The sequence below is a fragment of the Lingula anatina genome, chromosome 8 (assembly GCF_051362555.1).
Source record: "Lingula anatina isolate TDL-2025a chromosome 8, LinAna3.0, whole genome shotgun sequence".
Taxonomy (NCBI): domain Eukaryota; kingdom Metazoa; phylum Brachiopoda; class Lingulata; order Lingulida; family Lingulidae; genus Lingula; species Lingula anatina.
In genome coordinates, this window is record NC_141774.1 from 20,101,950 (window position 1) to 20,223,845 (window position 121,896).

At 37.4% G+C, this 121,896-nt stretch overlaps 8 protein-coding genes and 1 non-coding gene across 13 annotated transcripts; 5 read left to right on the plus strand and 4 right to left on the minus strand.

Moving 5' to 3' along the window:
• Positions 1 to 22,730: 22,730 nt before the first annotated feature.
• On the minus strand, positions 22,731 to 31,458 carry LOC106162567 (uncharacterized). The gene is made up of 6 exons (XM_086994091.1): positions 31,269 to 31,458; positions 25,959 to 26,236; positions 25,553 to 25,652; positions 24,752 to 24,968; positions 24,233 to 24,362; positions 22,731 to 23,653 (listed from the first exon to the last, which is right to left on the minus strand). The coding sequence occupies exons 2-6, from the start codon at positions 26,204 to 26,206 to the stop codon at positions 23,389 to 23,391; spliced, it is 960 nt and encodes a 319-aa protein (XP_086850217.1). The 5' UTR covers positions 26,207 to 26,236; positions 31,269 to 31,458; the 3' UTR covers positions 22,731 to 23,388.
• Positions 31,459 to 33,570: 2,112 nt separating this feature from the next.
• LOC106175986 (exostosin-1a) lies at positions 33,571 to 77,227 on the plus strand. The gene is made up of 9 exons (XM_087018965.1): positions 33,571 to 34,846; positions 62,545 to 62,619; positions 63,333 to 63,459; positions 68,375 to 68,494; positions 69,247 to 69,540; positions 69,869 to 69,961; positions 70,459 to 70,548; positions 71,676 to 71,836; positions 73,681 to 77,227. The coding sequence occupies exons 1-9, from the start codon at positions 33,936 to 33,938 to the stop codon at positions 74,042 to 74,044; spliced, it is 2,235 nt and encodes a 744-aa protein (XP_086875091.1). The 5' UTR covers positions 33,571 to 33,935; the 3' UTR covers positions 74,045 to 77,227.
• LOC106175988 (solute carrier family 22 member 15-like) lies at positions 72,123 to 89,764 on the minus strand. Of its 3 annotated transcripts, none has more exons than XR_015335664.1 (12): positions 89,278 to 89,764; positions 84,211 to 84,551; positions 83,028 to 83,259; positions 82,419 to 82,611; positions 81,455 to 81,584; positions 80,366 to 80,469; positions 79,887 to 80,021; positions 79,180 to 79,262; positions 78,823 to 78,943; positions 78,042 to 78,114; positions 77,362 to 77,662; positions 72,123 to 72,489 (listed from the first exon to the last, which is right to left on the minus strand). XR_015335664.1 is itself a non-coding variant. In XM_087018967.1 (12 exons), exons 1-11 carry the CDS (start codon positions 89,414 to 89,416, stop codon positions 77,417 to 77,419), a joined length of 1,797 nt encoding a protein of 598 aa, XP_086875093.1. In that variant the 5' UTR covers positions 89,417 to 89,763; the 3' UTR covers positions 72,123 to 72,489; position 77,416. The 3 variants fall into 3 exon arrangements, 2 of the variants coding, with proteins under 2 accessions (XP_086875093.1, XP_086875092.1); XM_087018967.1 differs by having other exon boundaries at positions 77,416 to 77,662; positions 89,278 to 89,763; XM_087018966.1 differs by lacking the exon at positions 72,123 to 72,489 and having other exon boundaries at positions 77,113 to 77,662.
• Trnal-uag (transfer RNA leucine (anticodon UAG)) lies at positions 80,763 to 80,843 on the minus strand. The gene has a single exon. It is a non-coding gene; the product is annotated as a tRNA-Leu (tRNA).
• Positions 89,765 to 91,414: 1,650 nt separating the features above from the next.
• Positions 91,415 to 107,013, minus strand: LOC106175992 (tubulin epsilon chain). Its single transcript, XM_087019227.1, has 12 exons — positions 106,838 to 107,013; positions 106,349 to 106,422; positions 105,832 to 105,951; positions 105,218 to 105,333; positions 104,595 to 104,716; positions 100,585 to 100,651; positions 95,988 to 96,108; positions 95,317 to 95,516; positions 94,726 to 94,866; positions 93,805 to 93,945; positions 93,168 to 93,342; positions 91,415 to 92,884 (listed from the first exon to the last, which is right to left on the minus strand). The coding sequence occupies exons 1-12, from the start codon at positions 106,860 to 106,862 to the stop codon at positions 92,729 to 92,731; spliced, it is 1,458 nt and encodes a 485-aa protein (XP_086875353.1). The 5' UTR covers positions 106,863 to 107,013; the 3' UTR covers positions 91,415 to 92,728.
• On the plus strand, positions 96,933 to 99,957 carry LOC106175991 (uncharacterized). Its single transcript, XM_013558195.2, has 2 exons — positions 96,933 to 97,359; positions 97,839 to 99,957. The coding sequence occupies exons 1-2, from the start codon at positions 97,294 to 97,296 to the stop codon at positions 99,249 to 99,251; spliced, it is 1,479 nt and encodes a 492-aa protein (XP_013413649.2). The 5' UTR covers positions 96,933 to 97,293; the 3' UTR covers positions 99,252 to 99,957.
• On the plus strand, positions 101,074 to 104,526 carry LOC106175990 (uncharacterized). Of its 3 annotated transcripts, none has more exons than XM_087019224.1 (3): positions 101,074 to 101,305; positions 101,670 to 101,752; positions 102,202 to 104,526. In XM_087019224.1, exon 3 carries the CDS (start codon positions 102,221 to 102,223, stop codon positions 103,727 to 103,729), a length of 1,509 nt encoding a protein of 502 aa, XP_086875350.1. In that variant the 5' UTR covers positions 101,074 to 101,305; positions 101,670 to 101,752; positions 102,202 to 102,220; the 3' UTR covers positions 103,730 to 104,526. The 3 variants fall into 3 exon arrangements, with proteins under 3 accessions (XP_086875350.1, XP_086875351.1, XP_086875352.1); XM_087019225.1 differs by lacking the exon at positions 101,074 to 101,305 and adding an exon at positions 101,372 to 101,404; XM_087019226.1 differs by lacking the exon at positions 101,074 to 101,305 and adding an exon at positions 101,532 to 101,551.
• Positions 107,014 to 107,222: 209 nt separating the features above from the next.
• On the plus strand, positions 107,223 to 113,909 carry LOC106175993 (dnaJ homolog subfamily C member 27-like). The gene is made up of 7 exons (XM_013558198.2): positions 107,223 to 107,625; positions 108,110 to 108,192; positions 111,191 to 111,260; positions 111,469 to 111,633; positions 112,248 to 112,364; positions 112,661 to 112,821; positions 113,251 to 113,909. The coding sequence occupies exons 1-7, from the start codon at positions 107,545 to 107,547 to the stop codon at positions 113,375 to 113,377; spliced, it is 804 nt and encodes a 267-aa protein (XP_013413652.1). The 5' UTR covers positions 107,223 to 107,544; the 3' UTR covers positions 113,378 to 113,909.
• Positions 113,910 to 115,423: 1,514 nt separating this feature from the next.
• Positions 115,424 to 121,527, plus strand: LOC147760545 (uncharacterized). Its single transcript, XM_087018713.1, has 2 exons — positions 115,424 to 115,893; positions 118,444 to 121,527. Exon 2 carries the CDS (start codon positions 118,710 to 118,712, stop codon positions 119,769 to 119,771), a length of 1,062 nt encoding a protein of 353 aa, XP_086874839.1. The 5' UTR covers positions 115,424 to 115,893; positions 118,444 to 118,709; the 3' UTR covers positions 119,772 to 121,527.
• Positions 121,528 to 121,896: the final 369 nt, after the last annotated feature.

A 121,896-nucleotide genomic window follows, 5' to 3' on the forward strand; every position in this document is an offset into this window, starting at 1 on the left:
TGTGCACTGGAATGAATCAGACAGCCAGATAAGGCAGAGGGTTGATTTTCTATACTTTAACAGTAACAGCACATGCCAAACAAGATATAATGGAAGTTCTGGTCATGAATTTTTTGAAAATGTGAGAGTGCCGATTAGATCAGATTGTCAACTTAATGGAATGCTGTTAATTTATTTGGGGGACCTAGAACTGCGGTACACGTTTTTCCTACATAACACTCATATGACGATATATTTTGAACAAAGATGGCAGGATTCTGTTCGAATACATTGTTTCCTCTTTTACAGAGAACACAGCAAAGGATTTGGAGGTAAAGTGTTCGACCTATTAACATTAAGACATAACGATTTTGGTGACAGTATACGGACTTATACTTATTGTTCATCTGTGTCTTTTACCAATGATCTGTGGCCAAATTATACTTCGGAGAATTCGGAAGAAATTCCTCAAGCCAGTGAAGTAAGAGCGCGCAACGAAACGGTTACTAAGTCGACAGGCACATTATTCGCGTTTTGTGGTCGACAATATGCCGGAATTACATATACAATAACATTAAAAAAGGACAGGTATTGCAAATGGTGTTTTTATTCGCTGAAATTCAAAATAAGAGAGTGTATCGACGTTGGGACTGAAGTCAAATTTAAAATAGAAGAATATTCCACATCTGCCTCAGGTGAAGGGCATAACAAAGCTCCTACAGGTCGCATACTCGCTAGCACACCGACATTTATATTGAGACTTACTAAATACGCCGGTACCTGGGTTGAATACACTTGGAACACTCTAAGTGCGTGGACAGTCTATTTTGTCTTAGAACCTCTCCCCGCTGACTCCAACCCCCGGCATGCAGCAGACCTTGACCTTACTTACAATCTAGAAAACTATATTGACATGTCTGACAGCTTAATTGAAGATTTTCATCACAGTATCGAAGCCTCATGCACCTTTGGAAAATGCTATAAATTACTTACCGAATTACAATCCGAAGCCGTGAGACCGCCCCTTACCTGGTTAAGATCACGTGAGCTGTGTCTGGCCAGTGGAGGCGACCTACCGACCGCCTTGGACGATTTCACTTTAAAGGCCGTTTTGAATCAAACTGTAATTAATACACAGTGGTTTTCGGAGATATACGTCAAACATCGGTTCCTCCTGTTCTTGGGTCTTAGGCGAGAAAAGCAGGTTAGTAATTAAGTAATATCACCAGCCATAGAGTACTCCCTACCTTATCTAGACACACATCCATCTACATGTAGCAATGAACAGCCATTCCAAGAAAAGAGTTCCAATTCCGAAGAATACTTGTCATGGCCTACTTTCAGCAATAAAACTCTATGAAATAATATAATTTCTAGTACTTTAAAGTGGGAAAACGTTTGTTCTGCATATGAAACAACAATGCACATTTATTGTAGAACTTTCCTTGACGGGACCCCGAGAGTCTGTACTGCATGCTGCGAAACGCATAATTTCTACGTTTTAGTAATTTAGCGGATTTGCCAACTAATAATAATAATAATAATAATAATAATAATAATAACGTACACGTTTCCATCTTTAAGCATTGTTTGTCGTCAATATTAATTTGAAGCCGTTTCGTTTTTCATGTGTTATATTTTTATCTAATATTTCCGTTTGTTACGTCGTACTGAACCATTGTCGCCCAGTAAACCCTAACCTCCGTAACGTTTTTAAGTAGATTATAGAAAAGGTTATAATGATAATGAATGAACTTACTGTGCTTTTCTGTAACTCACGATACAGTTACGTTAAGAAAATAGTGCCATTTGCCCATAAAATATATTTCGTACACACCATACAAAATTTTATACATAAAAGTTGAGATGTCACATTTCAGAGCCAAGCCTCAGTAACGGACCAAAGTTCTTGAAAAATTACTTTAGAAAGTTTAAATCTTCATTTCTTATGGGAAAGGATAAACTTTTAAAAAAACTTGTTTAACTGTCGACCCTGCGGAAAATAACTAATGAAGATTGCACGTCACCTTACCTCTGGTATTTTTACCTCCGAGACAAAATTTATGAATTGTAATAAAATATACCCTAGGTCTCTCAATAGGTTATTTCTGTGGTCTGCTTGAGCCATATCTGATAAAAAACAATTTATAACGCCCACTGTTTATTTCATATCTTATCCCCGTGTTAAACAAATACATTATATTTCTTATTGGTTATTCTATATATCAAGACAAGCTGTTCATTTACATTCGTTTACTTAAGTGTGCTTTACAGTCGAAGACAAAATATAAATGTTTTATCGAATTGTCTTTGTAGTTTATTTGACTATGGTTTCCATCATATCTCTCTGATTTCATCCAAAATAAGGACTTTTCAAGACTGACTGGGCAACAAAGATGGTATTATCTGATATCTGTATTAGCTCCGATAAAAAGTATTAGTGTCCTACAAAAGAAACGGTTAATAACAGACTAAAAATTATCGACCTAACTCCCTGGGGAGTCTCACTAAATTGCTGTCAACTTTCTATAGGATCCTATAGGAAATCTTATGGGATCCTATAGGAAATCTTATAGGAATTCCTATAGGAAATCTTATAGGGTCTTATAGGAAATCATATAGAAAGCCTTATATGATCCTATAGGAAATCTTATAGGGTCCTATAAGAAATCATATAGAAAACCTCATAGGATCCTATAGGAAATCTTATAGGGGTCCTACAGAACCCTATAAGATTTCCTATAGGAATTCCAATAAGCTTTCCTACAGGAAATTGACCCATTTTCCTATAAGATTCTATCGGATTCCCTATAGGAAATCTAATAGGAACCTTGCTTAGAATATTTTACAGCTTTTTATATATTGTTGGCAAAATTAGTACTAGGCACTGGTCCCTCAAAACAAAAGAGTATCATGTTTACATTCTTTATTCAATATGTATAAATGTATGTACATCTTCCACAGTATGGTATACAACCAGCTTACTAGAGAATTGTTTCATAGATTTTTGAAGATATATAAGTTATATAAGTTATCACAAGGATGCAATATGTCTGGTTAAGATGTGACTTCACTGTCTTTTCCTTGTGTGCGTTCGAACTCCTGCCAGTAAGAGAATGAGTGGCTAAAACCTCCCTTGGCCAGACCGTGTCCATTGTCAGTATACCGCTGTAGTTACTAGTTTCAGACAAAAATCTTTTGCACATTGTTCAACTTAGCTGTGATAGCCTTCTTAACCTCCATCTGACTTGTGTTGAACTGTTTGCAGACGTAATCTGAAAGAAAGACATTGTGAACTTCAGTTAGTTATCTACAAAAATGCAAAATAATGAAGGAAAATTTTCTAATCTCACCAGTCTTTGCTTGACCTAAGTCATCTTCAAACCAGAGAAAAAAAAACCTCCAAGTTAAAATTTCTAGCTTTTCTTTAAGCAAAACGGTCAAATTTTCACAATGCACATTTCATTTCCATTGCTAGTATGTATAGGTTAGCAAAATATTTTTAAACAAACTATTGTGTTTACCTCACATTTAAAGTTGAAGAGAAATAAAAGGGAATGAAAACTTAGCAAATAAACGATCATGAAGAACATGTAAAAAATAAAATTTGTCCTGACAGCCCCTTTAACATGTTAAATTGTATGTTATTTATTAGCATGGGTTTTGCTCAGCTATATATCATGGATAACGTTAAATAGATAATTTTTAATAAATCACAAACCAAAAGTTGAATGAAATGTAAATTGTTTTTTTTTTTTTTTTTTTTTTTTTTTTTTAGATTCAACTGCATTTAAAGAAATATTTTGATGAGCAGTTGATCACAGTTTTATAAGAAATGAAGAGACTAAACAGTGATTGCATTCTTTATCTTTGTTTCTTTGCTGGGTAAAAGGGATCGATGGATCGAAGTATACATTATACATTATAAATTATAAATTATTTAACGTAATATAGATATGATGTTTACAAGGTACACTACAAATTAGATCAATTTTCTCATTTTCAATTTGATTAGATGCCCAAATGATCCAATGCATTATTGTAATACATACCTTCCTCAATCCAATATTTCTACATTCTGTACTCTTCCACTCATCATCATCATCATCATCATCATTTAGAGCCTATAGTGTTCCACTGTTGGACAAAGGCCTCAGCATGCTTTTTCCATTGTTTCCTATCCTGAACCTATGATTTCCAGTTTGGCCAAGGTTTCTTCTTCCAAGACTTCCAGAAGTCATCTAATTCATCCCTCCATCGTTTGACCGGCCTTCCTCTTTTCCTTTGTCCATACCTTGGGGTCCATTCTGTAAGCCTGATTGTCCACCTATTGTCCTTCATTCTTTATAGAGGCCTATGCATAACAAGCTGTTTAGGGAAACTGTTCAATTCTATACTGACAAATAGAATCACTCAATTCATAGAAACAAATCAAAAGCTAAGTGAAGAACAAGCTGGGTTCAGACCTGGGTATCGCACAACAGATCATATATTTACCCTAAAATCTGTCATAAACAAATATCTAAACAAAAATAAACGTCTCTATACCTGCTTTGTCGATCTTCGTAAAGCCTTTGATACAGTCTGGCATAAAGGTCTGTTTATAAAACTCCTGAGACAAGGTATCAGAGGCAAAATATACAAACTCATAAAGTACATGTACAATAATACAAGACTAGGCGTATCGGTTCACACTGGTTTCACTGAACCCTTTTTGTCCAAAATTGGCATACGGCAAGGTGATAACCTTAGTCCAGTACTTTTCAACATTTTCATAGATGACATAAAAAGTGAACTTCACATAAATGATACCTCAACAAGAGTTGATGGTCTAAGTCACATACTATACGCTGACGACCTAGTCTTACTCTCACAAACAAAAGAAGGACTACAGACCCTACTTAACAAACTTGAAAACTACTGTCTGAAGTGGAAATTGAAGGTAAATGAAAATAAATCTAAAGTTATGGTATTCAATAAGCTTGGGAAAATTGACCCACATACGTTTACCATAAATAACAGACCTATAGAAACAGTTAAGCAATTCTCATACTTAGGAATAATTTTTACAAACACAGGATCCTTAAAACAGACAATGGAAAACCTCAAACAAAAGGCCCTCAAAGCTATGTTTTCATTAAAAGGGATGCTAAATTCTCAAGAAATTTCCTCACCCCTACTAACCATGAAACTTTTTGACCAAATGATTAAACCAATCCTGCTATATGGCTGTGAGGTTTGGGCACAAGAGATATTTATAGACAAAAAAATGACACTACACAAATTGAATAAGATGCCATTTGAACAGATACATTTAAAAATGTGTAAATGGACACTAGGTTTAAGAAAAACTTCCAGCAGTAATGCTTGCAGGGCAGAACTTGGACGCCTTCCACTGTATTTGGACATTGTAAGTTTGGTGTCCAAATACAGTGCAAGACTGGACAACCTTCCAACTCACAGACTAGTCAAACAAGCTTACAACATGGAGCAAACAGAAAAGGGAAAAAACTGGTTTTGGGCTACTACAAATCTTTCGGCATGCTGGGAAGTTTACCACCCAAATAACAACACACATACTAAAATCCACAACCACCAATACCTAAAGGAAGAAATAATAAAAAAAATAAAGTCAAATTTTTGGGAAGAATTGCAAAAAGGAGAAAACAATAAACTCAGAACATATGGAAAAATTAAACACACTTATGAGGCTGAACCTTATGTAAAACTCAATGTTCCTTTAGCTCAAAAAAGGGTATTAGCAAAAATGAGAATCAGTGATCATGAATTAGAAATTGAAAGAGGGCGATATACAAAACCAAAGAAGCCAATTGACAAAAGGAAATGCCCCCACTGCGACTCAGTAGAAGATGAAGCACACTTTTTTCTAGAATGCAGTGAACACAGAGTCGAACGGGAAATGCTGTTCGCTTCCATACCAGAGGTGAATTTGCAGGGTCCAACAGACAATAAACTATCTATTTTACTCAATCCACTCTCTGCGCAGAGTGTGATTGCCATATGTAAATTTGTTAACAGTGCAATTAAAAAGCGTGTATCCCTGCGTGGATGAGCATAGTTTATTACTTAAATTATTCTTTTTAATATTTGTATTAGTTAGAGAGCCTGTAAATGTAAACCATTTCTTTGTGCTCAATAAATTATTATTATTATTATTATTATTATTTGACATGTCCTGCCCACCTCCATTTCATTTCTTTAACTGTGAGCAGTACGTCCTTAACTTTGGTCTGTTCACGTAACCATACATTCGTTTTCCGCTCTCTTGGACTGATGTTCAACATAATTCTTTCCATCTTTCTCTGATCTACTTGTAGCTTGTGTTCCATGGAGGCATTCAGTGCCCAGGTCTCTGAACCATAGGTGATTGCCGGCAGCACACAAGCATTGAACACTTTCTTTTTCAGGCAGGTAGGAAGGTTGCTCTTGAAGATGTCATTGTGCTTCCCATATGCTGCCCATCCTGCTTTTATCCTTCGTTGGATTTCTTGTTCCAGTGTTCGATCACTAAGGCTGAACCGTTGCCCAAGGTATATATACTCTTCTACTGCTTCTATCTCTTTGGTGTTGACCTTCACTGTGCAAGGGGTGGTTAGTGGTCCAAACATCACCTTTGTCTTGCTGGTGTTCATCTTTAGCCCACTTTTTGCGCTTTCATCTGCTAATGCCTGTAGCATTTCTTCGAGGTCTTTTGCATCTTCTGCTACTATTATGATGCCGTCTGCAAACCTAAGGTGATTGAGCCTGGTACCGTCTATGTTTATGCCCTTGTCCTGCCAGTCTAGATCCCTGAATATACGTTCCAATGCTGCTGTGAACAGTTTAGGAGAGATTGTATCTCCTTGGCGTACACCTTTCTTGATCCTGATCTTATTGGTGGTCTTGTGTAGTTTGACTGTTACAGAGCTATCGGTGTATATGTCTCTGAGGACGTCTACGTATCCATCTTCGATCCCTAGATCTTGCAGGGATGCCAGTATATGCTGGGTTTCTACTGAGTCGAAGGCTTTTTCATAATCAACGAATGCTACACATAGTGGAATGTTATACTCGAGACATTTCTCTTTGAGCTGGTTGACAGTGTGCATATGATCAGTAGTGGTGTACTGGCCTCTGAAACCTGCTTGTTCCTTTGGCTGCGCTTCATCTAGTTGTCTTGTTAGCCTTTCGGTCAATATTTTGGTGTAAATCTTGTACAAATTAGAAAGTAGGCAGATGGGTCTGTAATTCTTGATGTCTTTCCTATTGCCCTTTTTTAACATTATGATCATGTTGGCGTTCTTCCATGCTACAGGAATTTCCTTCAGATGTAAGCACTTTGTGAAGAGCCTGGCTAATTCCTGAGATAGGATATCTCCTCCTGCTTTTACCATTTCTGCTTTGATGTTGTCATTTCCTGCCGCCTTCCCGTTCTTCATTTTCTGGACTGCTGACTCTACTTCCCAAGCTGTTATGTCTGGTAGATCGCATGCCTTTGTTGAGATTTCTATTCCCTTGTTGCTGTCATACAACTCTCCATAGAATTCTTCAACTCGTTCTAATATCTGGTCTTGTGTGGTGAGCTCATTTTCATCTTTGTCTAGAAGAGTCAGCATTCTATCCTGCCCTAGTTGAAAGGATTTCTTTGCTCTTTTCATGTTCTTTTCATTTTCGATGGTCTCTGCTATCTTCTTCATGTTCTGCTTCCTGATGTCTTCCCTTGCCTTCTTCTTGATGGTCTTATCCAGTTCTGCATATTCGATGTTGTTTCTGATGTCCCTGTTGTTGTTTACCTCCATTTTCTTCATCATCCGTCTTTTCTTCATGAGAATCCTCGTTTCTGTTGAGAGCTTTGACTCCTTCATTTTACTGGCCGGTGCGACTTCTGATGCACATTCTAGGATGGTGGTCGTTATTCTATCGTTCATTTCATCTACTCCATCTTCACCTTCTAGCTCTAGTGCACTGAATCTGTTCGTTAGGAGGATTTGGAACTCATCTTTCTTTATGACCAGTTGCTCGATACTAGGTCTCTTTGATGGATTTGACAGACATTTCTGTCTGTCCTTCCTGACATTGATCCTAATCACTCCCATAACTGCTCTGTGGTCACTGCCCGCATCCAGTCTGTTTAGCACTTTCACATCCGTGAAGATGTTCGGTCTGTTTGTCATGATGTAATCAATTTCGTTTCTTGTACATCCATTTGGGCTTTGCCATGTCCATCTTCTTGATATCTTCTTCTTGTAGACGGTGTTCATGATCTTCAAGTTATTTGCTGTCACCCATTCAATCAGTAAGTCTCCTCTTTCATTCCTCTGTCCGCTGCCAAATTTCCTTGTGGCACGCTCTTGTTCGTCTGACTTTATCCCGATCTTGGCGTTGAAATCACCCATGACTAAAGTGGTAGTGGCAGTCTGTTGTCAACTGACGTTGAACTTCTTCATACAGTTGTTCTACTTTTTCATCTGGTCTGCTTGATGTTGGTGCATATACCTGAATGAGTTTCATTGAGAATCTCTGATTCACTTTGAGCTTGACTGTAGCCACCCTTGCGCGAATTTGCTTTACCTCGATTATGTTCTTGCTTAGCGCCTTGTGTATCAGAAATCCAACTCCTTGTTGGCCATTTGAAGCATTTGTTTGGTACAATATATGTCCGCTATTCAAGGTAATTAAGCGTTCTTCTGCTCGCCTAACTTCTGACAAGCCTATCACATGCCATTTAACTCCGGTGTCCTGGAGTTCAGTTTCCAATTCTGCAAGTCGTTCATTGTTCTTCAGAGTTCTAATGTTGTAAGTAATGATGTTGAAATTTTCCACTATGCTCCTGAATTTAAACTGTCTTGATAGCTGTATACTCATTTGCTGCTTGTCTCATATAAACAAAGACTTAGACAGGATAACACACATCTCATAACACCAAATAGGTGGTTACTGCTACTGGTGTAACAATAGCTACAGGAATAGTGACCTAATAATAGGTGCCAGGCTAATAAAAGAAATTCACAGTTGTTGAATCTGTGGTTATGGCCAATGGAGTAGGGCAGTCTCTAACATTTGATTGTTAAACCTTAGGGTTAACGTGTGATTGAGCATGATTTATAATTAAATGTATCTTTAAACATATTTATTTGTCCTCGTTTCCCACCCTATATGAGGGACAGTACTATACCCTTAATGTTCACTTACTTTTACATTACATTATATACATAAACATTAGGCAGGATTGAAATTTCACTTTTTAAAACAGCCAAGGTCAAGTAAAATCTCACTATGAGCAAGATAAAAATCTGACTAGATAAGGCTGACTTTTAATATAATAGAAGAAATATGAAGTAAGTGAATATCATCATAAAAATAGTAAAAATACATTATATACTGATATTAAGACCAGATTCATTATTTTTCATTCAATCCTTATAAAAATTCCCTATATGAATTAGCATAGGATTTCCTATAGGTTCCTATAGGAATTCCTATAAGATTTCCTATAGGATCCTATAGGAATTTTTGTAATGGTCTGAACATAAATTTAAAAAAATCAGCTTCAATGATTTGGTACAAAAACATTCCTAATGATAAAATATTTATATTTATTAGCCATGCTTTAAAAATGATCAATTTCTTCAAGATTTTTAAAAAATAGAAATTAAAGAATTTCTATAGAATCCTATAGAAGACTATATAAACAATATAAAAAGCATTTTTGCTTTAATAGTGATATATAATTGACAATTCAACTGACAAAATTGACTTATATCAAATATCTATTGTTTAGAATGATATTTGTTTATAAGATATACATTTTTCTCAAGATTTTCACTTACAACAATTTCTTATATAGTCTAATAGGATCCTATAGGAAAGGTTTCCTATAAAATACTATAAGATTTCATATAGGATCCTATAGGAAATTTTCGTAAGGGATTGAACATAATATTTTTGGGTTAGAGTATCTACATCTGTAGCGGTGTTTTACAGGGTCATGAAGTTAACAGGTTTGAGACGCACCATCATGACAGCGAGTGAGGAGACCCCCCCCCTCCCACACACACACACACACACACACACACACACACACACACACACACATACACACACACAATCACCCACGAATTGTACTATCTTGAACACATAATGCAGAGCACGTCAAATAAATATTGTAGTAGTAATAAGCATCCTAAAGGTAGTCACGCAGCAACATTTTGTTCTTTAAAAATTATGAGAAAACATTATAGCAAATACAATACGAGTTTTAATAATCGTAATGCATTTCTTTCTAACATTCAGTTTACATACGTTTTTTGGTAGCCTCTAAAAGTTTTAAACCTCAAATATTGGAGACCATAACAGAGTCAGCCAAGGACACGTTTGGGGAACATGTTTGAACACGTTATGATGGACATTTACAGGTGTAAGACCAGAACAGATTCCTCTTGTAAACAGTTTAGAATCAAGGGACCGAATTTGATTTGAGGACCAGAAAAGAGGCTTAACATACGTGCATGTGAGAAAATTATTTATTAAAATTTAAATTTAGTTTTCTAGCGTCAGCTAAATCTAGTAAAATGCGAAACGAAAAAATCATAGATACTGACCCACTGTACAATGATTCTTAATAATACATCAATGACGCAGTTTGTCGGCAGATGTGTTTTCATTCTTGGCTAACTGAGGAAAGGTTTGAGAGGCCTGCGTGCCAATAGTTAGTAGGAAGTGTGCTGCAATCAAGACTAACAATACCGATCATAAGTGGACAGTCACTAATCCCATATGAAGCGAGGTCACGTGATGCCGTGTTGACTCCTTGCCGGGAAGGGGTAGCGGCCTCCTACTGCTGTGAGTAATCACACATTGTTTTCTAACTTGCAGCTACGCGTCGGTTGCATTGTATTCATAAAGTAACATTCATTCATAGGAAGGAAGAGGGGTGGATGGTAATCATACGAGAATTAAATCAGTTATCGATCTTGCGCGTACCCGTAGTCCGGTTTCTTAATGGCTACGCGGCATGTGCAAAGGCGAAATCTGCATTAGCTTTGAAATCATTCTGAAGAAACAAAAAGAAAAGACCAGCTTTTGTTGGAGGAACATACGTTTGTTAAGATACTTCATGGTATATTACCACTTCATGGGATAAATGCTCTGATTTTACTGTCAAATCGACTTCATAGGATAAATTGCGACTTCATCTCCACATAAGATATTGCCTGCGACTTCATGGGATAATGGTGAAAAAGTACCTGTTGTTGGCCCAACGCTATGAGAGAGAACGTTTTTGAAATATAATGTTTTTGTACTGTAAATATTATTCAAAATAGGTAAACTGTGCGTTTTAATTCACTTGTATGACTGAATAGGGTTTCTTTAGTGGTATTGGATGCATGTTTTGAGTAATTTTAAAATACACAGGCGTATGTAGGTGAGGATCCAGTATTTCTAAAAATCAGTACATTATGGGAGATTATGGCCAGCGTTGAAGAAAAGGGGGTCCAGACCCCCTGGGCCCTCCCTTCCCAGATCCGCTTGATGCATAAAACTAATGGATCAGGTAAACCAGGCTATGAAAACATAATTTACGCGTAGGTTACTGGATTATAAGATGGATAAATAAACAAATAGGAATCAGTTATTAAAGATAAATAAATAGATAATAAAAAGAAGCAGAGAAGGTCGTGTATATAATTGTGCTCTACAATTATCTTGATCAAGTAGCGTCCCACTCTGAAAAGACTAATTTTTCCATGAGGAAAGACACGCGCAAGTGTAATGATTTACGTCTGTCCCTTGGTTTCCGAGATGCTCTGTTCTGGTCCTACACCTGTGAATGTCCATCATGATGTGATCAATGGTGTCCCCGAAATGTGCCCTTGGCTGGTTCTCATTTGACCCGAAAGTATTATCTGCGGCATAGTCTGCATTTGGAAACCTGTTAAAAAGCCGTTCGGAGGGGGGGGGGGGGGGGGTAGGCCTACTTGTTGTTTAGCAGCCTAATTAACGTAGTTGATCTGCGAGATCAACAGGCTTGTAGATTGATATTTATTCAGAATTGTGGTTGATTGTAATTGTGGTTGATTGTAATTTTTACATCGTAATTTCTGCTATCTACCCGTAGACCTTTAGTAGTGGCACTTTGCAGTCCTTTGGGGGGGGGTATATATATTTTTTATGTCGTTGTTACTGGTATCCTCTATCCATTTAGGTGAGGAGCATGAGACGTTGAGGATATTTAAACTTGCCATTAGGGATGTGCACGTGTCCTTCGGATTTTTGGTGACTTTGGTGACCTAGGGGTGGTTGATTATTATCTTTAAATTGTATTTTCTGCTATATACCCATAGGTCTTTAGGCTGAGGAAACTAAAATGTCGGTGTGCATAGGCAGGTTTTTTTGTGACCTGGGGTGTGGCTGTCCCTGGGGATGGTATACATATATATTACCGTAATTTATTTCATCTCCCCCTAGACCATTCGAATAAGAAACATGAGTCTTTGGTGCATGGGTGGGCTACATTAGTGTGACTTGGGGTGTGGCCGTCCCTAGGGGGTGGAGTGATTAGTGGTTTGTCAGGCAATGAAGCTGATTCCATAGATTGCACTTAAGATTCCTTGCAGAGTTGGACCGACCCAGCTAGCACTACATCCTATGTGTGAATCTGATGGATGTCTTCGAGTTAGGAAGGAAGGGGAAATGTAGAGAAAACAGCAGACAGTACTAAATAACAGACCTTCAGTCGTATTCTTGAATATAGGTCAAGTTAATTAAAACCCATTCAAGACCCCATACTCTCAGGAATCCTACATGTAGGGTCCAAGTCCCATTGTTCTTTAACATAAAACACACATGTTAATTACTGCTCTTGGGAAATAAATATTTTTGTTTTGTGTTAAGACACAACAGCAGTTAAACGCTAGGATTCCTGATCGAGTGTGTGGGGCCTTGAATTAGTTTTTAATTGGATTCCCTGACCTATATTTATGCATATGGCTGGAAGTCCATTTAGTTCTGTATGTGCTTCTGCTGTTCTCTACATTTCTCAAGGACCCATGCACATTCATTAAAATGACTGGTTCATCAATCTCCGTTTCATGTTCCTTAAAATTTAAGGGTATAGATGTCAGAAATAAAGTTGTGAAAAATAGAAACAACCACCCCCCGGGATAGCCACACCTGAAATATCATACTAAAATTCCCGGAAACCTATGCATATCCTCAATGGTAAGCTTATCAGCCCGGAAGGTTTCATGTTCCCAACTGTAATGGCGTAAGGGTAGAAGTACGAATAACGATGTAAAATTTAACATCAACCTCCCCAGGGGCGGCCACACCCAATGTCACAAAAACCCAGAAAGACCCATACACATCCCCAAAGACAGATTTTTCAATCCCCATAGCCTTACGTTCCCAGCTTTATTGGTCTAAGGATAGATATAGCAGGAATAACAATGTCAATTAGACTCAACCGCCCCCAGCCCCCACCCCCCCCCCAAAAAAAAAAAAAAAAAAAAAAATCCGAAGTGCCCTTCCACATTCAAAATAGTATGTAGCCACGTTTCATGTTCCTAGCATAAAATACGATGTAAAAATTAGAATAGACCACCCCCAGGGTCGACCACACCCCAAGTCACAATTGAATTCCGAAGAGCCTTTGCAAATCCCTATAATGATAGGTTTATTAATCCCCGACGTATCCAGTTCCTAACTATGATGGTTTAGGAAGTAACGATGTTAAATAGATTATGCATGTATATAATAAATTGTCCACCACAGGGAAAGCTTGACCAATGTAAGCGTACCTAGCCGAGACAACCCCGTCCCCATTCCAATTCTACCTCTATAGAAATTCACACTAGCTATTTATTGACTAAAAAAAGAAAAAAATCTGGTTGCAAAATTCGTTTTCACGATTTTCTTTGGTTGCAAAATGCGTTGCAGTTGCAAAATGCCGCTCTACATCGGTTTTATGATTCCCCAGCATTTTATTCTCCCCAACATCTATCTGGACAGTTGACCGTTTCAAATGATTCAGATTTCAGACTTTCCGACCTAAGCGTTTTCATTAAGTATATAGGCCAGGAGGTCAATCTTTTTAAACGACCGAGATATTTTCGAAACATTTATTGTTGCATATCATAGAAAAGCCTATTTTTACAGCTTGTTATTGCAAGTCATAACATTTATGTCATAGTTACAAAAGAGATACTTCTATAACACGAATAATGGAATAGACGGTTTGTTAAAGATATTAATGTACACTAAGTGTGGAGCAAAATAAAAACCTCTCTGCCTAGTAGAGTTCTCTACCTACAGTGGAAAGACATATATTCTAGCAACTGTGTACTAGCCACATCTATAAACCTGCGCCGTCAATCAAACCACACATGGTCAGTTTTATGCCCTAGTTTAAAGGAAGGCAATGTGTTTATTTATACACTTCGTTTGTCTTATAAATCTGGTGCCTTAGACCCATCATGATTCAACGTCCAAATATTGTCAGTTTTTAATCGTCCTGAAATCTGAAAAATCTCAAAACTAAATGGGTAAAACAAAAAACTAGCTTTATGCTTTCCGTCACTGGACCGGAGCTCTTGAAATAAAGTACATTATTTAAATAGAAGTTAATCTCACGGGTATCTACGAGAACATCTGAAAATAACAGCTTCATTAAACTCCAACGAGATAAAATACGCACTATCATGTGAGTGAGTAATGTTATTCCCCCCCCCCCCCCCCCCACACACACACACCCCATTTCAAATACACGCGTCACTCTGGAAATCATGGTCTAGAATGAAACATCATATCGACCTTTACGCCTAATTTCCACATCCAACCAGAACTGAAACATGTTTGGATACAATGTGCCATGAAGTGGTAATATACTACGATCTCCTAAGGGTCCTTATTTTTTAACCAATGAAGTCGCCTTCTATCATGAAGTAGTAATTCTTATCCTATGAAGTGGTAATATACCATGAAGTATCTTAACATACGTTATTTGAAAAATATGTTCCTTCTGACATTTTGAACGCTCTAAATAATAACGTATGTAACAGACGGACTCTCTTTGTGGTTTAAAACGTTTTTATTCACATGACTAAAAATTTCACCCCGTAATAAACGGTGATACATAATAAGATAAAATGACATTTAATAAATAATAAATATATAGTTCCTGTAACTGTTAATTACTTATAGTTCTATAGTTCTGTGATAACTTGATATATACCTCCTTGATAAAGAAACAATTTACATAATGCAGAATATTACAGCTTACTGGGGCTTACCCTGATTTAATTCAAGGGCGTTTTATAAAGAGTGCTGGCAATACCAGTATTTGGCTTTGTCTGAAAACTAGAAAGTACAAAATACTGTAGTATAGCATAATGCAGTAGAGTTGGACACGTAAAAGACAAGATAGAACAACAGATGCTAAATTGAACTAGAATTTACTTAAGTACCACATACAGACAGACGAACAGCAACTCCAGCCCTGTTTGAAAATCCGGCGCCAACGCCTTTTATAACGAGACGTCACATGACACAGACGCGGGAAGACAGTACAAAGGAACATAGACAAAGAAACATAGACAAAAGAACATAGACAAAACACCAATTAGAGGGCGTCAGAGTCCCAGCAAGTCACAAGACAAGGCAACTCGTATTTAGAATTCATTTTACCTAGCCTCTGTATTAACTATCTGAATTATCTCAAACAACGTACTGTATACTCCGGTAAAATCTGTAATGTGACTTATAAAAACGCACCCATCAATACATGTATATATTTTGTGAGGAAATTGTGTCCAGTAAAGGTATATATATATATATATATATATATACTACACTGTGTCACGATAAACGTTATTCCTTTTTTAGTGTCTGAAAATCAAGCAAAACAACTTTCGTGACCATTTGCCACTTATTGGCTTATTTCATTACTTTTTACTATCTTATAATGTAACATTTGTATTTTTACAAATCAGGCATGTTGCTCCCAAAGTTTGCTTTTATTTTTTAAAAAACATCCAAACAGGAATGGTCATACTTTGCCCTTAACTCTGTTACGAAATTGCAATTTTTCACTTGCATATGTGATACATTGTATGTGTCTACTGCTTGATTAAGGACTATATCATACTTAATTTCCAGCAATACATTCAAAAACATCTCTCAAAGCATAAAGCATGTCTGATCCCTGTGGTTTCTAAAATTAGAATATTACATACTTTGTTTGCCTACAGTTAGTGTGACTTACTTACAAATTGTTTTACGTGGTTCTTATATGATTGACAGAAACCCTAAAGTGCCAATAATATTTTCTAATACTTAAAAAATCTCAGTAACTAAATACAAAATTGAACTTAAGACCTATTTAGAAGTTACCTAACCACCGTAATGAAAAAATATTATTTTCTTATCTTAAAGAGAGGCAGTGGTGTCGGTAAAAATATTATTCTGTTCCTCTCTGAGTAGTCTTTAGAAAAATATAAATAGTTTTTCAGTTTTTCAAAGTTAATATTTTTCATATTTGGTACCTTTCATGGGATGACCGTAAACAGCAATGCTTAAATAAGTGATATTGGTTTCATGGATTTTATAAAGGTACTTTTGTAGAGAGTTGTTTTGTAAGGCAAAAGTGGGATATATATATATATCTGATTATGACAGTATCACTCTTGTCATATATATGTTGCCTTTGAAATACCCAAGGTTACACAGATAAGGATGTGGAAAGCAGCTAGAAACAAACTCCCTCAAGAATCTATGTAATTGAAACCCACAAAACTTCTATGGAAAATGCTCTGCATATTGAATTTGTATTTCCCATGTTAGGATTTCTTTGGATATTATGTATGTTATTTTGGGAACTTCAAAGAAATCCAATGCGGCATTGCAATTTGTTTCAAATCAAACTATATTAAGGTCAATAATGTTTAAGGTTTAGTATCTCGATTGGCATCTGAAACATACCGGCCCAAGTCGTAATATTAGCATGTACTAGTGTATATACGTATTATCTTATTCTGTTACCTGTTTTTAGAACCTGCTCCGCTGGATAGACAACACACCACTTGTATTTTCGGACTGGTACCATCCAGACTATGACAAACTCTTTGTAGAGGAACGCTTCCGAACCGCGGCTAAATATTCAAAAAATGTTCTCAGTGACTTTGCATTCATATCGAGATCAAATCTATTGAACACTAAGCATCCTGTTTATGACCGTGGAATATTATGTGCAGCTATGATTGTAACTAATCCGCACTACTCGTCCAACTGGATCATGATTCCTTGCCCGCAAGAATTCCATGCAGCCACTGTGATATGTGAATACCCAAGACACGCCAATGAAAGCAGTGGGCGGCAAGTGTCGTCGAAAACGACTAAAACTGGTACCTGTTCTGATTTTCAGTTTGAATGCGGAGACGGCACGTGTGTTTCTATAGATTCTAGGTGTGACGGACAAAAAGATTGCCTAGACGGAAGTGATGAAAATGTCACCTGTCAACTACTTCATTTCTGGCGTTGTAAAAACGGACATTATCTTCATGTGTCCCGATTCTGTGACAAAGTGGCTGATTGTTCGGACAACTCAGACGAAATAGGTTGTATCTATCCGCCTTGTAAAGCAAATCAGTTTTATTGTGGCAGTGGAGAATGCATTCAAATAAGCGAAAGATGCGACTTAATACCCCACTGTAAAGATGGTTCAGATGAAGCACAGTGCACAAAAACCTACAAGAAGAAATTCTATTCTTGTTTTTCTGATACATTCATCCCGTATTCACAAAAACACGATGGCGTGGTAGACTGTCTAGGACCCTTCGAAGAAGACGAAGTAGACGAGCGGTCGTTACAACAACCATCGATTGAACACTGTGGGGATCAATACAACAGGACGTGTAACAAATACACCTGCGACAAATATTCTCATCTCGAAAAATTATTTTTTCTTCGTGAGACTACATCCGGCAAAAATTATAGAAATGCTCAGGTGTTCTATGGGAACGCGTCTTGCTTTTACGAAAGCAATAAATACGACATCCTATCAACCTGCAGGACTGGGAAGCACCTTAAACAAAACGTGTCTCGCCTCAATTTAAAATACGTTAGACTGGCTACTAAAGCTATTTTTCTTGACTCGTCGCCATTATGCCACGGGTTCACATGTCCCACAGATTTATATCACCAATGCCCGTCGTCGTACTGCATACCTGCTAGATCAGTTTGCGACGGGGTCAAAGACTGTCATGATGGCAGTGATGAAATAGCCTGTAACAGCTACTCCTGCCCAGGTATGTACAGGTGTCGGGGGCAGAACAATTGCTTGCCACAGACACAGGTGCGGGACGGATTCCCTCAATGTAAACTGCGAGATGATGAAGTATTCTATGGTTTTCAGTGTCCACCGGAGTGCTTTTGTGAAGGGTTTTCGGTAATTTGCCCTGGATTAGTATTCAAGAGGTCACCAAATTCTAATCAGAGTAGATTAACTGAGGCGCCTGTTATAATAGGAAGAGATATGGTAAGGAGTCTCATTTTAAAAGATAATCATATATCAGAGGTCATATTGGATAACTGCACGCGACTGCTATATCTTGACTTATCAAACAACTCACTGGTCGAAGTTCATAAAACTATATTTCAAGACACTGTCAATCTACGAAGAATTGATCTCTCAAAAAACAGCATCAGCATCATCCGAAGTGGTTCATTTTCCAATATGATATCTCTTCAAGTGCTGAACATAAGCAACAACCCAATAACTTCCGTTCCTCAGCATTGTTTCCACAATCTTCCCGCTTTGCAGCATCTTGATCTGTCAGCTGGTCTACTGTTTGTCCTGGAAAACTGTTCATTTTATAACGTCTCCGTTAACGTTTTAAACATATCGAGAAACTTTGTCCAGACATTTAATGGCTGGTTGTTTTGTGGTTGGCACAAAGTGAGGGCGATTGATCTGTCTGGAAACCCGTTGGAAGTCAAACAGGACGAGGCACCAAGTGATGTCGACGTTATAATTGCAGATTCGTTCAGCATCTGCTGCATGTTTCATCAGACAAATTTATGTCAGTCTCATGTTGATTTTTTTGCATCGTGTTCAGATATGTTTATGGATAAAGTAATTAAGTACTCTTGTTTTTGTTTGGGTCTTCTTTCTGTGGTGTCGACGTTAGGATTGCTTAAATCGTATTTTAGGCTTGAAGGACTGTTTCGGATGAAAGAAGTTGCTGTTGCATTGAATGTCATTGAAGTGCAAACGATTATACCAGTTGCGATAATATATCTTAACAGTATGTGGATGGCAGATCCTTATTCCAGCCTGTCTAATTCCTGGCGGAGGAGCCCATCGTGTCACGTTGCATCTTTTTTCTACATTTTTCCTCAGGTTGGTGTTCCTATAATAGTATTTTTTGCTGCTATACAGGCAATTATATTACGAGCCGCTGGAATCGAGAAAGCACATGTGTTAAAGCGCATAGTGTGCGTTGGCATAGTTGTTGTCCTCATCATGTCAGTAACCTTTAGTGTTCTTTTGTCCATGGAGCTACAAATCCATACTGGTACCTGTTATCCTTTCATGTTAAGCAGTCTTATGACTGAAATACAGTATAATTATTTAACGATTGAAATCACATATCTATCAATGTCTGTAATTTCTTTAACTACTTTCGCAGGAGTTTTTATGTATCTGTTGTATTCTCTGAGATCTCCGTCATCCCAAACCGATTTTCGCAGTATGTGCTGCTTTTTGGAAATTGCCTTATCCGATGCCATACGCTGGTTCCCGTTCACAGTCTCGTGTATCTTGCACTTAAAGAACAACCCGGTGTCTGATTACGCTGCGCAGTGGGTGCAGTTAGTTGTGCTTAACATGCGGCCCATCGTATGTGCCTTTATTCATATTTGTTTAGGGCCTTTGTGGAAGAAAGTTGAGCGTTTTTTTGTACAGACAGGGGTTGGGTCCACTAGTCAACCGGCATTGGGGAGGCAAAGGATGGAGGCAAGAGAAGAACAGGAAGATACGCGATTATAGAATATATATGAACAATCAATGTACATCAAAAAGATAAGTGTATTTTCTAAAATGTCATGTTTTAATTGTAGAATATTCATTTTATTTCCGATTTGTCGATTGTTAACTTTAATGCTTCATTCAGCTTTTAGTTTTGTAAATGCAGGGCTAGATACTTAAAGGGATAATAACTCTTCGTTTCGGCCAAAAAATGAATTTTCCTGAAGTAAACAACAATTTTCCCATACTTACCAATGGTTATTGAATCCATTTTTACATTCAAAGTTAGTCCCTGGTTTTTTTCTAAAAAGTTTGGTTTTTTGTTAAAATCTCTTAAGAGATTTTAACAGAGTACAGCCATCAATGGCAGTCACATGGTCTAAAGACGAGCTCAGATATCAGAATAATAGCTATGACTGCCGTTTTTGTGGTAAAACAGAATATATTATATTTCTATGAGTTATTCACAATGTTTTTATTGTGAAATATAGATCTCATACGAAGAGTTATTATCCCTTTAAACTATTTATGATTGTGTAAGTTGGTCTGAAGGTTAGGCTGTATTGTTGCAATTGGTAAACTTTTCAAATTTTGTGACTTATCTGAATGCTTTGGTTGAGGCATCTTTTAATGAAATGTGAAATAAACCTGCGAAGCTGTTGGGTTTGTCGAGATGAATACCTTATAGCAATTGCAAATTTATTTCAAAAGAAGTAGTCATGATTTGAATATATATAATACTCTATCCGTGAAATTGATTTCTGTAAAAATGAGTGTTAATTAATACGTAGTTGGTATTTTCTGTCGTTTGAAAGAACAATTTAATTGATGTATATTATATAAATTTTTAATATAACAATTTAATTTATGATCATTTTATATTTTATGTAATTGTCTCTTATAACTTTTCACATTGCATATCTGTAACACAAATTTTCCTGGTAATTTCCATTATTGATATTTCATGATAACCGATCTAATTTCTTTTGATTTATCTGATTCTATTGTATTGTATTATCTGAATGTAATTATATAATCAGATTTTCAAATTTATGCATTTTGTAAGATACTATTTTAATGAAAGATTTAAAGATATTCACGATGTTTCAAACATTACCGCTCAGATATTCATTCATCAATAATCCGTCAGTGTGCATTAATTATGTGTATAAAAAGTATCTTCACCAAGTTATGGTTTTACTTACTTTTTTATTTTTGCTTCCACTTATGCTGTGACACGCGTTTGTTAGAGACATGCAATCACCACTAAAGGTGTATTTTTCAATCGATGCAATTGTGAAACAAGCATGCATATTGTCACATGACATATTACAAGCTATAAGCTGCTTACACCTTATGTTCAACCTGCAGTCCACGCCCTCTTAACGACTTGCATGACGTGGTCTGATGGGATCCAGAAACTCCTTTTTACACTTGATCTTGGGGTTGCGTGGCTTAGTCAATCACAAAAAAAAAAAAATCACAATTTTCAAAATGAGTCAAACTGGCCACTCTGCCAAGCTACACAATTAGCAAATATAAGTCCAACAGTGAAATGGCTCTCTTCATTATGCTTAACCAAAATGTGAAAGGGCAGGTCACAAATGTTGACCTAATTACAAATTATGACAGTTTGTCAGTCATTGTTCAACTATGTCCAATTGGTAAAGAAATCCAAATAAAAAAAAGACGGCAAAAACTAAAAGGTGTGACAGAATCCGTTGTCAACGTACCCTAGGGGCATTGAAAGATGAATGACACTAATACTTCAGATCACGGCTAGTGTAAAAAACAGACCAACAGACCTGCTTTAATAAGACTTCAGTACCATCAGCTGATACAAGGTCAACAGAAAGTAAATTATACAAAATCTTTAACAGTGTCAAAATAGATAATTTCGCCGAGCTCCCTCTCCAATTCTATAATAGAGTCATTTAAGAAAAGAAATGGCATAATTGCTCTTATCGGTAACTTCTGGCATATTCCTTGAACTGCAAAATACGACTGCTCTAAATATCGTACATGTGCAATGTTTTAATATACATTAAACTAAATCCATTGTACGCACTTCACGTTCACACATCATCTCGACAGCCGGTTGACGCACATGTACAGGGTAGCTAAGACCAGTAGGTTATGAGACGACCGTCACGAGTGAAATATTTAAAAAACGGATATATCTTTAAAGTACTACTTAATTAAAACTGCAGATGAAAGACACAAACGTTTACCACACCACAAGACGCCAAAGGAGTATCTGTTACTGAAACTAGCGGTTGATTGAAAAACGGAGGTAAGTTACAAGGATCAATGCAGGGACCCTTTACACATCGAGCTGTTTCCAATCCAGGATTTCCGCGACAAATACAATTTACCACGATGTTCTCCATTACCCGCCAATCATTGGAATCGCCATCTCAAGGAACCGAAACACTGCGACAGTAGGGCTCTATTCCCATAGATTTTAGATCGATCTATCCCCGCGGGGAGTCTCACTAGATTACTTTCAGATAATCCGACTTAAATGTCCGTCCCGCTTACCACAAGCTGTAAGGGGGTTATTAACTTTCGCGTCCGCCCGGCTGACAGCTATTTAGCGTGAACCCCCAGGGAGTTAGGTCGATCTAAAGTAGGTCGATCTAATCTATGGAAATGGGGTGTAAGATCATCCTTGGGGACTGATGTGGTGCGGGACTAAATGCGGTGCCCGGACTATCCATTGCAATTAAAAGATAAATACTGAAGCTGCCATGGCTTTCTCATTGAGAAGAAAGAAAATTTATTTGAATCATGATTATAACAGCTCCTCTGACTTTGGCAAAGCCAGTTATTAGGAAAAGGGACCGAGTTCTGGTAAACTACATATGTACATCTGGTTCTTTTTGCTTTTAATATAGTTTCTGAGTCTCGTTTGGTTTCTAAGAGAGAAAACTTGTACATTCGGAGGGAGGGTGGGTGGGTGTCAAAGCGCAGAAATCAGTTCAAAGACAGATGCATTATTGAATAATTAGATGCAGGAAAAACCTCATTTTCGTTATCTGGGCGATATTAAAGGGTTACGATACCCTGAAGCCTGTGCTGTTGCCTAGTAGATCAGAGTCTGAACTGTGCTGCCATCTACAGTATTAGTACATGTCTGTACAGTCTTGGCTTGACTAGCAAGTGCTGTTATCTACAGCTACCAGTGTAACTATAACCAGGTAGTGACTAGAAATTGCATAGTTTTATATGTCATGATTTGACTATGGCGTTACAAAAGTTTATGTGTTGTTGAATAAAATGTTTCAGTAACAATGAGGTATCAGCAAGTGCTGCCACCTATTATTGCATTTGATGCTTTACATATGCTGCCATTTATTGTTTGTAATTTGACAAAAAATTGTAGCTCATTTCTCATCTTCCTCATCTTTGAGGATAAGCTTTTGTAAAGACTTCAGATCTTCTTCCTTAGCTTGTGGTCCTTCTTTAGTCGTGATATACCCACGATAGGTTTCCACGTGTTCTGGCTCGACGTGTAGGCGGGCGACTTCCTCTGGACCTGAGGCATGCAGCGGGATAAGCTTGACGTGGGCATAATCTACTGCCATCCCCTCACACACCATGGCAACATTGGGAGTGTTGAAAGCCTTCTGAAGCAACTGACCCACTTTTCTGAAAAGAGGGAGGGAAATTCAACGGCCACACTGTTTTGACTGATGGAACACTGTATTTTTACACTGTATAAGAACATGTATGTTCTGAAGAATGACATAACAAGTATGAAGATGATTCTCAAGCAGCTGGTCCATCTTCCATCTTCAAGAAAGAAAGTGAAATATATGTAATGGCCAAATTTCAGTTTATTTTTTTATTATTTTTTTTTTATTGACAAAGGCAATTAAAAACATTTCAAATGCTTCATTTTTCCACAAAGTTTACTGCTGGAAGTTTTTTCATTTTTCATTTTCACAAATTCACAACAAATTACTTTCTGAGACAAAACCAACAAATTTTGAATTAACATTTTGCAAATTAACAAAAAAAAAAAAAAAAAACATATTTGAGGCAAAATTGCTCATTTATCCTGTTAGGAAGTTTAGGGTTAGTGTCAAAATTACATTATTCCCAATACTTGGATCTTTTTCATTTATTTAAGTATTTCATAGCATTTTTAAGACTTGTTTCCATGGTATCACTCACTGTTGTCTCCATGGCAACAGTACTCACTATTGTAACCATGGTTACACTCACCTTGCTGCTAACATTAAAGAAACGTAGTCCTGTTCTTCTATTGCAGGAATGTTGCTTGATAACCGTTTCCGTGGCAACAGGACAGTAAAGCCCGGAGTGTTTGGAAAGGGAGTCAAAACAGCCACATGGTCTGTGTAGAAGACAGATCAAGAGAAAATTATTAATCATTTTTTTCCAGTATAATTTTGGAGTAGAAATTTAAATAGCAAAAGAAAACTCTCATCACGAAATGTAATGGGTACCTGTACAGGGTTGTATTTCCCATTTACCCCATCCATTAGCAGTCTGTGACATTAACCACACCCATTTACCCCATTCACTAGCAGTCTGGGACATAAACCACAGGCACAGTTTCCAATGCCAGGACTTATGTCTATAACATCTCTAATAATTTTTAATAATAAGACCTGTCCAGGCCTGAGGATATTTTCACAACTTTTAAGTTCATGTTTGTTCTAATAAATTCATTAAAGAGGGGCTACAGCAGCTCAACCATCTGTTGCTTAGTAATGTACAAACCTTCACTTTGCCAAATACGCCACTGCTGTACTTCCCCTCTGATGATTCGACTGAAAAGATTATCATCTTTGGGGTTGCCATGAAAAGTGTAGTCTTCAACAAAAGGAGGTTGGCACTGTAGAATGGAAGACTTCACTGCATCGAGGGTATCGTCCGAGGCCTTCGGTCCATCCTTGGTACTGGTGTAGCCTTTGTATTTGTCTGAGTATTCAAGGTCCTAGAATATTATTATATGTGCAATAATATGCAAGTATTATATTTTTATGTAGTTCAGTGGCATATCTGGGAATAAGTTGGGTTGGTATCTGTGGTGGATCCAGAGATATTTCTGATAGTCTTCCAAATTACCTTTGTTGATTCATCCTTCATTTTTGACCACCTTCCAACAGAAAAAAATCAGATGTCCACTAGTGTAACTTGAAAAATTCTGACTGTCTTCTGGGAGACCCAGATGACAGCTTGTCTGCCCCTGTGGTTGTACCCACTGGTATTACCATGTTTAAGTAATTACACCAAATAGTGAGTCTTTTTCCCTTAAACCGTACACAAATTCAATCCAACTGTTTGGATCGATCAAAACCAATGCAGTTAGTTGGCTACATGGAGCGCAAGGGCTTTGATTAGATTACTCTTTTACCTAATGCACTTGCTATTTTAAGTCTGAATTTTTTTTCTTGTAGTTCTACGGTATCTGGCCTTGGTACTTAAAATCAAACATACCAATCAATATCTACTGTACATTACAGCACCATGCAGAAAAAAAAATCCCACAGTAAAGGCTGATTTCATTGGTTGTACTACCTCTGAGATTATAGATGTCCATTGCTGAGCCAATCCATGCATTGGTAACACCCTTGTATGGACGTACTGATCATTGAGGACTTCTGCTATAATTGCACACCTGAAAAGAGTAATATTACAGACCTCAGTGCATAGATACTGTACATATATGTAATTCAGGGGAAAGAGTTTTAGATCATTTTAAAACATGACTAGTGCTAGCCCCAGATTAAGTTGCATTGAGTGGGTTTTCTAGTTTACCTCTTTATTTTATTAATGTGTGTGTAAATTTACCCACTACATATCTATATATCCACATCTACTTAAAGCCTGTGTTTCCTTCTCTTGGTTGGGTCTTATCTTTATCAAAACACTGGGAACTTAATTTGTATTGCACAGTATAAAAGGCAGCAAAGTTCAGTTTTACCGCATGACAAGGAGTGACTTTTCCAGCTTGAGAGAAATGGTTCTTGTCGCAAGCATCAAATCCACATATTCCTTTTCGGGAAGATTGAAAACACAACCCTGGGGGAGAGCCTTGGGGACCAGTACGGTTTCCCCAGGGCTGGCTTGAAATGGGTGTAGGAAAGCCAGGTGGCGGCTATCTTCCCATATCTCCCAGTGCCGTATTAAACCTGAGAGAATGTCCCGTAAAAGGTTTGGAAATCTGGACATGGTATTTCAACTGATATTTGTTTGGAAAATCTGAAAAGAAATATGAAATATGTCTAAAATTATGAAATCAATTTAATAGAAAAACCTGGACATGACAAAAATGAATCTGGAAACATTGGTAAATACTAGTACACAGTACAGGGTACCATGACATGTACTGCTAACTGTCAGGCTCACATTCACTGACATACCGTGTAGCTATTTAGTCCCCGGTCACTTTAATAGCACACGCACGGCGAACGTGCGTGTGCCCCCGACAGTGTTAATGATAGGGGGATTACGATAGACAGCGCAAGTCGCTCACAGCGGGAGTCACTATCGCCGCTATTAGGCCGGTAATTAAGTCTTTAACTTGACTAAACATGTTTCGCTTTGTAACTTGCGTCCTTCAGTCTTGCTGTTGCGGAAGCGCCGGCGAGAAATATCTCCACCTTGCCGATATTTATCCCGACTCCCGACTTGAAAAGTAAAATTGGTTTTGATTTTATCAAAGTCTTATTGTATCAGAAAACCTGCATATTTTCATACGTTAAGAGAATTATAGAAACTGTAAAAAAGCTACTCGTACATCAGGGATAGAAAAGAAGACCTTGCAGCACTATAATCTATTATTCATCACCAGAAGTTCCTGTTTCACTTTTTTCTCCCAAATTACAAAGTCTGGTGACAACTGAAAGGTTTTAGCCATTATACCTCAGGGCAGTGAGAGAGTTGATTAAAAGTAATAAAATTATATATTTTGAAGAATTTTCCTAACCTTCGGCAATTTCCGCAAAGCTTCGGCATGCGCGGCAATACAGATCTGTCGATATCGGTGTGGAAGTGTAATAGCACTGGTGGAATAACGGTTAACGTCGTTGCAAACGTTGTAACCTACCCGACGGGAGTTCGTACCCCAAAGGTACTTTAGAAATTTTGGAATTATCATTATTATTGATATCTTTTAATATTAAAACAGTTGTGGCTAATTGTTTTTGCAACGAAAAGCAGAGTAGGGAGGATTGTTGTAATTGTTAAAGTTATTATGACTGGGGACATAAATTAGTATGCTAATCGCTTATCATGTATAATGATTGATACGATGGGTATCAGATAGTTTTCATTTGATATAAACGACGAAATAGCGGCCTTCCAAAGATCTTTGCTGAATGTTTATAACGTAGGTACTATTATGCGCACAAATATTGATACATGACGCAAACGACATTTACTCATTTCGGTAATATTAATTTTAATTAAAAATAAAATAAAATTAAATTGAAATTAAAATTAAAATTTGTCTAAACGTGCATATTACCATACACCGTGTTTAAAGGGTTCTCAACACTTTACATCCTAATACAGCTTGTCAATTTTCATGTTTGCTAGTTTATTTTGATTTGAGTGAGGACCGACCCTCTACTAGGACCGCAAATTATATATGAGTATTTTTCTTCAGTGCAAGAGACTGCATAATGAAAAATCAATCTGCAACTCTGGTATAGGATGGCCTTATGTGTGTAATAATATACAAGTAGGGGCAGGGGTACAATTTTATAGTACAATAAGTCATTTATACATCTATTGATCTCATCGTCGGGTCACTGTTTACAATAGCGCTTTGTCGCTGTGCGTACCTTTTTGCATTTGAGTTAGACTCAGTCAGTAACAGCTGGTGATTTTCTCTTTTTTTTTTTTTTTGCGTTTCATTGACAATATTTTGGCCACCTAAGTAGGGAAATGTGGCTCTTTGTTTTGAAATGACATTTCCATTGTTCCTTTGAACACGCAAAAGTCTTCACCAGGAAGCAGATAACACTTACGTCAACATTCTTACTTTGTAATAACCATCCAGGGGGAAAACAAAAGCCTCATTAGGTGTCGTCCTTCACACTGTAAAAGGTGTTAATTTCATGCTTCTATTGTTTGCCCATGAATCATTATGACGAAATTGTAGGGTTGCCAGATCACTCGCGCTCCATTCAATTCTCTTTATCTGCCCTGCAGCCTGGGATGAGTGATACTTGACTGTCCTTTGTTTACATCTGGAGATTTTCTTTATAATTTGATCAGTGTGCATATTATAATATATTTTCAATCTGGAAAAATACGTGATAATGTAACGATTCTTATTTTACGGATATATAATTACAAAAATTAATTTCAGATATAATACCCCCTATTTCAGCGCCTATTCCTGGCTGCGTTAATTATGGGGGGTTGGAAAGTAATCCGTTAGGACGCGGATGTGATGATAGCTACTCTTACCAACAGTACATCATCGATCAACTAATCTCAGCCACCTGAAGCAGAATAACCAACAAAAGACATATTGGACTACATCTGCCCTCTTGATGAAACATCTTATGTAAAAAAGGCGATGGCGGTCAAAACATACGTGCCTCGTGGTGTATTAAATGTTCATCGTAGTTTTTCGTTCATTATTCTTATGACTTAAGCAACCTCACCTCCGTAACACCCTTTTTATTTATTTAAACCATTGTTAGACAAACCAAGGGTTTCACTCCAGATTTCACGATCGAGCAAGTGATCATGAGGAGAGTGTAGCATGCTATAGTAAACTACCCCAAATATATACCCAACACCTCCAGGGTTTCACGATCGAGCAAGTGATCATGAGGAGAGAGTGTAGCAGAGAACTTCATTAATGGTCGTCATAATTGGTGGTTGCCTTGGGAAAATGAGTTACAGGATTACATAATACAGATACGTGATAACAAAAGATAAATACTAATTTTTTCCCTGATACAAAATCCCCTATTTCAGCGCTTATTCCTGACTGCGTTAATTACGGGGGATTAGAAAGTAATCTGTGAGGACGCAGGAGCGATGATTTTACCAACGGTAAATCACCGATTTACTTGACTCCGCTATTTCGAGCAAAATCACCACGAAAAGACAAATTAGACTACGTTCGCCCTCTTATTATAACAAAGAATGTAAAAATTTGATGTCGGTCAAAGAGGCCTAGGCTACGTGCTTCTTGGAGCGCATTCTCAACGAATTAAGCCAGGCTTTACAAAGCCGATGACCTAAAAATGGCGGACGTACATGAAAGAAAAACCGCCTAATCTTTTAATAGTCTCTCCGCCTCCCCACACGTCGTCCCTGCGGGGTACAGTAATTAAATCTCGGCTCCGTTCGCCATGCGGAAGCTACCTGAGAAATATTAAGTGCGCATGCTCATCAGTTAAACTCGTGGTGAAGAAGGCATAGCGGCTGAAGGCGATCGAAAAAAAAAAGCTCTTCTGTTCTATTATCTTTGAAAACAGAGACGAAAAAGGAATAATTTGGCCCGTAGAGCAGCAATGAATCGACTATCTAAGGAGATAATATCACCAGAGATATTCACGGAAATATTAATGTTCGGAGCCGAGATTTAATTACTGTACCCCGCAGGGACGACGTGTGGGGAGGCGTGTGAGAGGCGGAGAGACTATTAAAAGATTAGGCGGTTTTTCTTTCATGTACGTCCGCCATTTTTAGGTCACCGGCTTTGTAAAGCCTGGCTTAATTCGTTGAGAATGCGCTCTTGGTTTATTAGATAGGCCTATTCATAGGATTTTAGTTCATTGTTATAGCTTTACCTCGCGAGACCCCTTTTATATATTTAAAACACAGCACCCCACAGGTTTGGCGATCATGAAGAAAGGGAGTGTAGCAAAGAACAGAACCTCATTAGGCCCCTAATGGTCGTAATAATTGGTGGTTGCATTGTAGGCCTAAAATTGTTCATTTTAGTCGACAAACTAAGCTAGAAGAAAGAACAGATCATTATCGCCTCTCTTTACTTAGGAACAATAACTGGCTAGATGCAGCATTTACAAGTTCTTTTATTTAGAAACTGCCGATCCTTTGTCTGGGACTGCCGTTCAACGCCGTTTAAATGACGTCCGAGAATATTTTAGAATAATTTACTTAAAACTATCAGAGTGTAGGCCTGTCTTAATTACTCCATCTTGTGATACGAGTCATGCTACACTACAACAGAGGGGGTAGCAGTGGATGATTTAATACAGGGATACCATCGATAGTTTATCAATAGAAAATCGCTATCCTCAAATGTTTTTTTTATTCATTTTAAAATATAAACTGTTTTTTATCGTGCAATGGGTCTGGTATAGTTGTATTGACCTATCAGTTGGAAACACGTGGTTCGTCTACAATTGCAAATGGCGGAGGTGCCCTGGAAGTTATTGTCGTAAAATTAGCTGGATACGTGCACGTGAGAAAATTATTCATTAAATTCAGTTTTCAAGCGTCAGCTTAATCTGGTAAAATGCCAGACGAAAAAAAATCATAGATAGAGCCTTATGACCCACTGTAGAATGATGCCAAATAATACATCAACGACGAAGTTTATCGGCAGATAAACGTGTTTCCATTCTCGGCTGACTGAGGAATGGTTTGAGAGAGCATTTAAAGAAGAGGCGGGCGAACCAATAGTGAGTAGGAAGTGTGCTGCAATCAAGACGAACAATACCGATCATAAGTGGACAACTAATAACCCCTAATTAAGCCCGGGTTACGCACTGCTGTGTTGACTCCTTGCTGGGGAGCGGTAGCGGCCTCCTACTGCTGTTAGTAATCACGCATTGTCTTCTAACTTGCGGCTTAGTTGACTCCTTGCTGGGAAGGGCTAGCGGCCTCCTACTGCTGTGCGTAACACACATTGTCTTCTAACATGCGGCTACACGTCGGTTGCATTGTATTAATAAAGTAATACCTATTCATAAGGAAGGGGGCGGATGGTAATCTGACGAGTATTAAATCAGTTATCGATTAAACGCGTACCAGTAGTCTTGTTTTTTATTGGCTATACGGTACATGTAACACCAGTGTATAATTTACTTAATGGGCCTGAAGTTTCTTGCAAACGCAAATATTTCACAACCACCACCTCTGTGTACAACTAAAAAACAATTCAAAGACTACGTATATCTATAAGGACAATCACGCACTGTGTAGGACATAAAATCTATTGAAGTTTGGGAAAAAAAGAAAGTGAAACCTGCACGTAAATTGACTAATTGGCATCAATGAGATTGAGTATTTTACTTACCGAAAGTTGTCCGAAAAGTGATCTCGTTAATATCAGCTCTAGAAGATAAATCTCAGTACGATCATCCAGGACTTGTCAATCTATGTTCAAAGATCACATTCAAACACGCAGTTTTTTAATATTACTGTTAATATTATTTCACACCTGTTGCAACAAAACAGGAAGCAAAATATAATGCTGGTTAATTTCACACCTCCACTCTAGAAGAGCTTCGCGTTACTACGCCTCAAGACAAGCTTTATAAGATTTTGTGTGAGAGGATCGGGGGGGGGGGGGGGGGGTCCCTGCATTTCTTGTAGTTGACTTTAATTTGAATATGTTTAAAATAAAATGTTATATAAATATTTTTAAAGTTATGTCTTCGAATGTATCAAGTTGGTGGTGTTGGGCCGTTAAAGATGTGAGTTAAAACAAACCTAGAAATCCAATATCTGGCTACAGGGTTCAAAATACAGCTGATTGCATAAGGAAAAAAATGAATTTTAAAAAGCAAAAAACATTTGAGAACCCATTTTTACACAGTGTCACTGAAACTGAAAATCTCTGAATTCATGACAAAGATACATTTTACCTTTCTACTAAAAACAGTCATTTAAACTCATTTCGGTGATGCATCCATATCTAATTATACATGTATAATTCATGTTTGATCAATTTAAAGGGTGAAAAGGGCCCAATTGCAAGAGAAATCGAGATTTTTCCACATCTTGGTTGAAACAGGGTTTGTTCTTCTGTATATCAAAAATAAATCATGAAAGAATATTAAGTCATCATGTCTGTACACTCGAAACTGCTTCTTTGTTAAAGAAAAAATCCTGGTGCTTTTTTTTTTTGGGGGGGGGGGGTGGTGGTGGTGGTGGTCGAGTAAGGTCAAATAGATAAAGTTGTGTGATCATAAGTATATGTTTAAATCAGTGGCGGATTTAGGGGGGGGTCAGGGGGGTTTCTGACCCCCCGCCCCTTCGATTTCTGGTCTCATCTTGAAATAAGAATTTTGCCTACCTGAATCATGGTTCTAAACCGTACCGAATGGCACCGTTTGCCCTCTAAAAAAAGGGGGGTGAAGGGTCGGCTTCGCATCCGCAGACCCCACCTTCAAATAATCCTGGATCCGCCCCCGTACCTGCATATGGTTATAAATTGAATATATTACGTCATTAAGGGGCGTTCAGTGAAGAACATACGGTCATCAACAGCAATTCAATGCAACACATTTTGTCACTGTGCGGTTCTCACAATATACGGCCCCATAGACGTCTGAGCGGAGAACTTCCCATTTTCTATTGTGTTAGGTGAGCCAGTGACGGAGAGCACACGACTGCGTCGCAACTTACACACTGACCGACACTGTTGCTGGTACAAATATATTTTTCTGCTTTATAATAAAACGATTCCTCATTGTATTAAAAGAAAGATAAAACGATAACACATAAATAAAATTCTTTTCTGTCGTATTTTATTGACCCTCAAAGAATTTTCTGTGGAAGAAAGAATTAAAATTGCATTTATTATTTTCCCTACCCTCTCTTAAAAATCCTATTGTTTTCACTAATGTCACCGAGGTGCTTCCCTTCAAGCCCTGCACCCCCCCCCCCCCCCCCCCCCCCCCCCCCCACACACACACACACACCACGCTCGCAAAGAAGTGCACCCGATTCACTCCGTCAAAATACCGCTCTCCTATTTGAGTGCAACACCAGGCGGTTTTGGGTTTTGAATGGCGAATTGTGGTACAGTGTATGAATTACCCAGGTCCCGCACCCTATCCCAACTTACAAAAGGGCAAAGTTTTTTCTTTCTTTTTTTCCAAAATTCAGAAACCGAAATTTTTTCTTTGTTCCGAGATCTTTTTGACCTTTCTCCAAACTTGTTACGGTCTTGTTTTCTTTCAACGTCGTCATTTATAGTGCGCTTTCCGGAAATTTTTCATCCAACAAAACAGACTTATGAGAAAAGCACTATTTACCTGTCTGCTGACAACAAATACAAACCATTCAACGCGCTCAATGTGAAATGAGAATCAAAACACAACAGGGCACGTTTCAACAATCACTTCAGGTACACAACAGTTAGATTTTCCCAATCAGGCGGGGCCTATTTTCAAATAAAAGGGGCACTGTGTTTTTGAAAGTTCAACACGCGGTTGATAAAATAAATATCGGCCCACCTGTTTTAAAATTTGTCTTTTGCTTAAACAGCAGACAGTTGACATTGTAACCCGACACCCCGAAGCCTTTGTCAACCCGCCCTATCCGCAAAGATTTGTCGAGTTAGCGTTTCACTTAAGTTCTATGACGTCACATTCCCCTCCGTGAATCACAGTCCAAACATCTCATTCGGACACGAGGGCCGATCATCATTTCCGACCGTGCGTCTCTGTTTAGGAATTCTCCTGGCTCGACAGAGTTCATCATTACCTCCCTGTCTTTATTGATTACTTTTTCCTGAGCTGTGAAGAGCGAACAGCGCTGCCTGGAGAATTTTCGAAACTCCGCCTGAAAGCGACTCGGTGCTTCACTGCATCCACACATGCCAGTCAGTTTCAAGATGGCGGACTAGGGAAGAGTTCACGCATGATGCTGGCGAATTTTTATTTCTTTTCTCCCTGTTTCTTAAGTCAGATGTGAGATACAAGGCGCGAATTGGGTCAATGAAGAGTAGAATTCCATGCAGGCCAAGAAACGCTACCTACTCCTCGTCTTGTGCGGAGTTAGCGTGATATTGTGTTACATTCTCATACCCCTGTTAGCGACGTACCGGGAAGATGGGAGCCAGTCATGGCATAGTGACGATTTGGAGTTCGGCGGAAAAAGCCGGCGGTACCTGGACGCAGAAGACTCCCACGATGACACGAACTTGCAGACGTTTTCACGTTTCCAGAGGGCGACTAAAACGACGGGATTTCGACGGAGGGAGTGTAGAATGGAGACGTGTTTTGACTTCGGCAGGTGCTCGAAGGGATTTAAGATTTACGTTTACCCGACGACCGAGCAAGTCTCGGTCCATTATGTCAAAATTCTGAACTCCTTACGAGACTCTAGATACTACACCACCGATCCAGATGAGGCCTGTATATTCTTTCTAGCTATAGATACAACGGATAGGGATACACTTAGTCCAAGTTATGTCAAAAATATTCCCGATAAAATCGCAAAACTTTCCCATTGGAACGAGGGCAGAAATCATGTTATTTTTAATTTGTACTCGGGCACTTGGCCCGACTATGTACAAGATCAAGACTTTGATATAGGTTACGCCATTTTAGCTAAAGCCAGTATATCAGTGCAGATATTTAGGCCTGGGTTTGATATTTCATTTCCGTTATTCCACAAGGAGTTGGCAGCAAAGGGGGTCGAGAAGGGCACCTTGGGGTCCCTCGCAGTCCCCCCCAATACACAATATACCTTAGCTTTTAAAGGCAAGCGTTACTTGACGGGTATCGGATCTGAGTCTCGTAACTCTCTTTATCATCTTCACAATGGAAAAGACATGATCTTACTTACGACGTGCAAACACGGAAAAGGTTGGAAAGTATTACAGGATGAAAGGTGCCCACATGACAACGAAATTTACGACAAGTAAGTGCGAGATTTCTTTTTAGAAAAAAAAAATAGCCTTTGAATATGTTCATAATATGTTGTATTTCAGGTTTACAAAGAGAAGACGTGGTGAAAATCATGCCTTCTTCATTGTCAGTACATATTGTATGCGTGTTTGTTTATGTATGATTGTTTCTGTCATTACCAATGATGTACTAGTACTATGTAACATATACTTCATAAATTCTCTCTCTCTCTCTCTCTCTCTCTCTCTCTCTCTCTCACGTGTGTTGTTTGTTTTACCCTTACACGAAGGAAGAGAGAATGAGGGACAGAGATGGAAAGAGAGAGAAGTAAGGAAAGAATTTCTATACCTACCATACTTCTGTCAAGATCCAGCTGTATATTTTCAAGAAATTGACACCAGAAACAAGAGAGTACAACTCTTACGCAAGAATAGATCAAATATAAACAACAGCAGGTTTTTGGAGTGTTTTATTTGCTCCCATGAGCTAAGGCTTATTTCCCGAAATTCTCCTCATTTTAAGACAAAATGTGATCCTATTTCTCCACAATGGTATTCAGTAGGAAGAGTGAGTGCCAATATATAATGCTAGAGGTGTTATGGAAGTCCACAGCATGTAGTCAAGTGTAGTTAGAACCACTTGTTTACTGGGCAATATATTTTAAAGGAGACATGATGTAGTGCATTCAACTTCCCAGGTGTGGTTTGAATGGGTATGGAATTGGTTGAAATTAATAATAAGTGAAAAAGTTTTTAACATTGAGCCTTTATTGGGATACTTTTTCACAGGCTGCCAAATTCATAAACCAAAGATATTATGAATTAATTAAATTTTTACTTATTTATTAAAAATATTCAAATGGAAATGGATCAGTGGGATGTTATGCCTTGTGAAGAAAAGCAGCCACACCTACTTCGACTCTTAACCCCCCCCCCCCCCCCCCCCCCCCCCCCCCCACCACCACCACCACCACCACCACCACCACCACACTGCTGAATTTAAGCAAAATATAATAGCACAGTGGCAGGTTTTAACATGTCAGAATCCGGTCCAAGTTTCTAACCTGTCTGAACACGTCATGGGGTCTTTTTCAGCCCTGCTAACTGCATGGTTCCACTGCACACCCAAGATGAAGTGAATTGATTAAACACTGGTAACCCACTTTCTTTGTGATTAGGTAAACACGTTCATCTAAACTAAAGAAACTCGTCAGGAATCAGTGGAGTGTGAGAGAGGAGGAAAGTTCTGATAATTTTTTTGCTATTGTTTGTATTTGATTACTTAATCTAAGTGTGTAATTGGAAAATTGGATGTGGGGTTTTGACTCGGTGTGAAAGGACAGGTATGAAGGAAGAGGACCTGATCTTTTCCTTGTTCATAAACTTTATTGTGTATTGAGTAATTAGAGGAACTTTTTTTTTCTTTTGACCTTTAATGAATAAAAGAAATTTAAGTGTATGATATTCCAAATGTTGAAATGGAACCTTTGAAACAAAAATTGAAAGTTTTTTATCAGGTTTTTTCCCTTCATTCAAGATCATTAATAAGAAAAAGATAATAAAAAATTGACTATAAGGAACTATTTGATGTGTCACTGATATTTCTGTGAAGTCGAAAATTCAGAAATGAAAAAAGGAAATTCAGAAATCAAATGAGAGGGAGGTAAGAAGGTGAACGGTGGCCTTTTAAAAAGCCCACTTCGTGCCAGGGCCTGCCTATTCCTTATCAAACATTTTATCAAAGTCTCACTTTTGATTTGTTATAGTGAATTACACCTGTTAATCGCACTACGGAACACAGACCCTATATTTACACAATCTGAGTTGGGGACTGATTAACCTGGCTGTTCTGATAACAGAGGTAGGGTTGAGGCCCTTTCTCTTTACTTTCAACTGAAATGCTTAAAGTTTAAGACAGCGGAGACATTTATTGCTCCTTCCTCCCCCTCCCTCTTCTCCTCCCCCATAAAATAATAAATCCTTCTGTAATTTTGAGATTTACGTGGTTTTAACAGAGAGAAAGACCTGGGGGGGGGGGGGGATGAGAGAGAGAGAGAGAAAAAGATTAAAATTGTTTCAAACTTCATACAAAATTGACACTGAGCATGTTTTTTATAAGTCAAATGCATAGCCATATGAATCGAAGGCAAAAAAAAAAAAAAATGAAATAAAAATTCAGTACCAGCATCAAGTGTCTGAGTTGCATGCTGCAGTTATAATGTATCAGTACCTGTCCCTGTATTATACCAGTTTGTAGGGGCAGAATAAGAGGTCAGATCTTCAGTATTAAATATCAGTAGTGTTCCATACTTTGAGTAACATTAGAAGCAAGTGGAGTCAGAAAAAAAAGACACACAACTGGTGATGAGCCTTGAGGGCTTGTGTTTGCACTTGGATACAATTTAGGCCAATTTTGGTTGTGATTTCATCCATTGAGCCCTCCCCTCAATCAGTATAAACCTGGTTGAGATTATTTATAAGACGTCATGTCTTACTTATACTGGGGTGGTGCTAGCAATTTTTTTTTTTTTTTCGTTTAGCCAAATTACTACTTTTTCACTGCTTTTTTATCCAAATGGTTTAAATTTGACTCAAGTAAGTCAAATCAACCCTATTTTGTTTAGTCAGTTTTAGCATTTGGCTAAATTGGGGAGTGTTAGCGCTACCCAGTATAAAATTGTAGTGGAGTTTTTGGTACTTACGCTATGCTATGCGGGACAAATATATGGGTTTTTTTGGTGCTATTCATTTTGCCTGTGATTGTATATGGAAATATCTGAATATACTGGAATACATTCCAACAAATGTATTGAAAAAGATTTTTGCAACTATCTGACTGACTAGTGCAAAATACTACGCTTTGATATCATTACTAGTAAGTTGTTCACCAGCAGGAGTAATGCAGAAAAAATGTGATTATTGTAAATATTTAATAACCATCATTGACTTTTTATTGCTCTGTCTTTTGAAACGTTTAAAACATTTAGGCATCAGTGATGACAATTTTCTTTATCCCATATGGAAAAAGTGATGTGGAACAAAAACTCTTAATCAGTAAGAAATTGTTTATCACAAATTTCATCAATTGCTACATAGCAAGCAGTTGGCACAGAAAAGGTGCATGTTTGCAAAGGGATACAATCAGGATACTTGTATGTGAATTTGCAGGTTAAGATTGCATAGATGCTCTATGTGGCTAAATGTAACCTGTAAAAAAAGGCAGCAAAGGATGCTTACGCAGCTCATAAGCACTTGCCCTCATTTCAGGTTAAGAACCAGAAAAGCTTTAAAAATTCAGGTCGCATTTGACTTCCCTACCAAGACAAGGAGTCATGCATCGCAATAAAAAAATTAAAAAGACCACTGGTGTTGCCTGCCGTCAAAAAACGAGATACTGTACATAAATAATGACCAAGTTAGTTCCACTTCACTAAGCTTTCTTACAAGAGTCTGTGTTAACGAGGACTTCTAATTCTCTCTCTCTCTCTCTTTTTTTTTTCTTTCAACAAGATTTTATGCACTGGGAGGTGTTTGAACAAGTCTTGAGGTCATATCTCAGAACTTTTGTCTTGGTCTGACATACCAGACATGTTTGTCTGCATACTGTGGCAAATTTCATTTTTACAGAAGGAAGAATCTTTTAAATTAATGGTATCTTCCATTTTTTCTTTTCAGTTTGTAGAATAAAAGAATTATGTGTCATTTAAAAAACAAACATGAAAGAATGAAACTGGGAAAAGATAAAGTGCTCATCATATGATTCATTAAATTATTATTTTAAATGTCTTTTTGACAACTTACACACACACACACACACACACACACACACACAAACAAAAAAAAAAAAAAAAAAACAGCATTTATGGTTGATACCAAGTTATCATTGATAATTTAGGGGTATTTCTTCTTTTAATCAAATACTGTACATAACAGATTAGCTCCTAAATTAGATAGGAAATGAAACTATTCTGCCAAACAACTAGTATTTTCACTCTCACAAATATGAATTATTTAAACTATTTTCTGAATTAATTGATTGTTAGGCAATCAGTAAGGTATTATTTTTTGGGGGGGAGGGGGGCTATGTCCCTGACAATCTTTCCATGTTGAGAGTGAATATTTTGATAAACCCATTGTTTAGCATCTTTTTATTTTCGGAAGAAAACCCAACATACTTGTGACATCAAACAAATAATTTTATACAGATGAAAAAAAGTCTTAATTTGTTGTTTGTAATAAAAATCCAAGAAAAAGCCCAGAAGATGCAGAGAGAGACGGTAGCTATTGTAGTAAGTCCAGAGGTTGATCATGGGATACTCGGCTATCTCATTAATTACTTAACTCTAAGCTCGCCTGGAACACTGCCTACTTCAGTTTGTGTGCAGGGATAATCCCCCTCTTTTATCTTTTTATTGACAAAAGCTTGCTGAAATGAACCGTTGGACTGCAGGAGTTCTACGTGTGGGAAGCGTGTTATTGAGTACAGGATGATATTTGAAGGGGGAGGCTGAATTAAATCTTGAATTGTTGACTTTAGGCATTCTTATTGTTACCACATCCCATTGAGTCATGTGTAAAGTTTAGACAGGTTTTGATTTATTTTATTTGTGCTTCATAAATTGGTTTTATTTAACCATCTCTAATTTTTGTGGTAGATACTGTTTTGTGTGGCTAAATCTACTGAACCTCTAATGCATTTTAGACTAAATATATGGAAATATATTTTATCAATTTATTTCTATACACGTTAATTTTACAAAGTCTCTGACTTTACCAAAAAAATTATGAAGTACTAAGACTAAGCACTAAATACTGTTTCTTCAATCAGTTGCTAAAGTTAGAATTATTGGCATTTAATAGTTTTATGTCTCTAATGGATTTTGTAGTTGCTAAGGTGGCAAAATAAAAGGGGGGATGCATTTACTTTTGCCAAAGTGAAATTACTCTACAGCAAAGTTTCCCGAAAAAAAAAAAAAGTATATACCACACTCTTCCTGAAACTCAAGGTTAACCTTTAAAAAATTATTCATGGTAGGGGCATATTCAGACTTCACATTTTAGGACCCTTTCCAAATAAAACTATTGGATCAATGTAGATCAATCCAACTCTGAGGAGAATCTCCCTAAATGCAATCAAATTAGCAGATTAAGACCCCATTCCCATAGATTTTAGATCGATCTATCCTTGTGAGGAGTCTCACTAGATTACTGTCAGCTTAGCCGGCTTAAGCGTCTGGCCCCGCCTACTAAAAGCTGTAGGGGGGTAATTAACTGTGGTGCGCGCTTGGCTGACTGCAATTTAGCGTGAACCTCAGGGAGTTAGGTCGTTCTAAATCTAAATCTCTGCACCCTAACACACCTGCCTCCTGGCATTGGGTAGTATACAGAAAGCTGGTAATTATACGAGTACATTGGAAACAAGAGGAGGTGTGTTAATGTGATGGCATTCAGCAAGAGTCCCCACTGAGTGTGATTGATCGACCTAGACAGATAGTTTCATTTGAAATGAGCCCTTAGTAGATTATAATCGCAGTTTGACCTTTGACCTTAGCCATCTGCAACATCAAAGACAAGATGTTTCACAACTCTGCCAAAAAAATTTTACAACAGTTGGAGGAGAATGATGTATTGCCCCCTTTCTCCCCCTCCATTTTCCACAGTCACCTATCACAGCAGAAACACCAATAAGATTTGTTAATATTGAAGAATTGAAACATTATTTGAGAATAATTTAAGAATAATATACATATTTACATTCAGTTTATCTACTAAAAGGAAAAGCTATATATCAAGGTTTATGGTTGGTATCATATGCACACATTTTTCATGATAGGCTAGGTCGGTCTGCAAGAATAAAGATGCACCGAAATAATAAAAAAATCTGTTATGATAGTTAGTGCTGAGAAAAAAAGACAATTTATATGGTATTATTCACAAATTCCAAACGTAAAAAAAAAAGACTAAACATTGTACATTTTCATCATCTCTTTATTTTGTAACAATTTTTTTTTTTTTCAAATTCTGACAGGTTATCATCTAGCCATTCAAAACTTTATGATATTCTTTATCAGAAAAAAAAATAATTAATTTGGACTTATACAAAAAAATTCTTTTTGGAAACATATTTCCTCATTTTTGTTAGAATTTCATGAGCATAAGCCATATAATAGACAATGAATACAGATGCAAACCAGGCCTCGTTATGTTCAGCACAGAGGCAAGCTGTATCTAGAATAGCGCCTAACTGAGGAGGAAATTAGATAATAACATCTCCAGGGACAAATTGAAAACTATTAGAGAGAGTTAATTAATAAGGCAGGGTCATATAATATATCATATAAATGTATATCCAGGGGGGGATTTGTGAGGGCACCTGTGGCGCCGCCTGTCTGAAAGGAACCATTATTTTGGCATTCAGATAGGGTTGGTTTGTGGATTTATCATCTTAGCTTAAAATGTGTCTGTTACTCAGAAATGCCGCTCAGACAAATTGATGATTAGGTGTGATTAGGTTCAGCAGTCATCAAGTAAAGAGTGCTGTACATAGTAAATACCACTTCGCATTATAGTTGTCGGCAAGGGAGGCTACTATCAGGGTCGGATGGAAGCCGTCTGCTGGCACTTCTGGAAAACACTCAGAATTTTCAAATTTACATTGATGGGCATCTAATTTTTCTGTCAGAAGATGGTCAAAATAAGAGGATGGATCAAAAAAGATAATTTGGAAAACTGTCAGAAAATATCTCTGAGAACTAGTAGATTTCTGCAGCTTTTAACCCTTTTTCATTTTATTATGATAGAAATGTAAAATGATAAATATTTATTTTTTTTATGGAGGGTATTATTTTTTCCCAAGCCTTTCGTTCTTTATACTACTAACTAGATTCCTGTCCATTTGGTGCATCTTTCCCGAGACGGTACAGAATCAAGAAAAAAAAGGATAAACTTGTTGGAGGTCCATGTTCAAAGTTGGGGCTCGCAATTTTGCAACTCTATACTAGTACTTTCTACATCTTTATCTGACACTGCATGCAGAAGCAATCACTTCTGTTGAAAGCTCACAATATGTTGAGATAAACATAATCATTACCATTAAACAGACTACCGTCTTGGAGCAATGGAGAAGGGGGTGTATAAATGACCGATATTCACTAAATATTTTTTTCCCTGGATCATCCAACTTATTATGTTATCATCTAATAATTGTTGTCAACTGTCAATAATTTTGAGGATTCCTGAGAGGAAGAAGCCAAAAACCATTCTATCTGTAGTTGCCACATTACCAGAACACTTGAGGCTATTGAACAAAGTTTGGAACAAGATACAATTGAGCACAGCAACCACCAAAAATACAGGTCTACTCGCTACTTCTAACAGTGGATGCTCCCAGCAAAATACATTCAGCTGCCAACAATATGGAAGATCCTGTGAAGCCCACATTTACCTCTTTATGAAATTTCGAATGTTGCCGTATTCATACTGTTAATGAGTGACAGCTGGTGATGTTGATCATGTTGATGAATCCTGATAAAATTATTGTTGAAGAATGACTATGTACTAGTAATATTTCTTTGATGAAAATTGGTAGCTCATACAATCCATGTGAAAGTTTTTTTCTCTCTTGGAAATGTTTTAACATGTGGATGTTTAAAAAGTGGATCGAGTAGTGCTTTACACTACGTTTTGTCCAGCTCAAAGTGATATTATTCACAATATTGTATTAATTATTTAAAGAAAAAATGAATGTTCCCCTAAATTTAAAAGGGGGGAAAGGAAATTTTCTGAAATTGTCCACCTCTATTGATGAGAGAGGAAAGCTTAGTGAAGGTACTAGTATTTCTGACTGAACACCTCAGATACTGCAGTCAGGGAGTTGTTTGTGGCTGAAGTCCTTTGAAGTCTCTTCTTCATTCTGTTTGTAACAGTTTAATTTTAGTAACTCAGTAATTTGCACAAGAAAAAAAGAAAAAATATCAAAATAAAAATCCTTCAAAACAAATACTATCATGTCTAACTTGAAGCTGCATCTCCCATTACATTTAGACAGTTTAACTTAGTTAGAAAAATTATCCCTCCAAATACCCCCCCCCCCAACCTTTCTTTTGAAACCTACCCCCATCTCGTCTACTCTGAGTTGCAATTTACTGGTAAACCCCCCCCCCCCCAACCCACCTTTAAAAATAACAGGCAACAAAGAACATCTGGATATGTAAAGGAGAGACTGTTACAGTTGGGGTGGTTTTTATGTCTGGCCTTTTGACGACTGAAACCTTGGAAGAAAATTAACCGTGGCTCAGGTAAAGGTTACGGTATGTTTTTCTATCATTATTTGAGGCGAGGGATCAGCCGGTTGGAAAAAAGATGTGATATTAGCTCCCTTCTAACATCCGACCGACTTACCCAAGTTTTCTGTAGGTGGAGTTAAAGTGCTATCACACAGCGCGGCATGAGCTGTAGAAAAAATTCCTGACAAATTGTGAGAGGAATGTGTTGTTTTTGATACCAGGTTGATTGAAGTTACAGTAAAAAGAAGTGCAAGTGACCTTGGTGTGTCTGCACCAGGGTTGAATATTTTTATGTAGCAAAGCATTCTCTTTAGAGACATAGTGATATAGGACTTATTGGTCTTGTTTTTGAGGATTTAATCTTTATGAAATTGTAAAATAAAGTTAACATACAAGTAGTTGCTTGGTCATGTGTGTTATGATTAAGACAGATAAAAGTCAAAAGGAGAGGGTTTGGGTCCTATTTTTTGACATCCTGGTGTCTTCCTCTGAATTCTGCTCTTGCTGAGGGTTTACTATGTACTGTAGTTGTCTCCATGATGCCATGGTATAATATATGAAAACTATGATTTTTGTTGCTTTATTTTAAAATATTACTTCAGCTGAGAATTCAATCATCTTATTTTGACTTAAGAAAAAAAAACACAAGAAAGAGAGAGACGGAGAGAGAGAGAGAGACTGCAGCTATTGCAGAATGGCTTGAAATAAGTTGAGCCTTTTCTGCACTGCATACCTGAAGCAGCCAGCTATATTAGCTAAGTTTAATGTGCCGTTTATTTTTGTTTCTGCTATTGCCCTCAGGTGTACTGAGGATTCCAAATGTATGGTAACATCTCTCTAAACTTGAACAGGTTAGGGTTTTGATTTGCCCTCAAAATTCATTTGTTAGTGTAACCTGAAATTTTGGTTCGAAATGACTGAAAAGATACATGAAGTATTCTTTTCTTAGTTGTCTGATAATGAGTAAATTGAAAGACAATTAAGTGTTGTGATATGTACAGAAATTTGAGAATTATTACCATCTAAGAAGGGGGGTACATGCATTGGAAGCTTGGAGAGAGTTCAGGTTAGATTGAGAAGTGTTCTCCTGGACATAATAAATTGCTATGTTCTATGAAGTTCACAAATTATATTTCCTTTAGGATGCTTAGAAATAGTATCCACGTCTTTAAAATGCCTTGCATTATCACTGTCTTCTCCCTTCTCTTTCTCTCAGGTGCGCACACACCTACAGACTTACAAAGAGAAAGAGAGAGATGCGCCTACTCACAGTAGTTCACAAACCCTCGGTAAAAGACACTGGAACAAAAACACGAAATACCAGTTCTCTTATCTCATCGTGGAGCCTCACAGAGCCCCACCTTGCCAGTTTCCAAGACGAACCGTGTCACATCAGCGCTCACTTACGACAATTTATTGCGTCTTATGCCACTTAGCATGCAATGGCGTAACTAGTCTAGTGATTCACACTCGGGGCAGTCTCGTCTCAGACAGAAAATCCTTGTCCTGTTCAGACGTGTTCAGACGCGTTGTAAATTTAGACAGCCCAGTGAGAATAAATGAGATTGTTAGGCACTATATACTATATACAAAATGTAAAAAATATTCATGTTAGATCAATTGAGCAGCCCTACCTCCCTCCCCCCCCCTCTCTCTCTCTCTCTCTCTCTCCCCCTCTCTCTCTCTCTCTCTCTCTCTCTCTCCCTCTCTCTCTCTCTCTCTCTCATAATGTTGCACCTGTTTACAGAGACCTCTTTCTTTAAATTTTCCTCCTTAAATTATTTATATAGCACACAAAAAGAGTACAGCTGTGAGGAAAATGGGCTTCAGCCACTTACGTTTTCACCACTGAAATCCTAACAGTGATTAGAATACATATCAGGTCTATGTAGGTTCATACCATTTATGGGCATGTATATTTAATAAGTAACATCAGTGACTATGTAGACTGTTGGTTATACATGTCAAGGGAAGGATGGAGTTATACAAGGGCCCCAGATATGGATAAATGTTGTTGATAGAGCATCCCAGTGCAAGGGGGACAATGCCAGTTCCTTCATGACAAATATTTACAATTGTGATGAGAATAATTGAAAAGTAATTCAATCTATAGTGCATGTGTAATTAAATATTATTCCACGGCCAGTTTGAGATTTACTTTGTGTGATGTTATGTAAGGTCTCCTGCTGGGGCCTGCCGCTGTTTTGTTATTATATAGAAGTGCTGACAAAACGGGGACAACTTGGGAGATCGGAGATTTCTGAACGAAGCAAAATCATGTGTCATGAATACTGCTTTCTTTGAACAGTGCAGTCACGGTTCTGTTAATTCATGTTGCATGCACTGCAAATTTCATTATATTTTATTTTATTTTATTTTATTATTTCAGTCTTTATCATTTGTGTACACTATATATTATTATATAGTTCAACTGAAAAATCACAGGTTTGCTTTAAATATACTAATCCAGGAAATGTTTAAAAAAGATAGTTGTAACAAAAGGTTGATGTCTAAGTTAGAATGCCCAGTTTCTTTGTTTTTTCACATAGATTATTGTTGAAGGATTTTTTTTTTTTTTTTTTGGGGGGGGGGGTCTACAGCGACTGGCATGCTTAAAATACAGAGAATTTATAGATTAGGTTTATTGATAAGCTAGAGGGTAGGAAATATTTATAAAAGTTCAACTGAAGTCTTACACCCCATTTCCATAGATTAGATCGACCTACTTTAGATCGAACTAACTCCCTGGGGGTTCACGCTAAATAGCTGTCAGCCGGGCGGACACGAAAGTTAATTACCCCCTTACAGCTTGTAGTAGGCGGGAAGGACATTTAAGTCGGATTATCTGAAAGACTGGATTATCTAGTGAGACTCCCCGCGGGGATAGATCGATCTAAAATCTATGGGAATAGAGCCTTAGTGAAGGCATCAATTCTCAGATATATGGGCTGAATCCCTGTCCAAGAAAGGTCATCGAAGATTATAAATATTTACTAGACAGCCAGGTAAATGGGCAGCCATTTTGCCAGCGAGGAATTCTGCATTTGCTATGTTATGTTATACACACCTATTATATCTGGCCTCTCCTTGTGATTACACTTTAGATTGAAATATATACGGAATTATAATCCAATTTATTTATAAGACTAATCTTACCAATTACATAAATGCGTCTGAAAATGTGATGAACTAAAATAGTAACTGAAAATGTTTGATCTATCATTCAGACAAATAGTATATTTTTACATTCATGAGAGAGAGAGGGAGGGAGGGAGGAAAGGAGAGAGATTTGTCAGACTTTGCAATAGACAGAGAAAAGACAAGTACTAGTAACTGTAGAAAGATACAACATAAAAAAATATAGATCTGTCTCTTTTCTGAACAGTCCCACCCAGCGGTATTGATTTTCTATCAAAGGAACCCAGGTTGATGAAAGAAGTGGACTTTGATGGATACGTTGTTCTTGTTCTCTGAAGACGCAGAATTCCAAGTGTCTGCTCCATTTTCTATTGATTTTGACAAATCGTCTCATCTCCTTCATCTTTCTTCAGTTTATTGAATTAAACACTTCATAACTATGCTGATGATAACTAATAGCTGTCTTAGTATGTGCTGCAGGCAATTCCAAAGGGATAGGATTTTTTTTTTTTTTTTTAAGTGGACATTTTTAACCCCTTTTTGGCCCAATTCAAGAAATGGCATAGAGAACCTAGATCAGAGTTTGGATTTAGAGTGGACCTTTTCCAAACAAAATTGTGTCTCTTTTGCTCCTCCCCCACCCCCACCCCCACCCACCCACCCTTTACCCCTCAGTCCTGGTAGAAAATAACTATACAGCTGCTCATATTCCTTTCGTGTAGAATTATAGCTTTCTTCTCTGTTCATTGGTTTACCTCAACTGTTAAAACACGAAGACTTAAAAAGATAGGAGAGATGCAACTTTATAGTGGGTGGTTGGGGGTGGATATAATAGGATGGCCCTCTGTTATTTAAAACACTACAGAGTGATTTTTCAAGTAAAAATGTGTGTGGGTGGGTGTAAATTAAAAGTCTACCTTAAGTTTTCCCCCTTGTACATCACACCCAATATGATGTATTGATTTCCATGTTATGTCCACATTAATGCCTCAGCTGCGAACCACACAGAAGAACCATAAAAATGATGTTAAATTCACTGTTCATTGATCTTGTAATCGGTATTTAAGTACTGACTATAAAAACACATATATGCAGTGCAAAATGACACATTTGCTTTCATCTAATGGATCAAGGATGATGTTTTGCTTTTTTTTCAGACTTTTATTGCTAAATTGATATAACCTTTTCGCCTTATCTGCAAAAAACAGGTTGAAGGATTAATACTCGAATGTCAATTTCAGTTATATATGGCAATTTTTTTTTCTGTGGAAATGGGTTTGTCTCTTTATATGATGAGGAGGTACATTTATTGTATTGTTAAAACAAGGAAAGGTTTTTTATGATGAAATCTAGTAGGTACAAATGTGGATAGATTGGCCAGGATTTTGATAGGGGATGTTACTGGCAGTATAACATTGCAGTAAATGACTCAATCTTTTCAATGAGGAAAGTTGTGAGGTTTACAGTTAGTGTACTTTTTTTAAGTCATTAAATTCTTGAAATGAGAACATTATTTATTTATTTATTTATATGCCCAATTTTTAAAGCTGTCTGTTGTGAATGATTTCTAAAAATCCAGTCATGGCGGAGAATCCAGCGCCCCCCCCCCCCCCCCCCCCCCCAAACTCTGGAATTAGAGTCGATTTTAATGGATGAAAGCAAATGCTGATTTCATGATCAATGTTGTTGTAGTCTTCAAGGTGAAAAAGTCAGCAAGCCGTTAGAAAATGTGTAGTCTACAAGATGAAAAAAAATCGGCAACTGGTTAGAAAATGTGTAAAAGTAACAATATAAAGTTAAGCTGTGTGAGGAACTTTTCAGATTAGTCAAAGGTGGTCAATGTTTTCAAGTTTTTGAGTTATTGGATGCTAGCACAGACCTGTGGCAAATTTTTCATCAACGGGGACAGGTTTCACGCGGTGCAACCTGGTGAACTTTGGGAATTCCTTTCCCGTTGATAGAGAATGTCACAAGAATGTCGATTTAAAGTTAATTTGGAATCCCAATCTCTTTCAATAAAAGAGCACATATTGTAGTGAGGAGCTCGCTTCTCAAATTGACCAAAGAGCATACATTTATACTTGTCACTGTGTCAATTGTGGTAGAATACCTCTTTAAATTAACCTTTTTCTTTGCCTTTCTTCAGTTAGTAATGTCGCCTCTTAATGGAATCCACATATTTTTTTTTGGTGTGGTACTAGTAGTTAAGTAGGGCCCAGGGACAGAAGAAAAATGTATGCAATATCACTGTTCTTTTGTGTTGTAGCCAACTGAAAACAGGTGTCCTTTTAGAACAGTATGAAAAAAATCTCTCAGTTGTCTCCAGAACCAGGGGGGAAAACCACCAAACTGTTAGGCAAGAAAAAAAAGGCCACCGCAGGTTGAAGCTGAGCCCCATTTAAAACACAATTAAAATAGCTGGGATTATTTTCTGCTGTGAAGTATTTGTGGACATTTGTGAGGTTGATGAGTGAAGAGGGAGTGAAGAATGGGGGTAAGTGGAGAGCAAGGGTGTCTGATTACCTCGCCTGCCTTGCTGTAGGAAGGGAGCACTTGTTACTTGTATTCTGCAACCTGCCTTGTAATATGAGACTGGCATAGTGTACCAATAAACTGTCTGGGAATTTTTTTTCTTTGATGTGGGACAGTTATCTCTCTCTCTCTCTCTCTCTCTCATGTACATTACATTAAGTAATGTACTCCAAATATCATATTTATAAATATTGATGAAAATAATATTAGATCCTTCCTGAGATATCCTGTGATTGGAATAGCAAACTGAATTTCTTACATCAATTTCAGAGCTAAACTAAGGTTACAAACAAAGAACTGTAGCCTAGGCTTTATGTCCTAAAGTGAAGCCGTGGTGTTTTAACTGAAAAAAAAAATTATCAACCTGAAAATTGACGAGAACTTTGTTCTGTTTTCTAGTGGAAGTTCTCTGCTATGTGGTAAATGGCACAGAAAGTCTTATTCTTTAAATAAAATCATTGTCATAAAATGTGTTCAGTCTCACCCAGTAACCTTGCTGTACAAGGTACAGTCATGTCTGTCTGAAAACATCAAAGAGATGAAGTGAACAAAGTTGGCAGGGAGTTTCTTGCCCTCATAGGGAGGTCAAACCCCATCTGGTGGAGGTTACCGTGGTGATATAAGTTCACTGTCTGATATTGTTTTTGGAAAAGTTTGTAAAAGCATTAAATTTTTTGCTATACAGAGGATAGTCTGTGATTGTTGAAGAGAAAGAAATCTCCACAAGAAAAATGCTGTTGTGCATCATGACACCCAAATAATAAAAGGAAGATAATATAGTTTAAGACAACGTAGTGAGACTGCAAGTGTGTGTGTGCATGTGTGTGTGTGTGTGTGTGTGTGTGTGTGTGTGTGCTAGAAGAAAGTAATTTTGTGGGCGATTTCATTTTATTTGCCAAATTTGAAAATATTCACTGTATTGAGTATGATGGATTTTAACATTGGTATTTAAAAAGTGTGGCCTTGGGAAAGATTTAAGAGATAGCATTTGTTTGATTCCTACTTTATCAAATTCTACAGTTGTCTACAAAATATGTCTAAATGAATAGAAAAGGTCATGCTCATTTCCCTATCCAGGAAAAGTATAATTTAAACAAAGTCCATATCCATTATAATTGAGCATTTGAACCATTTATGTACCACCTTTTCCCTAAAAATAGTTTTATAGCTTGCAGCTGACACCTGGAAATGGCAATTTATATCATAGCAGAACTTGTTTGAACTGTCAACTTGTAAACTTGTTTCTAAGTGCTTCAGCAGTTGTCTTTGAAGAGATGTGGCATGGAATTTCAAGCATCTCTTGACAGAACCATCTGGACTCGCTTGTACCTCGGAGGGGTTGGCTTGTCTTGCTATCAGCACCATCTTGTGGGAGGTTGTATCCCATTGGCATGGGTTCCTGGTGATGTCTGTGTTCTGAGATCTTAGCAACCTAATGAGAGACAAGTTCCAATAAAATGTAAATATTTTAGACATTTTTTTTTTTGGGGGGGGGGGGGGAAGAAGGTGTAATAATTTAGTTGTTGTGTGTTGGACTTTTTTTTCTCTCTCAGTTGATAGCCAGCAGAAGGAGTAAAGTAACTGACAGGTTTTTTTCCTGCTCAAATGGTAATTCAAACACCAGCATCCATCTTGGGTATGTTTTGTCACATTGTCAAAGCAACAGTTCAACAGTAACTTAGTCAGTTTACTTTTAAACCAAACAAGCAACTTAAAAAGCAGTCTGCGAAATACTCCATACTCAAGCATCATGCACCGCAAAACCACATAATTTAAAGTAATTTAAAGGTATCCTTCCCCCCCCCTTTCTTCCCCCCTCCAAAAAAATTTTTCCCCACATGAATCACTACTGGCTCCACCCCCATGCTTGGAAGAACGATGTTTTATACCATTTTTCTATTTTAGATAATTTAGTTTCAAATGAGAGGCCAGTCACCTAGACAGTTACCATGTGTACCTTAAAATCAAGCTTTACTTTACTTGAGACCATCTCCAAACCGTTCCAAATTTTGACTGGTCTGACTTCTCCCATGATTTTTTCATTGTGTAGTCGAGTGATTTATTGGCCAGAGTGGTGGAGATCTTTAATGATCTTCTACGATCAATAACTGTGTTAGTAAGCTGTTTGATTTGATTAAAGTAAACGCATTGGATTTAGTTATGGAAGTCATTGAAGAAAGATAGATATTGATCTGCTGGGGAATTCATCGAATTTTCTTTCCTTAATCTTATTGCACCAGGACTGGTATTAAGCGTTTTGGCTCATGAAGTGATAATGGATGGAAAGGCGAATCCAAACAAATCTTGCAGACTTAAAATGGCGTTCTGTTGATTAAAAAAAAAAAGGATAGTCATGTTGCATAATCTGTAGTGAACAGATAATTTGGAACTGTGTATTAATAGATGAAATTTTTAATGGAGGCAGTTAATGTTGATATGTACCCAAACAAATTTGAAGTGGCCTTTTCACACATTTATCACTGAAGGTAGTTCAAATTTGGATACATATGAACTAGCTCTGTTGAACAACACTTGTTACCCTTGGGTAACAACTTTGGCAGCATATTATACACCCCACCTTTTATAATTATGTGTTACGTCACTATAGCTAAGTTATATATCAGTCCTCAACCCACTTTTGAGAGGGTGACTCCTGTTTCCGCCAACATACTCTAATAATTATACAATCTAGCAAATAAATTTATTCAAAAACTCTTGGTTGTAAAGTGGGTTTTTTCCCTTGCAATAGAAAATGGAACATAAGAGTCTACATCAGATTTACTCCACGATTTTTCATGAAACGACACCAATACATCCAACTGAAAGGAGGTGTTACTTTTCAAACACATACCTCAGAAAGTTTTCATTCTCAGTATGAATGGTGTTTATACATGCTGTTTTGAAAACACGTACAACAGGGCCCAAACCTAAGGAAGGAATGTTGCTACAATTTATTTTTTACAAACTAAACTTGGTTACTATGGAAAATTTTTAAAACAAACTTGACAGTTGAGAGAGAGAGAGAAGCACTACTAGTAGATTTTTGGCGTGAATGAATGAATGACACGTTGGGTGCATGTGCGTGCATTTTACACATTTATGTGTGTACCTGTTCATAGTCACGTTTGAATAATAATATGATATTGTGCTGAGTTAAGATACATCCAGTCATTCCAGTTTGAAAGTTCATTATACCTAAGATCTGATAAAAGTTGAGAAAAAAAAGCCTTGGAAGATTAGTTGGTCCAAAGATGAATGATTGACAGGTTCTTCAGCCCAGGATATATATGGTCTGATAGATAATTCAAAAGATACTCTGTTTCAACATCATGGGTGAAACCATCCCTGTTCTTTTCATTCTAAAGGAAAACATTTGCTTAAACAAGTTTCTTGCCAAATAAAGTTCCAAACAAATAATTGTTGGCACTTTATACTTTTTGGGTCATCACTAGAAACCTCCAAGAGGGGGAGGGGGGGGGGTCACTCCCTCTTACAACCCCCACTGTGTACTGATCTGGCTGGGGCCGTAGCAATAGTCCGAAGGTTCAATAGTCCGAAGGTTCATTGGTCCGAATATTCACTATAGAACGTTCGGACCAATGAACCCTTGATTAAAAAATCGATGAAAATGTTACCACTTTTCGGACCAATGAACCTTCGGACCAATGAACCTTCGGACTATCGAGACGCCCCCGATCTGGCTAACTGGCCATGACAAGTGCAGGGGAGGAGGGTCTTTATTCAGGGGGTTCTCCTACATAACAGCCAAGTTATTACTTTGTCAATGCCCCACAATTGTTCGACACAGAAAACTACCTCTAGATAAGTAGAGGGTACTGTGTCTCCGGTTCACCAACTGTTTGCGTTTCTCATGGATCTGTTAGCCATGGCAGGGGAGTTGAGATAAAATCTCCATTCTGTTTGTGCTTCCTGTTGATTTTTCATATGACTCCCAGTTGATACTTTGTTCAACAAGCAATATCCAGCTTTGGTATTTTGTTTCTTTTTCAACACTGAGACTCTGTTTGGGGCATGGGGCACTGTGTCACTTTGTTGAAACAGCAGATACTTTGTTTTAGTAAGAAGACTTTCCCAGCAGACACATTGTTCAATTAATGCAGGCCGTCAAGGCATAGCATTCATCCCCACGATCATGATGGCAAGTTGTCGTTTGGAATAGTTGAAAAGGGTACATAGTAAATGGTAAAAGTTTTGTTGAAATGTTATGAGCAATTCTTCTTGGGGATTACTTTTATTTAGAGTCAGCGCTTGGCCACCAAGTCAAAATATTGTTACTTTTGCTAAGTTGTTAGTTTAATCCAGAAATCCTGAAACAAAGGCTTGTTTTGAAAACTTTTTATGGAGGCAGTTTCTGCAAAGCTTATTTCTTTATAAATTTGATGTTCAAAGAAAAAAAAAATGATGGTGACAGATAGATGATAAAAAATGTAAAAAATACACCAAAAATCTTTTTGAAAATAATTATCAAAATGCTGAATAAAGAAAATATACATTGGCCTTTCCATAAGCACGTTTTGACAAAGGAAATATTCAATACACAACAATATTTTACTCTTATCCCTATAGAATACCACAATATTTACAAATGTATTCTATAAGTTGTGTCTCTGCTTTAAGACCACAAGGGGCTATCTGGCACAGAGCTTTAAGTAACTCTCACCCTAATGACATGACAATCGCACGCCCGCAGGAGCCCAGCACGAGAAAATTGAAAATGCATGTTATCGTTCACAAAACAAACATTTGGTTCATGGAACAAGAGGTGTTGATCACTCTAAAAATGTAGAGGTCAAATGAAAATGAGGACCAAAGCCAAGAAAAAGAAAACTGCACTTGATAATTTATAAAGAAAAGCTTGTTTAGAGGAAGCATCATTGCCTCGGGTCATTTTTGTGGCTAAACTGATTTTGAACATTTCAGCAAAGGTGTGTAACCTTTGCATTCCGTAAAGGCTGAAATTCGAAGATTTTCGGTAGTTGGACAATGTTTCCACGGTTTACAGAATTGTTGTTAAAACTGGTCTGTGATATAATAGTGATTTGATATATAAATAGACATTCCATGATAAGATGACTGATGTGAGGAGAAAGCCACAAGCCTCAAGATAAGAAGGAACAAGTGGGTTTTCTGTAATTCTCATTTAATTTTAGTGGAGTGGGTGGTGCATGTTTTCTCTGTTATCCCACAGCGTGTGGCTCTTATGTAGGCTGAAGCGTGAGTTTCTGTAAAAAAAAAAAGTCCTCCCTGTTTTCCTCTCTCTCTCTCTCTCTCTCTCTCTCTCTCTCTCTTTCTCTCTCTGTCTCTCTCTCAGTTGAAATGCACTGGAATATTGCAACTGGCTCAATAGTTAATTCAATATGGAAATTAGACTGACTTTGAAAAAAATGTTTTATAGACAGTGGTCTCAAAAATTTATTTAGAGGAGAAAATGTATACAGTAATAACATTGTGCTCAAAGTTCATCATAATGTAAGATATTGCACCATTTTCTTCCAAAAGTTTCTTTGGTTTGGGTGGGGGGGGATGCTCTAGACATCCTAGATTGGATGGTATCTTAGAATTTGGCCTATGTGAAGAAAAATAACTTAAGTTTATGAATTTTCAGAATCACACCAATATATGTTTCAAGAGTTGTAAATTTTTGTGTCACATACTGGTGACAGTAGGTTGAAGAACAGCAGTTTGTGGCAGTTGAGTGTGTGCGTTTGACCCACTGCATGAGGTATTTACGAGAAATTCAAAACTCCTGTGACAGGCTGAGAGGGAGTGTTGATGCATGTGTGTACGAAAGTGTCGGTCGCAATCGTTGCGTGAGCATCACCTTCACTGGGAGGTAGGATGATGTGATCGCCTGGCAGAGGCGTGGATACATGTTAACCTGTGAATAGAAAAAGTCTGATTGAAGTAAGCTGTTGATGAAATTAACACGAGAAATTTCTTAAACATGTATACAGAAGTTATATGTGGCTTATTCTCTGGAAAACCTCCAGCATCAAGATACGGTTATTACTAGAAATTTTCAAAGATCTCACTTTTTGTAACTTTTTAAAATGATTTGTCATATCCAGACACTAACAAAATAGACTTTCTGACACAAAACCAACACACAAGTTACTTTTCAAGAGTTTTTTAATCAACACACTCAAAACAAAATATTATTTTGTGGAAATACTTTTTCAAATCTATAGAGTAATTACCGTAAGTGCAATCCCCCTTTAGATTACCTGAGGTTACCTCAGCTGTCCTAGATGACCTTACTTGGTCAGTTTACTTTGGTACACATAGTAGAGTGGTTTAAACCAAGCTGGATGTATCATTTTTCTGCTACACACTAAATACAGTTGGCATTGCTTTAAGATCCTCTCCGGAGCCCCCTCCCTCAATGGTCCCTCCTTTTCATCCTCCCACCCACAGCCTTCTTTTTCTGTTCTATCTGTGACCCAGGACTCAAGGTTGACATAGGAATTTTTTAGAAATCATGAATTGTACTAATAACAAGTTGAATGATTTATATTTGTTTGAAGTTTCTGAGTGTTGTTGGTGACCTAGCCCTTTACCCCCTCCCCCCCTTCACCCAACTCAATGATGGGTTTGACATTCAACTAGTACTGTCATGTTTTACAAGATAAAATCTGTGTAAAACAAGCTGTGTGAAGACTTCTCTTCTAGTTTACCTTCTCCTTAAAAATGTTGCAAATTGGCTGTCATTCAGAGGGTCGATAAACATTGTGTGAAGGTATGAAAATTGGAAGGAAGTCCACCCTCAGGCGAAAAGATTACTTGAATACATTACTGGAATACGTAAGTTGGTTTTTACCTTCTCCTGCAGGTTATTGCTCTCCTTTTTGTACTTTTAACTTTTTCCTTTTTTCATTGGAGGCTTTTAAGTAATTATTCAAGTCAGTTGCTTTAAATATGTTTGTGCATGTGTGCAGTTTGATTTCTGATTAATGCATTTTAATTATTTCTCTCAGATCAATGTTTGTAAGTAACAACAATAAAGGATAATTTGAACGGACTAGAAGGAAAATATTGGGATCTCGGCAAAAAGTATGTTTTTGTGAATAACTTTACATAAGTTCTTTTGTGGATAAGAACAACAAACGCAAAATAGGTTAAGTGAATGCTTACCGCATAACCTCCACGGGGAGTCTACTCAGTGTCTATTTGGGGATTAAGTGGCAAGCTTTCAAATGGGTCGGCCATTTTTGATCCGCGGATCTGTTAGTACACATATCAACTTGCTCTGAATGAGCCTTTTGAGGGCAAGGGGTACAACACCTTGCAACAGAAAAAAAACTTATGTTCTTCAACAAAAAGGGCAACAATTTTCTAATTTTGTCTGATCTATTCTTCGTGGTGACAGCACTGACTGTCAAGAGAAATCCTATCCTTGGTTATTATGAGGAAAATTATCCCCTGGCCGTTTATGGTGTTAGGAGACAGTTGTGATCAGAGGGTCTTTGTGAGGAGGGGGATCGTATTCCAAGCTGATAGGAGTGTTCACACCAATACAAGACCAGGATCAAAATAGGTCCAGAATAAGCTGCCAGTCAGGATGTATTTACTTTGAAAGACATTGTACAACGTGACATTTTGGTTTGTTTTGGATTTTATGGGCAGATTTTAAGTCTGATATGGAAATTTGCCCTATAGTTTATTTATGTTTGAAGAGGGAAAGATAAACATACCAGTATACAGATGATTCTGTTCCTGAATCTCTCAAACTTTAAGGTTATAGTATAATGTAAAAATTGTTCTAGGTTATTCGAGTTTGACGAAGGATTACTGTAAAGACTTTGTATGAGATAATTATCCTCATTTACAAAATGTAATGTTATCCCAAAATGGTGGCGCTCGCTTTCCCCAATGTTGAAAAACTCGTTGACAAGTTAACTTTAAGGGTTCATGACAAAGGACAAATTCAATATTTCTGAATTGAAGAATCTTGCCCTTTCCTTGTCGTGAAGAAGGCATTGACGTCACACCCTTACACATGTGACACCAATTGGATTTTGTGTCACCAGAGTATATATAAAATTTCAACACCGTGTGACTGCTAGGTGTGTGTGAGAAGGAATGAAATCCTGTGTTCTTGAATTGTGTCTACTTCTACCGTATGTGGTCGTTCACTTGAATCTACTTAAACCATGATAAAAGAGATGTCTTCTTGGAGAAAAGTCTCTTTGAGGACTCTTGGTGGGTGGGTGGCAGTTGTTGGCATAGGACCACTTATCTCTCTTAGGAAATAATTCCTGACACTATAACTTCAATTTACACCAAGCCAAATTGGAAAATACCTTTATCTTAATGTTAAAAAACTAATGTTAACACTACAGTAATTCTAATACCTAAAACAGGTTTTTTTTCCTGCTATTTGTCACAAAAGAGGATAGTCACAAAAGAGGTCAAAGTAAAACAGGGAAGGTAGGGGTTTTATTTGTCCCTGCCATGCTGACGTCAATTTGATGAAGTTAATTTCTGTTGTGTGTCACAACATGTTGATGACAAAAAAGTGGTGTGATTTTTTTTCCCTTTACTGATGATTCAGTCCATTAACTGTTTATTACTCTATGTAACATATGCTCTGTACCACATTATCTCAATACTGGTACACTAATTATAGTTGTTTGTAAAAGTAGGGTGAATATTGTGATGTAAAATTGACAAGGTAATGTCTCGGAACTTTTCAATGGGTAAAAATATCGCTATTTCAGATACCTAATTTTAGAATCATTATAAATAAATTCCTGTGCAGCATAAGTGGCACTTCTTTCTGTATAGAAAAGATCTTTATCTAGAACAGGTAGCCTGCTTTTTAGTTTTATTGCTAGCATTCAAGAGGAATGTTCTAATTTTAAGAATTTTTGTCTTTAAAAAAGTACAGTGTCTGTAAAATTCACAATTTTTCCCATTGAAAATATTGTCATTACCATCTAAACTGGGTCCTGAGTTATTTTGTGAAACAGACTCTTATTTAGTCTTAATTTGCAATTTTCAGCCCATTTCTGCAATCCAGAAGTTATTAGGGTAAATCGGGTAAGACCTAACCTTGTCACTTAACACCAGCTTCCATGTGTCACTGTTAAGATTAAGTGTGTTTTGACTTTTTGGACAGATAATGTACATGCTGTGTCACCAAGCAGTAAGTTACTTAATGGGAAATTGTTGTCAGTGATTCCATTTGGCTGTTGAAAGTAGTTCCTGTAGCCCTGTGACCTTGGTGACCTTAAAATGGTTTTGTTGAGGGGAGAGAGGGGTGGAATGAGGCTGAATTAATAAGTTAAGTGGAATGATTTTGACATTTAAAGATTTAAGAGTCCTTTAAACTTTCACTCTGTGAGAATTAACAGTAAAATTCCAATCTCTTACCGTGAGAAGAAGATGCCTGATTGCCTGCAACCTGTACTCTCCCCCCCCCCCCGTGTGCCCCCATTATAGCCCCTGCCCCCTAAGTAGGCCCCACAGTGGCCCAGACGGCTGCTGATCTGTCTGACCTCTCTGTGTTGTGTTTTAAGTCTTAATGTGTCTTTACAGATACATGAACTCAGGTAGACTTTCTCAGACAGTCGCATTCAGACAAAGACTGTTAAAGACCGAAAAGACAAACTTGGGTAGATATCAATATGAAACTGTATTCAGACATGGACTGTTTTAGACTGAAAAAAAAGAAACCTGTACTTGTCCTCTATCATATTATTACAATACAGGAAGACCTATAGTTGTGATTACATGGGGTGCTCTCCTAATTTTCAAAGAAAATTTCTGAATTTTATTCCACTTACCCATTACATAGAAAAATAGTACTGATTCAGACAGATCCGTGTTAATTTTCAAAACTATAAATTTGCAACCAAAAAGAAAGAATAGACAGTCTTATGAAACATTTTACTAAATTAGTCCAAAATACTGAGACTAGACCAATATTTCTTTATTTTATTGCCTACAAAAAAAGTATCCTAGTTGTAAATAAAAACCAATTCATGATCACCACAGGTCTACAATTCTAGTCTGAAAGTAGTAACTAGTTAAGAGCACCACATTCAGATTTTGTAAAAAAAAAAAAAAAATAAAAAAAGGTCATCAAGGTATCCTTCTCAGTCAAAAAATGTAGAAATGAAATTTGGGTTAGGTTTGTGCATGCAAATCTACTGAAAAAGTGCTCCCCTCCCTGTTCTCATTGCCCCTGAACTAAACCAATTTATGCATGGTGTTATGCAAAATAATACCATGTGTTTTGATTTACGCCCTTGGTCTTTGATTTATGCCCTCAGGGGTCAGAGGGCGCTAGTTCTGACCTTTCTTCTATTGGATAGAGTGGCATTGCATGGTTAACGGCAAACTAAAAGTGTTATTGGTTTTATTGGCCAACTGTCTGTGTTGTTGTGAACCATGGGGTCACAGGGTGCAGGACGCTAAGTTCAAACAAAGTCTGGCGTAGGTTGTCGGGTGAATTATAGTGGTAGGCATGGCCAGCATTGAGGGGGGACGTGTTTAAATGAATTGTTATTTGAATGGAATATTTTTGTGTCTGGGACGCATGCCTGGGTAGAGTTGATTTACTGTTTATATGAGAATATTTGGCCTCTGAGATGTCGGCCATGTTGACTGGAATGCAAGATCTGAGATTTCTCACGGATAAAATGTCTTGTAGCTCAATAGCAGGGTGATTTGAGCCAAAGAAAAAAATTGTTTGAATTGATGATGAATTGGTTGTTAAACAGGAATATTTTCTAAAAAGATATTCTTGAGCAAGATAAGAATGGTAGTTACTAGTGTCACCCTCTCTTTCTCTCTTATACACAATCTCTCTCTCTCTCTCTCTCAATTTCTTGGAGATATTAGAAATAACACTTTCCCTTACCAAGATTTTCTAGTACATTCAACATTTGGTTAAAATTTATGCTGTAGTGATCTGAATATTTTTATGTTTGTACATGAAATATATGTTTTCATTTATCTGTTTCAGGGCATGATTGCTTTCAAATGAACCATTCTTACACAATGTGATTACTAGTAAATGAGTTGAACTAGAATCATGATTTGCCCGTGTGCCTGCCTTTGTACAGTCCAGTATGCATTAATTTAATTGATAAATTATCTTTAATTTATAACTTGATACATTCCTTTGAATTGAGAAATGGTTTTGATAATTGTGTGTGTTTGAGAGAGAGAGAGTTTGGAAAATGAAAGGCCCCTCTCCTGTTCTTCACTGGCTGAACCAATGAGGTGAAAAGAGCCTGACAGCGCAGCATTAAAACGTGGAAGAATTTTGATAGCTAAACCAAATGTCAGCTGCTTTCTCATCAAGTGGAGAGAGAAGTCTGAAACTGTTCATGTCACTGTATGGTGAGGGTAGTGTAAACTGATGAACGATGAGTTGCCGAGTTGCGTAGGAAAAAAAAGGGGAGACTGAAAGTCTGTGCTAGATGTTGGCAATGTTTTAAGGTTATAGGATTTGTTATGGGTTATGAGAGAGGGTCGGGTCCATGGGGACAAGGTTTGTTGATTAACTGGGCAATGAGACAAATGCATGGAGAAATTAATGGAGAAATTGGCAAAGTTGAAAATAGGTTGTGTATAACTTTAAAAATCATCATGTATGTTATAAGCTACAAGAAGGTCCTGTGTTTTATGCATATTTGCAGTATGTACATGTATGGTGTTATTATCCTCAGCATTTTGTAATAAGCTCCATGTACCCTTATGTATTTTTATTGTGCACACCATAACAGATAATAAACTGCTAAGTACTGCTATTACTACCACTACTACTACTACTACTACTACATTGATATATGGTAGTAAACACACCCACCCATCCACACATACTCGATGGAAACGTGCATATGCATAATGGAAATAAATTTTTATCAGGAAATGTGCACACATATCTTGATGTCAATATGAAACGTGCTTGCACATATAAATATGTAGTTCATTAGGATATCTTTTCTCACATTCATCTGTTTTTCTGCTATTAAAACAGTGTAGAAGATCGTGGTGCATTGTCTTGGGACTCACTGATTAGTTCTCTGTACATGCCTACTGAAGCTTGGTCTGTAGGGACTAGGATTGGTGGATTGACTAGCTCATCACCAAATAAATAGCATCTCTCTCTCTCTCTCTCTCTCTCTCTCTCTCTCACACACACACACACACACACACACACACACACACACACAGGCATGAGAGAGAAATGTGTACCCTTATGGAGCAAATAAAAGAAGATATGATCCGGATTAACAAGATTATGCAACATCAAAGTAAAAGCTCACTCCTAGTATTTCTGGTCATATTTTCTTTTCACCCAAAGGTATCAGATCATCTTTCACTCAGGTCTGTAAATAATGTAAAAAGACATTGGAAGGAGGCTGTTTTCATCAACATTGTTCTAACTACTATATGTATCAGTCATCACCATTGGCCTCTTACACTTCTTCAGTCTATTATTATTGTAAACAGCATATCTTCAATAAAGGAAAGAGAGACATATTTTCTGATTTTTTTTTCTTTTTTTTTTATTCGGTGAATATCAAAGCTTTTAGTTGCCAAATAGTTCCCACAGTTCTGATATGTTGCTTGTTTGAAGTAAGGTAGGGTTATGACTACAGGGTGAATGTTTTCATTTCAGTATTGAAAATCATTGTGTAAAGATTATATTTAGTATCTTGATTGGGTCTAACTTTTGACACTTTGGACTGTTTGTTTAAGAAAATTAGAAACTGAAGGTTATGTAGGACTGAAATTTGCCTGTTCGACAGTTGTAAAATCTTATCTCTCTCTCTCTTTCTCTCTCTCTCTCTCTCTCTCTCTCCCTCTCATTATTGAATCATTATTGAATTTGAATTACTGAAAGACCACAGATCATACTGCCAGACTTTGTTGGAATTTTTTCTTAACGGGATTAAAAAGGTTTTTTCCCAGTCTCATTTCACTGTTTGAATAACCTTTGGCTGGAAGCCAAATAAAAGTCTGAAACATCTAGAAATCTTATAAATATGGCATTGATATGATAACCGTATGTAATTTCTGAATGAAATGCAGGTGGCATTTTTTTTCCTCATGTTGCATTTGCTTTTATTGTTGTGCGGAATGTGTAAGGTTATGGGTTCATCTCCTTTATAGACTCTAGACAAAAAAACATTCAATTTCTGCATGTTTCATGGGTAAAAGACTTAGTTCATCAGTTACGTCTTCACACGATCATCAAACCTACTTCAGCATCATTCTTCATTCATTTAGTGTGTTTGTTATCCTCCTCTCACAATATTATAGCTAATATGATGAATAACCCTTGATGAAGAATGATAAAGATAAAATAAGCGCACCTGCAGCTTAATGAAAAACTTGCACAGATGTGCCTACTGAAGTGATTATTTTCTATTATGTATGTGCAGCTGTTCTCTGTTCATATTTGTTTGCGTTCTGTATGGATACACTCCTTAATGTTATATAGTGCAATGATTTAATATACCTTCTTAATGTGTTCTTTCCCCCTTGAGTGTGATATTGAAGCAACTGTTGCTGAATTTGATGTTTTTGTTTCAATAGAAATCTAATGGTTATACTTTTTTATCACTCTGTATACACTGAATCCTTTAATTTTGTTGAATTGTCATTTCTGTAGTAGAGAACAAAGTAAAGTTTGTTTCAGATTCACTGAAGGCTTCTCTAATTTAACAAATTTTGAACTGTGAAATGTTTTATCAATGTCTGTCTTCTCTCTTTTGTAGGTATGATTACAAAGTATTGCTCAACAACTCTACATTTTGTCTAGTCCCTAGGGGCCGCAGGTTAGGCTCCTTTAGGTGAGTGCTTTCCAGCTGCTGTAACACCCAACACAATCTTGTCACACCTAAAGCAATCTTGTCACACCCAACACATTCCTGTCCAATTTAAAGCAATCTTGTCACACTTAACACATTCTTGTCACACCTAAAGCAATCTTTTCATACACAATGCAACTTCGTCACACACAGGGAAATTTTATCACCATTTTCACAGTTTTATCACATAAAATACAACCTTGTCACACAATATAGTCATGTTTCACAGTTTTAAATCACCTTGCTGCACATCCAACCCAATTTTATCACACCAAACACATTAAGCAGAACTTGGTGTTATCAAACAATTTTGTGGTCAGTATCATATTTATATCTTGCTCCTTATTCAAGTTGTGTCCCACTCATTCAACACAATACTGTCACACCTTACTCAATATCACTAAACTTAATATGGTCTTGTTGCTATAGGGAATTTAGATAAGTGTCAGTGTTATTTGAAGAAAATATTTTTAGTAATTTCATAAAAAAAGTTTTTAGTAATTTCATAATTTATGCCTAAATGATTTGAATAAATTGAGCGTTGTCCAGCCAATAAATTCTCTACATTTACCAGATTTGCAAATGTCAATGTAAGTAATGCGTTGGTGTGTGTGTGTGTGTGTGTGTGTGTGTGTGTGTGTGTGTGTGTGTGTGTGGAGAAGTTCATTAAATGATTTTTGATCTAATATTCACAGGTTTATAGAAGTGCTACAGGCAGGCTGTATCCCAGTCTTATTAGCCAATGGCTGGGAGCTGCCATTTTCTGATGTGATAGACTGGAACAAAGCTGTAGTCTGGGGAGATGAAAGACTACTTTTACAAGTAAGTGGTAAACGGCATTTTTATACAGACATTATACAGAAATTTTAGTATGGAATCATGGAATTCTGAGATTTTTAATTATATTTTTAACCAACACACATACATACTCACACAGATGCTTGTGCACACACACACACACACACATGTCAAACATGGGGATTTTCAAAAATATATATATTTCTAAGTGCAGAGTCTGGAAGATAATTGCATAATATGTCTTAACATTCTGAACTGCTGAGTAGATCTCTCACAAAATAATTTCCCAGTTGAGCGGCGTGAGTTAATCATTCATAAGCCCTGACTGTTCAGAGAGCCATTCCTTTTATCTTCAAACCATCTGAGCGTAATGTCAAATATACACAATGGGATGCAGAGAACGATTAATTACACGTGTACATTACATGAACTGTCAATACAAACGGAAGAGACCAGATGTGTTTTGTGGGTTCGGGGGAGGTGTATTAAACCATTTTGTCCAAAATTGCTAGAAGGCTTTGTCTGGGAAGTAGATTGCTGTATGGGGAGCCTGGGTAATTAGATTTCTCTTTGACCCCAGGGAGGTCGGCTGTTCTTCAATTAAACTGCCCACCAAAGTTCCGGGAGACTCAGGGGAGATCTGTGACATTAAATATCCTTTAAATTGAAACCACATTAATAGCCACCCCCTCAAGACTAAGACCCCATTCCCACAGATTTTTAGATCGATCTATACCTTGTGGGGAGTCTCACTGTCGGCTTAGCCGGCTTAAGCGTCTGTCCCGCCTACTAAAAGCTGTAAGGGGGTAATTAACTGTTGTGCGTGCTCAGCTGACTGCAATTTAGTGGGAACCCCGAGGGAGTTAGGTTACTCTAAATCTCTGGGAATGCATTCTCAAAAATTTAGGTTTTGTATGTATAGAGAATAATAAGAAAATTTTCAAATCAAACTGGTTGTCAGTCTCCAGCTGTAATATTTATGATCCTATGAACCTTTCCTGTAGGTTTGAAAATGATAATTTTGTAGGTTTAAGGAGTAAAAATATCTGAAAAGTTCAGTGCAGGAGTTGGTGATATAAATACCAGCACACAGAAATATTGATTGATACGTTTTGAAAAGTTAAATGACTTCATGTAACACCATTGATAAATGTCTAAAAAGGATAAATGTTGAGGAAGAAGAATATGTGTTTAGAATTATGTAGTTATTACTGTATTTCTCAGTCATCCAGCCCACCCTCATTTTTTGTTAAAAAACAAAACTTGTCGGCTATAATGTCAAGAGAAATGAAAAATGCAGACTGTCTTTTTTATTCTGCGCCATCTTGTGGTATGGTTGATTATGAACAAGATGCTGGTTGACTGAAAAACAGCTTTCAGATAGCTTTTCTTATTCTTTGCTGGGTAGCTCTAACAATTTTTTTTTTTAATTCCTTAGCCATATCACTACTTTTTCATCCCTTTTTTCACAAAATGACTAAAACAAGTCAAGTTAACCCCACTTTGTGTAGCCAGTTTAAGTCGGTTTTAGCATTTCTCTAAATTGGCAAGTGTTAGCACATCAGTGACTAAGATATGTCAACTTATATGTAGCTGATAGGCATTGATCAACAGGGAATTATTTCCTGTCTAATATTGACTTTTAATACAGAACTGTGCCCCTGCAAAGATAATGATATAACATGGGTATTAATATTTGTGCTAGGTATTTGCATTGTTATGTATCATTTGTTGGTAATTAGCTTGAGGATGCTGAATCAAGTTGGGTCGTGGATAATATGGTGAAGTTGAATGTGTTTTTTCACTGACAGAAAAGGGTGTGTGTGTTTTTTTTTTTTTTTTTTTTTTTTTTTTTTTTTTGGGGGGGGGGGGGTGCTATGCGTGTACCAGTATATATGATGTATGTATGAGAGAGAGAGAGAGAGAACTCAGTGGGCAAAAGAAAGAAGCAAAATTAGAAAAGAGAGAGAGACTGTTATACATCAACTTCAATACTCATGTCTTTTCTGGCATCGCCTGGGCATTCACCAGTGCCACATTGGCCAAACATTGCCCCACATTGCTGAATGGTTAAGTGAATCTTGTACTACAGATGCCTACGTAATACCTTGAAAAAGCTTACCACTTTAGTGCAATTAAGCAGATTACCTCCAGTCCCTGCATGTCTCTAATGGAAAAGAATCAATGAAGAAGGAAGTCATGAGATTGCATGATCTGTCAAGCAGAAATTTCTGAAACGGTTCTGAAAAATTGGATTGCCACTGTGATGGTATTGGGTTATCATAAGCATGATTTTATTGGAGTTTTTGGACCCTCGGTTTCTTGGCACAGAGAGTTCCTAGAAATAGCTTTGACCATAGGGTAGAGAGAAATGATGCGTGGGTAAAACTGAAAATCTTTAAGTAAGTTGGTCAACTTGGTCAGATTGTAGCAGTCACTGGATCTTTTCAGTGGGTGAAAGTTATCTGTCTTTCAGATAAATAATTTTTTAAAAAATTGAAATATATTTTTTTATGTAGCATTTGAGATGCTTTTAGTGTTCAGTTTTGTTTCTATCACTCGGTAGGAATCTTCTAATTTCAAGACTTTTTAAAAATTACATTTTCAGGTGAAATTCACAATTTGCCCCCATTGAAAAAATCGAGTCACTACCGTAAATCCACATCTGGGTCCCCTCGCCATCTCTCTATGGGGTCACAGGCATCCCCAGGGTAAATTATACTCTGCATTTGTAGAAGTTTCTACTCCTCCCTTCTATCAAAAAAGTCACATTTGATTATGTCGTTCCAATGGATATACTTTATGGCCAATAACCAATCAAACTTTCAATAATATTGGTTTTGAAGTCCAAGAATCTTTGGGTGTTAATCTGACTATTTATTTATTTATTTATTTATTTATTTATTTTGGTGATCTTATTAGAAGTCACTTCCATTCCCAGACATACTTAATGAAATTAGAATTTAAACTAACTTGAAGACCACTGTTATCAGGGAGAGAAGATGAGTCAGCGGCTTACACAGAGAGATCAAATGGTACCCGTCTTCCCCCAGTGTGCTTATTGGGTAATACAGCTAGATATCTCTATTATCTGAGACCAGGTCTTGTTGTTACACCAGTCCCTAAACATCAACACTATCAAATGTTCGCTTTGGGATTGTTCAGATTCCCGTAAGACTCATGTTTAGAATTGTTCATGGACCCAGTTTCACAAATAAGAACAACTTAAGATGGAAAAGTTGTCTAAACTTTTTAGGCCAATGTTTTACTGTGTTCTGATCCAAGATTGAACAGTATTAAGTCCATTTACATGAAGTATTAGGCCTGTTTTGCAAAAAGAAAGACATGATTAGTGATTATATATATTCTTGTGGTCTGCATCAGATTAATCCTGATATTTAAGCATTTGGTCTTATAGTTAGACCAACTTTTTTGTCTTAGATATGTTTTGAAACTGGCCTTGGTATATTTCAGTACTACTTAAATTGTACATTTTTAAAAATTATTTAAGAAGGTGGGGGCCAGAAACTTTGTGGTAAAACCAAAGTATGTGTGATGTATACATTACTACCAAGTTGCCATAAGTAGTGTGAAGGAAAGAAAGTACATGTGGCCTTTAACTGTTAAAAACAAGGGTGAATTAATCTGGATAAGTTTACTCCAACAGCACTTCCAGTATCGAGTAAAAGTGCATTACATGTGATATTTGGTGGGGAAGAGGTTGTCCTCTGTAATAAAACATACTGTCAAACATGGTGCTGTAGATGAAATGAGAAGTGACTGTGTAATGAAGAGCCCAGGTAGTGCTGGTATTTCACATTACATTGGATGAAAGTGTTCAGCATTATACAAAGTTTTTCAGGGTTGTGCCTTATTTTCAGGATTTTCAGTTTTATTTATTTATTTATTTTATTTTTATTTTTTTCACATAGTCTAAATGCAGTGAGATACCATAAGCAAAGTTTTCAGGATTTTCAGTTACAACTTTCACCCATAGATGTGTAATTTAGGGTTTCAATTTTTTAAAGGGGAATAGTAGGTAATATCAAGGGATTATTTTTGTGAAATTCATTGAAGTACAGAATAAAGTAAAATAATGAGTTCTGATCAAACGTTGTTTGTTTAGCGCCTTGAAGGGTGGATCCATATCTGTATAAAAATTTGCACAAAATTTTTTTCCTTTTTTTTTTTAAACAAAAATTCCAGACCTTATCAAGCATAAAATCAAGTAACACAACGTTGTTCATCTCCATTAGAGTAAATGCCTGTAAACCTTCTTGGGGAAGCCACATTGCCTTTCAGAAAATTTAATTGCTGATCATTTGGAAGGGTTTCTCTTAAACCCCTAGACATTGGGGAAGGTTAAGTCAATTTCCTTTCTAATCACTTCTCTCTGGGGTTCCCTGTTCTTCAGTTCAGGAATACATTTAGACTGATAGTCTCTGCCGAGTGTTAAGTTCATAGAGATCGATTTCCTAGTGACATTGAATATGAACTTTCACTTTACTAGGTAAATAACATTTCATTCTCGGTAGTCTCAATACAATTTAAAGCCAGTTCAAAAGCAAAAAAAAAAGATAAACCCAAAATTCAGATTATAATTAATGTAAACTAAGGAGTACAATTTTGAATTTTAAATTGGTGTATTTGGTGATAATTCCATATTAAGGTATTATATCACCAGGCACTTTAAGCATCTCTTTACATTCTGATCATTTGTGCTTGTTTATGAGAAAAAATACAAATATAAGGTCTAGTTCAAAAATTAGAACCAGATTGCTTTGCTGCAGGTTACTGATAGTCCACATTAACCATTAGAAGGTTTTTTTCCATATTATGACATTATGTTGCATATGTAGTCTCTACTCAAACCTGCAAGATTCTGGGTCAACAGGTGTGACCGTGTGTTACCCTTTTAATATTTTCTTTATATTTTCAGGTCCCATCCATTGTTCACTCAATCTCGGATGCAGATATTTTAGCCTTTCGCCAGCAGACGCAGTTCTTGTGGGAAACTTACTTCTCCTCTGTGGACAGTATGGTGCAGACTGTGCTGGAGGTAATGACGAGAGAGAGAGAGAGAGAGAGAGAGAGAGAGAGAGAGAGAGAGAGAGAGAGAGAGAGAGAGAATGGTCCAATTTGTGTGTGTGTGTGAGAGAGAGAGAGAGAGAGAGAGAGAGAGAGGAGGAGGAGAATGGTCCAGTTTGTGTGTTTGTGAAAGAGAGAGAGAGAGGGATGTGGGTAGAAGAAAGACAGAGAATGAGGAGAAAAAGGGGGAAGAAAAAGAAAAAGTGTGTGTTTATGTGTGCGTGGAAGAGGGAGAAAGAGATATGGCCCAAACTGAGAGAAAGAAAGAGAGAGAGTGGGATAGACGGTACAATCCAAATAGTGTGTGGGAGAGAGAAGGCAGACTGCTACATACCAGTGACCATTTTTTACGAAACAGACAGACAGTGAGACAGGCACGCATTACATGTGAGTGGCAGATATAGACAAAGGACAAACAGCATGAAAATTAATGTAAAGGTTAACATACCTACAAGGCTGAATTCTTCAGTTAGTTAATCTTACATGAAATCAGAGGTCTGTTATTCCAAAATGCAGGAAACATTGTACTTCGCATGAATTGAAGTTTAAGAATATGACACACTTTAGAATAGCATGTGTAATTGTTAATTTTAGATGGTGTGTTTGAGAAATTTAAGTTCAATCTATGCTATGCATATGACCATTAGATAAATGTGCAACGAGCATGGTAGTAAACTGCTTTTATTTGTTCTTCTTAATATTATTATATTTCGTGCATTCCAGATCCTGAAAGAGCGCGTCGTTCAGCACAGTGCGCGGACCAGCGTCATCTGGAACAGCACACCTGGAGCCTTCAGTATTCAGACAGACTTCTCTGAAAATTTATCAGACTTCCCATTTTATAATAATATTAATCAGCATAGATTATCCCACAGTATGGTGCTGCCACCTATGTTACCGTTGGCCACAGGGGGGAATTTTACAGCAATAGTGTACGTGACCAACTGCGTAGTGCTTGGTTCCTCGCCTGTGTCCAAGCTTTTGAAAAATTTAGTGAAATCCAGTTTTTTAGCAAAGGTGAGTTTACTTCTTTATTACATTTCAAGACTTGTCTCTCTGTGTACTATGGAATGTGATTTATGCAATTGTTTTATTTTGTTGTGTTGGTTTATTTTTTTATTTTATTATTTTTTTTTTACATAAAAGGAGAAAATGTAGAATTTGATAGTGATAGTTTTTTTATAGTGAAGAGTGAAAAAAAAAAGAGAAAAGAAAATCGAGTGCAGCTTGACTTATAAGTGCTTAAAAAATCCAAAAAAGTAAACTCTTATCTCCCAATATCCGAGTCTTCATTTTGTCTTCATAATAGCTTGTAAATTCTAGCAATAATTATAAATATTTTCAGATTATAGTGTTATGGAATTGTGATGGCCCTCCTCCAGTGAGAAGTAAGTGGCCTGTCATCCCGAAGGTGCCAATGATTATCAAACCAGTCAAGGTGGGTAGCAGATATCTTGATTTTCTTTTCCTTGGGAGTGGTATCAGTCAAAAGTGTTCCCAGAACAGGTTTAGAAACTTGAAGATATCTGGAAAACGAATGTCAGGCCAAGAACCACTTTTGGAACAGGTTCAAAAGCCTAAAAGTACTTTTATAACAGTTTTTAAAAGCCAAGAACTACTTTTAGAACAAGAATAGAAACCAGAAAGCACGTTTGAAACAGGTCAATTAGTCAAAAGAGCACACCAAAACAGGTTTCAAGTATTTTAAAGCACACGCAAATCACTTCGATTATAAAATTGGGATAAACTAGGCCAGTTGTAAATGTGTCTGTATTCTTCAGTAACAAAAAGAAGCCTTTTAAGTGTTTTCCATAGCTTATGGATGACATGGTGTGCAGATAGTACTCAAATTCCACAGCAGATGTTTTATTACAGTAGCAGCCTCTTAACAATCTTGTACGTATTGTGGTTTTTATTTATTGCCTTTTTTTCCAGACAATCAGTGCCAGGTTTCATCCATGGGAAGAAATCAGTAATCAAGCTGTCTTAAATCTTGATGAAGATGTCATGCTTACAACTGACGAGGTAAAAATACAAAAAAAAAAAATGTTTGTGTTTAAGTAAGTGTGTAGAGTGGATAGCGGACTTACAACTTCCAGATATTTTCTTTTTTTTTTAATCAGTTTGAAACTCTTAGAGTGGGTTCCCACAGATTTAGATCAATCTATCTGGATCGACCTAACTCCCTAAATTGCTGTCAGCTTCCGGGAGCCGAGCACGCACAAAAGTTAATTACCCCCTTACAGCTTTTAATAGGCAGGACAGACATTAAAGCCAGTTAAGCTGTCAGCAATCTAGTGAGACTCCCCACAGGGATGGATGGATCTAAAATCTGTGGGAATGGGGTCTTATTAACTTAAGTCACAGCCCCAGAACCAGTAATGAAACGTGGAACTAAATTAAGTAAGTCAGAGAATTTTGTCTTGTGAAAATAACAGCTCTTAAGATAACAGGAGAAAGGAATGTAACAAGAGTTTTGTTCTAGCAATGATAAGATGACTCTAACCTTGTTAAGTTTCTTTGTAATCAAATAACACAGAAACTCTAAGCAGCCATGAAATGCAATTGTTATTCAATTTAGAGACACTTTTTTTTCTGTTCAAGAGACAAATGGAATTACAATAAGAGCAAGACAGCAAATTTTTATCAAGCAGAATATCAAAGTATCAGTTTAGGCATCTAACTACCAGTTTTGTTACTGTTTCACAGTGAATAATTTGGTTAAATATTCCCTTATGACTGGTCTGCAGTTAACTTATTGTATTTGGTCTAAATCTGCAGATATAAAGAAGCAATTTTAATTTCTTTGTATTCTTCAGTGTTTTGGAAACATGTTTTGTATAAGCCTGCAAAGCAGAAAGGCAATAAAATGACATTACAAAGAGCAGTCTTGTTGTATTTTATTTCATATTATTGGATTTTTTTTTATAGGAAAGATACATCTTACATCAGACAAGCAAGTGAAAGGTTTTTTTTTTTTTTTTTTTTTTTTTTTTTTTTTTTTTTTTTTTTTTTTTTTTTTTTTACTGATTGGGCCCATTCATCTTGTATGCAAGACGCGAAAATAAAAAAAGACATAACTTTGCATGTTGTGTCATAAATCAATGAATTTTCGTCCCATTAATGATCGTGTTCTGTCTGTCTCTTTTCAGATTGATTTTGCCTTTGTCGTCTGGCAGCATTTCCCAGAGAGGATTGTGGGATACCCAGCTCGTAATCATTTCTGGGACGAGCCTCGCTCTAAATGGGGCTACACCTCCAAATGGACCAATGAGTACTCTATGGTGTTGACAGGGGCAGCGTTTTACCATAGGTCAGTATTAACATCGGGACTATTGGCTGACCAATAGATGATTGACCCTTGGCAGTGGTCACTTTATCTATCTCTAGAGTTTTTCCGGGTCCAGGACCACTAACCCATCATGTCTCCACCCCACCCCCCCAACCCCACCCTTCCCAACCCTGTCTTTGTAAGTCTTCTTCACAGTGGTTGGTCTGACATTGTCACCAGGCAATTGACAGGAATGCATACGAATGTGCACACACACACACACACACACACACACACACACACACACAACAAAAACAACAACAACAACAACTTGACAGCATTTTTTTAGGTTGGTTGCTCTCTGCTGTTACATGCGTACAAAAAGAAAAAAAAAGAAATAAGATCAACTGTTTGTACAGGAGACAACTTTGAGACCATTACAACCTGTGGAGACATTCATGTGCATGTAATAAATTAAAGCTCTGAAAAGAGAACATCAAACCTCTGAATCTGCCACATGCTTCAGTAGTAATAGGTCATTTCCCATAGGCATTTATGGCTTGATGAACACGCGTAGGCATGTATGGAAATGGTATTGACTTCAAATCTCTTCATTTCCTTTAGCAGTGATGTCTGAGTTTCTCTTCTTTCTTGGGATGCAGAGGAAATGGTTTAAATTTGTCAAGCAGAGGCAACTGCAATGAAGCAACACACATGTTCAATGAAATTTCACTTCGAAAATTAAAAAAAAAAGCCAGCCCCCTTCCACTTACATTGAAGTAAAGAGTGGTTGTAACTAAATAACTAAATGGCAAAGAATCTTAAAGGTGGCAAGGAAATTGCTGAAATTTACAAGTGTGTATGGCAGATTCAAAGAGCACATTGTAGTGTAGATTTTTTAACAATGTTTTTTTGTTGAGGGGAAAAAATCATCAATTTGTTAACAGCTGTGAAATGGTGTTAGGAACCAAATGTGAAAAAGGATGAATTCGAAGTTTGGATTCTGTGAGAGAAAATTCATCTGTTCTTGATGAAAATAAGAAATAATTTTTGGATTGACAAATAGAAGACATTTGACCAGCAATATTTTTGCTGGAAATGGATATAATATCCTTCTTTGCTAAAAGACATATTGATTTTGTCTAAGTTTTCAGACATTTCCCCTAACAGAGGAAATGGGTACTTTGTTCCCCACAGCTGTGGAATTTTTCTTTTAGAAAAAAAAGGAAAACAATGATATGTGTTTGTCTCAAACTAAATAGCTGCCTTTATAAGCATATTGTGGTCCTTTTATTTCGTGATGTGGGAAATACACTACAGACCTGTTTCTTCTTCCCCTTTGAAAAAAAAACATTATGAAAGGAAATGCAAAGATGTTGTGGTTTTTGAGAGAGGAGGTTGTGGTTTAGACCATGTAATATTACTCTGGAGTTATTGTTATTACAGGGCTCTTGAATGCATGTAATTTTTATGTAGGTATCAGACAAGTTTTTTTTTTTTTTTTTTTTTTTTTTTTTTTCACAATAGAATGGAAAATTCTATGTGGTTGCTTTCAAATGGCATGTGCAGTGTCATTTACTGCTGGTAGTTATTTAACTGATTGTGTTCCTACCTGCAAATATTGTAGATTGAAGGACTATTCATTTTTTTCAGAAGATTAATGTTATGCTTATATATCAGGACATATTAATCTTTTTGTGTGAAGATTAGGATAAGTAAATCTTATTTTATAAAAATTATTTTGCACATGTTATCTTGAAGATCAAGGTAAATGCAAATAAGATGAATTCATTTTGTCCATTTTTAACAATAAAGAGATAATACAGGAATTTGATTATTATTATTATTATTATTATTATTATTATTATTATTATTATTATTTGTAGGTATTACAACTATCTGTACACTAGTACCCTGCATCCCCTGATGAAGAAAACAGTGGACCAGTGCCAGAACTGTGAGGATATCCTGATGAACTTTCTAGTCAGTCATGTGACCAAGCTCCCACCAATCAAAGTTACCCAGAGAAAACAGTACAAGGAGACCATGTTGCCAAGCAACAACATCAGCAAACAGTCAACATGGCTGGAGGCTGATCATTTCTCACAGAGACAAGCGTGTATTAATACTTTTGTCACAATATTTGGGTATATGCCTTTGGTACGTTCAAACACGCGCCTCGACCCTGTGCTTTTCAAGGATCCTGTGTCAAATTTACGAAAAAAGTATAGACAGATGGAAGTGTTATAGCAGTGGCTTACGCTGGGATAGTTTTTCTAAACATATCTTAAGGAGAGAGATCTGGCTCTGGGAAGTGGTAGCAGTCTAATTCTACTGCTGATTTTTTGATCTGTGGAAATGTTGAAGAGTGTGAGACCATGAACAGCAGGTGGTACATCAAGATAATCTGACCAGATAAATAAGGGAATTTTTTTTCTTTATGATCGGAAGATGTTTGGCTGTCTGACGAGGGGCCATTGACTGATGGTGTATTGGATTTGTTTGGTGTCAGTCACTGCCACTAGGGGGCATTTCTTGCAGCTCAGACCAACCAGGTACCTGTTGCCATTGGCAACATGTCACGTCTTAGAAAACTGGCCAATGAGAAAAGTTGGAAGTAGGTCACTGCCACCAGATGGAGCTTTAATGGTAACTGACCAATAAGTGTTACTGCCTTTGAGATGGAAGGTCACTGCCACAGGAGAGCATTTTATACATACCAGGCCAGTAGAATATTAAGGTGAAATGGGACACATTCAAACATATCAACAAAGATGTCACATGGTCCAGGGCTGGTAATGTTCCAGCAAACATTGTAAAGAACTGATGTAAAGATGCTGCAATCACACAACTATTTATCAACAAAACCTTGTAACATACAATAGCATTCACCCTCAGAGCCAATGGACTCCATTTTGGAGTTAAATTTAGTCTATTTTTCATGAACCAAATACATTTATTAGTAAAGGCCCAAATAATACATGCTTTTGTCCCTAACGCCCCTTGTTTGATATCTTTTTGTGAAGATCTGATTTTTTTTTTCCTTGATACATTTTGTGCCTTGAATAATTTTTTGCTCGCAAATGATTATTCGTCTTTTCTTACTGAAATGTCACATTGATGAATTGAGGTTAATAATTTTGCATGTAAGTGGCATGTTCGCTGATTTTTTTCTTTGTTCATAAAGAAGTATTTGGGATGATTTAACATTGGAGAGGATACAAGCACTCACACCTACTGTGGAACATGCTGTGCATGTTTTTTTTTTTTTTTTTTTTTTACAGATGGCAATGTGGACAAACCATTATAGCTGTCACTTGTTTTATTTTCATTTTTGTGATAAAAAAATGGCAAAAAAAACATTGCTTTTTTAGTCCATTTGGTTGAATAGAAATGTTTGCGCTGAAGGCATCAGCATTTTTTAATCTAATTAGGTCAAGGTCATACAGGGGTCACACAAGTGCTCAAGGCCAAGGTCATATGACCAGGGCTGGTCCCAGGTCAACTTTTTAGATTTGTTATACTGCTATTTTGAATTGGCCTTGGATAAAGGCTGTTAGATTAAACAATCCAAGGCCAAGTGTTGTCTTTTTTTGTGGTGATTGATAAGGTCAGCTCTTGCAGGCATATACTGAAGGTTGGAACAAACAGAGGTGCATTTAATTTTAAAGCTATATAAGTTTCATACCAACACAAGTATTTTATATTATATAATGGGATATGTATTATAAAGTGAGTTTGGATGCTGCATTCACAAATGTATGGTAGGACAGGTACTAGTGAATGGTGTTGATGACAATGTATTTGTGAAAGAGTTATTGTGTATTTTAATTACCAAAATGGCCACAACTGAATGAGCAAACATGGGCTGCCTTCTCATTATAGAATATTTTTAAAAGCACAGTGGATGGAAAGTGTACTTATAGCTGCGGTTTTATTTGCTTAACAGATATGGCTTATGATAGATATATATAGTGTGATGGCTTGGTAGGACAGCAGATTAGTTTTATATTTAAAAATTTACTTGTAGATAGTGAAAAAGTCAATTCTTCCAGAAAAAATCATGACATTCAAAATGGTACTCTTAACCAAGACATGTTGGTTTTATCTTGTATATTTTGACAAAATTTTTTTTTGGGGAGTTGGATTTTATGGCGTGTGAAGACGGGGTTTATTTTGGAACGGTTGGTCCGTAGCTGACACAGGAGAAATTATTGAAAACTATACCTGTGATAATTCTTTGGTGCTATTTTAGTGGCTGTTTGTTAAGAAAGATGAATAACAATAACTTAGGATGGAATGAATTAAGAAATAAAGAAGGAAGGGAATTGATTGAAATAAAGGAATTTACTTAAGCCAACTTAGGTTATAAGAGATGATGCTGGCAATTTATAATTGTGCTGTAGAGATTTTAATCATTTTATTGTGTGCAGTCTCCATTTTAGTATTTTATGCTTTCTGGGTTTCACCCATGATTTAATTTGCATTTGTCACTTTTGCTTGATTTTACTTTTACACCTTTAACATAGTTCTCTCTAACCTAATTCATTTCATTTAATGAATGTTGACAGCTTTGTGTCTGATGCTGTCATGGCGGAAATAGAATGGACAGCCATAACGCAACCAGTAAGAACGGTGGTAAGATGTGTTAGGTGTGCTCCTGACATGACACAACTGAAGCAATTGGTTTTTAACACATTGTTTTGTGTGCCAAGTTCAGATAAGCGTTGTCATTTTTTTAAACTTCTAGTAGCCAAAATTATCCTACTGTTATGATGATTGATTATAGTAATTGCATAATAAGTTCACAATTTATACACAACTCTGAGGCCTTATTTGCTTTTTTGAAAATCAGTTATCTTTTAGGTTGGGATGTTTTAGGATTTGTGACGTGTTTGTTGTCCATTTCGTCAAACTGTGTCTCATTGTTTTAAATGTACGCAGGTCCCATGTTTCTTGTCAGTTGCCATTTTTCGATGTGGATAGTTATTTATCTGAAACATTTGTTGCATTGATTCTACGAGGAATCTCAAAAAGGATATTTTTCAGTGATGTTAAAAAAATGATCTGATAAATCTCACAGTTCCAGAGATCTTGCACTCACTAGATCTCTTATTGTGAGGTGGCTTTGTGATGTTGAAGAAATCTGGGGCCTGTGTACATTTAGGCGTTTTGATAGTCATACATTTTGGGTGAAAATGATTCATTTTATATCACTCACTCATTCAGCGTTTCCAATGTTGCAGAGAACATTTTTAGCATTGTAGCTGCACGAGAAATGTCAATTGTATATGCTCTATTAACATGTACATAAGAAGTTGCTACCAGGTATTTATTTGCTTGTAATAGAGGCTGTGAATGAAATTGTGCAAACTTCCTGAGGTCAAATTCGGGAGGGAATTTCTCATAATCGAATAAAGATTTTTGACATAATGAATGACTCTATACTTCTCTTTAAAAAAACTTATCAAGTTCATGATTATTTGTTATAACGTTTTACCGAAGGTGGCATTCGCGTAGTGAGTAAACCAAGACAATTGGCCATTAATTCCTGCAAATTGTTTCACCTTTTTTAATGTGATTTTTATCAAGGTAGCATCCTGGGATGTTTTTGTTTCTACCTCAAACTTTTCCATTCTGTGATACCATAAGAACTTCGTTGCTTTTCGTATCCACTTGCTTCACGCTCTCGTCTGTGACGTCAAAATCGTCATCAATGTCAAGGTCCCGCCTACAGCACGTGTTCCACGGCGGCAGTTCGTCCGCTAGAGCGCGGTTTTTGGTTTCCGGAAGAAGGAGTCCAAGAAAAGCCCCTACCAGACTACAACTTCCCAATACTATAAATGGTAGGGCCGGAGAGACTTTGCTCTGAAATATTATGTAGGGACAACCAGTTGCACACGCTCTCCAATATTTGATCATTGTTTTCGCTTTTGTGATGTATCGTTTATGGTCAATATAAAAATTGACTATTAACCAATGCATTGCTTAACTCACACTGATCAAGCTGACAAAGTTTGCCCTTACTTTTTTTCTGAAAACTTGAAATATCACTTTCGTTAGGCTATGTTAAATAATTATCTGATTCGACTAAGACATTAAATTTTTCGCTTATGTATTTATATATCTGAAATATGGACATATTTTTAAAATGAAACCAAGTGGTTAATTTAAATCGAAACGAAGTAAAAAAAAAAGTGAAAAAGGTAGCAAAGACTTCACTTGTTCTTTGAGACAGTATACTTACTAGATATGACACTTGTGGAGCAACCACTCCTCCAAGACGACCAGAAAATGCTGCCGCCCCACACCCGATTGTCCTGTAATAAAATGCGCGCTCACGTTTAGTTAAATAACACGTGTTTTTATTCTGGTGGCCATATCATACTAGACAGCTTCTCACTCCACATATTGAAACGAGATTTGAGAGTTTGAATGTTTTGCAGTTCAACTGATTTTTTTTTCTTTTTTTTTACTCATTGGTTTAAAAATAATAAAGATTTGTCGTTATAAGTATACAGAAAGAACAGCAATAGGTGATACAAAATCGAAGGCACCGTTTTAAGCCCCCTAAATATTTGTATGCCAAAACGTTCGCCAGGCCTGAGTTTCAAAGTATTTATTAAATCTTCTGTAATAAGCACGCCGCTTGCCGTTTTCAGTAACACAAAGGCCATAATGATCGATGGTAGAGGTAAGTATCCAGCAAACTCTTTAACTCGGAGTGCTCTACCAAGGTATTAAATCTTAATAAATTTACTAGGTACTAATCCCACTAATCGTGTGTGTGTGTGTGTGTGTGTGTGTGTGGGTGCGTGTGTGTGTGTACGTGCGCGCGTGTGAGTGTTAACGTGCGTCTGTGTGTCACTCCTCTGCTCCAGTACTCTACCAAGATATTAAATCTAAATATATTTATTTGATATTAATCCCACGTAATTAACGCTGAATTTTTGTGTATGTGTGAGCGTGCGTGTAAGTGTTAACGTGCGTGTGTGTGGTCAGTCCACTGCATCACAAGAGGCACCAACCTGACAACTGTTGGGAAGAGTTCAGCTGTGAAGAGCCAGCCCACGGCCCAGGCCCCAGCCACACCTGCCTTGCCAACCAACGCCAACGCCGTTACCAGACCGCTCAGCTCTTCGGTTTTACCTGTGGATAAGTGATTCTCAACGTAAACAGTTTAATTTTAAACGTCAAAAAAATCTGAAAATAGTAGTAGTAGCAGCAGCAGGTGGTGGTGGTATCAGCAGCAGTTTTATTATTATTTCAAAATATTTATTAGTTTGGTTGAATCGTAAATAATAAGTATTAAGCCCAAGCTGGAATTTTTCCTCGCTGTTAGTTTGTTGATGATGTTTATATGTTAAAAGATTAGAACATCTCACCTGCAACATTCACGAACATGACCGAAAACGTGAAAATCCCTCCAGCAAGCATGAACCCAAAATGTGTGAAACGACGGCCAATCCTAGAAAAATTAGTAGAATGATGGAAAAACTGAATACTTTGAAAAAGGTAAATACTATTCCCCCCAGAAAAAAATTATCTGTTTATTCATTGTCAGGTGAACATTATAACTAAGGTGTACATTATAACTAAGGCGTACATTATAACTGAACCACCTTAACCAGGGCCGTAGCCTGAGCAAAATGTCAGGGGGGGCTGTAAGCGGACACGAGTGGGCTTAGCCCCCGAGGGGGGAGGGGGTGTCCCCCTACCAGTGTGGAAAATTCTAAATCCCAGGGGGGGCAGTTGCCCCCCCCCTGCCCCCCCGGAGGCTACGGCCCTGTTAACGCATATCTAACTAGGCCTGGTATTTGTGAAAGTTGCCATTGGTTACTTGTCATATTCACCCTGAACTTCAGAATTTACTGGAAACTAACTCTATCATCATGTCTCTGTAGTTACAGTTATCTCAGGGCAGTTATTCCTCACTGATTACACGTTATTGATAACGTCGTTCTGAATGACCAATTAAACTTTATCAGCGATACTTTTGCTTGTTTCAAGACATTAAATTACTTGGACACCATCCTAGGCTAAGTTACGTGTGCATCCGTTTATATTAATGTTTAATTCGAATAGAACTCACTTATTGTTTAGAAACACTATAGCCACATTTACTGGCCATTCCAACATGACAAGGAGTGTCGTGTTCACATATATATCTCCTGGCATGTTTTTTACATTAAGAGAAAGACCATAATAGGTGGCGCTGTATATAAACCTGAAAGTGAAAGTGAAAGCGAAATTGATACAGTGCGGATGGCGGATTTTCTGACTCTGTTCACAGAAATGTTTCAAACATCTATACTTACGTAAGTTTGTCTTTATATTTATATTATAACGAATCAACGGATACCTGTCAACAACGTGCAATTTCCAACCTTCAACGATTAACATACAACGTTCAAAATGTTTTGCCGCTACCTCAAACAAATTGGAAATATAATGCACAAAACTTTAAAAATAACGTAATTTGGGAGAATGCAAAAAAACAGATGCGAGTCTAGAGAACAGGACGAAACCATGTCTATAAAATTATTTTTATTTTATAATCCGAACACTTACCAGTTATACATCAAGACTAGAGTGCACCTTGTAAGGAGCGGCGTCCTAAACAAATCCCAGTAACTATATTTCCTGAGTGACGACTTTTCCTCATCTGCAGCTGGCTGCAAATTAAAATATATATCAGAAATATTTCATGGATATTAAAACAGCTAATTACTTCCTGTGCGCTTCTCAACTAGATTATCCAAGGAAAAACACTGCCTTAGGTAAGCATTGAAAGTGGGCCCCCTGTCAGGTAAAATATTGACTATGGAAGGTTAAAGAGCTTTTGGTGGCGGCCTCACGCGCTGGTACACATAAATGCGGCAGAGGCTTTCAAGATTGTTATGAAAGAAGGAATGCCGAGATACCAGTGCCGTTATGTCCACAGCATCTTTACAAAATTATGAGGTAGTGGCAGCGGTGGGATTCGAACCCACGCCTCAATGAGACTGGTGCCTAAAACCAGCGCCTTAGACCACTCGGCCACGCTACCGGATACTTCATAAATTATAAATCATTTTTTTTTAGTATCCATAAACAATTTCATGCGTATACTATATTATACCATGCCATACCAAAACAAAACAAACAAAACCATATCATACCGTACAGTACCGTGTCGTACCATACCATGCCATAATATACCATACCATACCATACTATACCATACTTTACCATACCATGCCATGCCATGCCATGTCATGCCATACCATACCATACCATACTATGCCATGCCATGCCATGCCATGCCATGCCATGCCATGCCATACCATAATATACCATACCATATCATATCGTACCGTATACCAAACCATACCGTACTATACCATACAATACCATACAATATCCACCATACCATACTATACCATCCTATACCATACCGTACCACACTGTACCATACCATACCATACCATACCATGCCATGCCATGCCATGCCATACCATGCCATGCCATGCCATGCCATACCATACCATAATATACCGTACCATACCATAATATACCATACCATACCGTATCGTACCGTATACCAAACCATACCGTACTGTACCATACAATACCATACAATACCATACAATACCCACCATACCATAATATAAAGAATACCTCTGAGTCACCCAGCATAAGGTCAGGCATCGGATGGTCTTCCTCCGAAGTGGACAAAGTCGCCAGAACTTTCTTTGCTTCCTCCAGCTTGTTATGAGTGGCAAGCCATCGCGGACTCTCCGTCAGAAACCTGAAATTATAATTCACTTGTAAGGCTCGAGTCCTTGGAAGAGTTTTAGAGTCAGAGTTTTAGGGACAACTGTGACTACAGTCTCACTTATTATTAGCGAAGAATTTCGAACCGAAAGATGATCTTGACTCTAAAGAGGTAACAACTCTTGTTGAAAAGAACCATAAAACGGACGTTCCTGTGATAAACAGCGATGTTCCCAGGCTTGCCAATGGTTAATGAATCCGTTCTGACATTCAAAGTTAGTCGATTGTATTTTAAACGTTTTTTTAATAATCCTTAAGAGATTATTACGGAGCGTTGCCATCTACGAAAATCCACGTACTCCGATGGCAAGCACAGATTTTGGATTTTTGCGATGACCGCCGGTTCTGTTGTAAAATGGAAATTATAATTCTATAATTGTTTACGATGTACTTGTTGTGGAATTTAGAATACCATATGAAGAGATGTTTTAAGTAAGAAAATTGTGGTTTATTTCAGTACAGTCAAAACCATTTTACCAAAATTTATAATTGATAAAAACATTACCCATGTCCTTTTTGATATAAAATATGTCGGATTACTGGATCATTTCACTGCAACTGTGCACGAAAGCTTATTGTTTGAACAGTTATTATATTACACAATCTATAAGCATGTATATGAGGTAAATAATAATGTTTAAATTAATTTCCTGACAAACGCTCTATAGTATACAAATTAAAGGAGGTGGGCTTCAAGTTTTAAAAATCTGAAGCAAGAAAAATTACTGATAAACCAATGGTTAGGAAAAGCCACTGTTTGGTTTTAACTAAATTATTTGGTTCCAAATTTCCAAAATTTTATACCAACCTGTAGGAAAACCACAGGGCTACGGTAGGCACCAGTGACGTCACCATCAACAGTGTCTTCCAGTCCCGGATGAAGTAGGCCACCAAAGCGAGGCTCATCACGGCAACTTGCCAAAAGTTGATGGCACCCCCTAGAACCCGCCATTTCATGCCGATGAATTCGACGGGCCAAATGAAATTCAGGTTTCCGAGACCTTCGATGATGAAATAGAGACTGAAATTTGACCTGTTCATTCGGTTATTTATTTATTTATTTATTTATTTATTTATTTATTTATCTAAGTTGTTTATGAGGGTACTATTGGGTATTTTTGTTACTCGTGAAGGCCACTTTTTATTTCCAGCTGCGGTAAGCATTATCCGTGACGCATCCTATAGCCATGACTAGTGAATGCGGCTTTTTTAGTCTTCGTCTTTAATACGTAAAAAAATCATTATACTCGGTGATTTTTGATTTTCAACTCACGTTTTCAATGAGATACAAATTAAGTTTCTATACTGTGGTTGGTGAAATGAAGATTTTATTTCCCGTGAACTGTGATCACTATCAACCCCCCCCCCTCCACCCCCCTCAACCCCTCCATGGAACCCTCGTCCACTCACTACTCACCACCAGCGCATATTCCACTGAAGAAACGTATAGCGGCGTAAACCTCCCAACGTGGTGCGAAAGCACTGGCGAAACCGACCACTGCGTTCACCGTGATGGTAGTAAACCAGACCGGCTTCCGGCCAAACGTATCTGCCAGCTGACTGATCAGGACCGCCCCCACCGCAATTCCTGCCATCTGTATTGACGTTATCAGGTCGCTTATACCGTCAAGATTGCAAACCAGATTCCACTGAAATCAAAGGAAATTAAATTAGAATTGACGATATGCATTTCTGTTCGTTGTTTATTTCCGTTATTATAAATTAACAGAAAACGGTGCAGGACATCTTTGTCCGCATTCAGATTCACACTCCGTGCTGTGTCAGACCAACTCTGCGGGGGATTTACGCTAAAGTGCAATCACTTAACAAAGAACTGATAAACGAACCACGATTCATAGCGAACTACATTTACCATTCCTTTCACCCCGCGTACCCTACGTTCTAGATTCCGGTATTGCCAGCTCGATCTTGATTTCATATATAACCCATTGTAGTGTTCACAAATATAATTCCCAGACATGTAAATTAATTTGATTAGAGTCGATTGCTTGTGCACTCGACTCGTTTTATGGCCTTACCTGAAGTCATGTAACTTAAGTGGACGTGTGCAATTTGAATAATTAAAATTAGTATGTACCGCCAAATACTGCAGCACAGAATCCACCTAAAGATAAGAAATAGGTATAAAAGACGTATAGAATTAATATCGGGGGTCAGACTGAAGAAGACTCGAAGGTGACCGCTCGACGGAGCTATGGGAGACGGCTTAGAAGTTGGAGGCTTTACGTATAGAACATGTAGTTAGAGATCGTCAACCAATAAACCATTAAACTGGTCATTATGTGGACTTGGGTTTTCTTTGCGCGACCTTACGTAAATCTGACACGAACCGTGGAATTTTGAATTGCGTTATCCACTGAGTAAGTCTAAAACGTAATGTCCTATTTCGAGCCCACGCTTGAATTAAGCGTTCTAAATTATATAAGTTTAGGACATTCATCTCATATGTATATGTAACGGTACATAACACCATGTCGCAGTACTAGTGAAAGTGACTCCAAGGTATATTAAATATTAAACAAACTAACTTTCACGTTGCTCTGACACTCAGGGTAACCCCGCGGTGCCAGAACTCTTACCTCTGATATAATGGAATGAGACCTATCGGCATATCTGTAGCCTGGGCATATCAGCCCATCCGCCCCACACGTGTTCTGGAGGTAACCCATCGCCGTCACATTCCCCGTCACGTTCAATCCATCCGTGGTCGCTGTAGTCAACGTGCTGCGTACCACATCGTCTCCCGCTACCACTGCCGTTGGAGTGAGACCCGTGGCGTTGTAACTGACGATGGAGGGTGACGGACACGTCCAGGTTGGGTGTGTCCCAATAAAGACTGGAATCATGATCGTCCATGCGGTCACGTAGTCGCATAAGTTGACCACGGCAAATATGCCGAACTGGCGAGGACCAAAACCCTCTGTAGAACGGAGAAATTTATTAAACAATGATTTAATAAGAAAGAGAATATATATAAATCTCACAAAATCTGTATCGGAGTCAAATGTTTACGTACGCGTGGCCATATAATTTGATGACCGGGGTAGTAGTTTGTTTACCTAAGTGCCTTAGGCTTTATCATGACAACGCACTTGCTCACACTTCTCTTCTGGTATGTCATTCGTTGCAGCAACACAATGTTCTGAGAATGGAAAAACCATCTCTGAGCTCTGATATTAAATATACTTAAAAATCTGTGGGATGAATCAGGACGCTTTAATAATCATGACCAACTCCATTAAGCTATTCGGGAAAATGGACAAATACCCCCAGAAAACTTATGTGTAAACTTTGTTGAAGCCATGCGCCGTCTACAAGAGATCATTGCAGGACGCGTGGACAAATAACTTTGGAAATCAAACTCTGATGCAAACTGTGTATTATTATGGTGACATTTGGTGGTGTCTTTCTTATTTTCATGGATATTTTTACTTCTGTGAGAATCACAGTGGAAAATAAAAAAATAAAAATGGCGGATGTTTTTAATTGATTAAATGGTATAAAATATGGAAATCTTACCGACATTTTTTTTTCTGTTCTGTTAGTCATATTAGATATGGTATCTGGCATAAACAGAAAAAGCAACTTAAAAATCTTTTATAGCTGTATTGTAATCATTTGTAAACAAAAGAAATTTTGGAATTAGAGGTGTGACAACCTTTTTGATAAAGCGTATATAAAAAATTTTAATGCAATTACGCTACAGGAGGTTTACCCACTTTCACAAGCTCGTCACAAGTTCGCTTTCTGTCGTTAATTTAATATGTGAGTCGAGCGCGAGGTCTCGTTTAGCTAACTCTTTAACGTTTTGGTCATGCTACTAAGGATGCGTTCACAATGAAACTATAATACAATCAGGTTAACAGATTAACACGACTCCCCTTAATACAATCAGGTTAACAGATTAACACGACTCCCTTTAATACAATCAGGTTAACAGATTAACACCACTCCCCTTGTATCCAACGTACTCGTATATAATGACCAGCTCTTGTGTTCTACCCAACGCCAGTAGGAGACGTGTTAATCTGTTCATCTGATTGCACTTAGCGAGAGTCCTCGCGGAGTTTGAATTACGTAGTACTATAGTTTCATTGTGAACGCTCCCTTGGTTGTTACACCCTATTTCCATAGATTTTTAGATCGATCTATCCCTGTGGGGAGTCTCACTAGATTACTGTCAGCTTGGCCGGCTTAAGCGTCTGTCCCGCCTACTAAAAGCTTTAAGGGGGTAATTAACTATGGTGCCCGCTCGGCTGACTGCAATTTAGCGTGAACCCCCAGGGAGTTAGGTTGATCTAAATCTTAATCTTTAGATCGATCTAAATCACTGGGAAAGCACCCTTAGTTTCTCAGAGTGGATCGGTCCAGTTAAGTATACCGTACATTGTGAAGAGGGCCACAGCTACACTGTATCGGTATCTGTGTAAGTAAGTGAGTAAGTACGTATAAGTATGACCTTGTATCCTGAGATAACCATTTAAACAGCTTTAATATATCTGGTCTGGGGCAGGAATCTTCTGATAACTAAGGGACCATACACAATGAGTTAGGTCGCGATAGCTACTATGCACGAACTTCAAAGGGACTTTTGCAATGAATATTTTTCTATAACTACCCCTGTGCGATAATTGTCGGCTTCTTTAGAAAGAAAAGTGAACAGGCACACGTGTTTGTTTTAGGTGGTTAACATCTAATGGTTTTCACCTTCGTGTGGTATTCATGTAATTATATAACAAGTTTGTCAATACACAGATAAAGCTCCTATGTACATGTACAGGTAGGGACATGTATGTAAAACGTATTACGACCGTCCAGTACGGGCGCCTACAGCATATGTAAAATGAATGCATTACCAGAATGCCGAAACTCATCCTTACGCACGTTTCTTGGTTGACAAAAATTAACGAACCGCTTGAATGCAATCCTCTCTGACCAGTGTGTTGATCCCTATGGCTAACTTTACTCCACTTGAAGATAAATCTTTAGTTAAGTCAACTCAAAAACCACAATACAATAAGCACATTTAGGAAAACAATTGAAAAGCGGCCATTATACTAATCAATAGCCTGATCCTTATTAAGGTCACTGAGAGAGGCAGGTGGGCCAGAAGACAAAAAAAAAGTGCGAGCGGCTTGAGTGAAACGAAGGAACGAGCAGTCTTTGACTATGTTCCCAAAAACTCATCGTTCTAGCTGATTCGATCTTACTCCGTGGAGCTTCTCGCTAAAATGTTTTTAGTGTAATCAGCTTAATTGTCTGGAACGCTCCCATGAGTAACTAGCCTTGACTTTCGTTAATTACCCCTAGCAAGTTGAGCAGGCGTGCCAGAAATATCAGCGGCTTATATTTAATGCAATTTAGCGAGAATCCCCGCAGAGTTGGATCAATCCAGCTAGTACGATGGGTTTATGGGAACGGTCCTTCTGACCACTTATGCCGCTGTGTGCCGAGGTCAGTTTCCGTCAATAGACTTTTCAAATTTGAAGAACATTTTCACTTGTCCTCGAATTACGGACGTTTGTTTATGTTGACAAGTCGAATTATGGACCTAGTTTGGCTAATTATTACTTAAATTTGGTTAAACGTGTATTTAAGAATAATATGGATCGCTTTACCCGTTTGATGTACTATGTGGAAGAATAAAAACTAACTAACTAGAACACATTTTGTTTTGTTGTTATCTCTTTAAATAGTAGGTTTTAGGGGAGCGATCCAGTTGAGAGTACCGTTTGACGTGTAATGAATTTTGGCCCACTCTCACAAATATTTAAAGAGTAGGCTGCAATATTTAAAACTAATTAACACTGACGTAAATGAAAAGGTTGTAATATGGTGTATGGATTTGTTGTTGACAAACAAATATTGTCTATGACCCAACTTTGAAGGGGGTGAGAGTAGATCTCCACCGTATCAGTGTTTGTGTAAGTATGGCCTCGTATCCGGAGATAAACAGATAAACAGCTTTTAGATGTCTGGTTGGTTCTAGAAAATTCCCATGTAGAAGGTATTCTTGTATTCATCCTTCACTTACGTACTTAATACAGGACCCTGAGCATAACTGAATAAATCTTAATGTTAGAGATTTCGGATGGAAATAAACCTTAAGCTTCTAAAATGTTAATTGTAAAGATGAGCAAACAGATACTAAATGATAAATTAAAAATGCTTTTTACGGTTTCTGAAATCACCTTTGATATTTAATTGAAAATAAATGCATCTCGCTCTTCGCACATATCTGAAACCCTGTTACAGCGGGTTTGCGACCGCTTGGAGACCGTTACCTACACTCACCCCTTCAAAGTTGGGGTTTGGACAATATTTGATTGTCAACATCAAATCCGTACATTATACTGCAGCCTTTTCTGTTACATCAGCTTTAATTAGCCTTGAATATTGCAGCAATTTCTTTATTTAAATATATTGCAGAATGGGCCAAAATTTGTTCTATAAGCGGTGGCAGCCCCCGATGAAACAGGGGCTTAAGAATGAACGTACTGTGACAGTATTTAAACACTCTTTGAAAATAAGTGGTCAGCTGGGGGTGGCCTTTAGCGTATTGCACTAACGTATGAGAAAAATTCTCCATACTTAAGGGGTTCCTTACATTTACGTCGTACAAGTCGTATACGTCTCGAGTACGCAGGTAATAAATAAATAAATAAATAAAAGTAAATCGTTGGTGTACGTTCGCATACGCGGAAGGAGGTAAAATGTGTTCAGTATATTAAAAAGATACGCTGTTTACATGTTCATTTTCATTCGCTAGAAAAAGGCGATTTCATTCGCTCAAAATTGTGTGTATGATCGATTTTACATGCGATACATATACCGGTACGAACCTCTGTACGCTAGATGTGACAGAGCTTTTACGAAGACGATGTGTACCTCTACGAAGAGGGATACGTGGTTCTGCTTCAAGAAGTTCACATGGGAACACTTAGAATGAGTTTAGAGTGAAAGCTGTGCTCAGCATGCAGTAGTGCTAGTACTGGAAGCCTCCACCGTGTCTTACAGGACACCCCTCTGTCACACGTACATCGATCAGTATATATCTGTCGCTGTTAGCATTCTCTAAGCGACATGCTTATTATGAGGGCTAGCTTTCAATAAATTATGAAACTCTGAGAGTTTTTTATCGTGTCATTAAAATCATATTAAGCTCGGAAAATGAAAACGAAACTCTGAAAGTTTTTATCGTGTCATTTAAATCATATTAAGCCCAGAAAATAAGAAAAATTGCACGCTGTTGGTGAATACATCCAGAGGGCAATTTCGAAAAGAAATGAGCATCTGCCACACTGAAGTAGCCTCTTCCTGCTATTAAATATTATATGTACCATAAGCATGCCACATTATATATATATATATATATATATATATATATATATATATATATATATATATATATATATATATATATATATATATATATATATATATATATATATATATATATAGTTAAATTTATGTCCTGCCAGTGTATTAATCTATCTATAACTGTAATAAGTATTCTAAACACTGTATGAGTAGTAATCCATAGTTATGTTTCTTTCTTTCTTTCTTTATTTATTATTGAGCCATGTACCCCTTTCTTTAGAAGACGTTACGTGTACGTGTAGTTCTTTTCTTTAGGTTTGACTCACCCCAGTGGCAACATCCGAAATTCTTGCGTTTCAATTGTTCCTCCGGCCCTGGTGACATCTCTTCGTGTTGGAATTCCTCAAAATAAGGTGACTTTCTGTCTCCGGCACCGTCCCCATTGCTGGCACTAGCATCTCCCATTATTAATCTCAGTCTGTCGCTTCTGTATACGTTTGATAAAGACCCCTGTCCAAAGAAACGCCTGCGCCGTGACACAAATTTAAAATGAAAATAAACTTGGCTCTAAAAGTACTTTGTCAGAATTTTATGTAAGTTCATGTGGATTTTTTCTCGAGGTTTTGTAAGTCAAATTGCTCAAAGGCTCGCGCAGACTGTACGATATTTGCTCATTTTCATGTTCGGTGTGTCTAAAACCTTATGCCCAATAAAAGCGTCGGTTAGTTATCATTTTTTTTTCTTGCGCCAGCCGAAAAAAGTCACTGAAATGGAGTAAAACGCCAGGCTCTCAGTTTCGCCAGACAGTAGATATCGTAGATCAGCACGCAACTGAAAGTGTTCACCGGACTTCAACACAATAAAGCAATAGCTTTACCTGACCCGAGTCAGTTCAGTAAAACTTGTTTGGTGGGTGTTAAGCACAATAGATGTGCCCCATTCAATAGAATAATCGCAGCAGTTATAGGGTGAAGGTGAGTGCGGGTTGACCTCACACACACACACACATGGGATGTCAAGCAGGAAATGGAAGCAGACGATATAGTTTCTTTTTATGCTCCGGGCTTAAACATAAAAGATTTAAGTTTGTTGTAATCATGATGGATTTGTTTTTGATGACCCAACAAAGGAGCACTATACAATATTATTATTATTATTATTATTATTATTATTATTATTATTATTATTATGTTTACCGAGTACTAAAGTGTTGGTTGAGGACTGCGCCAGGGACCCCGCTCTCAGTCAGCGAGATCTCGATTGATTTTACGGTTATTTGCGAGACTGCAGACTGTCACATATGACGTCGATATTGATAATACAACAGTTTCATTTTATTTAGAACGCTCGCACTCTGGTTCACGTTGCTCGAAGACGTGAGGGGTCGAGATAAGTTTGATAAGCCGTTGTCACTGTTTGCCTTGGCTATCATGTTCTACTTTTACTTCGATAAGCTGTAACCTTTCTCAGTTCCTAGTAAAAATGTGCCTGCAATTTTGGGTGAATAAAACGTTTTATTTGTCCAATTTGAAATCAGAAGATACGGTATGCAGTGTTTAGCATACACATTATCACACGCGCACACACACATTTTACACAGTTTAACTGACTAAAACCAATTTTATATCCAAACACGGTGTAATTTTATCTCATTTCCAAACAGCAATGCTTTCTTTCTTTAGATGCATTAATAAATAAAACTTAACAACGAACGACCAAATGAATGAAACATTATTAATGTACAAACGAATGATTTGAAGGTCTGCCGAATTTTAGAATCGTTCATTCATTCATCCATTCATTTTCCTTTCAAAAAGGAAAACGTTTGCGTTTTTCCGCCAAATTATAGACCACCATATAACCAGCAAACAGACACTACCCAATCTTGACGATTCAGCCACAAGCAGCCGCACTCTGGCTTTTTTTTTTTTTTTTTTTTTTTTTTTTTTTTTTTTTTTTTTTTTTGGCGAGGACAACTCCTTTGATCGTACTGCAAATTAGCGGTTACGCTGATATAGGAAATCCAACACATGTACGACAACAATTATGATAAGAAATCCTGCCGTGAATAGTTCAGCTTTAACATTTTCAATTCCATAAAAACCCGGTGCAAGTTACAATCATAATCCGAAACATCAACTATAATAGAGTGCGAGCACTAACATTTCAGCAAAGCATTGCCTGCTTGCTCGCTTGCGCATACATTAAAGCACATACAAAACAACCCAAAAATAGACTATGAGCTCCCTGTTATGCAAACATTTTGGGAAAAAATTCGTGTAAGAACTGATTTCAAACATTAAAATGAACAGATTTTACCCTGACACATATTTCAAGTTTACGGACGTCAGGGAATTCACACCTAACCTCTTCTTGATATATTAATTTATTAACCAATCAAAAAGGAATATACACGACGGCGATGTTTAATAGGCAATAACAATCAATAACAATTAAGTGTTCATTGATATCTTATTAATAATTTTATTTCATAAGTTAAACATACCGATCAAGATCCATGTTTTATGAAAACATCTCGCAAAGATCTTATTTACTTTTTTGCCGGTGTGACAGGAATGGTTGTCCGCTGGACACCGCAGTCTGTTCCCCACTAATTTGTACGGGTGACATTAGTTCCATATACTTACCCCAATACTCTAACTAACCCTTATCATATGGGACCCCCAGGGGCGTATTTAGAGGGGGGTCAGGACCACAGGGGGGGGGGGGGGGGGTCAGGGTGGTCCTGACCCCCCCCCCCTTTTCGGTTTCTGAAAAAAATATCACACCAATATTCCCCTCTTGAAATTAGAATTTTGACTAGCTAAATCATAGTTCTAAACCGTACCAAAGGGCACAGTTTGCCCTCCAAAACACCAAAAAATTTTCGGGGTCCTTGAGCAGGCCCTGAACCCCACGTCAAGAGGGCTATGGTGGGCTTCGCATCCGAGGCCTGTCGTTCTGGACACCCCCCTCCCTTAAAATAATCCTGGATCCGCCCGTGACCCCGGACTCGCATTCCTGTCATACCTGCTGAAAAACAACGTGCTCTCCATGACGGTTCGAGCCCTCTATTTTAGCTCATTACCATCGCATGGTGTCTGGAGGTGATCACTTGAATAAAACTGAAAATTAGACCTTGGTTGCAACGACACGAAATGTTTGCTAAACATACATAATAATTAGACTTCGTCATTCACGGCACAGTCACAATTAACCTGGGTAAAAGCACCTGTGAGTTAAACTTTAACCAGGACACTGTAATCGGTCCAGTGAAGAACAGGAAAACAGATACGCTCGTATGTTGAACAATACATGTACCTTTCTTTATTGATTTGTAGAAGATTGCGGCAAACTTTTTCCATATATCAATGTTTCTATGTATCGTACCCATCAAGACCCCAGTTACTTATAAATCTCATACTACGTAGGCGAGACACCTACATCTCTATCAAACACTATCTTTTCTCATAATAAAGGCGAGAAACCTAATACACTCTCCCAGTAGGAGCTACCTTCCACTCTGCAAGGGGCGCTGTCAAAATACACGTCCCCAGAGGCCCAGCTCTGTTGTGTTATTTTGGTAAAGTGGATTATTACTAGGGCATGGGCCGACCACCCCCAACACAATATGCCCCCGCCCCCACCCCCTCCGCGCTCCAGGTCCTCAACACACATGCGTGCACACACACGCAGTCATACGCTCAGATTAAACTTTTCCGGTCAAACTCTCCAACTTGCTGCAATCTGGTTTATATTATTAAGATTCTGTAAGTTTCATACAACTTGTAGTCTGGGTAATAATTCGGGCACAATGTCTTTTTGTGAGTCTAAAGTCTCGTATTCTTGTATCACAGAGGTTATGGACTCCAGACTCTCGGCGAAGTCGCTGACTTCCATCCCGTCCACGTGTGTGTAGTGGTGAATGTGAGCCTGGAAACAGAATACATAAATTAATAAATAAATAAATAAATAAATAAATAAATAAATAAATTAGTAACTGAGTGAGTTTATAAAAAAGTAAGTAAATAAGCAACATGATAAATTAATGAATTAATGAAGAAAGAACAGAGAATGAAAATGAAAACAATAAAATGAAAACATTAAAAAAGAATGAACGATTGAAAGAAAGGATGAATAAAACAATAAACAAACAAACAAAACACAGACATACACAAATAAATAAGACATCCTAGATTTCCTGGTAACTTCCTACCTTTCTCTTATACAGCTTGCTGAACCTGTCCCTGAGGTCAGAAAAGGTGTGTCTGATACAGGTATTGTTAGCTAGGGTCAGTAGGGTGTGGGGCTGACCAACAGGAGGGACGGAACACAGGCCAGTCTTCCAACCTTCCTGGTTCCAGTAGATAAACTTCAAGGACGGCTTCAGTCTGGGAGAAATAAGAATTAGGTTTTAGGTAGCAATGGTTTTTGTAAAATCTTTTGACACAAATCTGACTGATGTAGAATTGTTTTTAAGGTATATATTATTGGATTTTTGCACTTGTGGTGAACTTGATGAACGGCTTCAGTCTGTGAGAAATAAGAATTAGGTTAGGTTTTAGGTAGTAACGGTCTCTGATATATCTTTTAATAATAAACTGATATTAGATTCTCTTTGACATAAAAACAATAATAAAACGTTTTCAGGGTAAAAAAAGTGTCCATGTCAATCTTGAATTACTAACACAATTTAACACCTATTATACAGTAGAGACTTAGCGACCGAGTGGGCCACACATAGATGACAATAAAAATCTCTGTAATAAATTTATTACAACTACTACATGTACCATATAATCAGTCACATCGACACAAACTTGTACTCTGAAGATAGAGGTATCAACACTTACCTCTCTATATTCCTCCTGATATCTGACACCTCTACACTCCCCCGTACCATCAGGGCACAGGCCAGATACAGACCATGTTTAGGGTCAGCTTTGATGAGCTGGTGGTCCTTGGAAAATGCATCACTAAACATCTGGTCTAATCTATATAAAGATAATAAAAGCATGATGCAATATAAGAAAACTAATCGTGTTTTAAACATTTCAAATTCCAGACTTTTTTGTAAAGTCTGGAATCCAAAATGCCTGGTATATCCATAAAATGATGTAATATAATAATAACAAGATGCAATTTTAAAACACCCAGAATTCATTAATTTATAAAATAATGAATCAACATTTAATTCTTCTCCATTCTAAATTTAACTTAAATCCGTCCACTAACTTTCTGAGTAGGCAGGTTAAATAAAAAAGAAAAACAATTAAAGGCAAAAACATAACCTCCTTGTCATGACAGGAGTTTAAAACTTTTTTTATCATGTTTTATAATATGATCATTAAGAGCGCATTCAGAACAGTGGACTAACAGACCCGCGAATCAAATATGGCCGACCCACTTGAATGGGTCGGCCATATTTGATCCGCGGATATGTTAGTCTACTGTTCTAAATGCTTGTTGCATTTTCTCCACGTGGAATGTATTCAGTGTCTTATCGAGGAATTATGCTGCAAACTTTTTAGTGGGTTGTCATATTGGATCCACTGAACTGTTAGTCTGCAGTTCTGAATGTGCTCTAAGGCTGTATTCAGAACAGTGGACTAACTAGTCTGAGGGTCAAATATGGCAACCTCCTCCAAAGCTTGCTGTCTAATAAGGTAACAGACACTGAATAGAATCCCTGTAAGGAAGTATTCAAGTGGGTCGGACATATTTGACCCTCGGACAAGTAAGTACGCTGTTCTAAATACGCTCTAAATTCTTACCTTCTTGGGGGTATCTTCATATCAGCAGAGGCATACAGAGGGGTCTGGCTGGAGATCAGGTAGTGTAACTTTGGAAACGGGACCAGGTTCATTGTGATCTCGTTTAAATCCACGTTCAGAGAACCTTCAAATCTGGCCGAGCTGAAATGGTTCAAAAATAAGTGCAATAGTAAGAGACTTATTAAATTATACTCCCTTTAAATGACATAAAAACAAAAAAAAAAAAAATACTGAAAAAGAACAAATCTGTTCTAATAATGATAATAACAATAAAGTTATTTTAAAATGCATCTTATGTACTACCACATCTAAGCAATGTGTCCTAGAATATTATCAACATAATTTTCTTTATCTTTTTTTTTAACCTTCTCAAGGGACCAACTACTAGTATGTTGTATGAGGTAGGGGATGACAATGAACTATATTTTTCTGCATGTACATGAACTTCATAAAACTCAACAACAATTTCCACAATATATATATATATATATATATATATATATATAATATTTGTTGTATATGTAATTCTCATTTTGGCTTTTATTTTTGGGGGGTGTTTGTACATGTGCGCATGTACTCATCTAACAATACCTGGTTAAATTCAGCAACAAATTTGCCACAATATTATTCATGGTATCAAATGGCTGTTCATCTGGTCCCTTCACTATACTGCCATGACTAGAGGCTATGCTGCTGGCTGCCTTCACGTTGCCTGATATCCCCACTGTTTTCTTGCCCAGGTTTGATGGCGGCAGAGCTTGGCTGATCTTGTTGACAATATCTACCAGAGCCTGAAATATATTGTTGTGCAGTGCAAAATATGTCTGAGTTCAGCAGTTGTTTACAGATTGAAAGTATTATTGTAACTTTGAGTGTAAATTAAAACATGTATGTATGGCTGATAACTGAAAAATGAAGAAAAATATTAAATGTCCATTCTTTATGCCTGCAATAAATGCTCACTGTCACTAATTTAAAATGAAAATAAATTTTGCTTTTCTGAAAGTTTTTGCATCACAATCCCTTGGTTCTTGACTGGAAAAGTGATCTTTCTACCTTAAGCTGACACACATTTAGAAACGCCATGGAACCTAGATCAAACATCCTTTTGAATTTTTTCCTGACAAAACATTGCTATTTTAGAAATGTCTACATTAATGTAATAATTAAACCCTATATTACTGCTCAATAGTTTCTATCCATATGACACAATTTGTTATACATTTTTAATGTTACTCCATGTGTTTGGAAGTGTTACTAACCTGGTTCTCCACTGGTAATACACAGTCAGCGTTTTCAGTCAGTTCTCTCATGGCTAGCACACTGTTATAGGGAGAGGTTATCACATCATCTTCAGCAGATGGGTACACAGCAGTGACAAACCTAAATATATATGAGAAATATATAAATAAGATCAATGAGGAAAAAAACGTATCAATTAAGAAGCAATAATAAATTTTAAGGTTTTATTACTAGCTGTGAGGAGTAATTTACTCAGTGAAGAAACTTAAACAATTTACCTTAAAATTTTTCTGAATATTCTACTGGTACAATTAATCTAAGGAACAAAACTTACATCATCACCAAAAGAGAGGTTATTTATTACTTTGATTTTTATTGTATCCATTTATTTATTTGGTGAATATTTGTGGAGGGGGAGAATCAATTGAGTGTTTATTTTTTTAAAAAAATCTATGAATATAACTAATTTAAAACATGCAAAATAAATTGCCATTCTTGATCATTCATCACCAGTTATTATTTTTTATTTACATAAACATTTGTAAAAGAAACTGTTACTACTCAGAAGTCCATCATTACTTTAACATACCCTTATTTGTTTCTGTATATGGTGCACTAAACTTTTAAAAAAATGCCATGTGCTGCCAGTTACCCAGTAGTGTCACCATCCTCAGTTATCCAGTTAGTGTCACCACCCTCTATGTGACAAACACCACCTCCTTGGCAGCTGTTGCAAACTTCAGTTGACATTCTTGATTGCAATCAGAACCAGTTTACCTGGGCTGCCAGAATACAGGTAAACAATGGATGCCACTTTTAATCACCATCCTCATCACATTACCTGGAGCCAGTTAACTCTACCTGCAGTACCATACCACAGGTAAGACACCAGTGACACCTCCTGATTGCAATCAGCACCAGTTAACCTGTCCAGGTAAACAAAAGGTGTCATCTACCACAGGGGGTCAGTGACAAACAAACACCCCTGTCACCTGTCAATCTGGTCACTGTCACCCACTGACCAATTGTGCTTAGTTTTACATAGGTGGCTGAAGCAAAGTGCCAATCAGAGGCATGTTTGCAAACTGGCAGGTGGCAGGGGGGTGACATGTTATAAAAAGGGAAGCCAATGTTTGGCAGGACACAACAGCTTTGGCATCTTCAGTGTCAACTTGTCTCTGTGTCGCCTTGTGACTTGTACTGTGTCACCAGACTGACAAATTTGTGTCAAGTTGTGAGTTGTACTGTTCTGTCAAGCTAAGTGTCACAGTGTCAGCTATCACCAACTGCCAAAAAGGAAACTTAGTGCCAACTTTGTGCCACCTGATGATGTCAAGTTATATATCCAGCATGGAGACAAACCTCAACCTGCCAACTGACAGTGAAATCCAGGTATGTTTTTGCATGCTTCATGTCTTAATGGTTTAAGAAGTCTGTGCTCTGTGAGAAAAGTAATATCAGTTCAGCACCAGTTCAGTACCATGTTTTTTTAAATTTCTCCCTGATGAAACTAAGTGAAACTACCTAAGATCAAGGCTCTAGCAAAGAGAAACTTATTTTGTAAAGCAATTAGATTTTTTTTTTTTTGTGAATAAAGTCATATCCCTGTAATAAGTGTAATGTTTAAGCACAAAAGCCATTTAAGTGATAATAAAAAGAACTAGTTAATATTTCTGTTTACTTCTTACACATGAAAATTCTTGGTTTCTGAATTTCAGCGAGTAATATACAATAATAATAAATAAATAAATGAATTGTTATATATATTTTATATTTAGTTGAGGTTATATCACTAGTAAACAGTAGTGTTTTTATGTATGAAGTGTGTGTCTTTACACGAATTCTAACATATTGTCCTCTTCATCTTACAGGCTGTTTTGTCCTTCACGGGCCAGCATGCATCACTGTACCACCAAAGTGATTTGGACCAAGCAAATGCCAATCCAACATACACTGCTGAGATCCACAGCATCCACAGTTCCCTTGCCTCAGAAGATCCAGCCATTCAATCTGCCTCTCAGTTACTGCCGGTGTCTACTACAACAAATCCACTTCCCAGTGGAGATGATGGAGATTATGCCACATTAAGGGACATTCTTCAGGAAGAAATCAGCTCCTCCCAAGTGCCATTAAGCCTGCTCAGCGGTGTCGCCAAACAAGTTCCCATCAGTGTGCGAGCGTCATTCTTGGATCTTCTCTTTATGAGACTACGACTACGTGCAACGAGCCAAGTACAAGAGCTCCATACCATGTATCTTGATCAGCAAAGGGAGTTGACACAAGAACGTGAGTTAGCACTCTCCTCTGTAAGTGACCAAGAACTGAGAAAGGCCACAGTCTGCCATTTTGATGAAATTGAGTACAGACTCATGGATCGTGTTGAGAAAAGTCTCAAACTTCTAGAACAATATATCACGCAAAATGAGGACATCATCAATCCTATGGCTATTGTTCCATCAGACACAAACTTCGCCAGGAGCTACGAGAATCCACTTACCCCTGAATCACCAGTAGGGGGCACTGGTGTTGCTGTCACTTGTTCATCAAACTTACAACATCGTTTGATAGGCAGTGTGACCCCTGTTCAGCCATCTTTAGCATGGACCATTGACACTTCACCCATCATGCCAATGGACATTTGCTCTACCAATGCTAAACCCAGCTCTGATGCCACAACAAATCCTCCTCTTGCCAACACTGAGCCAAATGACACTCCATCTGCCACACATGATATGGACAAAGCACAAAAGCCTGTGACTTTCAAGATGCCTCCAAAGCCAAGAACTGCCTGCTACGACTTCCCTCGTAAAGTTCTGTGGGCGTGGTTGGTGAACAATCAGTATGATCTGTGCCCCACGTCAACCGTCACCTCTGATCTTGCCACCAAGTCTGGCCTCACTATCACCCAGGTGGAGAAATGGTTTCGCAACCAGCGACAAAACATCAGGTTTGAGACCTTCAGGCTGATAAGGAATAAACCAACACTAGATGGCAGCACAACTCCAACTCCCACCACTACCACCGCCACATGTCCCAATACAAGCCACAACAGTGACTCAGCTCCCACTAAGAAAAAGAAACATGAGCGTCGTCCAATGCCCTACGAGAGTGAAATGAACCATTTGTGGAAATGGTTGATGAGAAATGACTGCAACTTGTATCCCTCTGAAACAGTGATAAGAGAGATAAGCAACAAAATGGACATGTCTTCTGAGCGCCTGGTGCAGTGGTTCCGAGCTCAGAGGGAGGGTCTTAAGCGCAAAGCTTCTCCATATTTGTCATGAACTGTTGGTTTAAAATTTAAACAGTTTGTAAACAGTAAAGATGGTATGTGTGGCTACAGCAACTTTCAACTTTTTCCAAAATCATTTCTAATCATCAATATGCATGCTTGTTTTAATATGGTTATTATTGTGTTATAAGACAAATTAAAGTGCAAATTTTAGAAATGATGCAGAACTTAGTATTTAAATGTACTTAGTTAATTGGAAATTTGTATTTGACGCAAATTGATCAGTGTAACTGCCAAGAATTTTTTTTTTTTTTTTTTTTTTGTATCTCAGTTATGTACATGTATCTTAGCTTACATGATGGAATCATTTGTTCATCTTATTATGACAAAACAATTCAGTTAACAAACTTGTACCCAGATTGTTTTACTTAGCTGAATTTCATGTAGTATTTTCTGTAGTGTAACTGCTCAAAAATAATAATGTCAATGTACTAACAGTTTATAAGTAAAGACAATGCCAAATGTTCACACTTTAAATTTATGCCATTAATCAGATAATTGACAACTGCCAAAGATTGATAAATTGTAAGACCTGTTTGTTTCTATCTTTCTTTACTTCTTTGTATTATGATGATTATTGCATGACTACCTTGTATTTTTAAAGTGTTCAACTCAGAAATTTTCTGTAAGATTTGATTTACGACACAATTTGCTCTCTTCATATGCCATTTTGACAAATAAACAAAAGTACAACTGAACCATTATATTGTTTCCTCAATACCTTCAGGCTTCAGACATCCAACAAACTTCAGTCATGCACATAACATGTGTATACCATCCCACAGCGTTATTTTCCCAAATCTGTGTTGTTATTCCCACTGGCAAGATTATGTTACGACCTGCATCAATATGCCTCCTCAACATACCCCCCCCCCCCGCCCCAGCTTGATCTCAACCCCCACCATCAACACTGATACCCCCAGGGGTGGATCCAGAGATATTTTCTGACAGTCTCTCAAATTATCTATGTTGATCCCTCCTACATCCCTCTTCCGACAGAAAAAAGTAAGATACCAGTCATTGTAAACTTGAAAATCTGACCGTCTTCCTGAAGACCCAGACAGCGGCCTCAATCTGCCCCTGACCCCATCCCCAAACTGGGTTTTGAATGACCACCAATCAACTTCAGTCACTTTCACTGATTGTCACTGTGATGTTAAAGGATACAGCCAATACCTGGGACAGTCTGTGAGCACCTTAAATTTCAACTCTAACTCGTTCTCACCTCGCTATACACTTTGACTCACCTGTTCAGTGGGCAACTTGGTTTCACTCACCTGTACAATTTTACTCACCTGTTAAGTATATAGCCTTACTATACTCACCTGTAAACATCTGGATATTCATCCTGCAGAAGGTTGAGGACAAATGTTCCAACTCCTGACCCTGTTCCTGAACAAGAAAATAAAATGATCACATACATATGAATCAATGCAGAATGCTTAAGTTTTACTTATTATTATTATTATTATTATTATTATTATTATTATTATTATTATTATTATTGTTGTTGTTGTTGTTGTTGTTTTTACTTTTGCATTTGTTAGGATAACACACACAGAGGTTTTAATTGTCCCTAAAGAGATTTAGACTGGTCGTTAAAGTGATTTTTTTTCTTTTGCTGTGCCTTTGAGACTCCTCCTCCCCCCCCCCCCCCCCCCCCCCCCATAGCACGGCCATTGGGAAGGAAGCACACTGCAATTCAAACCTCAACTTAATTTTCAAATCTGCAAAGACAAAAAAAGTGAAATAATGGAAAGGGTTATACTCTTTATATCAACATCCCAGCTAATCCTGACAGACAGATGCCATTTGGCTCCCATTGCGTTGTCGTGTAAACAAAGCTTAGATAGTGACCTTGACCCGACCTAGTTTCGCTTTACAACATGGCCGATAAGACTGAGGGATGACAGTTGCTCCATTTATTTAAAATAGTGAGGTAGACATAGACATAGGGGAGGATACTAGCATTTTTTTAAGGCGACACAGAGAATATGCGGGCGTCAAAACTACTTTTGGGGATTTTTTTGTGAGAAAATAACAAAGGTAACTACGGATCTTGTAGTAGTACTAGTAGTAGTGAAACTGAAACGATGTCGAAAAAATTGAAACCTCTCTCTTCAAGTAGTAACTTGCACGTTGAAGGTGAGCAAAATAACGCATTGAAACAATTAGTATAAATGTAAGGCAAGAGGGATAATTTTCCTCCTCTCAATTTCTCCTCTAAACTAGTATCACAAGGCTTTTCAAGGTTGCCGCCATGTTCTTTGTTTTCAGCATCAAGTCATGGCGGTGTAGTACTGAGTCATGTTTTATTAATTTTAATGCTAATCTTCTCTGTATCGTTCCAATTTTAGTATAGGTCCCACCGTAGTGGGAAATAGAAGGTAAATTTTCATTTTCACTTCAGGTGACTGTTGCTCATCATCACAAGTGTCGATAAAGACAGTGCAGTTTTCAAGGAAGTAATAGTGAAATAATAATACACTTCACGTAAGTTTCTTTTTATTTTGGGCTACAAGTACCGGTACATCTGTTATATTTTCTCTAATTTTGTAATGGCTAAGGCACTGAATCTATTTATTTTTAACAGTTGTAGTCATAGTTACAGTAATGGATTTTTAAATAGCATCTAAGCACATATTTTCATCACCCTGATATTTCCCTACCAGTTTTTTTTTTTTTTTTTCAATGGCTGACACTACATGTATAGCAAGTAATGTACAATTAATATTGTAAATGTACATTTGGTTAGGTTTTGAACTGTGATAGTGTGTGACTTAAAAAAGTACTAGTAATAATCAGAATTAGTTATTCACTATTGGTTCATAATAAAAAAAAATTGACCACATTCCACAGATATCACTTACATGGACCAGTAGTAAAACACAAGGTTACAGTACCACTGTCTGTCTTATTGTAAAAATATCCTTATTTTCCAGATGCTACCAACACAACAAGATGTCTGACCATGTCTTAGCCAATCAGATCTCAGCAGACCACCTGACCTGCAGTATCTGTCTGGGGCGTTACTGTCAGCCCAAGGCTCTACCTTGCCTTCACACCTTCTGCCTACAGTGCCTCCAAGATCACATCACAGCCACTGGCCGATCTGGCGTCTTTGAATGTCCAAACTGCCGCAAACAGACCATAGCCATTAGAGGCGGAGCATCCTGTTTCCCAGACAACCATATAATAAACAGTCTGCAACACACTGTAGGTGGCAGCACCTCTCCTGAGCCTTCAGCACCACCTAGTGAGGAGGTTGATGAAGAGGACAATGTGGGGTCTCCAGTGAGGACACCACCAGGTTCAGCAGACGTCCCAGTAATACAATGGCCTCCACCACCCCCTCGTCCCCCACAAGCCCCTGTCCCTTCTGTACCATCCCCTACCCATTCTTCAAATCACCCAACAAGTACACCCACTCCTCCCCCTCCCCCAACACCCCCTAGGCCTGCACACCCTCCCCTCGCACCCATCACCCCCAGGACAGCTAACTCACCCCACACACCAACTATCACTACCCCCCAAAGAGCACCCCCACCTCCACCCCCTGTACCACAAAGAACCACCTCCCCAGGGTCACAGGGTCGACTGTGCACAGGATATCGTCTTCTCAGGCCCACTGGTGTCACCATTCTCAACACTGGTGACGTTGTGGTGTCAGACAGCGGTGATAACAAAATCGTCACCTTTGCTCACGGTGGTCAATACCGCTCCCATTTTCAGTGCGATTGTGAGGTGAAAGATATTGCGACGATGCCTGATGATACTCTGATTGTTGCTGTTAATAAGGCGGGATCTGCCATTGCCCGGGTTTATTCCCACGATGGCCGTGTGTTGAAAGACCTTGGGAATCAGTACTACTATGAAGAGCCTCATGGGATAACGGTCAGTCACCAAACTGACCAGTTTATAGTCACTAATGTGGTGCGCTGCTGCATCTATCTTTTCAATATGGGGGGCAAGCTGGCACAGCAATTCGGCAGTAAGGGTCACAGCACCACTGGGTTCTCCCCATATTACTGTGCCATAAACGGGAAAGGAAATAAAATTCATGTGTCTAACACTGATGCCCATAATGTCAAAGTTTTTGACACACTGGGTAATTTAAAGCACATGTTTGGGGAGGAAGGGAATAAACCTGGACAGCTCAAATCACCCCAGGGGATCTGTTTGGACAACAGGGACAACATCATAGTTGCCGATTCTGGGAATTATCGCATACAACAATTCGACCATCAAGGCAAATTCAAGAAGGTGTTAATACGGGATACCAGGCAGCAGGATGGAGGTTTGAATGGAAAACCATGTGGCTTGGCTTTGTCCCCGAGACTTAATATTTTGGCAGTGACCGTGCAGGGGCCGTCGCAAGGTGGCGTGATTCTGTACCCATACAGGGGGAATTCTGGGAAGGTCAATCCTGTTACTGGGAGTCCTCAGTCAGGGGCTTGTAATGTTTCATAGCAGCAAACAAGAACATTAACATCTATGAAGATTTAAAGGCATATTTAAAAAAAAAAAAAAAACCTTATTGTGTGTATTAAGGCAAAAGAGAGGGCAACAGCAAAAAGGATAAGACTACAAACCACAAAGTTACTGAAGTGGCCTTTTTTCTGAGGCTTCACCAAAGACATAAGTGATATTATTTTAATATTATTTTTTAAAGCCTTATGGTGTCATGAAGTACTCATGCAAATGAGAAAGGAATATTTCCAGGCCCATGCATTATTCAGAGGGTATAGAGAGACTTGTAGTTAGATTTTGAGTTAATAATTCATGATGCTGTCTGTCCTTCCATGTTATGCTGTATCTCAGGAAAAGTGTTTTGTGTAAATTTTTAAACATTTTTTTTTAATTTTTTTTTTTTTTTTTTTTTTTTTTTTTTGTAATTAAAAACTTGGTCATTGTTAATTGATGATATTTTCCTCAGATTATTGTCAATGTTTTCATGCAAATAATTCTTCATCAATTATTACATACTATTTGTGACCAAGGTTAATTTTGAAATTAATATTGCTTATCAATATGCAACACATGCAGCAATATTTAGATAAATGCTTTTTGACAACAGAAGATAGAAAAGCTTTCTGTTCTTGAGAAAACTGTTGTATTGTTTTGTGCTTAATCATCCAAAAAAGCCTTGATATCAAATTAAACGTTTTATGAATGCAACACACTGTTAAGCTTTCCTTGCAGAAGAAAAGATGATATTTTAAATATTATTAAGTTGTAAAGAGAAATAAATGACATTTAAAATTTAATTGTCTGATTCTATGATAAGCACCACTGTGATACATTTCCCTCATCAAATTTTTCCTTTTCAAATTACCTCCTCCCATAGAATGAATAACAAAAAAGCACTGCAGGCAGTCGCACAGCTCCACGGCACGCCTCACTGTCTCTGAAATCTCATCTTTGTACTTTTCTCCATACATTTTATGGCCAACTGCCCTGAATGTTATAAATAAAAATATATCATAAATTTACTGATAATGAAAAATCATTTAACAGGACAAGGGCTTTTAGACACTATAGGATAGGTGATTGTTTGATAAATACAAGGCTGCTACATGTTTACTGTAGCAGAAATATATTCTTTTTTATTAAGTTTCAGATGCAACATAAAGTCACATGTAACACGGTCAACTGTCCACATAAAATGTAAAACGCATCACTTCCTATTACAATGCATTTAAGTGTGATTTATTTCCTACTATAACATAAATATAAAATTGTGCACTTTAGAAAAAACTAAAGAATTATATTTATTTCACAAAAAAAAAGGAAAAAAAAAAGCCTTAAAAACCAAATTCAGAAGTCCAAATCAAGCCAAATAACACAATCTAATGGGCAAAAACAGCAGGTCTTAATTGGTATGTTATATACAAGGTTCTTGATACATATGGCATAGGTGCCTCTTAATTTCTCTTCGTGACTTAGACTGAAGCCTACCAGTTATTTCCAGATCCAGACACATCTGTTATCAACTGCTTGTAATCAAATATATCCCCCAGGGGCCCCTTCAGTGATCCACTGACCACGCCCTCTTCCATGTCAATCAAAACTGCCTGGAATGCATAATTTATGTGGTAAAACTTTATAGGCCCCATTTTTTCTATACATATCTAAACTATCTACTAGTAGTTTAATTTCATATGTTATGGAAGTGTATTCTAAAATCTCACATTTTAACTTTTGGTTGCATTAGAATACTTACAGGTGAGTGACTAAGGTGCTTACATATATACAAATGTTCAGACTTGAACAGAAATTCATGCTTTGATAATCCATAAGAATAGAACTCTGTCATAAGTCAAGAATCTTGTGCATATGTTTAAGGGACTGTATATACATGTAATTCATGGTACATGGCAATTCACTAAAACACTTGATAGTAACAAAGATTGATTAACTCCATGAAAATGAAGAATTCAAGTAGATTATGTATTTGGACACTTTGCAACCTGAGGATTACTTGAATAATATCGTGATGGGTTATCTGAAGTGTACTGTACTGGCTCTTGCTTTGAGATCTATTATCAATGAAGAATATACATGTAACTGACCCTGGCTTTGAGAGCCTTGATCTTCCCCTTCCCACTGCCCACAGGTATGTCCAGTGGGTCATCATGGCGACCATCTACATTCCTGAAGAAGCTACTGAGAGGCTCATCATAGATTCCAGCCTGAAAATATAAGACAACAGAATAAAAGCAACAGAAAAAGATAAGCACTCACTGATTGTAATTTGCACTACTGTATCAGCTCTCTGGAGTCAACAAGTTATATATGGTACCTCATATTAACACATCTCATAACACAACCCTGAGATGCACTGTCAGCAGAGAATGGGTGTGTAGATCAAAGCTGGTAAATTGATAATAAAACATGACACACATATGCATTTGTATAGCCCTTTATATGAACATTATGATCATCTATACTAGTATATTTATTTGTTTGTGTGCTGTTAGAGTTAGAGTTGTGCTGTCATTGATTGTACCTTGTATGTGAAGGTCTTTATCAATTAAGAATCTATCTATTCACATTATGATATTTCTACTTAAAGCAGTATTCACCAACCTTGTTCAGGCTTGCATGCTCTCGCAAAGCCAAGTCCCAAAACCTGCAGCCTATCTGGTTACCACACTGGCCAACTGAAATAAAGTTACTCGGTATAGCATTAAAACTACATGTACGTTCTTTATGTCTATATTGTCATTCGTCTTCACTTTTTCCTTTCAACTGATGAATTTTTAAGTTGAACATTTTATTTTAATGCTTTTATTTATCTATTTATCTATTTATTTATTAACTTTGGGAATTCTTGTTCATGGATCTACATTTGTTAACCCGTTTTGTATTGTACTACATAGATGAAGGTAAATTTATTTCCACTACTGAGCGCTATAGGTTTTTTAAGAGGAAATAAAAAGTTCAAATTAACAGATTATTTCCTGAGGCAATAACTTGGGTGAATGTCGGAGGGAGGGTACTGACACGATTCTTCGTGCATTTTCTCCCGGCTTACTGTTTTTTTTTTACACTAATAGAGGTAACCACGTCATTTACCTTGAACAACGATCGACTGCGTCATTTTAAAAACTTCACTGTAAAGTTTTCATCGTGCTAGATAGTTTTGATCTTTCACTGCAAAGTGAGCGCTGTAAAATTTCACATTTTCCTGCTACATAATGAAACCATTCTAACTTTGCCGGCCATGACAGTGTAGAGCACGCGTAAAATCAAAAGTTGTCGTAGGATATGTTTAGCTAATTATCTATTAATTGTCATATTTTGGATAAATATTCAAAATAAATAGTATATTCATGATATTATTGAAATGTAGTTCTAAAATATGTTTTTCTTTATTGTAAATTATGCATTTACCATCAGTGACATATCATCGGTATACTTGCGCTACTAGCGATAAAAAGCTCTTGTCCAATGAAATCCGTCGTATCAAATCTGTAGCTAACATAAACAATCCAGAGGCTTCAACTTTCTTCGTTGAGGAAAAAAGTTAGAATTTGTCGAAATCTGAGACCAGTACAGGACGCTGGTCGAAAGTATCACCATGGGAACATCAATTTTTGCAGAAATGATATACCATCAGTCGAATCGATTGAAAATGTGAGGTTTTAAAACTGGTACCGCCAGCCCTTAAAAGTTCTCCGTCCACGTCCCAAGAGGATTCGCAATTAATTTGAAGTTCAGAGACACCAGTAATTTTGTTTCTTATACTCAGCTGTTTATAAACGTTACAATTTAAAACCAGTATGGATAATAACGCAAGGAACAGAGTAAAGAAAGCTACCAGAGTCAAGATCATCAGCATGGGAAACGCAGAAACAGGAAAGGTATTACACAATTTAAAAAATGGTTTATTTTATTGTAGTGTTAATTAAACTGTGCAGCACATCTTTACTGGTGCATTCAACAACGATCAAATGTTTTACACTGATATATCAACTTTATCTATTTTCCAATAATATGGATCGAGATTTTTAAAAATATATTTCTGCAGTGAATGTTTTTATTTATTCTGCAGTTACTATACACTAATACATGTGAGATATTTCAACAAAAAAAAAGGTTTTAACACATTTTTTGCCGAAGAAAAATGATTGGAATGTTGTCAAACTAATGATTTTAATATGATTCTAATTTTGTCAATTTTTTGTTTTTTTTATTTTTATTTTTTTTTTGTTTTTGTTTTTCACAACAAAAGTTTAAACATTTGCACTGTATGTGCTAGGAATTGATACTATCCATGAATATTATATGCTATTCTGTATAGGTGAGATTGCATTTTAATGTTCTTTATTTGTTTTTTATTTGCAGAGTTGCATCATCAAGAGGTACTGTGAAAAGAGGTTTGTTCAGAAGTACCTGGCCACGATTGGTATCGACTACGGCGTCACAAAGTGAGTTTCAAAATTAAATATTTTTGATAAGTAATATATTTGTGTAAACACCAGTTCTTTTCACATTGACAATTAAAACCAATCATTTCCTGTACTTTTTTCTATTATTATTCATGTACATTGCACTATTCAGTAGTTGTGAACATTGGAATATTTAATTTATATTTATCACAATTATTCTTCGAAGCCTGCCAAGAAAAGAATTACCAGTAAAGTATTGACGTATCAGCTGGTTCTAATAAGGGACAATTATACATCCTGCTAAATTTTTAAAAATTTCCCCCTTTTTTAAGTTACAGTAAAGAGATATTTCACTGTTGCATTTTGATATGAATGACTGCATGTGAAGGGATTAAAGACAATTACTAGTAATTGTTCCTTCAAAACCAAACCAGCTTTAATCTGTCAAATTGATCCCTCTTTACAATGCCTCCTACAGCGAAAATCATTTGTTGGCCAATTATGGTATCTGTTAAATCTGTGTAATGAGTGTTCCTCATGCCACCAGTCAGTTTGCTAAGAATATTGATTCTCTGCTATGTATACAAGTTGGACGTGTACCTGTAGAAACTTCCAGTAGTGATCCTGAAAGTGTTTTCAAACATTATTCAACATACTATCTTTTTGTATTTTTATATTCATCTGGTATTTTGGTGCTGAAACAGCTGTGACAACTTTAAGAAACATAAAAAAGAGATTAAGACTTCAAATTAAAAGTGCATTAAAGTAATTATGACTTCCTTGTGTTAGGTAGATTTAATAAAGCAGACCCGTGTTTTCCTTTTGGGTGATTAAATGCCCATTTTGTTGGAAACCATCACAGAAATATGGCATAGGTCCCCTGCTTTGGTCTCCACTTGAAATAATGCAATCAACTTCAATGCTGAATGTATTTTGAATGTCTACATACCCAGAAAAACATTCAAGAAGAACTGTGTGAAATGTACCATTTGAAAATGTATTGTCTTAAGTTTCCTTTTCCTGAAATCAATTTTCTGGCATGTAATTATATCTGTTTGTGACGCAGGAACATTTTACCATTTGTTTAAAGCTGCAACTTAATATCTGTGAATCTTCTGATTATAAGATTTTGATTCACTTTAGTTACTTTCTGTAAATACAGTTTGTAAGCAGCAACAAATTTTGAGTTCTGGAAATTCAGCGCTTCATGTTAAAAAAGATTTTGAATTCACCATTTTTATGTACTATATAATTTTTATGTTTTTAAATTTATTATACTTATTTATTTTTATTTATTCTGCTATTTTATTGATTAAAATAATATTTTTTCTATTTATAGTTTTTATTATTTATTATTATTATCTGTTTATTCATTATCTATTTTTTATTATTATTATCTATTCATATATTTTAGAAAATTAAATACAAATTTATTATTATTATTATTATTTATTTATTATTATTATTATTTTTTTATTTATTTATTTATTTATTTTTTTTTTTTTTGCATTCCCACAACTGATTTGTACAATTTAATATAAAATCCCAGACCAGACTTGTGTAAGTTTGAAACACATGGTGCACATGTACTTTGTTAATTGTCGTGATATTGATCCATTAGGTTATGCCAGAAGTTTCTGTTAACAAAAACATACAATGCAGTGTACAATTTTTATGAGCTTGAATTGATTTTGGTTTCATTTTGTGGAAAAATGGCAGGTGCAAGTCACTTTAATTTGATTATAAATGTATTTTGTGAGTTAGAGTTTCTGATGTATTATCTTGTAGTTCTTCATGTTTTGAGATCGTTGTCAGTACAATAGGTTTAGGGAGAAGCACCAGACTGTGAAACTGCTCAACATACATGGGGAAAACCATGGAAGTTCTGAAGGTTCAAAGATTCTGCACTACAAAAAATTTGCATGTCTTCCTAATTCTGTGTAGGTCTCCTAGTGGATAATTCTATACAATTTTTTTTTGTGTTGTATTTCCACAAAACCTTGCCTGTCCAGAGGACCTGAATAAAAAATCCTGCTGGTCCTCTGGTTATTCACGCAGTCATGACTGGTCGGACCTTCAATATCACCTAGTCTGCATGAGACGTGGACTGTCAGTGATATCAGCCGTGTGTAATACAGTGAATTTAAAATTATAAATGTTGTTATCATAAGTTCAGAAACAGAACATCACTATTTGATGAAATCAACAAAATGTCCTATGGCTCACTCCACCAAAAAGTGACCCTCCATAGTATCCACAAACATGGGAAGAGACCAACACGTTTTTATGAAACAGTTCTGCTGATATTACACAATATAATAATATGACTGTGTGCTTCACTGAACATTCAAAAAAATAATTCAATAATCTTCAAAATATTTTTACTAGTAATTATCCAAAATAAGATCCAGCTGTTCCATGGAAATATTAGGAGTCAGTTTGCCAACTAATTGTTAGGAGCTTACTGTATAATTAATTGATCCAAACACTTCAATGAATGCTTCTATTATTTTGCTAATCTTTACTACAAAAGACACCAGCTGACAGCATCAGCGTCAATCAATATTGTGGTGTAATATGTAAAAAGATTATGCCATATGTTTGAGTATATTTTCTTTTAAATAATTTATTATTAGATTAAGGGAAGCATTGAGCATTCTTTGTCCCATTAGACTAAATATTGTTTTGAATGTCATTTCTCAAATTCTGGTCTGAGTAATTACTGTAAGGCATTTTTATCCTGTTTTTTTTTTTTTTCTTTGTAAAATATCCCAATCCCCCACGTACATGTATTTCTATTTGTAATTAACTTATGCACAGCATGCAAATATTTTTATTGTATATCATTTTTATTGTTAATATTTTTATATTTGACTGATCATTTCTTTCTTTCTTTTTATTTATTATTTAATTTTTTAAACCCAATTTCTCTTTATTTCTCTGTATTTATTCTTTATTTTTTAGAACTTAATTTTTAAAGGCCAAATTCTTCACAAGCTTCACAGTAATTTATCAGTTGTGAATTTCTCAACTTCAGGGTGACAGTCAAAGGTCAGGAGATGAAGGTGAATATTTTTGACATGGCAGGACACCCTATATTCTATGAGGTAGGTCTGTGATATATCTATTCTTTTATCTAATATATGATATATCTATGTACTTTTTTAACTTGTTATTTATTTATTTATTTATTTATTTATTTATTTATTTATTTATTTAATTCTAACATTATGGGTGGTGGATTCATACCAATATGAAATAATAAAAAACACATAATAATTATATAAACAGGGGTGCCCACTTCTTCTTCTTCAGGTTAGAAATGAGTTCTACAAGGACACCCAGGGCGCCATGTTGGTGTATGATATTGCTGACAGGGGGAGCTTTGAGGCTTTGGAGGCCTGGTTGGCTGAGATGAGGAATGAGATAGGAAACCCTGCTGAGATGGATAATATTGTCTTCTGTGTGTGTGCTAATAAGGTCAGTTTGTCTGCGAAAAATTGGCTCACTTACGGTTCTCAATCTGTCCTAGAACATAATGTTTTTCTCTCTTTTAATGAAAAATATTCTTAATCGGTTCTGGGACATTCTGAAGGACTTCCCCAAAACTGTTCTCGAACTGTTAGATTCATTACAGAAGAACATTAGAACTGTAAAAAAAAATATACACCAAATGCTCTAGAATAGATTGAGAAGCATAAGTGAATGTTAAATGAGACATTATGCAGGGGTTGGCGGCCAGTCTTTCGGGTGTGTCTCAAAAATCTGCAGGTTAATAGGTCTGAAAAGTCATAACATTTTTAGTCTTTCAATAAAAGGGTTTTGTTGCTGCTTAGGTTCTAAAGTGATTATCCAGACCAATAGATTTTTGGACTATTGAATTTTTGGACTGTTGTCAGGCACCCAGTCTCTCTTTCTTTGTCTCTCTCTCTCTCTCTCTCTCTCTCTCTCTCTCTAACACGCACACCCACACATACACACACACACTTCTTTGAAAGACAAAGATGACATTAATATGCCACTTAGTATTGCCTTTGGCAGAATATGAGATGAATATGTTAAGAAAATAATTGAAGATTAATATATAATTTCAGTGTGATAAGAAGCGTGTTGTTGATGAGGCAGATGGCAGACTTTGGGCGGAGGGGAAAGGTTTTCACTACTTTGAGACTTCTGCTCAAACTGGAGAGGGTGTGGGGGAAATGTTCCAGGTGAGGGTTTATTTATTTATTTATTGTTAGAACTTTCTTTTTGCAAATGGAATCAAGATGTAATTGCAGCATTAAATACCAGAAGTTGAAAAAAAGCAAGAACATGGAAAAATATTTATATGTTTTAAAGATGTATAATATGACAGTAGTAAAGAAGAAAAGGAAATACACTTTAAACCACAAACATCTAACACATATTTTATGTTCAACTTTGTAATACTGTTAATAAGTCAACTGATTGTGGACAATTTGGCTATATGTATATATTTATAGCTTGTTTTTATTTAATGGCACAGGTTCTGTTTGAGGGGGTGTTGAGCACTGTTGAAAATGGCGGCAAACGTCGACCCATGACGACCCAGTTAGGTTACACCAAGGACCAGGCTGAGGCAATCCAGAGGTTGAAAAATTCCAAGAACGATTACGAGAGACTTGGTCTTCACCCTGGAGCTTCAAAGTATGTGGCACAATATTATATAAAATGATAATTAATTTATCAATTTATTAAAAGCACTTCTGATATATTCAAACATTGCTTATCATAGGTCTTCACATTGTAGCAATAGTCTGACAAGAGATAATGCGTGCACATGTGCATGTGTGCGTCTGCATATGATTCTACACCTCATAAATGAGAATTACCAAGCACAAGCCGAAAATCTTTAATATTGTGGGCTTCAGCCAACCTGGACGTGGGCCTTCATCAGAATGAGATGTTGTTTCTCACTGACTGATAGGTGGTATAGCTAACGTTATGAAAGATTTTCGGCTTGTGTGTTTGATAATTTTCATTTATGAACCAACTACCAAGCTAATGAAAAATTTTGCTGATTCTTCACCTGTTATCAAAGCTAAAATATTATTGGACTTCTTTCTATCTGTGCAGGGATGATATTAACAAGGCATACAGAAAGTTAGCTGTTCTTCTGCATCCTGACAAGAATGTCGCACCTGGTAGCGAGGAGGCCTTTAAACTTCTGGTCGCAGCTAGGACAAATTTGCTCAAGCGATGATGACGATGATGGTCAAGGGATTGAGACTGAGATTAACAGTGGCCTTTACAATTCATTGTACTGCAACTCAAAAAATAATCCAAATAAAATCATCATTTGCTGATGGTTATTTGCTTGGGTGAAGAAAATTAAGAGAAATAACTTGATCACTTTATTATAATTATTCTATGTCTATTTTTCATTGATTTAAGGAAGAATTAGTGATTTGGTTAAACCAAGTTAATCAGTGATATGTTAGTAAACCTAGTCATTGGTGGGGCATGTTTACTCTTGCAGTGCGATGAAGATTCCCAGCGAAGACTATAATTTTATCGTATTTATTATAAAAACTTTAATTAGCAGAATTATATCAATACTATACTGATAGTGTGTACTGTTAAACAGAATAGTGTCTATTTGTAAGTCATTTATGATGACCTGGTTTTTGTTCATAGTGCAAAGATGGAAATCATTACAAAACTGTTAAAAGAAGGGGGCATGTAATTTTTGTGGCTAATGGTAACCAAGTAAAAAACAAAGCTGTAGTCCAGTTTGTAGCATGCCTAACTAGAAAATGGCATTTGTTTAATACATTTTTATAGACCAAGATTTATACCAGTTTTTACTCAATTATTTATTTATTTATTTATTTATTTATTTATTTATTTTACACTCATCTCCAGTAAGCTTCAAGAGAATGACATTCCATTTTCAAATCCAAATATCTATGCACCAGAATTACACAATAAAGATACATAATGGTGTAGTTACAGGTAAAATAAGGAAAGTAATACAGAGACTGACGGCTTCAAAATGGGCAAAGAACTTCACTAAAAACCTAACTTTTCAGACATCACCAGTATTGACCCTTCAAAATGTATTTCAGTCTTTGTCATTTTACATTAGACTTTCGCGCTGTATACCATATTGATATAAACATTTATTTTTTGGGTAAAAAATATATGTGGCCAAATGTAAGTGACTGCTGATGATTCTGGAGAGAAATATTATTGTTATTATATATTATGAATGTAAAATTACACCATAGTTTTTTGTACATTTCAACATTCAAGCCGTCCACTGTCTGTATTTTTTCCTTTTTCAATATAAGTGAAGTGACTAACTAAATGTATGCGCCGAGGAATATACTCATTATCTCACTTTTGGAAATCTGTCTGTTGAAGACCCTAGTTGACTGTATTGAAGTGATACTGACGTCATGTTGACGTCACATAAAGTTATAACATAGTCGTTATAACATTTTGTGTATTCTTGAATTGCAAAAATATAGATCTATACATATTGTTTATGCTGAACGTTAGGTTCACTTAAAACTTCGTTATTATAATATATACAATGTACATGTAGGTATTTGATTAAATAGTTTGTAGGAGTTTTATATTGATCGTAACGGTATGAAATAAATAATTTCTTCCCAGTAACAGGGAATTTTGCAGCTAGAAAAGGAAAAGGGAGAGAAAATTACCCAAACCGAAGTAGTCTATTAACGCATCTCACTAGAAAGCACGGTGTGACAGAAGTGGCACAGGTGACATTAGCCCCGTTTACTGACCCAATATACTGACACAGTACACTAACCCTAACCTGGCATGTTGGATCCCGGACTTCCATTTCTGGGACTACCATTCCTGTCACGCCTGGGATCGATCCAAAACCGCTCAAACCAGTCAGCACAGGGCTCGCCAGCTGACGTTCATTGACGTCATTGCAGGATACGACTTAATCAAGCTGTTTAAATACCATCTCCAATACCAACGGACGAAATAAACACTCTGGCGTACATATTAAATGCATACATTTGTACCATAATGCACTTGTCCTGAAAGAAAATCAGTAAAGTTTCGTTTCCATGCACACCAGAGAACGAACCCGCATTTTAATGTATAAGCATCAGTGGCGGATTTAGAGGGCTGCCTTCTTGAAATTAGAATTTTGACTAGCTGAATCATAGTTCTAAACCGTACCAAATGGCAACGTTCGCCCTCTTAAATACCAAAAATTTTGCCAAGGAGTGGGGGGGGGGCTATCTGCTGACCCCCCCCCCCCCCCTTTTCAAATAATCCTGGATCCGCTTCTGAGCATCTCGTGTATCCTTATGTAGACGTAACCTCTCCAGAATTGTAGATGGTGGTTTATTATTTAGTACTAAATTCATTCCCAAACCACTTCCAGATAAATGAGTGGCAGGAATAGCACTTCATCGTGTGGATGTGAGAGTAACACTCGCGTATTCCAATTCTGACAGTGAACATAGAAGGACTGGTTGAGTTGAGAGTGTATAAAAGCGACTTTGGGCGTTTTGGTTCTAGTAGTCGACTTCACGGAGAAATTTGAAAGAGAATTAACTTTATGATAACTTGGATACATAAGGAGGAATTTGGTGTGCGCTGTCTAATTTGATTCAGCACAATTTATTTTTTCGAAACAGACGAGCAGTCGTCAGTCATGACAGCAACTTAGAAGAGCCATTAAAGTAGTATTTAAAAGAAGATTTGTGACAGTGAAGCGTCTTTCTGGTATGTATAAGGTAAAATAGACACATTTTGATGTTTCAAAATAATGCAAATTGGCACCTTTCAAGTACAGAATCCCGTGGTACGTTTACGATTTTAAACGTTATTTTAAGTTCAGAACATTTTGTAAATGTAGATGGTCGCCGGTTGTATTTTTTTTTTTTTTTTTTTTTTTTGTCTTTCCACAACTCAAAGGAGAACATTTGAGTGATGCACATGTTTTGTACAGATTGTGCATAACTGTTTATTATCACTCCATTTACAGTTAATTCTTTCCACACTGGACGATAATATTTACCCAGTACTATAGTATAATGATATTAAAATAATGGGGGGGAAAGCCAAAATTATGCAAATTTTGCACAAAATCTGTGCATTACAGACCTGATTCATATGTTCGCTTTTCTAGATTTATTACTTAGAGGATACAGATCTTCTCTCTCTTTTTGCCCTCCCTTTTCGTAAACAAACTGGAAATGATTATTATCAAATCTTTTTCTCTTGATGTATTCCTTCACATACAGACTTGGCACTTATTACGGAATATTTTTTTCCAAATCATTTTCACCAGTTTAATTTCTTCCTATTTTGCTGACTGCTAAACGAAAATAAGGATTACAGTCGCGTTTTAATATCTTTTAATAATCCTTATGATGTCATTGTGACAACAGTTCATTAATCGAATTCGCCAGTAAAGCAAACAAAAATACATTGCCTATTCTAAGGCATACGACAACCGTTAAAAGCGATATTTTGGATCTCCATATTTTCCAAATTATCATCTGTAAAAGAGTTACACGCTCCACAAAAGACCCTAATGTTAGTTTCTAGTCACAGCAACGGTCGCTGTTACCCCTAGGGCTCTGAAGCCGCAAGAAATTCCTTGGGAGAGGTTTTTAGAGTTTAATCTGGAATAACATTCCAGGCATCGGTTAAAACTTGTCCAATTCGGTTTAGTTTTGTTGTAGATCATGTAGGCCGTTGATTCGGCGAGTAATGACCTACTCACATATTGTCTTTATGGTTCAAATATGGCGATTTTGATGACCAAAGTAGCTGCTCATTCCCTTGTTTCTGTAAGTTATCTGCGATTAAAGTGCTCTGTGTGAACCGCATTCTCAACGTGCAGCCTCAAATTGTTCCTAAGGTGCCCGCTATCAAATGATAGTCAAGTGACTCCCAGATTATTCCTTTATTTGATGTGGTTCAGGTTTTCATCGATGACTACCATTGGTGTTGTGGCACCAATGTGGTATTCACTCCAAATACTGACGCTGTCAATGGCCTTAGTCACTTAGGATGTGGCACACGCTTCGTCGTGGGCCTCTTCAGGATGTCTGTAAACTCTGTTTTGACTAGTTGAGCGGAAAAGAATAATTTTGACCTCAATTAAGAAAGACGCAGTTTCAGTGTTCTACCCAGAAACGGTCATGGTCCCCAATTTATTAGAGAAACAGGCGACAATATTTGCTGTTTACAGTGTCTTCCTCAGAGGTCGTCTGGTAATCTAACCTGCCAAAACCAGTTTGGACTTCGCTACGGGCCTTGAAAAAAACGCGTTCTGGTGGCAATTTGCCCCTCATTCTGAAAGGACAAGTTTGTTTTTGCTTAGTTGCAGCAGCATATCCAGAAGAACAGCGAGTCCTGTACCCTGGTGATAAGATTTCGATACATTGGGTGTGATCTCTGTGTAGGTACGGTACATCAGCCTGGGCATAACTCTATGAAACTGAGCCTACCGTTCTTTTTGACACAATAATCTGTCTGGCAATGTCCGTCTTTTTGTGCACCTTTCTGGCACAGAGGGACAATTATGTAAAACACCACTTAACTCATTTTATGCACTGCAAAATCGACCGCTTGCCTGCAAAATTTGAGATTCATCTATGCAGTAGTTGCCGACATATGGAAACTTTTTGACCGAACCATGCTTTGCCAAAGCCAAGCTTTGACCAGTCCAAAGAAGCAGTACCCAATTAAATCACTGAGTATTTCACAATTCAGCAGTGCAACACACATGATACTTTGATAGTCAGTTAATTGGTAGGGACACCCCTGACTACACACTTCCCAAATCACATATCTTATATGAGATGTGGCTTTTTTTTTTTTTTTTTTTTAAACGAGTTTTTTACCTAGGCATACCTTTGAAACTTAAATATTCCATATTAAATGTCAAGACTGTACATTTATCTATGCGAATATTACTTCAATAACTGCCGTAATTGCGAATTTAATCGGGCAGAATTATACACAGTGGCGTGAAAAAGTGATGTTATTATTATTGTAAAGTGATGTGAAAAAGTGATGTTACTATATATTAATTAATTGATTCGATTTTTATTTATTGATTTATTTTTGTACAATAGTGCAAGAAATGTGCAAGTAATACTGCACGCTTTAAAAGCCGTACCGAAGACAGTTAACAAGTTCGAATATGGGATAGCTGTCGCTCGCGCGCGTGCACACACACACACACACACACACACACACACACACACATCTCAAACTGTTGCTGTGAAATAAGCCTACTACTTCATCTTCTCATTGCAGGAAAGATACAGTCAAACGACAGGCGCAGCATCCCAGAAACCACAATTACTTAGAACCAGTCCCTACATCGCTGTTGCTTCATCGATAGGAAAGTGTATCAACGGCAATCTGCATAAAATAGTAGAACCTCGTAAGAACACGCCTACTAAATATAAGACTATCCAGCATGAGTGAGCCGTTCCAGGAACACCGAGGTAATCGGCTTTGATGTTCCAAATGAATCCCATGTGAATTCAAAGGACCGATCAAAGGACACAAGTTTCATCATGTTGAACAAAACCGCTAACCTGGGCTCCAACTTCGCCAGCGACTACCCAGGCCTGTCCCCACAGGAGCTCTGCTGGGTGTTCCAAGGAAATTGCTGGTGTGCCACGATCTACGTCCTGACCATCATTGGATTCGTGGGGAGCCTCTTAACCTTTATTGTTGTCCTCCGCAGTGAGCGTCTCCGTTCGAAGTCCACATTCATCTATCTGTTGTTCTTGGCGGCAGTTGACGAGTTCGTGCTATTGTACCTCTCAGGGGAGTGCCTGAACTTTCACCTGAGCCCCCCTTCAACTGATCAAGTCTGCATGATCGAATCTGTAAGGTACGTCGTGAGTGACACCCTCGTGTATCTGTCCGTGATCTACGTGACGGCAGTGACGGTTGAGAGACTGATCATTGTAAAATGGCCGTTGAAAGCTGCATATCTGTGCCGAAGGCGGACGGCCATCGTAGCGTGCGTCGTGACAGCTTTTGTCGTCTTGGCCTTCAACTGCTATAACTTATCTATGTGCTACGTTGGGATTGAAACGATAAGCTTAATCATTACAGCCGGCGATTACATGTTCATAACAATCCACGTCATCTTGGGTTTGACGATCGCTGTTTTAACGGCCATCATCATCTTCGAATTGTCGCGCTCCAGTGCCAGACGCCGGCAGATGATGACGGCCACACCAGCAGCGAGGGCAAGTTCAGGGTCAACAAGGGAGTCATTCGCCCAGAAAACCCACGTTTTGCTCCTGACCACGCCCATTTCTTTCACCATTTTGGCGTGGCCCAAATATGGTTTTGACATCTGGTTGGCGACGATGGAGATTCAGGGTTATGCATTAGGCGAAGATATACCGATGATTTATAACGTTGTCAGAGAAGCGTTATTTTTGCTGAGTAAAGTAAACCATTGTATTAACTTTTACCTCTATGTCGCCTCTGCACCTGTTTTCAGAAATGAAATTAGACGTGCGTTTTGCAGACCAGGGAGGTTGGCAAAAACGAATCCACATCCAAATAACATTCACGACAGTAGATCAAGCGTGCGTACTGTATCAAGTCGTATCTGAATTCTCAATGTTGTTATAAGATGGCTTAGGTAGAAGTGGGCTCACGAAGAAGTAAACGCGACATATCAAAATAGAAGCACGGGCCAGAGTTCGTGGAACGTAAAGCCGGGGTCCCAACCCAACGTACGGGATTTTACGTCTAGTCTAAGGACAAAAAAATGGGGAAAACGTGGGATTTCGTGCGTGAGGAGCACGCCCATCATGCAACTTTTGGAGGTCGTAGACAGCATGTAGAAATAATTCGACATGATCAACAGCCGCTGCGTGCGGTCTACGAACTCTCAAAAAATGGAAAAATTACGACAGGCACCTGTCCAGCTGTCGTACGGGACACGTGAGGAACCTCTTTTAACCCCACTGCTCCTGGGTGGCTACGGTGCGTGCGATGCACGTGGTTAAGGCGCTCGATAATCGTACTTATATCTTGCTCACTACGTGCTCACTCCACATTTCCGCGCGCCCACCGTGTGGAACTCACGGGCTTCGTGCATGTTGAGCCAGAAGTGGTCGCTCCATGCGTACGGACCGCGAGTTTAAAAGAAGGGGCATGAACGAAAAAGCATTATTTCTGATGTCAAGTTTTAAAAAATGCCTAAAAAGACAGCAAAGACCAAGGGATGGGGAGAGGGGGCAAGCCAGGTATGATTGGGCTCACCATTTTGAGCACTGCTGCGGATATAATGATCTCCTTAAACATGCACTGTTTTTATACCTTCCCCAAAACATCTCAACACGCAAGATTCCCATGCAAAGGACGAGCAACAACTGTAGGAAGTCAGCAAGACTGCCCTACGTCTACTTGCGTTGCCCTTGCGTTGCCTGTACTCCCTGTACGCATAACGCACGTAGTGCACGATGCTTGTACTTTGCATGCACGGGGCGCGCGGGACACGTGCGAAAGCCCGTCAGGCGCAGAGGTACTTCTGACATGCGGAGGCTGTGCTTCACACGTACTTTCCACGCACTTTTTTCTTGCGCACTCATTGCAATCACCAGTTACCTGATTTCTTCCCTACGATCTAGCTACGGCCCAGCCAGACGAGAGGAACCTTAAGAGAGGAACGTCCTGAAAACCGTGCGTGGAGTTGGGATCCAGGCTTTACAAAACGATAATGTACTCATGCTTTAGATGCAAGGTGACACATTTCAATCAAAAACTTATTATGGTTGTACTGTAAGCATTTTAAGTTTTTATTTTTATTTTTTAAATATTTGCGGTTTTTAGATATTCAAAAACGAGACTGGTCTCGCTTGTCGAATTTCCACGTAAAAAGACTTAGTACATCCAAGTATCTCCTTGTTTAATGTCGTATATGCCGTAATTTTTGTACATTTCAACATTCAAGCCGTCCAATTTCTATATTTTTTCCCTTTTTTCAATATAAGTGAGGTGACCAATTGAATCTTTGCGCTTTGAATCTTTGTGGAATATACTCGTTATCTCACTTTTGGAAATCCGTCTGCTGAAGACCCTAGTTGACTGTATTGAAGTGATACTGACGTCACACTGACGTCATTTTGACGTCACATAAAGTTATTACGTAGTCGTTAAAACATTTTTTATATTCTTGAATTGCAAAAATATAGATACATATTGTTAATGCTGAACGTTAGGTTCATTTAAAACTTCGTAATTGTATTATACTGTGTAGGTATTTGATTAAATAGTTCGTATGAGTTTCATGTTTGTCGTAACGGTACTTGCAATCCGTCCAATGTGCATGCTGACGTAAAATGTACTTAAATAAACTCAAGGTGTAAACCAGAACTTTGCCTTTCGTTTTATTTTATTGACCGTGTTGAGAAACAAGTGGTATTCTGTCCTCTTTCTAAGCTCTGTCATCTTGGCCTTTTTCTAAGACCGTATTCAGTTTGATTAGCACACGTTAGTTAATCACCGTCCTAGCTGCTCAGACAAGCTGATTGCACTGATTGCACTTTAGCCAGGATACCTGCAGAGTTGGACTGACCCAATTTGTACGATCTGTGAATCTCAATACGCCCTATGCTAATGTCACACTAACCTGTCTTACCAAATGTCACAATGGCATCGATTTAAACTAATGCTACAAGGTACAGTGTATGGGCGCATTCCCATAGATTTTAGATCGAGCTATCCCCGTGG

Bases quoted from the DNA above. Each gene is read 5' to 3' on its own strand.
- LOC106162567 (XM_086994091.1), bottom strand. From the start codon at position 26,206: ATGTCCAGATTTCCAAACCTTTTACGGGACATTCTCTCAGGTTTAATA. The intron at 24,969-25,552 runs GTAGTACAACCA...ATAATATTCTAG, and splicing joins GGACATCTATAATCTCAGAG to GACCTTGAATACTCAGACAA. The intron at 23,654-24,232 runs GTGAGTGTAACC...CCCTCTTTTCAG, and splicing joins TCTTTAATGTTAGCAGCAAG to AAAAGTGGGTCAGTTGCTTC.
- LOC106175986 (XM_087018965.1), top strand. From the start codon at position 33,936: ATGCAGGCCAAGAAACGCTACCTACTCCTCGTCTTGTGCGGAGTTAGC. The intron at 69,541-69,868 runs GTGAGTTTACTT...AAATATTTTCAG, and splicing joins AATCCAGTTTTTTAGCAAAG to ATTATAGTGTTATGGAATTG. The intron at 71,837-73,680 runs GTCAGTATTAAC...TATTATTTGTAG, and splicing joins GGGGCAGCGTTTTACCATAG to GTATTACAACTATCTGTACA.
- LOC106175988 (XM_087018967.1), bottom strand. From the start codon at position 89,416: ATGGGAGATGCTAGTGCCAGCAATGGGGACGGTGCCGGAGACAGAAAG. The intron at 79,263-79,886 runs GTGAGTTCTATT...TAATTTTTCTAG, and splicing joins ATAGTGTTTCTAAACAATAA to GATTGGCCGTCGTTTCACAC. The intron at 78,944-79,179 runs GTGAGATGTTCT...ACTTATCCACAG, and splicing joins CATGTTCGTGAATGTTGCAG to GTAAAACCGAAGAGCTGAGC.
- LOC106175991 (XM_013558195.2), top strand. From the start codon at position 97,294: ATGATGTCAAGTTATATATCCAGCATGGAGACAAACCTCAACCTGCCA. The intron at 97,360-97,838 runs GTATGTTTTTGC...TTCATCTTACAG, and splicing joins CAACTGACAGTGAAATCCAG to GCTGTTTTGTCCTTCACGGG.
- LOC106175990 (XM_087019224.1), top strand. From the start codon at position 102,221: ATGTCTGACCATGTCTTAGCCAATCAGATCTCAGCAGACCACCTGACC.
- LOC106175992 (XM_087019227.1), bottom strand. From the start codon at position 106,862: ATGACGCAGTCGATCGTTGTTCAAG. The intron at 105,334-105,831 runs GTCAGTTACATG...TATGCATTCCAG, and splicing joins TCAAGGCTCTCAAAGCCAGG to GCAGTTTTGATTGACATGGA. The intron at 93,946-94,725 runs GTAAGAATTTAG...ATCTTTATATAG, and splicing joins ATGAAGATACCCCCAAGAAG to ATTAGACCAGATGTTTAGTG.
- LOC106175993 (XM_013558198.2), top strand. From the start codon at position 107,545: ATGGATAATAACGCAAGGAACAGAGTAAAGAAAGCTACCAGAGTCAAG. The intron at 111,634-112,247 runs GTCAGTTTGTCT...ATATAATTTCAG, and splicing joins TCTGTGTGTGTGCTAATAAG to TGTGATAAGAAGCGTGTTGT. The intron at 112,822-113,250 runs GTATGTGGCACA...CTATCTGTGCAG, and splicing joins CTTCACCCTGGAGCTTCAAA to GGATGATATTAACAAGGCAT.
- LOC147760545 (XM_087018713.1), top strand. From the start codon at position 118,710: ATGTTGAACAAAACCGCTAACCTGGGCTCCAACTTCGCCAGCGACTAC.